This window comes from Salvelinus fontinalis, unplaced genomic scaffold (assembly GCF_029448725.1).
Source record: "Salvelinus fontinalis isolate EN_2023a unplaced genomic scaffold, ASM2944872v1 scaffold_0315, whole genome shotgun sequence".
Taxonomy (NCBI): Eukaryota; Metazoa; Chordata; class Actinopteri; order Salmoniformes; family Salmonidae; genus Salvelinus; species Salvelinus fontinalis.
The window spans coordinates 5,342-149,520 of record NW_026600524.1 but is presented as its reverse complement, the minus strand read 5'-3'; the positions used below and the strand labels follow the sequence as shown (position 1 = coordinate 149,520).

Here is a 144,179-nt window from a genome sequence, read left to right as displayed (position 1 = left end):
TGGTGACAGAGACCTGGGTGGATGTAGTACTAACTACAGGTACAGCTGTAGTGTTGGTGACAGAGACCTGGGTGGATGTAGTACTAACTACAGGTACAGCTGTAGTGTTGGTGACAGAGACCTGGGTGGATGTAGTACTAACTACAGGTACAGCTGTAAGGTTGGTGATAGAGACCTGGGTGGATGTAGTACTAACTACAGGTACAGCTGTAGTGTTGGTGACAGAGACCTGGGTGGATGTAGTACTAACTACAGGTACAGCTGTAGTGTTGGTGACAGAGACCTGGGTGGATGTAGTACTAACTACAGGTACAGCTGTAGTGTTGGTGACAGAGACCTGGGTGGATGTAGTACTAACTACAGGTACAGCTGTAGTGTTGGTGACAGAGACCTGGGTGGATGTAGTACTTACTACAGGTACAGCTGTAAGGTTGGTGATAGAGACCTGGGTGGATGTAGTACTAACTACAGGTACAGCTGTAGTGTTGGTGACAGAGACCTGGGTGGATGTAGTACTAACTACAGGTACAGCTGTAGTGTTGGTGACAGAGACCTGGGTGGGTGTAGTACTAACTACAGGTACAGCTGTAGTGTTGGTGACAGAGACCTGGGTGGATGTAGTACTAACTACAGGTACAGCTGTAGTGTTGGTGACAGAGACCTGGGTGAATGTAGTACTAACTACAGGTACAGCTGTAGTGTTGGTGACAGAGACCTGGGTGGATGTAGTACTAACTACAGGTACAGCTGTAGTGTTGGTGACAGAGACCTGGGTGAATGTAGTACTAACTACAGGTACAGCTGTAGTGTTGGTGACAGAGTCCTGGGTGGATGTAGTACTAACTACAGGTACAGCTGTAGTGTTGGTGACAGAGACCTGGGTGGATGTAGTACTAACTACAAGTACAGCTGTAGTGTTGGTGACAGAGACCTGGGTGGATGTAGTACTAACTACAGGTACAGCTGTAGTGTTGGTGACAGAGACCTGGGTGGATGTAGTACTAACTACAGGTACAGCTGTAGTGTTGGTGACAGAGACCTGGGTGGATGTAGTACTAACTACAGGTACAGCTGTAGTGTTGGTGACAGAGACCTGGGTGGATGTAGTACTAACTACAGGTACAGCTGTAGTGTTGGTGACAGAGACCTGGGTGGATGTAGTACTAACTACAGGTACAGCTGTAGTGGTGGTGACAGAGACCTGGGTGGATGTAGTACTAACTACAGGTACAGCTGTAAGGTTGGTGACAGAGACCTGGGTGGATGTAGTACTAACTACAGGTACAGCTGTAGTGTTGGTGACAGAGACCTGGGTGAATGTAGTACTAACTACAGGTACAGCTGTAGTGTTGGTAACAGAGACCTGGGTGGATGTAGTATTAACTACAGGTACTACAGTTGGTGACAGAGACCAGGACACAGTTTCCCAAAGCATATTAAGGCTAAGTTCATCTTAGATCAATAGGATCCTGTGGTAAAAATGATGGAGCCTTAAGATGCTTTTGGGAAACGGGGCCCTGGGTTGTAGAGCTCACATCTACCCCAACAGAGTCCTTCACTGAGCCCAGACACACACCCATGTTGCCTGCCCTGTCCTCTGCCACCAGTTCCTACTTCTTTGAACAGCAGGTGGCACTGCAGTCCACAGGGTCATTTTTTTGGCTCTGGGGCCCACCGCCATAGAACTGTTGAGCGTCCCTTTGCCCGGGCATAGGGTGATGCAGATGATGCCTGTCTCGTTGACACCGTCGGTGAGGTTGGCAGAGCGCTGCCAGTTTGAGGAGCTGCATGCTGCCGGGCAGTTAGAGGAGACCACTGAGGTATAATAACAGCAGTTTGAGGAGCTGCATGCTAACGGGCAGTCAGAGGAGACCACTGAGGTATAATAACAACAATTTGAGGATCTGCATGCTGCCGGGCAGTCAGAGGAGACCACGGAGGTATAATAACAACAGTTTGAGGAGCTGCATGGTAACGGACAGTCAGAGGAGACCACTGAGGTATAATAACAACAGTTTGAGGAGCTGCATGGTAACGGACAGTCAGAGGAGACCACTGAGGTATAATAACAACAGTTTGAGGAGCTGCTTGCTAACGGGCAGTCAGAGGAGAACACTGAGGTATAATAACAACAGTTTGAGGAGCTGCATGGTAACGGACAGTCAGAGGAGACCACTGAGGTATAATAACAACAGTTTGAGGAGCTGCATGCTAACGGGCAGTCAGAGGAGACCACTGAGGTATAATAACAACAGTTTGAGGAGCTGCATGGTAACGGACAGTCAGAGGAGACCACTGAGGTATAATAACAACAGTTTGAGGAGCTGCATGCTAACGGACAGTCAGAGGAGACCACTAAGGTATAATAAGAACCCGTTGTTATCAAGGTAATCACATGTATATCTGGGTTGCATCCGGTTTACTCAGCCCAACATCACATGCACAGTAGCACTCAGTGCACCCTGGGAGCAGCGCGAGCAGTGATGTCGTCATTACGTCATCAGAAACCTGGCAGACATTAGATGAATATACATATTTTTTAAATATTTTTTATCGGACTCAGTGATAATTATCTGAATAATTCAATGGATATATTGTGCACAAAGGTGATGACTAAAGTTTCTTATTACACATTTTCAAGTCTGACTGCCTAGCGTCTGTTAAACTGCAGTACCGAAACAAAACTGTTGGAGCAATCGAAACAGTGCTTCTAGACCAATAACCCTTTTCCTCTTGGAGGAGATGCCTGGTAGCCCTCACCGGGGAGTGGTAAATATCATATGTAACAGCCCCAAGATAATTCAGGGAGTTTCCAGAACTCCCCCTTCCTTTCACCTTTCTGCTGATCTGGACCCTCTGTTTACTCCCAAATATACATCAACATGTTCAGGAGGTCCAGGACTACAAACATGGGTCATTATTTTACCTTTATTTAACTAGGCAAGTCAGTTAAGAACAACTTCTTATTTTCAATGACAGCCTAGGAACACTGCCTGTTTAGGGGCAGAACAACAGATTTGTACCTTGTCAGCTCAGGGATTTGAACTTGCAACCTTTCCAGTTACTAGCCCAACACTATAACCACTAGGCTACCCTATAATATCCATACAATTGCTTTGACAGTACAAACTGCTCAAGTGGATTTTGAGGGTGAGTAGTCTTAACCAGTGAGGATGAGATGGCGACATAATTGGCCACAGCCCACTTCTCTCCTAATGAACCTGATTGGTTGAGTTTGAGTGACAGCTGGTTGAACCACTGAAAATACCCACTTCACTTCCCTCTTTTGTTACTCATATAAGGGAACAGCAGTTAAATGTGAGCATTTGATATTGTGCCTAAATGTAACTTGACAACAAAGACTGACTGTCAAAAATTATTAAGTAACATCCATTGATACCCTTTGATATCTCTACTACACTACATTGATTAGTGACACAGTCAACTCCTATACAGTGTATGTAATGGTGGTTTGGTACTGTTGAGAATGTTATCACCAGGTCTAAATTGGAGCTTGTAAATATCTGAAGCAAGTAAGAAGATTGCATTTGCAGAGTGTTGACAAAATCAAATGTACTTGATGTTGACTTGTACTCAGGAAGTTATGTCAGGAAATAAGTAAGGCTTTTATTAATATACTAATACAAAGAAATACAACATGTGAGTTGGTTTGAGACACAGAGAGAGAGAACTGTAGGTTGCTGTATGTGTTACAGTATGTTGTCATGGTGATGTTGAAACGCTTTCTCACAAATCCAGTTGAGTTTGCTGTCACATGACAAGTCATTCCATGACTTTAGAGCACTCTGATCTTCGTGTATCTCAACACAGTCCTCGTTCCCAGTAGGACCTGCATTATCAGGCTGTTTGTCATACCAGTACCTACAGGGTTAAAAACAGTCAGATATAATTGTTAATACCAGTACCTACAGGGTTAAAAACAGTCAGATATAATTGTTAATACCAGTACCTACAGGGTTAAAAACAGTCAGATATCATGGTTAATACCAGTACCTACAGGGTTAATAACAGTCAGATATCATGGTTAATAACAGTACCTACAGGGTTAAAACAGTCAGATATCATGGTTAATACCAGTACCTACAGGATTAATAACAGTCAGATGTCATGGTTAATACCAGTACCCACAGGGCTAAAAACAGTCAGATATCATGGTTAATACCAGTACCTACAGGGTTAAAAACAGTCAGATATCATGGTTAATACCAGTACCTACAGGGTTAAAACAGTCAGATATCATGGTTAATACCAGTACCTACAGGGTTAAAAACAGTCAGATATCATGGTTAATACCAGCACCTACAGGGTTAAACACAGTCAGATATCATGGTTAATACCAGTAACTACAGGGTTAAAAACAGTCAGATATCATGGTTAATACCAATACCTACAAGGTTAACAACAGTCAGATATTATGTTTAATACCAGTACCTACAGGGTTAAAAACCAGTAGATATCATGTTTAATACCAGTACCTACAGGGTTAAAAACAGTCAGATATCATGGTTAATATCAGCACTTACAGGGTTAAAAACAGTCAGATATCATAGTTAATACCAGTAATTACAGGGTTAAAAACAGTCAGATATCATGGTTAATACCAATACCTACAAGGTTAACAACAGTCAGATATCATGGTTAATACCACTACCTACAGGGTTAAAAACAGTCAGATATCATGGTTAATACCAGTACCTACAGGGTTAAAAACAGTCAGATATCATGATTAATACCAGTACCTACAAGGTTAAAAACAGTCAGATATCATGGTTAATACCACTACCTACAAGGTTAACAACAGTCAGATATCATGGTTAATACCAGCACTTACAGGGTTAAAAACAGTCAGATATCATGGTTAATACCAGTAACTACAGGGTTAAAAACAGTCAGGTATCATGGTTAATACCAGTACCTACAGGATTAAAAACAGTCAGATATCATTGTTAATACCAGTAATTACAGGGTTAAAAACAGTCAGATATCATGGTTAATACCAGTACCTACAGGGTTAAAAACAGTCATATGTCATGGTTAATACCAGTACCTACAGGGTTAACAACAGTCAGATATAATGATTAATACCAGTACCTACAGGCTTAAAAACAGTCAGATGTCATGGTTAACACCAGTACCTACAGGGTTAACAACAGTCAGATATCATGGTTAATACCAGTACCTACAGGGTTAACAACAGTCAGATATCATGGTTAATACCAGTACCTACAGGGTTAAAAACACTCAGATATCATGGTTAATACCAGTACCTACAGGGTTAACAACAGTCAGATATCATAGTTAATACCAGTACCTACAGGGTTAAAAACAGTCAGACATAATTTAGAACATCACAATCCTAAATAATATGCAGACATGTTTCATAGTTAACTTTGTTGCCTGCCATCAATGACAATTTCCTCTATAGAAAAAGGTTGATTGTTTTATTGACAGATTAGTTATCATATCTCACCTTGTGGTCAGTGTTGTGCCGTCCACCCATTTCCAGGTCCCCTCATTAACAGAGTCAGTCAGACCAATCCAGACTCTCTTCTTGAGGTTGAAGAGAAACTCCTGTTGTTGAGAAAGATAAATATATAATAATGTTTGATCATTTCTACCCATCTCTCTCTCTTTCTCACTCCCACCTGTTCCTTATCACTGTTTATGATCACCAGGTCTGCTCCTCTCTCCAGACAGTCCTGTCTGCTCTTCTCCCAGGTTTTCTCAGTCATCTCAGAGAGGAAGTACCAACTGGATTCAAATTTCTGCCAGCCTTCAGGACAGGTTTGTTCTACAAGAATATAACATGAATTTCCTTCAACTTATCACCCTGGATACTTAATGAAAGAATACAGACACACTATACAGTTTGTTGGATGAATGATAATTTGTTACTGTAGGTTTACTCACTGCAATTGGTAAGCCTCCCGCTAAGACAATCTCTCTCAGTCTGGTCTCTTTCTTTAGTCAGGTTGTTGTAACTGGTCTGTAGCTGGTCTCTCTCTTTAGTCATGGTGATGTAAATTGTCTGTAGCTGGTCTCTCTCTTTAGTCAGGTTGTTGTAACTGTTCTGTAGCTGGTCTCTCTCTGCAGATGAGTTCTTTGAGACGTTGCTGTCTGCAACAACAATAAAGACGAAGTTGCTTACTAAAATAGATCATATCAGAACTATTAAATCTGAATTATAAGAGCTATTTAAAACCTTTTGTCAATATGGGGGCGCTGTTTTCACTTTGTAAAAATTCGTTCCCAAATTAAACTGCCTCGTACTCAATTCTTGCTCGTACAATATGCATATTATTATTACTATTGGATAGAAAACACTCTCTAGTTTCTAAAACCGTTTGAATTATATCTGTGAGTAAAACAGAACTCATTTGGCTGCAAACTTTCTGTCAGGAACTGAAAAATCTGAAATCGGAGACTCTGTTCCAGGATCAGTTTATTAATCTGCATGTATTCTATGGGTTGACATGCACTGCATACGCCTTCCCCTAGATGTCAGTAGGCGTTGAGAATTGGAATGGCGTTTCTAGCTAGATCTGAGGCGGAACAATAGATGTTGGAACGGAAGGACCGGTCTTTTCATGGTTCGACCTGACGCAGCAAGGAGCTCTCCATCGCGCACTGAAAAGCTTTCGTTTTATAAGTTAGATATCTCCGGCTCTGATTTAATTTGATATACGTGTTAAAAACATCATAATGTAGTTATTTTAAACCGAGTTATATCAGTTTATATCAGTTTAATGCGATTTTCGGTATTTTCTTTGTTTGGCGTTATGAAGGGTTGGCCACCTATGTACCTCGTGGCTAACTTCGTTAGCGTTTTGCACAGATGAAGACGGCATTCTACAACCGAACAACGATTATACTGGACAAAGGACAACTTGTACAAGATTCTGATAGAAGCTCATCAAATAGTAGGAACAATTTATGATGTTAATTCGTATATCTGTCGAAAATGTGTGGACTAATATTCCACCATTAATTTCGGCGCGGTGTCGCTATAACGTAAGCTGTATGTCGTAGTAACGTTAATTTTAAAAATCTAACACAGCGGTTGCATTAAGAACTAGTGTATCTTTAATTTGCTGTCCAACCTGTATTTTTTTGTCAAGTTTATGATTAGTTATTGATTAGATTAGGTGCCTCTCTCCAAGATTTCTCCCGACATTTTGTTTGCAGTTTGGCTACTATTCACATTGTATAACCACGATTTGTGCCGCTAAATATGCACATTTTCGAACAAACCGTATATGTATTGTGTAATATGATGTTATAGGACTGTCATGAGATGAAGTTTCTCCAGGTTAGTGAAATTAAATATCTTTTGCTGGTTTATTCGCTATTGCTGACGTGCCCTGTTTCAATGGTGTTGTGTGGTTGGCTATTGTAGTAAGCTAATATAATGCTATATTGTGTTTTCGCTGTAAAACACTTAAAAAATCTGAAATATTGGCTGGATTCACAAGATGTTTGTCTTTCATTTGCTGTACACTGTGTATTTTTCATAAATGTTTTATGATGAGTATTTAGTTAATTCACGTTGGTCTCTGTAGTTATTCTAGCTGCTTTGGTAAGATCTGTGATGGTGGCTGCAATGTAAAACTATGATTTATACCTGAAATATGCACATTTTTCGAACAAAACATATGCTATACAATAACTATGTTATCACACTGTCATCTGATGAAGTTGTTTCTTGGTTAGTGACTAATTATATCTTTATTTGGTCGAATTTGTGATAGCTACCTCTGCAGTAAAAAAATGGTGGAAATATGCGGTTGGGTCTTTTGCTATCGTGGTTAGCTAATATAAATACATATTGTGTTTTCCCTGTAAAACATTTTAAAAATCGGAAATGATGGCTGGATTCACAAGATGTGTATCTTTCATCTGGTGTCTTGGACTTGTGATTTCATGATATTTAGATGCTAGTATTTACTTGTGGCGCTATGCTAGGCTATGCTAGTCAGCTCTTTTACTGATGAGGGTGCTCCCGGATCCGGGATGGTGACTCTTGAGAAGTTTTAAACAGTGAACAAAAATATAAATGCAACATGTGTTGGTCCCATGTTTCATGAGATGAATTAAAAGATCCCAGAAATGTTCCATATGCACAAAAAAGCTTATTTCTCTCAAATGTGTTCCTGTTCGTCAGCATGTATCCTTTGCCAAGATAATCTATCCACCTAACAGGTGTGGCATATCAAGAAGCTGATTAAACAGCATGATCATTACACAGGTGCACCTTGTGCAGCAGAGAATAAAAGGCCTCTTTAAAATGTGTAGTTTTGCCACAGATGTCTCAAGTTTTGAGGGAACGTGCATCTGACATGCTAACTGCAGGACTGTCCACCAGAGCCGTTGTCAGATAAATTAATGTTCATTTCTCTACCATAAGCTGACTCCAATGTTGTTTTAGAGAATTTGGCAGTACGTCCAACTGGCCTCACAGCCGCAGACCACATGTAGCCATGCCACCCCATGACCTCTACATCTGTCTTCTTCACCTGTTGGATCGTCTGAGGGAGGGTGCTGAGGAGTATTTCTGTCTGTTATAAAGCCCTTTGGTGGGGAAAAACTCATTCTGATTGGCTGGGCCTGGTTCCCCAGTAGTTGGAATCTGGCTGCCAAGTGGGTGGACCTATGCCCTCCAAGGCCCACCCATGGCTGAACCTCTGCCAGTCATGTGACATCCATAGATTAGGGCCTAATGAATTTATTTCCATTGACTGATATGAACTGTAACTCAGTGAAATCTTAGAAATGTTTGCATGTTGCATTTATATTGCTGTTTAGTATAGATATACTGTAGACTTACATTGGAAAGACTGGCCTATGATCCCAGCCAGTAGGAGAACACACAGCAGCCCCAGACACGCTGCAGCAATTCCAGAGAGTCTCTTCCACCACTGAAAATGTACTGAATCACAAATGATTAAAGATCTTTGGTAATGTGTTTTACTGTATCATCCAGGATTGGGACAAATAAATCTGTAGTACTACAGGATAATCTCACCTGTTATATGTATTGTGTGTGTAATTTATTTGCGTGAGTGTGTGTGTGTGTGTGTGTGTGTGTGTGTGTGTGTGTGTGTGTTTTACCTGAGTGCTGGTCTCCTGGTCCGTTATTAGGAGCAGTGTCTGCAGTCTCTTCTCTCTTGGTGCTGGTCTCACCGTCTCTCAGGGTGTCTGCACTGACGTAGATATCCACAATCCTCTCCTTCATCTCACCTCTGTTAAACTTGACCTTCTTTTTAATATCTGGCTCAGCATTGATGACCTCAGACATCTCCAATAACTTACTGTGTTTTCTGTCTGTACTCAGGTTCTGGTCCTATCGTTGTCTCTCTATCTGTGTCTGTTTCTGTCTCTGCTCTGAGTCTATAACTAACTGTTTATGATGTCATCCTCAGAATAAAATGGAAATGTAGAAAGAGGAAGATAATAAAAGTGTAACATGGTGGTTGAGGTTGGGACATTTTCTGCTCCAGTACATCTTTATAGCTGATTCCTGAGAACAGAGGACTTTCTTATCAGGAGAAACTGTATAACCTCATGTTGTGTCTAATGTCCTGACCTCATGTTGTGTCTAATGTATTAACCTCATGTTGTGTCTAATGTCCTGACCTCATGTTGTGTCTAATGTACTGACCTCATGTTGTGTCTAATGTACTGACCTCATGTTGCGTCTAATGTACTGACCTCATGTTGTGTCTACTGTACTGTCCTCGTCATGTGTCTAATGTCCTGACCTCATGTTGTGTCTACTGTACTGACCTCATGTTGTGTCTACTGTCCTGACCTCATGTTGTGTCTAATGTACTGAACTCATTTTGTGTCTACTGTACTGACCTCATGTTGTGTCTAATGTCCTGACCTCATGTTGTGTCTAATGTCCTGACCTCATGTTGTGTCTACTGTACTGACCTCGTCTTGTGTCTAATGTACTGACCTCATGTTGTGTCTACTGTACTGACCTCATGTTGTGTCTACTGTCCTGACCTCATGTTGTGTCTAATGTCCTGACCTCATGTTGTGTCTAATGTACTGAACTCATTTTGTGTCTACTGTACTGACCTCATGTTGTGTCTGATGTACTGACTTCATGTTGTGTCTACTGTATTGACCTCATGTTTTGTCTAATGTACTGACCTCATGTTGTGTCTAATGTACTGACCTCATGTTGCGTCTAATGTACTGACCTCATGTTGTGTCTACTGTACTGTCCTCGTCATGTGTCTAATGTCCTGACCTCATGTTGTGTCTACTGTACTGACCTCATGTTGTGTCTACTGTCCTGACCTCATGTTGTGTCTAATGTACTGAACTCATTTTGTGTCTACTGTACTGACCTCATGTTGTGTCTAATGTCCTGACCTCATGTTGTGTCTAATGTCCTGACCTCATGTTGTGTCTACTGTACTGACCTCGTCTTGTGTCTAATGTACTGACCTCATGTTGTGTCTACTGTACTGACCTCATGTTGTGTCTACTGTCCTGACCTCATGTTGTGTCTAATGTCCTGACCTCATGTTGTGTCTAATGTACTGAACTCATTTTGTGTCTACTGTACTGACCTCATGTTGTGTCTGATGTACTGACTTCATGTTGTGTCTACTGTATTGACCTCATGTTTTGTCTAATGTACTGACCTCATGTTGTGTCTAATGTACAGACCTCATGTTGTGTCTAATGACCTGACCTCATGTTGTGTCTACTGTACTGACCTCATGTTGTGTCTAATGTACTGATCTCATGTTGTGTCTAATGTACTGATCTCATGTTGTGTCTAATGTACTGACCTCATGTTGTGTCTAATGTACTGATCTCATGTTGTGTCCAATGTACTGACCTCATGTTGTGTCTAATGTACTGACCTCATGTTGTGTCTACTGTATTGACCTCATGTTGTGTCTAATGTACTGACCTCATGTTGTGTCTAATGTACTGACCTCATGTTGTGTCTACTGTCCTGACCTCATGTTGTGTCTACTGTACTGACCTCATGTTGTGTCTAATGTACTGACCTCATGTTGTGTCTACTGTACTGACCTCATGTTGTGTCTAATGTACTGACCTCACGTTGTGCCTAATGTACTGACCTCATGTTGTGTCTAATGTACTGACCTCATGTTGTGTCTAATGTACTGACCTCATGTTGTGTCTAATGTACTGACCTCATGTTGTGTCTAATGTACTGAGCTCATGTTGTGTCTAATGTACTGACCTCATGTTGTCTAATATTCTGGGGGGGGGGGGGGGGGGGGGGTTTGGGGTCCTACGGCACTGTGTTTTCATTGTTGATTGAAAACACATTTAACAATGAGTCTGTTGTACTGACTCCATGCTGTATCTGATGATGTGTGAAACATACAGTAACTACTGGGACACTAAAGTTACAATCAGGAAATAAGTAGGAAACATTTTCATATGCAAATACAAACCATGTAATGTGTGTGTCCCCATTTCCAGGTCTCCTCTTCATCTATGACAGTCAGGCTCTCTTGTACAGGTTGAAGAGAAATGTCTGTTGTTGAGAAAGATGTAGTTAACTACAAATGGTCTGTATGTATAAAATAAAATACACTACTGGCCAAGGAATGTTAGTCCAGACCCCGATCCAGCTCTGTCTCTGACACCTGTTCCTGTTCTCTGTTAATCATCACCAGAGGCCTCATCAACCGCAGACAAACACAACTCTGTTAGTAAACCATGCGTAGCGTCATTTCCACGCAAAGTCTGAGCTTTATATGAATGTTTGCTTGAATTTATACACAGACATAACCATTTGTAGGAACAGTGAGTGCCAAGTGGTGGAATAAGGGAACTGCTTGTCAAGGATGGGGAAAATATATGTTGAAATTGTGTGAGTAATAATGGAGTTCTACTTCCATTGTGAATTTATGCAACAGATCTTGACAGACTAAATATAATTTTACCACATCAGTGCATTTGTTACGATAATAATCAATATAAAGTAGGGTAATATGTTCAATTAGAGACACATGTTAAAGTGAAACCATTGTAGAAATACTATAAGACTGAGATAATGGAAATGGAATTAGAGAGACCTGATGTTGCTCTGTTAGAAGGTTTGTCACACACTGCATTTAGCAGAGCTCGTTTTTAGAGACTTTTTTACAGAAAGTACAGATTGGCTCATCAGATATAATTTCCCAAAACCAATCGTATTGGATCTTTTCGAGGATTTAAGACCTACCTAAGAAAGGCAAAAAATGTCAGTCCGGTGTGCACATCAAGTGCCATCCAGCCGCAGGTTTTTGGCAACCAGCACTTTTCAGCAGGAGCTTGCCGTTTTGGCATCTGACATCCCTTTATGAGCCAATGTTTTGGATTTAGTCATCAGCAAAATAAACTGTAACATACAATTTCCATAAGTCATCAGGTTGAAATCAATAGTTTTTTTTGCCATCAATGGATTTCCAATTACAAATGGATCAATAGACGGCACCCACATCCCCATCCCCATGCCAAAACCAGTTCAACTATGTGAACAGAAAAGGCTTCCACTCCTAATGTGCAGGTGATAGGTTACATGACAACAAAACAGCGCTGCTGAATGTGCTGGCAGGTGGCCAGTTGGAATGCACACTCGTTCATTCTGTTCATGTTGGCCTATACACCTACAGTAGGGAGCTGTTGAGGATAGATGCCTTATTGGTGAGTGTTGCCTACTCATTTCAAGTAAATGTGCCATTGCTAAAGCAACTTGAATTGTCCTACTGGTCCTCTCTTTGTAGCTATGTTTTTATTTTTACTGGTCAAACCACAACTGAGTGAGACCAATAAAACATATTGGTTGACCTCAATCTCTGACACTAGCAACTGTATTGCAGTATGGATTATTATAATTTAAAGGTTCTTTTGGTTGTGCCTTTGTAGCCTATATCATGTACGGCATTGTATATTCCAGTAGGCTTTAAAGGCTTTATTTTGACCATATATGGTTAATTAGAGGCATTTCAATATCCAACTAGCCAAGGTTGTGCAAGAGCACTGAGGCTGAGAACAATTCGGTATTTATCAAAGGTTATCTCCTATTGGTGTGATGCTGGTAGGATTGTTTTGATAAATCTAACTGTTTCTATTCATACCAACATTCTAAATTCAGTTCTAATGTAGTATTGATAAATGAGGCCACAGGTATTTTACTCTCTTGATACATTCCTGTTTGCTGTCCAGGTTTTGGTCTTGGTGAAGATGTAGTACCATCTCTCTCGCTCTGTAGCTAGTCTCTCTCTAGTCAGATTTTTGTAACTGGTCTGTAGCTGGTCTCTTTCTGTGGTCAGGTTGTTCTAAGTGGTCTGTAGCTGGTCTCTCTCTGTAGTGAGGTTATTATAACTGGTCTGTAACTCGTCTTTCTTTAGTCAGGGTGTTGTAGCTGGTTCTAGCTGGTCTTTCTTTAGTCAGGTTGTTGTATCTGATCTCTAGCTTGTCTCTCTCTGCAGCAGAGTTATTTGAGACGTTGTTATCATCAATAACAATAAAGAAGAAGTTGTTCACTAATACAGATCATAACTGAACTAGCTGGTCTCTCTCTTTAGTAAGGTTGTTGTAGCTGGTCTGTAGGTGGTCTATCATTAGTCAGGTTGTTGTAACTGGTCTCTCTTTAGTCAGGTGGTTGTAGCTGGTCTGTAGGTGGTCTCTCTTTAGTCAGGTTGTTGTAACTGGTCTCTCTCTTTAGTCAGGTTGTTGTAGCTGGTCTGTAGGTGGTCTCTCTCTTCAGTCAGGTTGTTGTAGCTGTTCTGTAGCTGGTCTCTCTCTTTAGTCAGGTTGTTGTAGCTGGTCTGTAGCTGATCTCGCTCTTCAGTCAGGTTGTTGTAGCTGTTCTGTAGCTGGTCTCTCTCTTTAGTCAGGTTGTTGTAACTGGTCTCTCTCTTTAGTCAGATTGTTGTAGCTGGTCTGTAACTGGCCTCTCTCTTTAGTCAGGTTGTTGTAGCTGGTCTGTAGGTGGTCTATCGTTAGTCAGGTTGTTGTAACTGGTCTCTCTTTAGTCAGGTTGTTGTAGCTGGTCTGTAGGTGGTCTCTCTTTAGTCAGGTTGTTGTAACTGGTCTCTCTCTTTAGTCAGGTTGTTGTAGCTGGTAGCTGATCTCGCTCTTCAGTCAAGTTGTGGTAGCTGGTCTGAAGGTGGTCTCTCTTTAGTCAGGTTGTTGTAACTGGTCTCTCTCTTTAGTCAGATTGTTGTAGCTGGTCTGTAACTGGCCTCTCTCTTTAGTCAGGTTGTTGTAGCTGGTCTGTAGGTGGTCTCTCTTTAGTCAGGTTGGTGTAGCTGGTCTGTAGGTGGTCTCTCTTTAGTCAGGTTGTTGTAACTGGCCTCTCTCTTTAACTTCTCTGAGATATGTGGGACGGTAGCGTCCTACCTAACCAACAGCCAGTGAAATTGCAGGGCGCCAAATTCTAAACAACAGAAATCTCATAATTAAAATTCCTCAAACACACAAGTATTATACACCATTTGAAAGATAAACTTCTCGTTAATCCAGCCAAAGTCTCTGATTTCAAAAAGGATTTACGGTGAAAGCACACCTTGTGATTAAGTTAGCTTAATACATAACCACAGGAAAACACAGCCATTTTTCCAGCCACAGAGAGGATTAAGAAAAAGCAGAAATAGAGTTAAAATTAATCACTAACCTTTGCTGATCTTCATCAGATGACACTCATAGGACTTCATGTTACACAGTACATGTATGTTTTGTTCGGTAAAGTTCATATTTATATCCAAAAAAGAGTTTAGGCGAGACGCTACTGTCTCACTTGGCCAAAAGCCAGAGAAAATGCGCAAAAAGCCAGACAAAGTGCGCCAAATTCAAATAAAATACTATAAAAATCAAACTTTCATTAAATCACACATGAAAGATACCAAATGAAAGCTACACTGGATGTGAATCCAGCCAACATCTCAGAATTCAAATAGGCTTTTCGGCGAAAGCAAACAATGCTATTATCTGAGTTAGCACCATTGTAAACAAAGAGAGATAAGCATATTTCAACCCTGCAGGCGCGACACAAAACTCAGAAATAAAAATATAATTCATGCCTTACCTTTGACGAGCTTCTGTTGTTGGCACTCCAATTTGTCCCATAAACATCACAAATGGTCCTTTTGTTTGATTAATAACCTTTTCTCAATATAGGGGGTGCTGTTTCAACATTAGCATTTATCGTCTCCAAATTAAACTGCCTCATACTCAATTCTTGCTCGTACAATATGCATATTATAGTTATTATTGGATAGAAAACACTCTCTAGTTTCTATAGCCGTTTGAATTATGTCTCTGAGTGAAACAGAACTCATGTGAGTGAGATTTCAGACATTTTGGCCTCTGGTCCCAGGTCAGTTTTAAAGTCCCTGTAAATCCTATGAGGATACAAACACTGCCCATGCCTTCCTCTAGATGTCAGTAAGAGGTGACAATTTGAATGGAGTCGATTGCGCAATCAGGGCCAGTATAAAACAGAAAAGACCGGATGTACCGTTCTTTTCCTGCTGCGCCTCACGCAAGATGGACGTCGGACTCTCTCTCTTTCCAAGCGTTGTTTTAGCCACTTATATATCGCCGGTCATGTTTTTACTCGTTGTAGGTGTTAAAAACATCATAAGGTAGATAATTTAAACCGTTTTATAGCAATTTATATCCGTTTAGTGCGATTTTGAGGCATTGCTTTGTGATGCACATTGAAGCACCGGGCACGTTTCGGGGTCCCGGTCGAACGTTAGTGGGCATTTCGACGGACAAGAGGACAGCTTTCGACCAAAAGAAGATTAGACCCAAGAAAGGATACATTGCCCAATATACTGATGGAAGAACAGCTCACAGTAAGAACTATTTATGATGATAAATCGTTGTTCTGTCGAAAAATGTTATACGCATATTCCGCCATTTTTTTTTGGTATAGCTTCGCTTGGCGAACCCTGTATTGCACAGTAAGGATATTTTTAGAAATGTAATTCAGCGATTGCATTAAGAACTAATTTGTCTTTCGATTGCTGTCCACCCTATATTTTTTTGTCAAGTTTACGATTAGTTATTCATTACGCCAGATCACTGTCCAAAATGGAGCCCGACATTTTCAGGCTAGTTTTGCTAGTATTGTCATGTTATAACCACGTTTTTTTGTGGCTAAATATGCACATTTTCGAACAAACTCTATATGTATGTTGTAATATGATGTTACAGGGGTGTCATCGGAAGAATTCTGAGAAGGTTAGTGAAAAAATTAATACATTTTGGCGATGATTACGTTATCTCTCTCTTTGGCTTGTATCAATGCTCGGGTAACGTTTGCACATGTGGTATGCTAATATAACAATTTATTGTGTTTTCGCTGTAAAACACTTAGAACATCTGAAATATTGTCTGAATTCACAAGATCTGTGTCTTTCCAATGCTATGCTTTGTCTATTTTTAAGAAATGTTTTATGATGAGTAAATTGGTAATACACGTTGCTCTCTGTATTTATTCTAGTCGAGTTGTGATGGTGGGTGCAATTGTAAACTATGATTTCTACCTGAAATATGCACATTTTTCTAACAAAAACATATCCTATACAATAAATATGTTATCAGACTGTCATCTGATGAGGTTTTTTCTTGGTTAGTGGCTATCAATATCTTTATTTGGCCGAATTGGTGATAGCTACTGGTGGAGAGAAAAAATGTTGGACAAAGAAAATGGTGTCTTTTGCTAACGTGGTTAGCTAATAGATTTACATATTGTGTCTTCCCTGTAAAACATTTTAAAAATCAGAAATGATTGCTGGATTCACAAGAAGTGGATCTTTCATCTGGTATCTTGGACTTGTGATTGAATGATATTTAGATGCTACTATTTACTTGTGACGCTATGCTAGCTATGCTATTCAGCTTTTTTACTGGTGGGGGGTGGGGGGTGCTCCCGGATCCGGGTTTCTGACTCGGTAGAAGTTAATCTTGTCAATACGGGGGTGCTGTTTTCACTTTGGAAAAAATCGTGCCCAAATTAAACGGCCTCGTACTCTTTTCTACATCATACAATATGCATATTATTATTACTATTGGATAGAAAACACTCAGAAAATTCTAAAACTGTTTGAATTATGTCTGTGAGTAAAACAGAACTCATTTTGCAGCAAACTTCCATGCAGGAAGTGAAAAATCTGAAAACGAGGCTCTGTTTCATGGCCTGCCTATTCAATTGCCTTATATTTATCGATATGCATGCACTTCATACGCCTTCCACTAGATGTCAACAGGCAGTGGAAAGTGGAATGGGGTGTCTAGCTTGATCTGAGGCCGAACAAGAGCTTTTATAGTGGCAGATCAGGAATTTTCTTTGTCTACCAAGGCGCGCGAAGGACCTCGACATTGTCTTCTGATAAGCGTTCGGTATACACGGCGAATATCTCCGGCTCTGATTTTATTTGATACATGTGATAATAACATCATAAAGTAGGTTTTTTCATCCGAGTTTTATCAGTTTATTCAACGTTTATTGGGACTTTTGGATTTTCCGTTCTTTGCGCCAAGAGTTGATGGGCATGTTCGCGCCACATGGCTAGCCAAGGTTGCTAATTCGACAGAAGAAATGGACATTCTAAAACCAAACAACGATTTATTCTGGACCAAGGACTCCTTATACAACATTCTGATGGAAGCTCAACAAAAGTAAGAAAACATTTATGATGTTATTTCGTATTTCTGTGTAAAATGTTGAGTCCTATTCTCCGCCGTTTTGGTGGGCGCTTTCTCGCAATAACGCAAGCTGTATGTTATGGTAAAGTTATTTAAAAAAATCTAAAACAGCGATTGCATTAAGAACCAGTGTATCTTTCATTTGCCATACAACAAGTATTTTTATGTAAAGTTTATGATGAGTTCTTTGGTCAGATTAGGTGAGTGTCCAAAATATCTCCGGAGATTCTGGTGAATCGATGCTACGTATTCACAATGTATATTCAGGATTTGTAGCTCTAAATATGCACATTTTCGAACAAAACATAATTGTATTGTATAACATGATGTTATAAGACTGTCATCTGATGAATTTGTTCAAGGTTAGTGATTCATTTTATATCTTTTGCTGGTTTTTGCGAAAGCTTCCTTTGCGGTGAATCAATGCGTTTGTGTGTTTGGCTATTGTGGTAAGCTAATATAATTCTATATTGTGTTTTCGCTGTACAACACTTAAAAAATCGGAAATATTGGCTGGATTCACAAGATGTTTATCTTTCATTTGCTGTACACCATGTATTTTTCATAAATGTTTTATGATGAGTATTTAGGTATTTCACGTTGCTCTCTGTAATTATTCTGGCTGCTTTGGTGATATGTTTGATGGTAGCTGCAATGTAAAACTATGATTTATACCTCAACTATGCACATTTTCGAAAAAAAAACATAAATGTATTGTATAACATGTAATAAGACTGTCATCTGATGAAGTTGTTTCTTGGTTAGTGACTAATTTTATCTCTATTTTGTCGGTTTTGTGAAAGCTACCTATGCGGTAGAAACATGGTGAAAATATGCGGTTGTGTGTTTGGCTATTGTGGTTAGCTAATAGAAATACATATTGTGTTTTCGCTGTAAAACATTTTAAAAATCGGAAATGAATGCAGGATTCACAAGATGTGTATCTTTCATTTGCTATATTGGACTTGTGATTTCATGAAAATTATATTATATGATATCCCTGTCCCGTTAGGCTAGGCTATGCTAGTCAGCTTTTTTGATGAGGAGGATCCCGGATCCGGGAGGGTGATGAAGTAGAGGTTAATTCCGTCGATATATATCCAAAATGTCCGTTTATTTAGCGCGTTTGATCCAGAAAAACACCGGTTCCAACTTGCTCAAACGTGTCTACAAAATATCTCAAAGGTTACCTGTAAACTTTGCCCAAAAATTTCAAACTACTTTTGTAATATAACTTTAGGTATTTTTTTACGTAAATAATCGATAAAATTGAAGACGGGATGATCTGTGTTCAATAGAGGATTAAAACAAACTGTAGCATGCTTTCTGGTTACGCGCCTCAAACAAAAAGTACACTTTACTCGACTCTCGTTCTGAACAGGGCTACTTCTTCATTACACAAAGGAAAAACCCTCAACCAATTTCTAAAGACTGCTGACATCCAGTGGAAGCGGTAGGAACTGCAAAAAGGTCCCTTAGAATTCTGGATTCCCAATGAAACCTCATTGAAAAGAGAGTGACCTCAAAAAAAAAATCTGAATGGTTTCGCCTGCTAAATAAGTTATGTTGTACTCACAGACATGATTCAAACAGTTTTAGAAACTTCAGAGTGTTTTCTATCCAAATCTACTAATGACATATCCAAATCTATCTATCCAAATCTACTATATGCATATCTTATCTTCTGGGGATGAGTAGCTGGCAGTTGAATTTGCGTATGCTTTTCATCCAAACGTGAAAATGCTGCCCCCTATCCTAGAGAAGTTTTAATCAGGATGTTGTAGCTGGTCTGTAACTGGCCTCTCTCTTCAGTCAGGTTATTGTAACTCATCTCTCTCTTTAGTCAGGTTGTTGTAGCTTGTCTGTAAATGGCCTCTCTCTTTAGCCAGGTTGTTGTATCTGGCCTGTAGCTGATCTCGCTCTTCAGTCAGGTTATTGTAACTCGTCTCTCTCTTTAGTCAGGTTGTTGTAGCTGGTCTGTAACTGGCCTCTCTCTTTAGTCAGGTTGTTGTAACTTGTCTCTCTCTTTAGTCAGGTTGTTGTAGCTGGTCTGTAGCTGGTCTCTCTTTAGTCAGGTTGTTGTAACTGGTCTCTCTCTTTTGTCAGGTTGTTGTAGCTGGTCTGTAACTGGTCTCTCTCTTCAGTCAGGTTGTTGTATCTGGTCTGTAACTGGTCTTTCTCTTCAGTTAGGTTATTGTATCTGGTCTGTAGATGGTCTCTCTCTTCAGTCAGGTTGTTGTATCTGGTCTGTAGCTGGTCTCTCTCTTCAGTCAGGTTGTTGTATCTGGTCTGTAGCTGGTCTCTCTCTTCATTCAGGTTGTTGTATCTGGTCTGTAACTGGTCTCTCTCTTCAGTCAGGTTGTTGTATCTGGTCTGTAGCTGGTCTTTCTCTTCAGTCAGGTTGTTGTATCTGGTCTGTAGCTGGTCTCTCTCTTCATTCAGGTTGTTGTATCGGGTCTGTAGCTGGTCTCTCTCAGCAGTTGCGTTAGTCTTATAAAGGGAACAACTCTGTGACAAGTTGTTCCTTTTATCCTCAGAATCTTTGATGGCTCTATTATCTACAAATATAAACACATAGTTACTAGCTAAACTCCAGGTAAATAGGCTAGTATCCAGCACTTCTTACAACTAGGTGATAAGCAATGAACTTGGACACAAACTCACAGTAGACAGACAGGCCTACGATCCCAGCCAGTAAAACACACAATAGCCCCAGACACACTGCAACAACTAGGAAGGGCCTCTTCTCTGATCAATCAGGCAGTGTGGACACACACAATATAGTGTTATGTTTTGTGTGTGTGTGTGTGTTACCTGTTTGCTGGTCTCCTGGTCCATTATTAGGAGCAGTGTCTGCTGTCTCTTCTCTCTTGGTGCTGGTCTCACCGTCTCTCAGGGTGTCTGCACTGACGTAGATATCCACAATCCTCTCCTCCATCTCACCTGTTGAAGTTGACCTTCTTGTTCATATCTGGCTCAGCATAGATTACCTTTGACATCTTTAACAATGCCTGGGTCTTTATTTCTATGTAGGTCTACTATACATTAAGTCTCTGCTTCTAGAATGAATGTGATGGTCTTCCAACATGGCCGCCAGGAGGCGTCGTACGTCAACTGCAAGCCCTCTATACGTTAAGTCTCTAGAAGTAGTGATATCTCTGTTTTTGAGTCATCTGTGTGTCTCTCTCTGTGTCACTGCTGTAGGTCTTAACTCTATGGAAGTATGAACAAAATTACACGGGAAGTTGTGGCTATGATAATACAAAAATGTTTACAAGTTTGAAAACTTGTGTGCGTATTTGTGTGCGTAGTTGTGTGAGTGTGAGAGATTGTTACAGTGGTTATTGTTAAAATATATTTTGCAGCACAATATAAATCATTCCTTGTCTCTACATGGTCATCTTGTCCAGAGTATATCTCAACACAGTCCTCCTGCTCAGGGAATGGGACTTAATATTTGTGATGATGGACAGGACACTATCATACCAGGAAGATATAGAGCATAGAGGGGAAATGAAGAACAAAGGCTAACTGTTAACATATATTAAATATCATATGTAAAAGTCAAACATGAGCATTTGATGTTGTGCTTATATGTAACTTGCCAACAAAGACTGACTGTCAAAGATTATTAGAACACACAGCAGCCCCAGTCACACTGCAGCAACTCCAGAGGGTCTCTTCCAGCAAGTGCCAGGACTGTCTCCTAAAGTTGATTCAGCTGCGGGATCGGGACACCACCAGTACAGAGCTTGCTCAGGAATGGCAGCAGGCAGGTGTGAGTGCATCTGCATGCACAGTGAGGCGAAGACTTTTGGAGGATGGCCTGGTGTCAAGAAGGGCAACAAAGAAGCCTCTTCTCTCCAGGAAAAACATCAGGGACAGACTGATATTCTGCAGAAGGTACAGGGATTGGACTGCTGAGGACTGGGGTAAAGTCATTTTCTCTGATGAATCTTCTTTCGGATTGTTTGGGGCATCCGGAAAAAAGCTTGTCCGGAGAAGAAAAGGTGAGCGTTACCATCAGTCCTGTGTCATGCCAACAGTAAAGCATCCTGAGACCATTCATGTGTGGGGTTGCTTCTCAGCCAAGGGAGTGGGCTCACTCACAATTTTACCTAAGAAAACAGCCATGAATAAAGAATGGTCCCAACGAGAGCAACTTCTCCCAACCGTCCAAGAACAGTTTGGTGATGAACAATGCCTTGATGATGGAGCACCTTGCCATGAGGCAAAAGTGATAACTAACTGGCTCTGGGAACAAAACATCGATACTTTGTGTCCATGGCCAGGAAACTCCCCAGACCTTAATCCCATTGATAACTTGTGGTCAATCCTCAAGAGGCGGGTGGAATAACAAAAACCCACAACTCCAAGCATTGATTATGCAAGAATGAGCTGCCATCAGTCAGGACGTGGCCCAGAAGTTAATTGACAGCATGCCAGGGCGGATTGCAGAGGTCTTGAAAAAGAAGGGTCAACACTGCAAATATTGTCTCTTTGCATCAACTTCATGTCATTGTCAATAAAGGTCTTTGACACTTATGAAATGCTTGTAATTATACTTCAGTATTCCATAGTAATATCTGACAAAAGAATCTAAAGACACTGAAGCAGCAAACTTCCTGGAAATTAATATTTGTGTCATTCTCAAAACTTTTGGCCAAGACTGTACATTGAGATGCAGAGAAAGAGAGAGAGAAGAGTGTCACCGAGAGAGAGAGAGACAAAATGAGAACGAGAGAGAAAGAACAGAAAGACAGAAAGAAAAACAGTATTGAAAACCCTTGTAACCAAAAACTTGGTGCTCTCTATGATGGTGGTGACAGTCAATAGAGGCTGGTGGGAGGAGCTATAGGAGGATGGGCTCATTGCAGTGGCTGGAATGACATTTTGGTCAAACGTGTGGATTCCATATACTTGATGTGTTCCATGTATTCCAATCCAGCCATTACAATAAGCTTGTCCTCCTATACCTCCTCCCACCAGCCTCCACTGGTTCCTGTGTGTGTGTGTGTGTGTGTGTGTGTGTGTGTGTGTGTGTGTGTGTGTGTGTGTGTGTGTGTGTGTGTGTGTGTGTGTGTGTGTGTGTGTGTGTGTGTGTGTGTGTGTGTGTGTGTGTGTGTGTGTGCTCTACAGTGCAGTGTCTTTAGCAAGAGCATCAGTGAACACAAAGATCTCAGAGGAGGGTGATGTCGCTATGAGGGCCAGCTGGGAATTACAACACATACACACCAGTCAGACCAGACCAGACCAGACCAGTACTGGAACTCTATGGGAAGTAACATTTTCAGTCCACTGTCTAACTAACCAGCTCTGGCAGAGTTACCAAAACAGGCAACCACATTTCAAATGCAGCCATTCAAATACAGCCTTCATATTGGCACTGTAAAGAGAATTGAACAATATTCCTATTTTGGAGAATGTGTAAATGGTCCCAGGGAAACCAGCTACGACCCGGTCCGTTTTGTTTCATATTTGTGACCTCACGAAAGACAATACAGCCACATTACCCTAACTCTGTTTATACAGGTGTCGAAGTTATGAGGTTTGCATCTAATTCCTGTATAAAATGAATGAGTAAAGATGAAACTATTTGCGAAATGATGTAATGTGATGTTAACTTTTAAAATTAGAAAATCATCTTCCCTGTAAAGTTTAACTAAGTCAGTAGCCACGCCCAAGTGAATAGGCATTGGTTGGAAATTATGAACCAACCCCTTTTCTACATTTCTATAAAAGGCCTGTGACCCAAAGCCACGTCAGTTCCGAATATCGTTAGGATTTGTCCTCACGTTTAAAAGGGCTAATTCTAATGTCAACCATACAAGCCAGGAAACGTGGGAGCTTGCTCTATACGTGAAATGGTATGAACTCTGAACTACTGATCACTCAAGAAGAAGTGAGTCCTAGATGACAGCCTAACAGACTGCAGCTGGAAAGGTAGCAAATCTAGTAGGAGAACACTGACCGACGTGAACCAATCTCCAGAGTGAGATGAACCTCTCAGACCAGACCAACTTCTCACATGACGACCCGGAAGTATCCACAAAGGACAGGGTGACATCGACTGGGCAAACCAGAGCCTCACATCACCAACAACACGTAAACAATAAGCATTACTTTTCCGAATGAGCAATAGTTAGTGGCATATGTATTTATGTGACAATAGCTTCCCAGGTCTGATAAAGACCAATGTTCCTTTCTTCCAAAACCCCCTTCTCTTCTCACTGATTGTACTGTGTTATAACCAAACTGTTTTGTCTTGTTTAGTCCACTAGGGATGGTATTTTACTGTATAATGTTATTATGTATTGTATATTATGTAATTGTTTAATTAGTTAGTAAATAAATAATTGAGTCAATTGGTGTATGGATTATTCGAAGTAGAGGCTGGGTTCATGCAGATAACCAACAGTTTACGACGTTCAGATGAGACTGACAAAGGTAATAAGAATAATTCATGACTGATTGACTGCTATTGATATAAAATATCTCAGATCTTTAAGAGTGGATTCGGGAGATATATATATAAACAAATTATTCCATTGTGCCCCGACTTCCTAGTTAATTTAATATACATGATTAGTTTATTCAGGTAATGATAATTACAGATAATTGATTTGATAAAATAGCAGGTCTTCACATTTAATGACAAGCCAGAAACACTGGCTCTTTCCCCGGTGAGTCACCAGCGGACATTTTCTCCACCTTATTTTAATTACGTTGTCGTTTTTAAATTAGCTTTTTTTTTACATTGTTGTTGTTTTTTTTATTACCTTGTCGAGTTTTTTTTTATGCTTTTTTTGTCAGAAAAAGTTAACGTCAATCCATGGAGGATAAAGCGAAGGCAGGGCCAGAAAAGTCATGTTTGGAAAATATTTGGTGAAGTGGTAAAAGAGTATGATAGCAGTGTTATGTTATGCTATGTTATATGTGATGATTGTGAGGTGCTACACAAATTTGACAGTCATAAGATGGGACTTCAAATAGGCGTATGACACATCAAGGGGAACTGTAGCCTACTGTTTAGATGGGTTAAATAGAAACTGAAATCTGGACACTGACTATAGTAAAATGATACACCAAATGTAGGCAAAGCTTGGACAAGGGAATAGGAGTGTAGAAATAGGATTTATTTATTGCGGTAGTGTGCCAGAGTCCAGCAGGGGGAGTTTTTTGGTGCGTCTGAGGGGAGAGAGCAACAGCACCACCACCAAATCATCACCTAGCCTCTTCCAGAGACAGGCCTCCACTCAGATAAAGACTTCCAGCATCTCTGTTACGGTCAGTTGGTTTCCTCTTGTAGAACTCTCTGTCTGAGTCTGAAAGTGCACACTTTTCCTCTGGACCAGGGACCCGAGTGTTCTGGTGAAATGTAGTGGAGGAACCTTTACCGTCCGAGACATCAACGACCTTCACTTCCTCCTTCCCCACCAGCATCTCCGTGGTGACCCTCATAGCGCCTGCCAGCACTCTGTTGGGAACTGACGTCACCCTGAACATCGATTCCGCTGGAGCCACAGACTTGAACTACTCTGTCCTGCGTCTCTCTGTCAGAAAGGTAAGGGTCATGTTCCAAAACTCTAAAATGGGCCTCCTCTCCTCATATCGTCTCTCTGGTCACTGATATGAAAGGACTTGGTTGGTGTAAGATACCAGCTCTACTGGTCAGAGATGGTGCCACCACTACCACCACAATCGACACAACCACCACTACCACCACAACAACCACCACAACCACCACCACAACCACCACTACCACCACTACCACCACAACCACCACTACCACTACTACCACCACAACCACCACTACCACTACCACCACCACAACAACCACCACAACCGCCACCACAACCACCACTACCACCACTACCACCACAACCACCACTACCACTACTACCACCACAACCACCACTACCACTACTACCACCACAACCACCACTACCACCACAAAAACCACCACAACAACCACCACAACAACCGCCACCATAACCGCCACCAAAACCGCCACCACAACCACACAACCATCACTACCACAACAGACACTACCACCACTACCACCACAACCAACACTACAACAACCGATACTATCACCACAACCACCACCACAACCACCACTACCACCACAACAACCACCACAACCACCACCACAACCGCCACCAAAACCGCTACCACAACCACACAACCGTAACTACCACAACAGACACTACCACCACTACCACCACAACCGCCACCACAACCGCCACCAAAACCGCCACCACAACCACACAACAGACACTACCACCACAACCAACACTACAACAACCGATACTATCACCACAACCACTTCCAACACAACAACCAGAACCACAACTACCACCACAACTGCCACAACTGCCACAACCGCCACTACTGTCACTACCACCACAACCACCACAACCACAACCACCACAACCGCCACCACTACCGCCACTACCACCACAACCACCACAACCACAACCGCTACTACCACCACAACCACCACCACCACAACCACCACAACAAAAACTACCACCACAACCACCACCACCACAACCACCACAACAACAACTACCACCACAACCACCACCACCACTACCACCACAACAACAACTACCACCACAACCACCACCACCACAACCACCACAACAAAAACTACCACCACAACCACCACCACCACCACAACCACCACCACCACAACCACCACAACAACAACTACCACCACAACCACCACCATAACCACAATAACCCAGGTCTCTGTCACCAACACTACAGCTGTACCTGTAGTTAGTACTACATCCACCCAGGTCTCTGTCACCAACACTACAGCTGTACCTGTAGTTAGTACTACATCCACCCAGGTCTCTGTCACCAACACTACAGCTGTACCTGTAGTTAGTTCTACATCCACCCAGGTCTATGTCACCAACACTACAGCTGTACCTGTAGTTAGTACTACATCCACCCAGGTCTATGTCACCAACACTACAGCTGTACCTGTAGTTAGTACTACATTCACCCAGGTCTCTGTCACCAACACTACAGCTGTACCTGTAGTTAGTACTACATCCACCCAGGTCTCTGTCACCAACACTACAGCTGTACCTGTAGTTAGTATTACATCCACCCAGGTCTCTGTCACCAACACTACAGCTGTACCTGTAGTTAGTACTACATCCACCCAGGTCTCTGTCACCAACACTACAGCTGTACCTGTAGTTAGTACTACATCCACCCAGGTCTCTGTCACCAACACTACAGCTGTACCTGTAGTTAGTACTACATCCACCCAGGTCTCTGTCACCAACACTACAGCTGTACCTGTAGTTAGTACTACATCCACCCAGGTCTCTGTCACCAACACTACAGCTGTACCTGTAGTTAATACTACATCCACCCAGATCTCTGTCACCAACACTACAGCTGTACCTGTAGTTAGTTATACATCCACCCAGGTCTCTGTCACCAACACTACAGCTGTACCTGTAGTTAGTACTACATCCACCCAGGTCTCTGTCACCAACACTACAGCTGTACCTGTAGTTAGTACTACATCCACCCAGGTCTCTGTCACCAACACCACAGCTGTACCTGTAGTTAGTACTACATCCACCCAGGTCTCTGTCACCAACACTACAGCTGTACCTGTAGTTAGTACTACATCCACCCAGGTCTCTGTCACCAACACTACAGCTGTACCTGTAGTTAGTACTACATCCACCCAGGTCTCTGTCAGCAACACTACAGCTGTACCTGTAGTTAGTACTACATCCACCCAGGTCTCTGTCACCAACACTCCAGCTGTACCTGTAGTTAGTAATACATCCACCCAGGTCTCTGTCACCAACACTACAGCTGTACCTGTAGTTAGTACTACATCCACCCAGGTCTCTGTCACCAACACTACAGCTGTACCTGTAGTTAGTACTACGTCCACCCAGGTCTCTGTCACCAACACTACAGCTGTACCTGTAGTTAGTACTACATCCACCCAGGTCTCTGTCACCAACACTACAGCTGTACCTGTAGTTAGTACTACATCCACCCAGGTCTCTGTCACCAACACTACAGCTGTACCTGTAGTTAGTACTACATCCACCCAGGTCTCTGTCACCAACACTACAGCTGTACCTGTAGTTAGTACTACATTCACCCAGGTCTCTGTCACCAACACTACAGCTGTACCTGTAGTTAGTACTACATCCACCCAGGTCTCTGTCAGCAACACCACAGCTGTACCTGTAGTTAGTACTACATCCACCCAGGTCTATGTCACCAACACTACAGCTGTACCTGTAGTTAGTACTACATCCACCCAGGTCTCTGTCACCAACACTACAGCTGTACCTGTAGTTAGTACTACATCCACCCAGGTCTCTGTCACCAACACTACAGCTGTACCTGTAGTTAGTACTACATCCACCCAGGTCTCTGTCACCAACACTACAGCTGTACCTGTAGTTAGTACTACATCCACCCAGGTCTCTGTCACCAACACTACAGCTGTACCTGTAGTTAGTACTACATCCACCCAGGTCTCTGTCACCAACACTACAGCTGTACCTGTAGTTAGTACTACATCCACCCAGGTCTCTGTCATCAACACTACAGCTGTACCTGTAGTTAGTACTACATCCACCCAGGTCTCTGTCATCAACACTACAGCTGTACCTGTAGTTAGTATTACATCCACCCAGGTCTCTGTCACCAACACTACAGCTGTACCTGTAGTTAGTATTACATCCACCCAGGTCTCTGTCACCAACACTACAGCTGTACCTGTAGTTAGTACTACATCCACCCAGGTCTCTGTCATCAACACTACAGCTGTACCTGTAGTTAGTACTACATCCACCCAGGTCTCTGTCACCAACACTACAGCTGTACCTGTAGTTAGTACTACATCCACCCAGGTCTCTGTCCCCAACACTACAGCTGTACCTGTAGTTAGTACTACATCCACCAGAGGGCCACCTTTGACTCTGTCCCTGTATGTAAGGATCTGTGTGATGCTTTCTCTCCTCCTGTGGAATAGAGTAGAGCTGTAGAGTTGTATAATAGTTCATGTAGGTAGATGTCATGTGGAACAGTGGAATCAGTGCAGAGAGAGTTGTGTCATTAGATGTAACCGGTATGTATGTGTTATGTTGTACTGAAAGACATGGTGGAATTATGAACTTTTTTGTCATAAAACATGTGAAGGGTTTTTATTCTTTTTATTCTCTTAAATCTGTCAAACTGAAACTATGGAGATGTTGTCAGAACTTCTGCTTTTTCATTCTGAGTAACTCTTCACATTCAGCATAGATAGAACAAAGAGCCTATATGGTACAGATCTAGAATCAGGTTTCCCTCCCAAAATCCTAACTTTAACCATTTGTGGTGGAAATTCAAAACGGACATAAGATCAGTGTCTTGTGGCAACTTCCCCCCTGCCCCGCCGGTCACAGAGTGCAAGACATAAGTTTCTCTCCATTTGAAGGCTGGGGGTGCTGTACATTTAGTCAGGATATATGTAGGTTATATGTGAATGTATCCAAAATTGGGACCCTGTGACCCACACATACATCATATAGCATGATATAGAGTCATATCATGTAGTATATTATCACCTCAGTTGAATCACATGTTTAAAACTGATGAACACTGGGAAACAAACATGTTCAGATTAGGAACTAAGGCTGGTTCAAGTCACGTGGTGACCAGTTTCCACTTCACTGTGGTTGAACGTTTAAAAAATAGTGTCACTACAGTATATCACACAGACGCAGGACAGTGCAGGGAGAAGACACAGCTACAGACGTATATTAGAGTTGAGGTTAGAAGTAGAAGTTACTGTATTTGTGTTAAGATGTCAGAGGGAGTTTATGGAAATTCAGATGGATTTGAAGACGATGAGCCTGATGCAATGAAGAACACAGACATTGATGGCCAATTATATGGCAACGTAGGAGCCTTCAATCCCAGTACAAGAGATGGAGTTGTTGCTTCAGGTAAGATTACACACACACACACACACACACACACACACACACACACACACACAACACACACACACACACACACACACACACACACACACACACACACACACACACACACACACACACACACACACACACACACACACACACACACACAAATTACACACATTGAACAGGTGATATTAATATATATTGTATTGTTATAGCTTTATTTGTCCCAATCCTGGATGATACAGTAAAACACATTACCAAAGATTACTTTACTTACTTTAACAATTTGTGATTTAGTGCATTTTCAGTGGTGGAAGAGACCCTTTGGAATTGCTGCAGTGTGTCTGGGGCTGCTGTGTGTTCTCTTATTGGCTGGGATCATAGGCCTGTCTGTCTACTGTAAGTTTAGTATGTTGTCACTGAGACTTAAGTAGCCTACTTAATCAACAATGGTGAGGAAATTACATTTTTAATTAACTCTTCCTTTTTACAGATGGAGTCATTGGTCATCACTACTCAACAGAGAGAGAACAGCTACAGGACAGCAACAGCCTTCTGACTAAAGAGAGAGACCAGCTACAGGACAGCAACAGCCTTCTGACTAAAGAGAGAGAACAGCTACAGGACAGCAACAGCCTTCTGACTGAAGAGAGAGACCAGCTACAGACCAGGGTTAGGTTCTATGGTGAGTGGAGTTGATTCATTTCATTTAGTACATAGAAGAGATGTAGTATATTTGTAGACTTTTGAATGCCTGCTGTTCTGATGTGTTCATCTCAGAGAAACCCTGTCTAGCTGGATGGTGGAAGTTTGGCACCAGCTGTTATTATCTCTCCTCCACAATGAACACATCTGGGGCCGGTCAGAGGGAGTGCAGAACACTGGGAGGAGAGTTGGTTATTATAAACAGCAGAGAAGAACAGGTAATAGATAATACATTAGTAATACTACAATACTACAGTTTCTTTATTATCATCTACTTCTCTGATTAGTATTCAACATGTATAACCAACTGCATTGCAAATGTTCAAATCACTGTCAATTTTTTAAATATATTTCCTCTCAGAAACGAAAGTTTGCATGAAATTATATAAACTCAGCAGAAAAAGAAAAGTCCTCTCACAGTCCTCTCACTGTGTTTATTTTCAGCAAACTTATCATGTGTAAATACATATTTCTATGACCATAACAACATTCAACAACTGAGACATAAACTGAACAAGTTCCACAGACATGTGACTAACAGAAATGGAGTAATGTGTCCCTGAACAAAGGGGGGGTCAAAATCAAAAGTAACAGTCAGTATCTGGTGTGGCCACCAGCTGCATTAACTTCTTATGGCTGCAGGGGCAGTATTGAGTAGCTTGGATGAAAGGTGCCCAGAGGTGCCCATATTAAACGGCCTGCTCCTCAGTCCCAGTTGCTAATATATGCATATTATTATTCATATTGGATAGAAAACACTTTGAAGTTTCTAAAACTGTTTGAATGATGTCTGTGAGTATAAAATAATTAATATGGCAGGCAAAAACCTGAGAAAAAATCCAAACAGGAAGTGGGAATTATGAGGCTGGTTGATTTTCAACCAAGATCCTATTGAAATCACAGCGAGATATGGATGAGTTTGCACTTCCTACGGCTTCCACTACATGTCAACAGTCTGTGGAACTTTGTATGATGCCTCTACTGTGAAGGGGGGCCGAATGAGATGGGAATAAGTCAGGTCTGCCATGACCTGACCATGCTCTAACCATGCGCGTTCACATGAGAGGGAGCTCTGTTCCATCGCTCATCTGAAGTCAATGTAATTCTCCAGTTGGAACGTTATTCAAGATTTATGTTAAAAACCTTCTAAAGATTGATTCAATACATCATTTGACATGTTTCTACTGACTGTTACGGAACTTTTGGACATTTCGTCAGCTTTTAGTGAACGCGCTTAGTGACTTTGGATTTGTTTACCAAACGCGCTAACAAAAGTAGCTATTTGGACATAAATGATGGACATTACCGAACAAAACAAACATTTCTTGTGGAAGTGGGAGTCCTGGGAGTGCATTCCAGCGAATATCAGCAAAGGTAAGTGAAGATTTATAATGCTTTTTATGAGTTTTGTTGACTGCACAATTTGGCGGGTAACTGTATGGCTTGCTTTTGTGGCTGAACGCTGTTTTCAGATTATTGAATATTTTGTTTTGCCGTAAAGCTTTTGGAAATCTTTAATTCTATGTAAAACATGTATCTTTCATCAAAGTTTATGATGAGTATTTATGTTATTTGACGTGGCTCTCTGCAATTTCTCCGGATATTTTGGAGGCATTTCTGAACATGGCGCCAATGTAAACTAAGGTTTTTGTATATAAATATTAACTCTATCGAACAACACATACAGTGGGGAGAACAAGTATTTGATACACTGCCGATTTTGCAGGTTTTCCTACTTACAAAGCATGTAGAGGTCTGTCATTTTTATCATAGGTACACTTCAACTGTGAGAGACGGAATCTAAAACAAAAATCCAGAAAATCACATTGTATGATTTTTAAGTAATTAATTTGCATTTTATTGCATGACATAAGTATTTGATCACCTACCAACCAGTAAGAATTCCGGCTCTCACAGACCTGTTAGTTTTTCTTTAAGAAGCCCTCCTGTTCTCCACTCATTACCTGTATTAACTGCACCTGTTTGAACTCATTACCTGTATAAAAGACACCTGTCCACACACTCAATCAAACAGACTCCAACCTCTCCACAATGGCCAAGACCAGAGAGCTGTGTAAGGACATCAGGGATAAATTGTACACCTGTACAAGGCTGGGATGGGCTACAGGACAATAGCCAAGCAGCTTGGTGAGAAGGCAACAACAGTTGGCACAATTATTAGAAAATGGAAGAAGTTCAAGATGACGGTCAATCACCCTCAGTCTGGGGCTCCATGCAAGATCTCACCTCGTGGGGCATCAATGATCATGAGGAATGTGAGGGATCAGCCCAGAACTACACGGCAGGACCTGGTCAATGACCTGAAGAGAGCTGGGACCACAGTCTCAAAGAAAACCATTAGTAACACACTACGCCGTCATGGATTAAAATCCTGCAGCGCACGCAAGGTCCCCCTGCTCAAGCCAGCGCATGTCCAGGCCCGTCTGAAGTTTGCCAATGACCATCTGGATGATCCAGAGGAGGAATGGGAGAAGGTCATGTGGTCTGATGAGACAAAAATAGAGCTTTTTGCTCTAAACTCCACTCGCCGTGTTTGGAGGAATAGAAGGATGAGTACAACCCCAAGAACACCATCCCAACCGTGAAGCATGGAGGTGGAAACATCATTCTTTGGGGATGCTTTTCTGCAAAGGGGACAGGACAACTGCACCGTATTGAGGGGAGGATGGATGGGGCCATGTATCGCGAGATCTTGACCAACAACCTCCTTCCCTCAGTAAGAGCATTGAAGATGGGTCGTGGCTCGGTCTTCCAGCATGACAACGACCCGAAACACACAGCCAGGGCAACTAAGGAGTGGCTCCGTAAGAAGCATCTCAAGGTCCTGGAGTGGCCTAGCCAGTCTCCAGACCTGAACCCAATAGAAAATCTTTGGAGGGAGCCGAAAGTCCGTATTGCCCAGCGACAGCCCCGAAACCTGAAGGATCTGGAGAAGGTCTGTATGGAGGAGTGGGCCAAAATCCCTGCTGCAGTGTGTGCAAACCTGGTCAAGAACTACAGGAAACGTATGATCTCTGTAATTGCAAACAAAGGTTTCTGTACCAAATATTCAGTTCTGCTTTTCTGATGTATCAAATACTTATGTCATGCAATAAAATGCAAATTAATTACTTAAAAATCATACAATGTGATTTTCTGGATTTTTTTAGATTCCTTCTCTCACAGTTGAAGTGTACCTATGATAAAAATTACAGACCTCTACATGCTTTGTAAGTAGGAAAACCTGCAAAATTGTCAGTGTATCAAATACTTGTTCTCCCCACTGTATATGTATTGTGTAACATGAAGTCCTATGAGTGTCATCTGATGAAGATCATCAAAGGTTAGTGATTCATTTTATCTCTATTTCTGCTTTTTGTGACTCCTATCTTTGGCTGGGAAAATTACTGTGTTTGTCTGTGATTTTGCAGTGACCTAACATAATCGTTTGTGGTGCTGTCGCTGAAAAGCCTATTTGAAATCGGACACTTTCGTGGGATTAACAACAAGATTACCTTTAAAATGGTATGAGATACATGTATGTTTGAGGAATTTTAATTATGAGATTTATGTTGTTTGAATTTGGCGCCCTGCACTTTCACTGGCTGTTGTCATATCGATCCCGTTACCAGGATTTCAGCCATAAGAAGTTAAGTACTGCAGCGCATCTCCTCCTCATGGACTGCACCAGATTTGCCAGTTTTTGCTGTGAAATGTTACCCTACCCTTCCACCAAGGCACCTGCAAGTTCCCTGACATTTTTTGGGGGAATGGCCCTAGCCCTCACCCTCCGATCCAACAGGTCCCAGACGTGCTCAATGGGTTAGAGATCCGGGCTCTTTGGCAGAACACAGACATTCCTGTCTTGAGGGAAATTACGCACAAAACGAGCCGTATATGTCACGTCCTGACCTTAGAGAGCCTTTTTATTTCTCTATTTGGTTAGGTCAGGGTGTGATTTGAGGTTGGCATTCTAGTTTCTATATTTCTTTGTTGGCCGGATATGGTCCCCAATCAGAGGCAGCTGACTATCGTTGTCTCTGATTGGGGATCATACTTAGGCAGCCCTTTTTCCCACCTTCAGTTGTGGGATCTTGTTCTCTGTTTAGGTTCTTAGCCTTACATAACTGTTTTGGTGTCATCAATAAAGAGACGATGTACGCCTACCATGCTGCGCCTTGGTCCACTCCTTCTATAAACGAGAGCCGTAACAGAAGATCCCACCAACAACGGACCAAGCAGCGTGCCCCGGAATGGAGGACATCATGAACATGGGAGGTGGTAATGGCAGGGCATGAGAGCCTGCCGTGGAAACAGGCGGAAGGAGCGAGTGAGGAACGGCGGTGATACCAGGAGTCACGGCAAGGACGGAAGCAAGAGAGGCAGCCTGCCCAAAAAATTGTGGGGAGGGCACACGGGTTGGCGAGCGCAGCGAGCGGAACGAACGGAACTAAGGGGTGAATGAAAACCAACTCCCTGTAAACACAATGAGGAGTTGGTCACGGTTCAAGTGCCACGTTTTCCGGTTCTGTGCACCGTGCCTTCAGTGCGCATCCACAGCCCGGTGCGCTCTGTGCAAGATCCCCGCAGTTGCCGTGCTAGAATGGGCATTCAGCCAGGACGGATTGTGCCGGCTCAGCGCTCCTGGTCTCCGGTGCGTCTCTTCAGCCCAGGATATCCTGCGCAAGCTCTACGCACGGTATCCCCAGTTCACCAGCACAACCCAGTGCGGCCTGTGCCAGCTCGCCGCACTTGCCGTGCTACAGGGGTATTCAGCCAGGACGCGTTGTGCCTGCTCTACGCTCCAGACCTCCAGTGCGCCTCCACGGCCTAGTATATCATACACCGGCTATACGCACTATGCCTCCAGCGCGCCTTCTTAGCCCAGTGCGTCCTGTGCCAGCTCTCCACACTCACCGAGCTAAAGTGGGTATCCAGCCAGGACGCGTTGTGGCAGCTCCACGTACCAGGCTGCCAGTACGTCTCCTCAGTCCGGTGAGACCTGTTCCGGCTCCACGTACGAAGCCTCCAGTGATGATCCATGGCCCGAAGCCTCCATTGATGATCCATGGCACGAAGCCTCCAGTGATGATCCATGGCCCGGAACCTGTAGTAATGATCCACGGAACGAAGCCTCCAGTGATAATCCATGCCCGGAGCCTCCAGCGATGGTCCCCCGCCCGGAGCCTGCAGCGACGGTCCGCAGTCCGGAGTCTCCATCGATGGTCAGCAGTCCGGAGCCTCCAGCAATGATCTGCAGTCCAGTGTTTCCAGCGAGGAGCTGCAGTCCAGAGCCTCCAGCGGGGGTTCCCAGTCCAGAGCCTCCAGCGACGATCTGCAGTCCGGAGCCTCCAGCGACGATCTGCAATCCAGAGTTTCCAGCGACAAGCTGCAGTCCAGAGCCTCCAGCGGGGGTTCCCAGTCCAGAGCCTCCGGCGACGATCTGCAGTCCGGAGCCTCGAGCGGCGTTTCCCAGTCCAGAGCCTCCGGCGACGATCTGCAGTCCGGAGCCTCGAGCGGCGTTTCCCAGTCCAGAGCCTCCGGCAACGATCTGCAGTCCGGAGCCTTGAGCGGTGGTTCCCAGTCCAGAGCCTCCGGCGATGATCCACGGTCCGGTTCCTCTGGCAACGATCCATGGTCCGGAGTCTCCGGTGACGATCCCACGGTCCGGTCCCACAGAAGCGGTGGGATCAGCTTACGGAGCGGGGGCTACATCTCGAACCGAAGCCACCACCGAGGATAGATGCCCACCCAGACCCTCCCCTATTGAGTCAAGTTTTGCGGCCGGAGTCCGCACCTTCTTGGGGAGGGGGGTACTGTCACGCCCTGACCATAGAGAGCCTTTTTATTTCTCTATTTGGTTAGGTTGGGGTGGGCATTCTAGTTTATATATGTCTTTGTTGGCCGGGTATGGTTCCCAATAAGAGGCAGCTGACTATCGTTGTCACTGATTGGGGATCATACTTAGGCAGCCCTTTTTCCCACCTTCAGTTGTGGGATCTTGTTTTCTGTATAGTTTCTTAGCATTACAGAACTGTGCGCTTTCGTTATTTTGTCTTTGTTGTTTTGTTTTGGTGTCATCAATAAAAAGACGATGTACGGCTACCACGCTGCGCCTTGGTCCACTCCTTCTACAAACGAGAGCCGTAACAGTATGGCTGGTGGCATTGTCATGCTGGAGGGTCATGTCAGGATGAGCCTGCAGGAAGGGTACCACATGAGGGAGGAGGATGTCTTCCCTGTAACGCACAGCGTTGAGATTTCCTGCAATGACAACATGCTCAGTCCGATGATGCTGTGACACACCGCCCCAGACCCTCCAACTTCAAATCGATCCCACTCCAGAGTACAGGCCTCAGTGTATGTTCATTCCTTCGACGATAAACGCAAATCCGATCATCAACCCTGGTTAGAAAAAAATGTGACTCGTCAGTGAAGAGCACTTTTTGCCAGTCCTGTCTGGTCCAGCGACGGTGGCGACGTAAATGCCGATGATGTCTGGAGAGGATCTGCCTTACAACAGGCCTACAAGCCCTCAGTCCAGCCTCTCTCAGCCTATTGCGGACAGTGTGAGCACTGATGGAGGGATTGTGCGTTCCTGGTGTAACTCGGGCATTTATTGTTGCCATCCTGTACCTGTCCTGCAGGTGTGATGTTCCGATGTACCGATCCTGTGCAGGTGTTGTTACACGTGGTCTGCCACTGCGAGGACGATCAGCTGCCTGTCCTATGCGTTGAAGAAATATATAAATTATATTTTATACATAATTTAGAAGATTTTTTTTTTAATAAATAATTGTATATGAAAACAAACAATTAAATATTGACCTCCATCCCTATATTGTCATAGAAATCTCAATGAAACCTGCAGTGGAACCAGTGCTGTCAGTCACAGCACACCCATGGCACATCGGACTAACGCTCCTGTGGGGAGCTTGCAAGCAGATAACGCTCTCAGCAGCGAGCACTGCAGGGGGTGTCTTGTTTTCTAAAAAATTATAATTAAATTGATTAACATGGTTTGCAAATGTAGAAGTACTGCAGCAGTACTAGTAATTGACACAACTGAGAGAGAAAAACAACCAGATGATGAAGTACCTGAGGGTAGAGCCATGGGTGGAGTGACAGAGGTGGCTGCTGGAGCTGTTCTCTTCCTTTTCTGTGCTGCAGAGAGAAACAGTCGTGTCAGACAGAGCATGTTTCATGAAAACAATTTTCTACTTTTTACATCAATACCTCTGGAGGAAGCTGCAGAGGTTTCGGAGGAGGTGGACATGCCTTGAGAGCTGGTGCTATGGACTGTAGATTTAAAACATTGCAGTTTAAAAAAAACATTAACAGTCTTTTTTTCATAATTGAGCATGTGTTCATGGAGGTGGCTGTATTCAAATTGCAGGGGGCAGGGACACCAGACAAGGCTGCTGTGGTGGTGTGACTAGAGGAGATGGAAGAAGTAATTGGTCCAGAGGAGGCCGCTTCAGTGGTGACAGACAGGGGGGTGGTGTGCATCGTGGTGGTGGATGAAACCGCTGACAATGGCTTGGAGGAGCTAGTGTTTGTGGTGGTGGGGTTGAAGGACCGACAGTGGTGTGGCTGAGAGAACAGGCACGTGGTCTACTTCGGCAGCAAGAGGCTCCGGCGGCTCCTACAGGTGTTGCACACTGGGAGGCACTGGCGGTGGTGACGCAGCTGTCAGGAGGGATTCCTGTGAGGCGTCCAGCAGAGGCGATGGTATCAATGGTCTCATGCATAGCAGCCCTCTCCTGTGCCCTCTGTGTTCTGAGGGCTGCCTGATGCTCTTTCTCCTCTGCCTCGGCCCTCTCCTTCCCACCCGTCTCCTGCCAATGGCACGTGTGTTCCTCCCCGGTGAGGTATGCGGCAACAACTGGGAGTCTTCTGTATCGGTATAGCCGATACTTCAGGACAGTTAGGATATGCCCCAGGTCCTTCGCTATCAGCCCCTCTATTAGGGGGTGCTCTTCTAGGGCTGGGCCTGGAGCAGGGACTGGGGGTCCTCCTGTGGTCGCTGGGGAGGAGGTGCTGGTGGACGACACAGTGCTGCTATTCAAGGAGAGGCGGTGGTGGGACCAGGTAGGGACCAAGACGGCATTAGACGGGACCTTTCAATGGCTGAAGGATCAAAAAGGAAGAAGCCACATTTCTTAAACCCTTCCACATAGCGCATGTCCTTGCAGCGCTGGGACGGGTAGCGGAAAACTCTGGCAAATTCTGATTTGTTTACCATGTAGGAGTGGTCAACATGGCTGAGGTCTCCAGCTACCTTGGAGAACTCAGCCTTTAAAGAGCCAGACTATGCCACGTCCAGAGGCTACAGGGCATAGGTGCAGTGTGGTGGAAGACAAAGAAGTCTTCCCTTAGTGCTGATGCCATCACCTCCGGGTCCACGTGGATCTTGTGCCCATCGAAGAGAAGAAGGAGAGGGCGCTCTTTCACTGTATGCGTGTTGAAGTACTCAGACCACTTCTTTTAACAGGTCCCCGTCAATGTAGCCACTCTTTTACCGTCCAAAATACTGCCTCTATGTAGTTGTTGTAAGATGAAACACAGCCTACAGTGATAGGTGTCAAAAAGTGCATGGTTCAGAGTAGAAATGACCCCGTCAGACGACAATTTACCGTATCAAAAACAATTTTGATACGGTAAAGCTTGACAATGTTCAGCTGTTTTTGTGAAATGTATTATCTTACACTTAAACTCATTTATTTTTTTGGTTACTAAGCAGTTTTATCAACATTTAGTGACCAATCTAGCAATATTAGCAATGCCGTTAGCTATATTTCAGAGATAAAAAGTTTACAACATACAGTCTCCCTCAAAATGTGTATATATATATATATATACTGTATATAGTTTTTTTTTGAAAACTCTCATAACCTAACTGAACTTGATTAAATTGTAATGAAAATCAGTGGTCAGCTAGCTAGAAGGGTTTATTTAGTCGCAAAACTTACCGTTATCTTCTTCAAGTCCATTTAAGTTTTCAGCTCGAGGTGTCTGATATTGGTGGGAAATTGGGGGGAAATTAGCTACAGTACAGTAGTACTACTACTACTGCTATTATGCCATTACTATTATACTACTACTATCATGATATTTTGGGAATGTGTACTTTTACTTTCTACTTACTTTTCCAGCAGTGGTGGAAGAAGTACCCAATTGTCAAAGTAAAGATACCTTAATAGAAAAGGACTAAAATAAAAGTGAAAGTCACCCAGTAAAATACTACTTGAGTAACAGTCTAAAAGTATTTGATTTTAAATATACTTAAGTATCAAAAGTAAAAGTCTAAATGATTTCAAATTCCTTATAAAGCAAACCGAACTGCATAATTGTCTTGATTTTTAATTTACGGATAACCATGGGCATGCTCCAACACCCAGACATAATTTACAAACAAAGCATGTGTTTAATGAGTCTGCCAAATCACAGGCATTAGGGATGACCAGGGATGCCCCCTTGATAAGTGTGTGAATCAGACCAATTTCTTGTCCTGCTAAGCATTCAAAATGTAACGAGTACTTTTTGGTGTCAGGGAAAATGTATGGAGTAAAAAGTATATAATTATCTTCAGGAATATCGTGAAGTAAAAGTACTATTATACTACTACTGTTATACCACTACTATTATAATAATACTATTATACTACCACTATTATACTACAACTACTACTACCATCATACTACTACTAGTATGTATGTCTTTGCCGTGGAGATCAAATAATGGCCATTGTTTTTCTTCCAAATTTATATTATAGATATTCATTCATGAATTTAAGAAGAATGTCTGGATTGGTGCTTTAAAAGAAGACGGAATCTGGCAGTGGGTTGACAGCACACCATTTAAACCTACGTGAGTGATTGACAGTTCTGAATTTCTTTTACTATCTGTTTCTCTGTTGTTGCAATGATAATTTTTACAGTCTGATAACCTCATCTCCAGCCAGCTCTCTCTCTCTCTCTCTCTATGTCTCTCTGTCTCTCTCTCTCTGTCTCTCTCTCTGTCTCTGTCTCTCTCTCTCTCTCAAATGGTAGCAGTAAAGCCTGGTGACGAGGTTAACGGACTGATTCTCTATGATGTTTTAGACGATTTTCAACTCTGATTCACTGTGTGGTTTACAGGTATTGGATGGAAGGGGAACCTAATAACCTCAATGACAAGGCAGCTTGTGTTGAGATCTCACAGACAGCAACAGACCCATTGAAGAGCTGGAAGGATGGACCATGTGTTGAACAACACTGGGTCTGTGAGAAACCAATCACACCATAATTATTGGTTATCCGTGTGATAGGCTTAAGATGCTTTTGACTCTCTCTCTCTCTCTCTCTCTCTCTCTCTCTCTCTCTCTCTCTCTCTCTCTCTCTCTCTCTCTCTCTCTCTCTCTTGTTGTTAACTGGTAAATGATGATGTCTAGTAGTTATCATGTTGATGATCATGATGAATGGTTAAGTGATGATGGCTAGTAGTTATCATGTTGTCATGACGTTGGGTTGGGGGTAGGTTTACGACAGTCATAAATACCTCTTTCCCCCTTTTTCTCTCTCCCCACTATAACTGATGTGACATAAGGAAACCCATGGGTTAACATAGAGATTCTGGGTAACATCAGAAGTTGGGGGAAATTAACTATATTCTGGTAATCCAACCAACTGTACATATGCGGTGGTACTTAAGGTATATTATGTCAGTTCGGTTGCCCTCTGACACATTCTCATCAATGATAGAATGACATAAACGCTACTGTGAAAAGTCTAAACGTCAGAGGTATCGGATTCACATGGAATTGTTGTTTAATTCAAATGTTTGAATATGACATTGTTTGTGAAGAGGTGAAATGTAATTTTACCTTCCAAATGAGAGATCTGTGTTTTCATAAATTTGGCTTCTGCTCAACCAGGGGCCCGCCCCTGTGAAGAGACCTGGGTAATAGACTTTTCATTCACACCCCTCTACCTCCACTATATAAAGCCAGTGACAAAAATGTAACTTCCTGTTCCGGGTACATTTTGGATGACGATCCGATGTCAAGATGGTTCAGACAATAACTACAGAACTAGGCCAACATCAGCATGGACTTTGATTGTGAATGGTATGAACTTTGAACTCGTGTTCACTACAGAAGTGATATCTCCTAGCCGTTGAGTTGGCAACAGCTGCTACAAACGCAGGTTAGGAAGGACAGTCCGAGTATCCCGTCTACTACCCACAACGTTACTACAACGTCTCCCGTGACCAACAGAGACATTCTCCAAAGGACAGAGGACTCGGGTCGTCGATACGGCCTTCCATCTACCACCAACCTACTGAAGCGCAGCTCAGAGTAAATATGTATTGCATTTTCCTTGTCAAATGGGCGGTATTTAGAATGCATAAGAAACTATATTTACGAGAGCACAGCTTTTGCCCTGTTCCGAATCTCCCGCTCTTTCACTAAAATCCCGCCCCTTCCCTTTGTGTAACAAGCTGTCATATCTATTCCGCCCGCTAGGGATGTTTTCTGTATGACGTAATATGTGATCAAGTTATGATTTAATTGTATATGTGTGATTCTGTGTGATTAGTTAGGTATTTAGTAAATAAATAATTAAACCCAATTTTGTATTGCTGATTCAACTTGTTAGCTAGGATTCTTGCAGACAATCAAGGACTTACAACTTTCAGATGAGACTGAATAAAATGACGATTAATGTGACTGTTATTTAGTAAAATATTACAAATCTTTAAGAGTTTATTCGAAAGATAACAGCTCTATAAATATTCTTTCGTGGTGTCCCTCTCTAGTTAATTAATATTTACATGATTAGTTCAATCAGGTGATAATAATTACGGAGAAATTATTTTATAGAATAGCATGTCATAGCAATCAATCTGGCATAGTCAAAGACACGACAATGTTGATGGTCATACTGAATAGTTAAGTGATGATGACTAGTAGTTATCATGTTGATGGTCATACTGAATGGTTAAGTGATGAGGACTAGTAGTTATAATGTTGATGGTCATGATGAATGGTTAAGTGATGATGTCTAGTAGTTATCATATTGATGGTTATGATGAATGGTTAAGTGATGATGGCTAGTAGTTATCGCGTTGATGGTCATGCTGAATGGTTAAGTGATGATATTTAGTAGCTATCACGTTGATGGCCATGATGAATGGTTATGTGGTGATAATTAGTAGTTATCATGTTGATGGTCATGCTGAATGGTTAAGTGATGATTAGTAGTTATCATTTTGATGGTTATGCTGAAAGGTTGGCTAGTAAATGATGGCTAGTAAACTCAGAAAAAAAGAAACGTCCCCTTTTCCGAACCCTATCTTTCAAAGATACAATCCAAATAACTTCAGATCTTCATTGTAAACGGTTTAAACACTGTTTCCCATGCTTGTTCAATGAACCATTAATAATTAATGAAAATGCATCTGTGGAACGGTCGTTACGACACTAACAGCTTACAGATTGCAGGCAATTAAGGTCACAGTTATGAAAACTTAGGACACTAAAGAGGCCTTTCTACTGACTGAAAAACACCAAAAGAAATATGCCCATGGTCCCTGCTCATCTGTGTGAACGCGCCTTAGGCATGCTGCAAGGAGGCATGAGGACTGCAGATGTGGCCAGGGCAATAAATTGCAATGTCCGTACTGTGAGATGCTTAATAAGATAGCGCTACAGGGAGACAGAACAGACAGCTGATTGTCCTCACCGTGGCAGACCACGTGTAACAACAACTGCACAGGATCGGTACATCGGAACATCACACCTGCAGGACAGGTACAGGATGGCAACAATAACTGCCTGAGTTACACCAGAAACGCACAATCCTTCCATCAGTGCTCAGACTGTAATAGGCTGAGAGAGGCTGGACTGAGGGCTTGTAGGCCTGTTGTAAGGCAGGTCCTCACCAGACATCATCGGCAATAATGTCGCCTATGGGCACAAACCCACCGTCACTGGACCAGACAGGACTGGCAAAAAGTGCTCTTCACTGACGAGTCACTTTTTTTTCTCACCGGGGGTGATGATCGGATTTGCGTTTATCGTCGAAGGAATGAGCGTACACCGAGGCCTGTACTCTGGAGCAGGATCGATTTGGAGGTGGAGGGTCTGGGGTGGTATGTCACATCATCATCGGACTGAGCTTGTTGTCATTGCAGGCAATCTCAGCGCTGTGCGTTACAGGGAAGACATCCTCCTCCCTCATGTTGTACCCTTCCTGCAGGCTCATCCTGACATGACCCTACAGCATGACATAGCCAACAGCCATACTGCTCGTTCTGTGCGTGATTTCCTACAAGACAGGAATGTCAGTGTTCTGCCATGGCCAGCGAAGAGCCCGGATCCCAATCCCATTGAGCATGTCTGGGACCTGTTGGATCGGAGGGTGAGGGCTAGGGCCATTCCCACCAGAAATGTCTGGGAATTTGCAGGTGCCTTAGTGGAAGAGTGGGGTAACATCTCACAGCAAGAACTGGCAAATCTGGTGCAGTCCACGAGGAGGAGATGCACTGCAGTACTTAATGCAGCTGGTGGCCACACCAGATACTGACTGTTACTTTTGATTTTGACTCCCCCTTTGCACAGGGACACATTATTCCATGTCTGTGGAACTTGTTCAGTTTATGTCTCAGTTGTTGAATCTTATGTTCATACAAATATTTACACATTTTAAGTTTGCTGAAAATAATCGCAGTTGATGAGAGGACGTTTTTTTTTGTTGCTGAGTTTAGTTATCATGTGTATAGTCATGCTGAATGTTAAGTGATGATGTTTAGTAGTTATCATGTTGATGGTTGGATACAGTGCTGAATGGTTAAGTGATGATTTCTAGTAGTTATCATGTTGATGTTGGATACAGTGCTGAAATGTAAGTGATAATTCCACCTAGTGGTTAAAGTGAGATATCAACTCACCATAGAGGTAAAATAGTGGTATTACAGACTTGCCAATGACTCTTTCTCAATGAGTCCATTCTCCTCGCATCCTTCCTCCTCTGCTCCTCAAAACACATTGGATAATATGGTTCAAGAGGAGTGACCTTGGACTTTCTCCTCTAATAGTGTTGTGAAGGAGGAGAGGAGATAGGAGGAGAGGAGACAGGAGAGGAATCTAGGAAAGACTAATTGAGATTGAGCCTTAGTGTCAGAGAGAGACATAGAGAAAGAAGAAAATTGAGAGAATAAAAACTAAAAAACTAAAACATTGAATTGTTTTAGATTTAGAGGATATTATGTAGACATGCAATCAGTAAAATGCTTGAATTAATAGTTTTTATTAGTATGTAAATCGCTCTGGATGAGGGCTTCTGTTAAATGACAAAAATTTACATTTAATGTAATTTGCCATAGGCTTATGCTTGTTTTTTTATTTATATCTTGATAAAAAAAATTGAAAAACGTATCATGGTCTGAAAAACACCCCTCTAACTCTGCCACGTTTCACCAGAGATGTGGAAGTGTGATATCGGCGGAAGAGATGGATTGAGACGCAGCCCATGCAAAAAAACACAGATCTTTAGTTAAAACAAACTGATTTTGATGGGGATTTCTTAGTTATGTTAATTAGATTTCGGCGGGGCATGACCATTGTAGTCAAAGGGTTAAGTAATGAAGGAACAATGTCCTAGCAGGTCTAACAGCTTCCTGCTTAAATGTGATTGGATCATTAAAACAGTGTGACCTGCAGTTGGACACACACACACACACACACACACACACACACACACACACACACACACACACACACACACACACACACACACACACACACACACACACACACACACACACACACATACAAAGTCCCCTTTTAAACATATGAGAAAGATGCAAGAATAGATTTCCAACACACACTTCTGAATAACATTATAGATTTAAAAAAGGCCCCTATATGGCATAGGGCCATTGGTGATGTATAAATAAATAGGTTGCAGGCCACAGAGTGCAACCCATAACGTGACCTCAGTTTGAAGGCTGGGGTGTCAAAGCCTCAGTAATGCTATATGATCTATGTGCAAATTCACTGTGTCCAATATTTTATCTGATAAAATATATGATCACTTCAATTCTATCTTGAATCATACTGAATGTTTCAAACAGATGTGCACGGTGGAACACCAAATGTTTCCATTAAAACAGTGTGACTTGGACACACACAGAGGGCAGAACAGTACTGAGAGGGCACACACACATACACACACAAAATGATGCTAATGAATTGTGATAATGACTCACAGCCTTCACTAAACAAGGGACAACATGTAGGTGACCAATGAAAACACAATGCACCAGTGGACCTGTCTACTACATATCCACACACTCATCATGGTGTCTATCTGCTGTTGTGTCTCTTCCTGGAGGTTGCTGTCTGCTACATACCCACACACTCATCATGGTGTCTATCTGCTGTTGTGTCTCTTCCTGGAGGTTGCTGTCTGCTACATATCCACACACTCATCATGGTGTCTATCTGCTGTTGTGTCTCTTCCTGGAGGTTGCTGTCTGCTACATACCCACACACTCATCATGGTGTCTATCTGCTATGTGTCTCTTCCTGGAGGTTGCTGTCTGCTACATATCCACACACTCATCATGGTGTCTATCTGCTGTTGTGTCTCTTCCTGGAGGTTGCTGTCTGCTACATACCCACACACTCATCATGGTGTCTATCTGCTGTTGTGTCTCTTCCTGGAGGTTGATGTCTACTACATATCCACACACTTATCATGGTGTCTATCTGCTATGTGTCTCTTCCTGGAGGTTGCTGTCTGCTACATATCCACACACTCATCATGGTGTCTATCTGCTGTTGTGTCTCTTCCTGGAGGTTGCTGTCTGCTACATATCCACACACTCATCATGGTGTCTATCTGCTGTTGTGTCTCTTCCTGGAGGTTGCTGTCTGCTACATATCCACACACTCATCATGGTGTCTATCTGCTGTTGTGTCTCTTCCTGGAGGTTGCTGTCTACTACATATCCACACACTCATCATGGTGTCTATCTGCTGTTGTGTCTCCTCCTGGAGGTTGCTGTCTGCTACATATCCACACACTCATCATGGTGTCTATCTGCTGTTGTGTCTCTTCCTGGAGGTTGCTGTCTGCTACATACCCACACACTCATCATGGTGTCTATCTGCTGTTGTGTCTCTTCCTGGAGGTTGCTGTCTGCTACATACCCACACACTCATCATGGTGTCTATCTGCTGTTGTGTCTCTTCCTGGAGGTTGCTGTCTGCTACATATCCACACACTCATCATGGTGTATATCTGCTGTTGTGTCTCTTCCTGGAGGTTGCTGTCTGCTCAAACCACTGGTTAAGGTGTGAAGTCCTCCCTACATCTATAACACTGTATGTTCTCAGACACAACAGACTGTTAAACTAAAGCAGCTGTTTAACAGGATATAAAACATAATATACTGTCTGGTGTACTGTGTGTAGATACATAAAGTACCACAGTATATTTTAAGGTAGTAATTAGAATTAGTCTTCATATGTAGCAGTCTGAGGAGATTTATGCTAATTATGACAGTGCCAGAATAACAACCTATCCCTCAACGTAGCCAAGACTAAGGAGATGATTGTGGACTACAGGACAAGGAGGACTGAGCACGCCCCCATTCTCATCGACGGGGCTGTAGTGGAGCAGGTTGAGAGCTTCAAGTTCCTCGGTGTCCACATCAACAACAAACTAGAATGGTCCAAACACACCAAGACAGTCGTGAAGAGGGCACAACAAAACCTATTCCCCCCAAGGAAACTAAAAAGATTTGGCATGGGTCCTGAGGTCCTCAAAAGGTTCTACAGCTGCAACATCGAGAGCATCCTGACTGGTTGCATCACTGCCTGGTACGGCAATTGCTCGGCCTCTGACCGCAAGGCACTACAGAGGGTAGTGCGTATGGCCCAGTACATCACTGGGGTTAATCTGCCTGCCTTCCAGGACCTCTACACCAGGCGCTGTCAGAGGAAGGCCCTAAAAATTGTCAAAGTGCCCAGCCACCCCAGTCATAGACTGTTCTCTCTACTACCGCATGGCAAGCAGTACCGGAGTGTCAAGTCTTGGACAAAAAGGCTTCTCAACAGTTTTTACCCCCAATCCATAAGACTCCTGAACAGGTAACCAAATGGTTACCCGGACTATTTGCATTGTGTCCCCCCCAAACCCCTCTTTTTACGCTGCTGCTACTCTCTGTTTATCACATATGCATAGTCACTTTAACTATACATTCATGTACATACTACCTCAATTGGGCCGACCAATCAATGCCCCCACACATTGGCTAACGGGGCTATCTACATTGTGTCCCGCCATCCACCATCCTGACAACCCCTCTTTTACGCTACTGCTACTCTCTGTTCATCATATAGTCACTTTAACCATATCTACATGTACATACTACCTCAATCAGCCTGATTAACCGGTGTCTGTATGTAGCCTCGCTAGATTTATAGCCTCGCTACTGTATATAGCCTGTCTTTTTACTGTTGTTTTATTTCTTTACTTAGCTATTGTTCACCTAATACCTTTTTTGCACTATTGGTTAGAGCCTGTAAGTAAGCATTTCACTGTAAGGTCTACAACGGTTGTATTCGGCGCAAGTGACAAATAAACTTTGATTTGATTTGAGGAAGAGCTGTGGACAGGATACTGTGGACAGGACCATAGATAAACAACCTGAATCTCAGAACACTGGCAAATACACTGTAGTCATAGAGACACACACATGGAAGTGTAAACCAATAGTTATTATTCTTCCAATGCCACACAAACAATTTACCTCATGTTAATGTCATGAAGTTGGTTGATGCCCCATGCTCCAAGGCTTCAAAAGTAAACTGAGTAAAATAAACTGTAACAAACAGATTATTAACATTCAAAAGCAGAATACAATGTGTCTTCCATATGAAGGTACCTTACTTCACAAGGAATTCTTTTGAAATGACGTACTTATGGAAATGAATACATAAAATGCTAAATACTACAGCTCCTAAATGAAAGGTTGTTCCTTTAAGACTAGAAGTGAAATGTTCTGAAATGATGTCTTCTAACTGCAGAAACATACATTATTATGTTCATAAAGTCCTACGTAACTCGCAACTGTGTATTTCCAACCTGGTCTCAGAGCATTTTGTATTATACTGTACGTAAATCTGAGACACTCCATTTAGTATGACATGTTACCTTTCATATGGTATGTATCAATTTGTGGATAAGCATCATCCATTTTGTATAATATGTTACGAATTACAATGTGTGTGATATGTTACGAATTAGCAAAACGTACAATATGTTATGAATTTGCTAAACATATGATATGTTCTGAATTCTACTAACACTAGCTAGCTGGCTAACGTTAGCAAGGCTAGGGGTTAACTGTAACTGGTCACTATATTTCCTGTTAATGTGTGAAGCTGTATCTTTAACAACCACAAGTCCCCCTCAACAGGAAGAGAGATGGGGTGAGAAAACACCACTTTAAATACAACTATTCTTCCTCCATTTACAGATGATACAACAGAGATGCTTCATACTTTGGGATTATATGAGGCGAATTATATTTTACACTTAAATCAAATTTACACAGTCAATCATTGGTGACAATGGGAGACTAAGTGAAACTTTGAATTAAAGGGTTACTTCAGGATTTTGGCCCTTTATCTACTTCCCCATAGACAGATGAGCTTATGGATAACATTTTTATGACTGTGTCCAATATGAAGGAAGTTAGAGGTAGTTTTGTGAGCCAATGCTAACTACAGGTAGCCTGGTGACTGGAGGTGAATGGCAAGCTAGCAGATACCCAGGAAATCAGCTCCTATTGATTTTCATTTTGGAAATCTGTTCTCAAGTATAATAGAGAGACAACCACCAATGTAAGCAAGAATTGAAAATATGAAGTTATCTGACTGTTTTTAACCCTGTAGGTACTGACATTAACCATGAAATCTGACTGTTTTTAACCTGTAGGCACTGATATTAACCATGATATCTGACTGTTTTTAACCCTGTAGGTACTGGTATTAACCATGATATCTGACTGTTTTAACCCTGTAGGTACTGGTATTAACCATGATATCTGACTGTTATTAACCCTGTAGGTACTGGTATTAACCATGATATCTGACTGTTTTTAACCCTGTAGGTACTGGTATTAAGCATGATATCTGACTGTTTTTAACCCTGTAGGTACTGGTATTAACCATGAAATCTGACTGTTTTTAACCCTGTAGGTACTGGTATTAACCATGATATCTGACTGTTTTAAACCTGTAGGCACTGATATTAACCATGATATCTGACTGTTTTAACCCTGTAGGTGCTGGTATTGACCATGATATCTGACTGTTTTTAACCCAGTAGGTACTGGTATTAACCATGAAATCTGACTGTTGTTAACCCTGTAGGTACTGGTATTAACCATGATATCTGACTGTTTTAAACCTGTAGGCACTGATATTAACCATGATATCTGACTGTTTTAACCCTGTAGGTACTGGTATTAACCATGATATCTGATTGTTGTTAACCCTGTAGGTACTGGTATTAAGCATGATATCTGACTTTTGTTAACCCTGTAGGTACTGGGATTAACCATGATATCTGACTGTTGTTAACCCTGTAGGTACTGGTATTAACCATGATATCTGACTGTTTTTAACCCTGTAGGTACTGGTATTAACCATGCTATCTGACTGTTGTTAACCCTGTAGGTACTGGTATTAACCATGATATCTGACTGTTGTTAACCCTGTAGGTACTGGTATTAACCATGATATCTGACTGTTTTTAACCCTGTAGGTACTGGTATTAACCATGATATCTGACTGTTTTAACCCTGTAGGTACTGGCATTAACCATGATATCTGACTGTTTTTAACCCTGTAGGTACTAGTATTAACCATGATATCTGACTGTTGTTAACCCTGTAGGTACTGGTATTAACCATGATATCTGACTGTTTTAACCCTGTAGGTACTGGTATTAACCATGATATCTGACTGTTTTTAACCCTGTAGGTACTGGTATTAACCATGATATCTGACTGTTTTTAACCCTGTAGGTACTGGTATTAACCATGATATCTGACTGTTGTTAACCCTGTAGGTGCTGGTATTAACCATGATATCTTATTGTTTTTAACCCTGTAGGTACTGGTATTAGCCATGATATCTAACTGTTGTTAACCCTGTAGGTACTGGTATTAACCATGATATCTGACTGATATTAACCCTGTAGGTACTGGTATTAACCATGATATCTGACTGTTATTAACCCTGTAGATACTGGTATTAACCATGATATCTGACTGTTATTAACCCTGTAGATACTGGTATTAACCATGATATCTGACTGTTTTTAACCCTGTAGGTACTGGTATTAACCATGATATCTGACTGTTTTTAACCCTGTAGGTACTGGTATTAACCATGATATCTGACTGTTTTTAACCCTGTAGGTACTGGTATTAACCATGATATCTAACTGTTGTTAACCCTTTAGGTACTGGTATTAACCATGATATCTGACTGTTTTAACCCTGTAGGTACTGGTATTAACCATGATATCTGACTGTTTTTAACCCTGTAGGTACTGGTATTAATCATGATATCTGACTGTTTTAACCCTGTAGGTGCTGGTATTAACCATGATATCTAACTGTTGTTAACCCTTTAGGTACTGGTATTAACCATGATATCTGACTGTTTTTAACCCAAATCCAGATGGTGAGTCACATATATTTAATATAATATCTAACAGCCTCAAGATAATTCTGAAATTTCCGTAACTCCCCCTACCTTTCCCCTTTCTGCTGATTTGGACCCTCTGTTTACTCCCAAATATAAATCAACATGTTCAGTAGGTCCAGGACTACAAACATGGGTCATTATAATGTCCATATAATAGATGTGACACTACAAACTGCTCCAAGTGGATATTGAGGGTGGGTAGTCTTAACCAGTGAGGATAAGATGGCAACAGTAACCACCGTGTCTCTCCTCTACATTTACCTTTTAGTCATTTAGCAGATGCTCTTATCCAGAGAGACTTACACAACCAATTAGGGTGCCTTGCTCAAGAGCACATCAACAGATTTTTTATGTAGTCGGCTTGCGTTTTAAAGAAGCAGCAAACTTTCGGTTACTGGCCCAACGATCTTAACTTCTAGGCTACCTTCCGCCCTCTCTCTTAATGAACCTGATTGTTCAAGGAGGTTTTGAGTGACAGCTGGTTGAATGACTGAAAAGATCAACTTCACTTCCCTCTTTTTGGACCCATATCGGGGAACAACAATTAAATATGAGCATCTGATATTGTGCTTGTATGTAACTTGACAAAAAATATTGACTGTCAAAGATTATTAAGTAACATCCTTTGATACCCTTTGATATCTCTACTACACTCATTGATTGGTGATACAGTCAACTGCTATACAGTGTATGTAATGGTGGTTTGGTACGGTTGATAATGTTTTTACCAGGCCTAAATTGAAGCATGTAAATATCTGTAGGATTTATTTGAATTAGAAATTGTGTACGCACAAAGTCAAATGTACTAACTTCAAGTTGTATCTGATGATGTGTGAAACATAACTACTGGTCCATAGGAAGCAACAAACAGGAAATGAGTAAGACTTTTATTAATATCATACTACAAACAAATACAACAACAGGTTTGTGTCCATGCATGTGTACGTGTACGTGTGTGTGCGTGCTTGTGCGTGCATGTGTGTGTGAGGGTGTGTGTGTGTGGGTTTGAGACAGAGAGACTGTGTGTGTGTGAGACAGAGAGACAGAGACAGAGAGACAGAGAGACACAGAGACAGAGAGACAGAGAGACAGAGAGACAGAGAGAGAGACAGAGAGAGAGACAGAGAGACAGAGAGAGAGAATGAAGGAGGAAGTTGTGTGCACTGTAGGCTACTGTATGTGTTACAGTATGTTGTCATGGTGATGTTACAACGCTTTCTCACAAATCCAGTTGAGTTTCAGGTCACATGACATGTCATTCCATGCCTCTAGAGAACTCTTTTCATTACGTATCTCAACACAGTCCTCCTTACCATATTCTGGTTTGCCAGCACCATTATCAGCCTGATGTAGTGTAGACCGGTACCTACAGGGTTAACAACAGTCAGATATCATGGTTAATACTAGTACCTACAGGGTTAACAACAGTCAGATATCATTGTTAATACCAGTACCTACATGGTTAAAAACAGTCAGATATCATGGTTAATACCAGTACCTACAGGGTTAACAACAGTCAGATATCATGGTTAATACCAGTACCTACAGGGTTAAAAACAGTCAGATATCATGGTTAATACCAGCACCTACAGGGTTAATAACAGTTAGTTAACATTGTTAACATGTTGGTACTTTATAGCCCTATTCTAAAATGTATTAAATACAAAGTAATTACAAAATGTATTAAATAAAAAAACATAATGACGAAGCGAAAACAGGTTTTTAGAAATATATGTAAATGTATTGAAAATAAAAACAGAAATACTTTATTTACAAGTATTCAGACCCTTTGCTATGAGACCCGAATTTGAGCTCAGGTGAGTCCTGTTCACCGGACGTGCTACCAGTCCCAGACCTGCTGTTTTCAACTCTAGAGATACTAGAGATACTCTTAATGATGAAAAGCCAACTGACATTTATTCCTGAGGTGCTGACTTGCTGCACCCTCGACAACTACTGTGATTATTATTATTTGACCATGCTGGTCATTTATGAACATTTGAACATCTTGGCCATGTTCTGTTATAATCTCCACCTGGCACAGACAGAAGAGGACTGGCCAACCCTCATAGCCTGGTCCTCTCTAGGTTTCTTCCTAGGTTTTGGCCTTTCTAGGGAGTTTTTCCTAACCACCGTGCATCTACACCTGCATTGCTTGCTGTTTGGGGTTTTAGGCTGCATTTCTGTACAGCACTTTGAGATATGAGCTGATGTAAGAAGGGCTTTATAAATACATTTTATTTGATTTGATTTCTCTTGATCATCCTTGAGATGTTTTTTTTAAACTTGATTGGAGTCCACCTGTGGTAAACTCAATTGATTGGACATGATTTGGAAAGGCAAACCTCTGTCTATATAAGGTCCCATAGTTGTGCATGTCAGAGCAAAAACTAAGCCATGAGGTCAAAGGAACTGTCCGTAGAGCTCTGAGACAGGGTTGTGTCGAGGCACAGATCTGGGGAAGGGTACCAACAACTTCTGCATTATTGAAGGTCCCCAAGAGCACTGTGGCCTCCATCATTCTTAAAGACACTTCCTAGAGATGGCCACCCGGCCAAACTGAGAAATAGGTGGAGAAGGGCCTTGGTCAGGTAGGTGACCAAGAACCCAATGGTCACTCTGACAGAGCTCCAGAGTTCCTCTGTGTAGATGGGAGAACCTTCCAGAAGGACAACCATCTCTGCAGCACTCTGCAGGCTTTATGGTAGAGTGGCCAGATGGAAGCAACTCCTCAGTAAAAGGCACATGACAGGCTGATTGGAGTTTGCCAAAAGGCACCTACACGACTCTCAGGCAATGAGAAACAAGATTCTCTGGTCTGATGAAAACAAGATTGAACTCTTTGGCCTGATTTCCAAGCGTCATGTCTGGAGGAAACCTGGCACCATCCCTATGATGAAGCATGGTGTTGGCAGCATCATGCTGTGGGGATGTTTTTCAGCGGCAGGGACTGGAAGACTAGTCAGAATCGAGGCAAAGATGAATGGAGCAAAGTACAGAGAGGTCCTTGATGAAAACCTCAGACTGGGGTGAAGATTCAACTTCCAACAGGACAATGACCCTAAGCACACAGCCAAGACAATGCAGGAGTGGCTTCGGGACAAGTCTCTGAATGTTCTTGAGTGGCCAACCAGAGCCCAGACCTGAACCCGATTGAACATCTCCTAACAGAACTGAAAAAAAGCTCTGCAGCGACGTTCCCCATCCAACCTAACGCACACAGTCCACACGCACGCACACACACCCGCACGCACACGCACCCACGCACGGACACACACACATCTTACATCACTAACGATGACAACTGAACCAAGTGCAAATCAAAACTAGACGTTGAACTGATGTCTGTGCCCAGTGGGATGATTTTACCAACTGAGACACAGAAGAAAATCTGTCAAAACTTCACTAGAGTTGTTTTATTATATGGTTTTAGTGTTTGTCTAGTTATGTGTCTGTGTGTGTCACAGGAGGTTGGTGGCACCTTCATTGGGGAGGATGTGCTTGTGTTAATGACTGGAGCAGAATAGGTGGACAACACCAGAATGAAGGGTTGACAGATAACAGAGAGGGTGGACACCCCATTAGACACCATGATGAGTGTGTAGCAGACAGGTCCTCTGGTGCTTGGTGTTGCCATTGGTTACCTACACACTGTCCCTTGTACAGTGAAGGTTGTGAGTCATTCTCACCTTTCATTAGCATTGTTTTTGTTTGTGTGTGTGAGTGTCTATGGCTTCCACTAGATATCAACAGTCTTTGTTCAAGGTTTCAGGCTTGTTTCTTCCAAAACGAGGAAGAATTTAGAGTTTTAGTATTGGAAGCCAGAGTTGGAAATCAGTCAGTAATTTTACTTTTCTACTGAACATACTTCTTTCCGTATGAAATATTATAGTTTAATTACATTTTAGGGTACCTGAGGATTCAATAGAAATGTATTTTGACTTGTTTTAACAAAGTTTAGCGGTAGCTTTTTGGATTCCTTTCTCTGCATGTTGAATGAGTGGATTACTCAAATCGATGGTGCCAACTAAACTGACTTTTTGGGATATAAAGAAGGATTTTATCTCACATAACGACCATACATGTTGTAGTTGGGATCCTTTGGATTGCAAATCAGAGGAAGACTTTCAAAAAGTGAGTTCATATTTAATCACTATTTGTGATTTTACGAAGCCAGTGCTGGTAGAAAAATATTGTGATGTTGGGAAACGTCCTCAAACAATTGCATGGAATGCTTTTCGCTGTAAAGCCTATTGTAAATCAGAAAATGCAGTTAGATTAACAACAATTTATGCTTTTAACCGAAATAAGATACTTGTGTGAGAGAGAGAGAGAGAGAGAGAGAGAGAGAGAGAGAGAGAGAGAGAGACGAGAGAGAGAGAGAGAGAGAGAGAGAGAGAGAGAGAGAGAGAGAGAGAGAGAGAGAGAGAGAGAGAGAGAGAGAGAGAGAGAGAGAGAGAGAGAGAGAGAGAGAGAGAGAGAGAGAGAGAGAGAGAGAGAGAGAGAGAGAGAGAGAGAGAGAGAGAGAGTGAGACCAAAATAATGGTGTTCCAGAAAAGGTCCAGTTGCCAGAAAAACAAATTCCATCTTGACACCGTTGCCCTAGAGCACACAAAAAACTATACATACCTTGGTCTAAACATCAGCGCCATAGTTAACTTCCACAAAGCTGTGAATGTTCTGGGAGACAAGGCAAGAAGGACATTCTATGCCATCAAAATGAACATAAAATTTGACATACCAATTAAGATCTGGCTAAAAAAGACTTGAATCAGTTATATTTATTTTCCCTTTTGTACTTTAACCATTTGCACATTGTTACAACACTGTATATATACATGGAACGTCTGTGAGTGTAATGTTCACTGCTCATTTTTGTTGTTTATTTCACTTCTGTATATTATCTACTTCACTTGCTTGGCAATGTTAACATGTTTCCCATGTCAATAAAGCCCTTGAATTGAATTGAATTCAGAGAGAGAGACACAGAGAGACACAAAGAGACACAGAGAGACACAGAGAGACACAGAGAGACACAGAGAGACACAGAGAGACAGAGACACACAGAGAGAGACAGAGAGAATGTTTGTTACTGTGGGTTATTGTTACACCACTTTCTCACATATCCAGTCATGCTTTTTGTGACAATTGTCATCATTCCATGTCTTTACAGGGTCATCTTGTCCATAGTATATCTCAACACAGTCCTCTTGGCCATTATCATCAGGCTGTCCTCCCGTCCAGTACCTAAACAACACAGAGAACCAGACAGTCAGACACTCTGGTACAAACATCCTCCTCAATTATACAAATAGTCCTACATTTTAAAGACACACTCTGTAATTTATCTTTGTTGTTTTTCATCTCCATATCACAAGGTAAAATGATCAAATCTCTCACCCTGTGGTCAGTGGGGTGCCGTCCACCCACTTCCAGGTCCCCTCAGTTACAGAGTCAGTCAGACCAATCCAGGCTCTCAGGTGGAGGTTGAGACAAATGTCTGTTGTTGAGAAAGATAAAAACTGTAACTTTTAATATATTTATAAAATACTGCACACATATTAGTTTACTGATGAAAAGTATCACTCACTCACTCATTCACTCACTCACCTGTTCCTCTCTGCTGTTTATGATCACCAGGTCTGCTCCTCTCTCCTGACAGTCCTGTCTGCTCTCCTCCCAGGTTTTAGTCTCAGTAGAGAGGAAGTACAAACTGGAGTCAAAGTATCTCCATCCCTCCTGAAAATGCTGCTCTGTTGAAGAGCAAAGTTGAACACATTGAGATACTTACCCTGTATCTTTAAACTCATAAACCCATTGATATATAATTACTGTTGATTTTACTTCTAATTAATCACAGTTATATCTAACCTATCACAAAAAGCTTTGCCTGAATATGGCCTTTCTCTTTAGTCAGGTTGTTGTATCTGGACTGTAGCTGGTCTCTCTCTTCAGTCAGGTTGTTGTATCTGGTCTGTAGTTGGTCTCTCTCTGCTGTTGCGTTAGTCTTATAAAGGGAACAACTATGTGACAAGCTGTTCCTTTTATCCTCAGAATCTTTGATGGCTCTGTTATCTATAAAGTATAAACATATAGTTACCAGCTAAAACACCAGTTAAATAGGCTTAGTAACCTACACTTCTTACAATTAGGTGATAAGCAATGAACTTGGACACAAACTCACAGTAGACAGACAGGCCTATGATCCCAGCGAGTAGAACACACAGCAGCCCCAGACACACTGCAGCAACTAGGAAGGGTCTCTTCACTGAGCTATCAGGCTCTGTGAAGACATACAATATAGTGTTATGTTTTGTGAGTGTGTGTGTGTTACCAGAGTACTGGTCTCCTGGTCCATTATTAGGAGCAGTGTCTGCTGTCTCTTCTCTCTTGGTGCTGGTCTCACCGTCTCTCAGGGTGTCTGCACTGACGTAGATATCCACAATCCTCTCCTCCATCTCACCTTTGTCTAACTTGACCTTCTGTCTCAGCATAGATGACCTCAGACATCTTTAACAATGCCTGGGTCTTTCTTTCTATGTAGGTCTACTATACATTAAGTCTCTGCTTCTAGAATTAATGTGTTGGTCTTCCAACATGGCCACCAGGAGGCGTCGTACATCAACTGCAAGCCCTCTATACGTTAAGTCTCTGCTTCTAGTGATATCTCTGTCTCTGAGTCATCTGTGTGTCTCTGTCTGTTTCACTGCTGTAGGTCTTAACTCAAGGGAAGTATCAACAAAATTACACGGGAAGTTGTGGCTATGATAATACAAAAATGTTTACAAGTTTGAAAACTTGTGTGCATAGTTGTGTGCGTAGTTGTGTGAGTGTGAGAGATTGTTACAGTGGTTATTGTTAAAACATTTTCTGCTGCATAATATAAATCATTCCATGTTTTTACATGGTCATCTTGTCCAGAGTGTATCTCAACACAGTCCTCCTGTCCAGGGAATGGGACTTGCTATTTGTGATGAAGGACAGAACACTATTATACCAGGAAGATATAGATCATAGAGGGGAAATGGACAACAAAGGCTAGTTGTTAACATTTATTCAATATCATATGTAACAGTCAAATATGAGCATTTGATGTTGTGCTTATACGTAACTTGACAACAAAGACTGACTGTCAAAGATTATTAGAACACACAGCAGCCCCAGACACACTGCAGCAACTCCAGAGGGTCTCTTCCACCACTGAACATGTACTGAATCACACATTATTAAAGATCTTTGGTAATGTGTTTTACTGTTTTACTTTTACTGTGTGTGTGTGTGTGTGTGTGTGTGTGTGTGTGTGTGTGTGTGTGTGTGTGTGTGTGTGTGTGTGTGTGTGTGTGTGTGTGTGTGTGTGTGTGTGTGTGTGTGTGTGTGTGTGTGTGTGTTTGTGTGTGTGTGTGTGTGTGTGTGTGTTCGTGCAATCTTACCTGAAGCAACAACTCCATCTCTTGGACTGGGTTTGAAGGCTCCTACGTTGGAATATAATTGGCCATCAATGTCTGTGTTCTTCATTGCATCAGGCTCATCGTCTTCAAATCCATCTGGCATTTCATAGACTCCCTTTGACATCTTAACACACTTGTGCTCAAATAAGGTAACTTCTACTTCTAACCTCAACTCGTCTGTAGCTGTGTCTTCTCCCTGCACTGTCCTGGGTCTGTGTGACTTTAGGTAGTGAAACTCTTTCTCAGTCAACCACAGTGAAAGGGAAATTGTGAAATCAACAAAACACTGGCCACCATGTGACTCCCACCAGCCTTAGTTTGATAATATACTACATGATATGACATTATATCATGCTATATGATGTATGTGTTAATTCACAGGGTCCCAATTTTTCATGTTCTAAAATAAATTGGGATCCTGTTAATTGACATATACACTACATATATATACATATACAACATATATATATATTACAGCACCCCCACCCTTCAAATGGAGAGCACATTATGGATCTCTGTATGTGAACGGTGGTGTCGGGGGAAGTTGTCCCTAGATATTGATCTTAGGTCAATTTTATATTTCTTCCATAAATGGTTAAGGTTAGGATTGGGGGAAAGTTACCTGAAACTAGATCTGTACGTAGGGGAAAACCTCCCCCCGTGTTGTGACCAGCCACCAATGGCCATGTAGGGGTCAATGTTCTATCTATGCTGACTGAAGATTTACTCAGAATGAAAAGCAGAAGTTCTGACAATATCTCCATAGTTCCAGTTTGACAGATGTAACAAAATAGAAAGAACAATAAAAACCCTTCACATGTTTTATGACAAAACATTCATGTTTCCACCCTGTCTTTCAGTACAACATAACATATACATACTGGTTACATCTAATGACACAACTCTCTCTGCACTGATTCCACTGTTCCACATGACATCTACCTACATGAACTATTATACAACTCTACAGCTCTACTCTATTCCACAGGAGGAGAGAAAGCATCACACAGATCCTTAGATACAGGGACAGAGTCAAAGGTGGCCCTCTGGTGGGTGTAGTACTAACTACAGGTACAGATGTAGTGTTGGTGACAGAGACCTGGGTGGATGTAGTACTAACTACAGGTACAGCTGTAGTGTTGGTGACAGAGACCTGGGTGGATGTAATACTAACTACAGGTACAGCTGTAGTGTTGGTGACAGAGACCTGGGTGGATGTATTACTAACTACAGGTACAGCTGTAGTGTTGGGGACAGAGACCTGGGGGGATGTAGTACTAACTACAGGTACAGCTGTAGTGTTGGTGACAGAGACCTGGGTGGACGTAGTACTAACTACAGGTACAGCTGTAGTGTAGGTGACAGAGACCTGGGTGGATGTAGTACTAACTACAGGTACAGCTGTAGTGTTGGTGACAGAGACCTGGGTGGATGTAGTACTAACTACAGGTACAGCTGTAGTGTTGGTGACAGAGACCTGGGTGGATGTAGTACTAACTACAGGTACAGCTGTAGTGTTGGTGACAGAGACCTGGGTGGATGTAGTACTAACTACAGGTACAGCTGTAGTGTTGGTGACAGAGACCTGGGTGGATGTAGTACTAACTACAGGTACAGCTGTAGTGTTGGTGACAGAGACCTGGGTGAATGTAGTACTAACTACAGGTACAGCTGTAGTGTTGGTGACCGAGACCTGGGTGGATGGAGTACTAACTACAGGTACAGTTGTAGTGTTGATGACAGAGACCTGGGTGGATGTAGTACTAACTACAGGTACAGCTGTAGTGTTGATGACAGAGACCTGGGTGGATTTAGTACTAACTACAGGTAAAGTTGTAGTGTTAGTGACAGAGACCTGGGTGGATGTAGTACTAACTACAGGTACAGCTTTGGGCTGTAGAGCTCACAATTACCTCCACAGAGTCTTTCAATGAGACCAGACTTACACCAACTTTACCTGCCATTTCCACTACCATCAGCTCTACCTTCTTTGAACAGCAGGTGGTCTTGCAGGCAACCCAGGTCACATTCTTGGCACTGGGGCCCACCACTGTAGAAGTGTTGAGGGTCCCGTCACCCTGCCATAGGGTGACGATGCCTCTCCAATTGACACCGATGGTGAGGTTAGCGGAGGGCTCCCAGTTTTAGGAGCTGCATGCTAACGGGCAGTCAGAGGAGTCCACTGAGGTGTAATAAGAACTGGAGACTGCGTCCAAGTCACGCCTGCTCTCGTTCTACCCCCTGGCGCTCGAGGGCGCCAAAGCTCCCCAGTATTGTGCACACCTGCCATCATTATGCACACCTGCGTTCTCCCGTCACGTCCATCAGCAATTATTGGACTCACCTGGACTCAATCACCTCTGTCATTACCTTCCCTATATCTGTCTGGTTCCCCGCTCTGTTCCCTGCTTCTGCATTAATTGGTTTTTGTCTTTGTATACCCGTGTGCTGACGCTGTTCCTGTCCTGTTACCTCTCTGTTCTGCATTAAGTGTTCAACTCCCCGTACCTGCTTCTCATCTCCAGCATCGGTCCTTACAGAATGCAGAAGCCATCATATGAAGCATCTGGGAGTGCTGACGTTCTCGGTTGGTGGTGACGTCGGGTCCGGGGCCCGACACAGACGGAATCGGGGGTGCCTAAAGCCAGCTCGTCGAGCTGTCACGCCCTAGCTGGCTTGAGAGGCTTCTTGCTCCGGTTTGCTCAGAAGGCGCCCATCCCACATCAGTCCTAAGCCGGATCGTCAGGTTTTTACGCCCTGCCGGCTCATCAGGCTGTTACGCCTCCGCCGGATCATCCGGATCTCACGCCTCGGCGGGATCGACAGGCCTTCATGCCTCAGCCGGTTCTTCGGGGTTTCACACCCAGCCGGCTTGTTCAGCGCCCGTGCATCGGCCGGCCCGTCAGGCTCGTCCAGGTGGGACGCCGGGTGGCACCCCTAGAGGGGGGGGTACTGTCACGCCAGCTCCCGCGCTCGAGGGCCCCAGCATTGTGCACTTCTGCCATCATTATGCACACTTTCCTTCCCCCCTTCAAGCGCATCAGCGATTATTGGACTCACCTGGACTCAATTATTGGACTCACCTGGACTCAATCATGTCATTACCTTCCCTATATCTGTCTGGTTCCTCACTCTGTTCCGTGATTCCTCATTAATTGTCTTTTGTCTTTGTATACTCGTTTGCTGATGCTGTTCCTGTCCTGTTACCTTTCTGTTCTGCATTAAATGTTCAACTCCCCGTATCTGCTTCTCATCTCCAGCATCGGTCCTTAAAGTTCAAGATTTCCGCCTGTTGTTTTCAAGGTATTCACATTCTCATACGCAGATTCATGGAGATCTATATCCGGTTTACACAGGCCAACATCACATGCGCAGTAGCACTCAGTGTGCTCAAGCAGCGACGACATTATTACATCATCCAAAAATATGGCAGACATTGGATGAATATAAAATGAAAAAAATTATTGGCCTCAAAGACAATTACTGAAATAATTTTATGCATATTTTTTGTACGAATGTGATGACAGAAGTGTCTTACTAAGAATGTTCAAATGTGACAAATTTGTCTCTGTGGCTTTGTATGGAAATTGTGTTCTGGGCTAAGCGACCGTTAAACTGCAGTACTGGAAAAAAAACTGTAGGAGCAATCGAAACCGTGCTTCTAGACAAGAACCCTGGTAGCCCGCACTCGGGAGCGGTAAAATCTATCACCTGGAGGGAGGGAGGAAGGAAGGGGAGAGGGGATAGATAGAGGGAGAGGGTATAGATAGATAGAGAGAGAGAGAGCTTAGTCAGACAACTGATTTAGCTGATAACAACTGGTAGCTTACAGCAACCAATTCATTTCAAATCAGTGGCTGAGAGGGAGAGAGGATATGAGAAAAGGAGGCCATTTTAGAGTTTTGAAAGAAGACCCTTACCTTGCTGACAAGGAAGAGATGCAGGAATGCGTTGTTCAAGTCTGCGGTTCCAGTGGCCTCGGCCTCCATGGTCAAGGTGACGTCCGTTCCTGACAGGGTGCTGGTGGGTGCCATGAGGCTCACCGTACCATTGGCCGAGCTGCCCCCAATCACCATGGAGATGTTTACAGGGAATAAGGAAGTGATGCTGCGGTTGTTGGGGGCTCGGATGGTAAAGGTTCCTCTGGTTCCTTTGGCCATTTCCACAGTAAAGGGGACGGAAATGGTGGAAATCTATGTCTGCATCTAAATGATACAGTCAACTCCTATACAGTGTATGTAATGGTGGTTTGGTACTGTTGAGAATGCTTTCACTAGACCTAAATGCTAAGATCTGTAGCAAGTAAGATGAATTTATTTGAACTGGAAATGATGAAAAGCATGTAGAGTTTGAACAAAGTTAAATGTACTGACTTCATGTTGTTTCTTATGATGTTTGAAACATAACTACTGGTACACAAGAAGTTACACACAGGAAATAAGTAAGACTTTTATTAATATGATACTAGAAACAAATAAAACATGCGTGTAGATGAGTGTGTGTTGGGGGGTTTGGAACAGAAAGAGAGAGAGAGAGAGAATGAAGGAGGAAGTGTTACAGTACGTTGTCATGGTGATGTTAAATCACTATCTCTCAAATCCAGTTGAGTTTGCTGTCACATGACAAGTCATTCCATGCCTTTAGAGGACTCTGATCTATATATATCTCAGCACAGTCTTCCATCCCAGTAGCACCTGCATTATCAGGCTGTGGGTCATGCCAGTACCTACAAGGTTAAAAGCCATCAGATATCATGGTTAATACCGGTACCTACGGGGTTAACAACAGTCAGATATCATGGTTAATACCAGTACCTACAGGGTTAATAACAGTCAGATATCATGGTTAATACCAGTACCTACAGGGTTAACAACAGTCAGATATCATGGTTAATACCAGTACCTACAGGGTTAATAACAGTCAGATATCATGGTTAATACCAGTACCTACAGGGTTAACCTCTACTGCCTCAGAAACCCGGATCCGGGAGCACCCCCCACCCCCCACACACTGTTTAGCATAGCTAGCATAGCTTCACAAGTAGATAGTAGCATCTAAATATCATTAAATCACAAGTCCAAGACACCAGATGAAAGATACAGATCTTGTGAATAAAGCCACCATTTCAGATTTTTAAAATGTTTTACAGGGAAGACACAATATGTAAAGATGTAAATCTATTAGCTAAAAACACATTAGCATAATCCACCATCTTTTATTTGTCCACCAACACCAGTAGCTATCACCAATTCGGCTAAACTAAGATATTTATAGCCCCTAACCAAGAAAAAAACTCATCAGATGACAGTCTGATAACATATTTATGGTATGGGATAGGTTTTGTTAGAAAAATGTGCATATTTCAGGTAGCTGACATAGTTTACAATTGCACCCACCGTCACAAATGGACTAGAATAATTACAATGAGCAACGTGTTTACCTAACTACTAATCATCAAACATTTCGTAAAAATACACAGCATACACTAATCGAAAGACACAGATCCTGTGAATACAGACAATATTTCAGATTTTCTAAGTGTCTTACAGCGAAAACACAATAAATCGTTATATTAGCATAGCACATAGCACATAGCAGCCCAGCATTGATTCTAGCCAAAGTGAGCGATAAAAGTCAACATCGCCAAAATATATTAATTTTTTCACTAACCTTCTCAGAATTCTTCCGATGACACTCCTGTAACATCATTTTACAATATACATATACAGTTTGTTCGAAAAGGTGCATATTTAGCCATACAAAACCGTGGTTACACAATAAAAATACTAGGAAATCAAGCCTCAATATGTCTGACGTCATCTATCAGAGTGATCTAGTTTAATTGATAGCTAATCATATACTTGACTAAAAAATACAGGGTTTACAGGAATCGAAAGACAAATTAGTTCTTAATGCAACCGCTGATTTACATTTTTAAAATTATCCTTACTTTTCAATACAGGGTTCGCCAAGTGAAGCTATACCAAACAAAATGGCGAAATATGCGTTTAAAATATTTCGACAGAAACACGATTTATCATATTAAATATTGCTTACTTTGAGCTGTTCTTCCATCAGATTCTTGGGCAATGTATCCTTTCTATGTTATAAACGTCTTTTGGTCGATAGATGTCCTCTGTCCTTCGAAATGTCCACCACCAACGACCGACACCCCAAAACGTGTCCAAAGTTTCAGAGTGCACAACAAATAAATTCCTCAAAATCGCACTAAACGGATATAAATTGCTATAAAACGGTTCAAATTAACTACATTATGATGTTTTTAACACCTATAACGAGTAAAAACATGACCGGAGAAATATTGCTGGTTAAAAAACGATTTGGAACGAGGCAGGTCCGATGTCCTTCACGCTTCAGGCGCACGACGAGAAAGGGCGGTCTCTATACATTTTGGTCTTTTATAATGGCTGTGAATGTCCCATCGATTCCATTGAAAACGTGATGACGTACAGACACCCAGAGGAAGACGTAGGCAGTGTCGGTTTCTTCATAGCATTCACTGTCGCCTTAAAAACAGACCCCAGATCAGAGGTAAAAATTTCTGAAATCTGAACCCTGTCATGAAAAGTGCTGTAGAAATTGTTCTGTACCACTCAGAGACAAAATTCCAACTTCTATAGAAACTAGAAGGTGTTTTCTATCCAATAATAACAATAATATGCATATTGTACGATCAAGAATTTAGCACGAGGCAGTTTAATTTGGAGACACAAATATGCTAATGCGGAACAGCACCCCCTATAGTTCCAAGAAGTTAAAACAGTCAGATATCATGGTTAAAACCAGTACCTAAAGGGTTAATAACAGTCAGATATCATGGTTAATACCAGTACCTACAGGGTTAATAACAGTCAGATATCATGGTTAATACCAGTACCTACGGGGTTAAAAACAGTCAGATATCATGGTTAATACCAGTACCTACAGGGCAAAAAACAGTCAGATATCATGGTTAATACCAGTACCTACAAGGTTAAAAACCATCAGATATCATGGTTAATACCGGTACCTACGGGGTTAACAACAGTCAGATATCATGGTTAATACCAGCACTTACAGGGTTAACAACAGTCAGATATCATGGTTAATACCAGCACATACAGGGTTAACAACAGTCAGATATCATGGTTAATACCAGTACCTACAGGGTTAACAACAGTCAGATATCATGGTTAATACCAGCACCTACAGGGTTAACAACAGTCAGATATCATGGTTAATACCAGCACATACAGGGTTAAAAACAGTCAGATATCATGGTTAATACCAGTACCTACAGGGTTAACAACAGTCAGATATCATGGTTAATACCAGTACCTACAGGGTTAACAACAGTCAGATATCATGGTTAATACCAGTACCTACAGGGTTAAAAACAGTCAGATATCATGGTTAATACCAGCACCTACAGGGTGAACAACAGTCAGATATCATGGTTAGTACCAGTACCTACAGGGTTAACAACAGTCAGATATCATGATTAATACCAGTACCTACAGGGTTAAAAACAGTCAGATATCATGGTTAATACCAGCACCTACAGGGTGAACAACAGTCAGATATCATGGTTAGTACCAGTACCTACAGGGTTAATATCAGTCAGATATCATGGTTAATGCCAGTACCTACAGGGTTAACAACAGTCAGATATCATGGTTAATGCCAGTACCTACAGGGTTAACAACAGTCAGATATCATGGTTAATACCAGTACCTACAGGGTTAAAGGAAGTCAGTAGTATGGCTAAATATGAGTTGTCACAGCAACACATGCTGAAATCAACTGAAAGTACAATACAATAGATGTTCCAGCAATAACCTCCCTAAACTTTCTATGTCCCAAATGGAACCCTATTTCCTACATAGTGATGGACCCTGGTCAAAAGTAGTGCACTATACAGGGAATATGGTGCCATTTGAGATGTACCCTTCATGTCATTATTCACATTCTATGTAGGTCTTATGTACTGTATCTGTTCTGAAAACACAGGCCACTTCTCATCCATGGATATAAGGTCACCACAAGTACAACATGACATCTAGAAAGAAAAAGGCTTCATTTTAACCTTCAAGAACATCATTTTATTAAATCATAAAACATATATAATCTGTTCAATTTCTGAATTTGTTCAAATTAGGTGAAGGTTGGGGTCAAGGTAAGGGTCAGTTTTAGGTTTTGTCTATAATCTGCTTGTCAATGTGATGCTGGTCAGAAAAGTCCCTCTTGTTGGGTATAATACCTACTTTTATAAGTGTTTGTCTCCCCCTACTGGCTGTTTTCTACAAGATCAGTGTCTTCCTTCTATTACTGTGACCTTGACCCATAGAGATAGATAGAGGACTCATCTGTATATTTGACAATGTGGGTAGCGCCATTGAGGCTACAACTCATAGGAAAACCCACCCAGTTAAAAACTTTGACTACTTTAAAAATGGTGGAAGCACAGGTTTTTTTCTCGGTGGAGAGGAAGTAGGAATTGGAATCAAAGTATTAAGTATCTGCTCTGTTGAAGAACAAAGGTGAACACATTGAGAAACTTTGCAACAAACCTTTGCCTGAAGATGGTCTCTCTCTTCAGTCAGTCAGTTTGTTGTAACTGGTCTGTAACAGAGGAGGAGCTACTGTACACAGATAACATCTGAATTTAGACCTGGTTGTGAAAGTCTAATATAGTGTAATGATTAGACAAGAATACACTCACAGACTAGTCTCAGGGAGATGTTGAGAGTGACTTGTAGAACACACAGCATCCCAAAGCTCACAGCAACCATCCTGTAGAGTGTTCTCTCTGAACCCTCAGGTCCTGAGTAGATACACACTGATGGGAGAACACACATTTACACACACACACACACACACACACACACACACACACACACACACACACACACACACACACACACACACACACACACACACACACACACACACACACACACACACACACACACACACCTACACACACACACACACACACACACACTCATATAAGAGGGTGGGGGTGTGACATAATCAGTCACAATAGGACTGTTTCTCACAGCTGTTTTATGATATAAAGTCTAACAATCCATTCTTAAAGATGATAACTTATAAATGCCTCATGAACTTAGTTAAACAGTTGTAACACATCAGAACCCAAAATATACGTTTTTTTTATTCCATTATTTGTCAGCAATGATATTGTAAACAAACTGTATGTATATCCTTAAAACATGGTTGAAACTATAATGTTGATGTGATGGATGATCAGTCGTGTGTCTGTTTGTCTCTGGAGACGGACTGACTGTTTGTTTTCAAAGGTCAACTGATTCACAAAGAACACCCTGTCTCAGTCTCAGAACCAAAAGCAGAACAGAGTTACACATGCAGGAGACAAACTCGGTTTTATAGAAAGAGAAAATGTACAGTGAAGGGCTGAAAGGGTGCTTTGAGGGGTTGTGGGTTACATGGTCTGTTACACATTACAATATTATGTCCTGTGTGGCTCAGCATCTGCAGGGCTGTGGGTTCGACTCCCGCAGGGATGAAATGCACTTCAAAGTCTATGCATTCACTGTCAGGTAAGACGCTTTGAATAAAAGTCTCATCTGAAAAGGAAATGGTGAAACACTAAACATGAGGGTTGTACACGCCCTCCAAAATGCAGATTCTGGCTTGGGACTGATAGGGTTAAAGGTCTATGCATTCACTGTCCTGGAAGTCACTTTGATAAAAGCTGTCCTGGAAGCACTACTTGGCTTACAGTACTTGTCGGGGCTTTCTGCGGAAGCATCCCATTCAGTACGTTTTGTAGCAGCATGTCACAAGGGATGTCGACGAATCCGTAGAATTCGTAATCATTAGTCCAAAACGTTTTGCAACGGAAATAGTTTACTCCAAACGGAAAAAGATTTTCAAACGAAAACAAGATTTTCTATTGGACAAATTTATCTGGGTCCGTCCCCGTTTGGTTCTGTTTCGTACTGTTTGGCTCTGTTTGGTTCTGTTCCGTACTGTTCGGCTCTGTTTGGTTCCTAGTGAACACGCCTTGTTGTCTCCTCCTGTAGTTTATTGGCTGTAGTGTCTGGGGCCAGAGTCTGGGACTTGGTGATGACGAGAGCTCCCTGATGAAACCACACTGACCCTGGACACCGACTGTGCTGGTATTGGTCGCCTCCAGCAGACGGCCAGGAAGGGACTGTTTTCCTTGGATACGGTTGCCACAGCAGCATCAGCAGGACATACTGGAGACAGAGAGTCAGGGGGAGAGGGGAGGGGCTGCTGGCTGCATGTTGATTGTAACGGAGGCAGCTGGCTGATGGTATAGACGTTGGATGGGACGGTGATGCACTCATCTTTGCTTGTCAGATGTTTTTGAGGGTATTCCACACATACCTCTACAGCAGTAGGATGCATGAAGGGGAGAGTGTATGTGTGTGTGTGTGTTTGTGTGAGTGTCATGTCAAATATTGTGTGTGTGTGCAGCAGTGGAGGCTGGAAGGCTGCTGAGGGGAGGACGGATGATAATAATGGCTGGAATAGAGTCAATGGAATGGTATCAACCACATCAACGACGTGGTTTCTATATGGTTGATATGAATACCATTCCAAACATTATTATGAGCCGCCCTCCCCTCATCAGCCTCCACTGGACCGCAGTCTACATGTGCCCCCACTTCTGTCAATAATAAAACAGGTGCCCCCACTCACCTCACTTTAGACACAGAGCTAGATTGTATAGAATGGTATGAATGGTTCCACTCCTGAATTGTGCCTGTTCAGCTTTCCAACGATAGAACATAAATCTAAATACTTTGGGCTGTGAGACTATGAGAGGAATTCTAGCCCTTCACTGAAGCATGTTCAACAGGTATAAGTGTCTGATTGTTCCCTAGTTCATGGCAAGAGGGGGAAGTGGATAAGATGAACTCAGCTAAATGTTTCTCTAGCCTTGAGGTCTCCTGGTCCTGGTTTGCTTTCATTCCTTCATTCTTTCTTTCTTTCTTTCTCTCTTCTTTCTCAGGAAACGACTCTGCATTCCAACCCACACAGGAAGCAGACAGGTTAGGAAAACTTAGCAAGACACTAGAGAGGGACAGACGGAGTTTCCAATAGCTCAGATGGATAAACCAGGGTCTGTAGTTTTACAACACCAGGGTCTGTAGTGTTACAACACCAGGGTCTGAAATGTTACAACACCAGGGTTTTAGTGTTACAACACCAGGGTCTGTAGTGTTACAACACCAGGGTCTGTAGTGTTACAACACCAGGGTCTGTAGTGTTACAACACCAGGGTCTGTAGTGTTACAACACCAGGGTATGTAGTGTTACAACACCTGAAGTGTTACGACACCAGGGTCAGTAGTGTTACAACACCAGGGTCAGTAGTGTTACAACACCAGGGTCAGAAGTGTTACAACACCAGGGTCTGTAGTGTTACAACACCAGGGTCTTTAGTGTTACACCACCGGGGTTTTAGTGTTACAACACCAGGGTCTGTAGTGTTACAACACCAGGGTCTGTAGTGTTACAACACCAGGGTCTGTAGTGTTACAACACCAGGGTCTGTAGTGTTACAACACCAGGGTCAGTAGTGTTACAACACCAGGGTCTGTAGTGTTACAACACCAGGGTCAGTAGTGTTACAACACCAGGGTCAGTAGTGTTACAACACAACTGGTCAGGATGGATGGAAGGAGAGACAGTAAGAGAGAGAGAGAAAGAGAGAGAAAAGGAATAAAGGACAACCGGTGACAGGGGTTTTGCTGAGTGTAACAGTGATTTTTCCTCTGACAGAAGAGTCACCGTAGTATTACAGGGAGCAGCGTTACCATGACACAGACTGGCTGTAGAGGGCGACAGAGAGAGAAACTGTTCCTTCATAAACTCACCTCTTTGCAGAGAGATTATTACTTTAAATTGTCAGCAGGTGGCGCTAAAACTCTTTCATTCCCTCAAGGCCCATCAAGGAAAATGTATCACTTCCTGCTTCACCTGCAGTGCAGAAGAGAAAGTAGGATATGAGTCAGACCTGGATTGAAATATGTAGGAGTATTAGAATATTAGTATTTGAAAATACATGCCAATACTAGACTACCAATATTAAACTACATGCTAAAGGCATTGCAGAAAAGTTATTGTGCAACAGGGGGATCAAATTAACATCCTACACCTGTATACAGCACTATCCCAACACACCCACCACCCCATCCCTCTACTTGTCCCTATCAGATCCTACACCTGTACACAGCACTTTCACCAACACACCCACCACACCATCCCTCTACTTTGGCCCTATCAGATCCTACACCTGTACACAGCACTATCACCAACACACCCACCACTCCATCCCTCTACTTGGCCCTATTAGATCCTACACCGGTACACAGCACTTTCACCAACACACCCACCACACCATCCCTCTATTTTGGCCCTATCATGTGCTACATCAGGCTGTCGGCCTGGGAGGATGGAACCCCTTCTCTCAAAACCCCCTGTAGATCTTCTGCACTAAAATCTTTCACACTGCTGCCACTACCACACAGTATCTTCTGGGATGTCCGCTCCATTAGTGCAGTACAATTAATGACCATGACAATAAATGCAAGAAATCTTAAACATATCTTCTCTGGATCTCTGTCTTCAGTCTTACTCAGTGGGGGGGGCTCCCAGTCGAATCACTCTCCCTTGGGCTATCATCTACATTCCTCACTGCCTCAGCATAGGAAACCTTCTGCAAACCCCCAAAATAGCTGACATAACCTAAACCTGACAGGTAAGAACTCTCTATTCAAGCTCAACAAGATATTCTGGGTATTCTCAGTCTCAGTCACGGGGTCTACTTCTCACCAACCGAGGACGTAAAAAACACCAGAAATATTGTTTTTCAGATCTACACTCAACACCTCCCGACTGATCACTCCTTTGAGAGGCACCCTGCTCCGCAGAGCAAAGCACACCACAGGTCGAGCCCTGAGATGTGTGATGTGGAGCACCCTCTGCCTCTGGATGCACACAATCTAAACAAATCCACTTCTCGAACATGTGACGTATGTAACAGTTCCCAGTTTGTTCCAAGCCCAGCTTGACACAGCAAATGGGTCGGCCAAAGAGCAGGGATCCACTTTTTCCCCAAATCTCACTCCTACACGTCCAAAATCATCTCTGGTATGATCAGGGCCAAGGCTGGAAGTCTCTACTATAGCTGCCGCTGCAGGCATTTCATCCTGGCTAGGCTTCATTTCAGAGCAAACATTACTGGAGACCGACTCCACCTTGAGTTTCTAAACAGAGCTAGCAGAATGATGGGGTCCAAGATCCTCAAGAGAACAAATAGATTTGTTTTTAAATTGACTTGGCTTGTATGCAGCAGACAAAGGTTTGTACTCAGCGCCATTACCTCGGTTTCGCATCATCGCACTTCCACCATGTTTTGTGGAACATAACTAGCCTATTTGTACACAGGAAGCTAAAATCAGGAAATAAGTAGGAATTGTATTAATATGCTCATACAAACATGTAAACGAGTGTGTGTGGTATTATAACAGCAAAATTATACATTTTAATTGTTAAATGTATTCTTTTGAGTCTACTGTGATAACTTAATGTTGTGTCTGATAATGTGTGAAACATAACTACTGAGACACAAGAAGCAACAATCAGGAAATAAGTTGGACTTTTATTAATATGCTAATACAAACAAATGAAACATGCGTGTGTTTGGGTTTGAGAGAGAGAGAGAGAGAGAGAGAGAGAGAGAGAGAGAGAGAGAGAGAGAGAGGAGAGAGAGAGAGAGAGAGAGAGAGAGGAGAGAGAGAGAGAGAGAGAGAGAGAGAGAGAGAGAGAGAGAGAGAGAGAGAGAGAGAGAGAGAGAGAGGAGAGAGAGAGAGAGAGAGAGCAGAGAGAGACAGAGAGAGAGACAGAGAGACAGAGAGAGAGAGAGAGAGACAGAGAGAGAGAGCAGAGAGACAGAGAGAGAGACAGAGAGACAGAGAGGAGACAGAGAGGCAGAGAGGAGGAGAGAGGCAGAGAGAGACAAAGAGACAAGAGGACAGAGAGATTAATATTGTTGTTGTAGTTGTTGTTAATGGTAATCCCATGTCCACTACTACTGTTATTATTGCTGTTGGTCCCACCATTTATTTATATATAAATATATATATATTTTGTATATATATACATATATGATCCCAGAGCTGACTAAATTGCTATCTGACCCTAAACAGAGAATATGAATTGGCTGATTATCTCTACTCTGTCAGAGATACGAAACAGAGACAGACCCTTACCAAGTACAGGCTGAGTGACCACCAATTGGCAATAGAAACCGGCAGACATAAAAAGACATGGCTACCCAAAGACCCTACTCATGTATGTGGTCAGTGCCTGACAGGGGAGGTAGAAACAGATATGCACTTTCTCCTTTACTGTGATAAATATTCCTCACCAAGAGATTCATTATTCACAGAAATGACTACATTTATTCAAAATTTTAACTTATTAAACCCAGAGGAAAAACTAAAAATACTCATGGGCGAAGGACGAATGGCTCCTCTTGCAGCCAAATATGCATTTGCCTGCCATAGCCTGAGGGAAACTGAATAATAACATCTGCATAGTAAGCAGTAACTTACTTATTATGACTGTTATTCTTATTACTGTTATTGTTATTACTATTATTATTGTTGTTTATCATTCCAAATAGTAGTGGTATGGGTGGTAATGGTAATAATAGCAGTTTAATGATGGTGGTGGTGGTAGTAGTGGTAATGATTATAGTAGTTGTAGTACCGATGTAATGGTGAAGATGACCGTTATTTAGTTATAAGTTAGTTATAGTTTCATTTTCTTAATTTTTTTATTTATTTATTACATTACATTCGACTATTGACTGTTACCATTTTATTGTTACTATTTTCATATTTAATTTTGTATTATTATTTACTGCCATTCTATATTATTATTTGTCATTGTTTATAATTGTATTACAATGTATATTGTATACATTGTTGCTTTGGCAATATTGACACAATGTTTTTCATGCCAATAAAGCAGCTTGAATTTGAGAGAGAGAGAGATGTTGTCAGTATGTTGTCATGGTGATGTTAAACCACTTTCTCACAAATCCAGTTGAGTATGCTGTCACACGACAAGTCATTCCATGCCTCCAGAGGACGCTGATCATTACGTATCTCAACACAGTCCTCCTCACCATTTTCTGGTATGCCACCACCATTATCAGGCTGTGGGTAATACCAGTACCTACAGGGTTAAAAACAGTCAGATATCATGGTTAATACCAGTACCTACAGGGTTAAAAACAGTCAGATATCATGGTTAATACCAGTACCTACAGGGTTAAAAACAGTCAGATATCATGGTTAATACCAGTACCTACAGGGTTAAAAACAGTCAGATATCATGGTTAATACCAGTACCTACAGGGTTAAAACAGTCAGATATCATGGTTAATACCAGTACCTACAGGGTTAACAACAGTCAGATATCATGGTTAATACCAGTACCTACAGGGTTTACAACAGTCAGATATCATGGTTAATACCAGTACCTACAGGGTTTACAACAGTCAGATATCATGGTTAATACCAGTACCTACAGGGTTAAAACAGTCAGATATCATGGTTAATACCAGTACCTACAGGGTTAGAAACAGTCAGATATCATGGTTAATACCAGTACCTACAGGGTTAACAACAGTCAGATATCATGGTTAATACCAGTACCTACAGGGTTAAAACAGTCAGATATCATGGTTAATACCAGTACCTACAGGGTTAAAAACAGTCAGATATCATGGTTAATACCAGTACCTACAGGGTTAAAACAGTCAGATATCATGGTTAATACCAGTACCTACAGGGTTAAAAACAGTCAGATATCATGGTTAATACCAGTACCTACAGGGTTAAAAACAGTCAGATATCATGGTTAATACCAGTACCTACAGGGTTAAAACAGTCAGATATCATGGTTAATACCAGTACCTACAGGGTTAAAAACAGTCAGATATCATGGTTAATACCAGTACCTACAGGGTTAAAACAGTCAGATATCATGGTTAATACCAGTACCTACAGGGTTAAAAACAGTCAGATATCATGGTTAATACCAGTACCTACAGGGTTAATAACAGTCAGATATCATGGTTAATACCAGTACCTACAGGGTTAACAACAATAAGACATCACAGTTACAACATCATAATCCTAAATAATATACAGAAATGTTTCATAGTTAGTTGTCTTGACTGGTATCATCAATATCAGTAACCTGTATAGGAAAAGATTGAAAGGAGCCTTATTGACAGATTAGTTATCATCTCTCACCCTGTGGTCAGTGGAGTGCCGTCCACCCATTTCCAGGTCCTCTCATTAACAGAATCGGTTAGACCAATCCAGAATCTCTTCTTGAGGTTGACGAGAAATGTCTGTTGTTGAGAAAGATAAATAGATATTCATATGTTTCATAATATCTAACCGTGTGTGTGTGTCTCTCTCTCTCTCTCTCTCTCTCTCTCTCTCTCTCACCTGTTCCTTATCACTGTTTATGATCACCAGATCTGCTCCTCTCTCCAGACAGTCCTGTCTGCTCTCCTTCCAGGTTTTAGACTCAGTAGACAGGAAGTACCAACTTGATTCAAACTTCTGCCAGCCTTCAGGACAGGTTTGTTCTACAAGACGATTAACATTAATTTCCTTCAACTTATCACCCTGTACTCTTAATGAAAGAACACAGACTCATGATCACGTCTGTGATGTTAATGATAAGTAGTTTACTCACTGAGATTGGAAAGCTTGCTGCTAAGAACATCTCTCTCAGTCTGTAGCTGGTCTCTTTCTTTAGTCACGTTGTTATAACTGGTCTGTAGCTGGTCTCTTTCTTTAGTCACGTTGTTATAACTGGTCTGTAGCTGGTCTCTCTCTTTGGTCAGGTTGTTGTAACTGGTTTGTAGCCGGTAACTCTCTTTAGTCAGGTTGTTATAACTGGTCTGTAGCTGGTCTCCCTCTTTAGTCAGGTTGTTGTAGCTGGTCTGTAGCTGGTCTCTCTCTTTAGTCAGGGTGTTGTAACTGGTCTGTAGCTGGTCTCTCTCTGCAGATGAGTTCTTTGAGATGTTGCTGTCTGCAACAACAATAAAGAAGAAGTTGCTTACTAAAATTGATCACATCAGAACTACTAAATCTGAATTATAAGAACTATTTAAACAGTGAACAAAAATGTAAATGTAACATGTAAAGTGTTGGTCACATGTTTCATGAGATGAATTAAAAGACCCAGAAATGTTTCATACCCACAAAAAGCTTATTTCTCTCAAATGTGTTTACATCCCTGTTATTCAGCATTTATCCTTTGCCAAGATAACCCATCCACCTGACAGGTGTGGCATATCATGAAGCTGATTAAACAGCATGATCATTACACAGGTGCACCTTCTGCTGGAGACAATAAAAGGCCACACCTGTCAGTTTTGCCACAGATGTCTCAAGTTTTGAGGGAACGTGCATCTGGCATACAAACTGCAGGAATGTCCACCAGAGCCGTTGCCAGATAAATTAATGTTCATTTCTCCAACATAAGCTGACTCCAATGTTGTTTTAGAGAATTTGGCAGTACGTTCAACTGGCCTAACAACCGCAGACCACATGTAACCACGCCAGCCCAGGACCTCCACATCTGGCTTCTTCACCTGTTGGATCGTCTGAGGGAGGGTGCTGAGGAGTATTTCTGTCTGTTATAAAGCCCTTTTGTGGGGAAAAACTCATTCTGATTGGCTGGGCCTGTTTCCCCGGTAGTTGGAATCTGGCTGCCAAGTGGGTGGACCTATGCCCTCCAAGGCCCACCCACGGCTGAACCTCTGCCAGTCATGTGACATCCATAGACTAGGGCCTAATTAATTGAATTCAATTGACTGATATGAACTGTAACTCAGTAAAATCTTAGAAATGTTTGCATGTTCCATTTATATTGTTGTTTAGTATAGATTTAATGTAGACTTACAGTAGACAGCCAGGCCTATGATCCCAGCCAGTAGGAGAACACACAGCAGCCCCAGACACACTGCAGCAACTCCAGAGGGTCTCTTCCACCACTGAACATGTACTGAATCACAAATTATTAAAGATCTTTGGTAATATGTTTTACTGTATCCAGGATTGAGACAAATAAAACTGTAGTATTACAGGGTAATCTCACCTGTTTAATGTTTTGTGTGTGTAACTTAATTGCGTGTGTGTGTGTGTGTGTGTGTGTGTGTGTTACCTGAGTGCTGGTCTCCTGGTCCATTATTAGGAGCAGTGTCTGCTGTCTCTTCTCTCTTGGTGCTGGTCTCACCGTCTCTCAGGGTGTCTGCACTGACATAGATATCCACAATCCTCTCCTTCATTTCATCTCTGTTAAACTTGACCTTCTTGGTCATATCTGGCACAGCATAGATGGCCTCAGACATCTCCAAAAACTTTCTGTGTTTCCTGTCTGTACTCTGAGTCTGTGTCTGTAGCTGCTCCGCGAATGTGTCTGTTTCTGTCTCTGCTCTGAGTCTATAACTCACTGTTTATGATGTCATCCACAGAATAAAAGGGAAATGTAGAAAGAGGAAGATAATAAAAGTGTAACATAGAGGTTGAGTTTGGGACAATTTCTGCTCCAGTACATCTTTATAGCTGATTCCTGAGAACAGAGGACTTTCTTATCAGGAGAAACTGTATAACCTCAATTTCCGTCTACTGCACAGGCCTCATGTTGTGTCTACTGTCCTGACCTCATGTTGTGTCTAATGTCCTGACCTCATGTTGTGCCTAATGTCCTGACCTCATGTTGTGTCTAATGTCCTGACCTCATGTTGTGCCTAATGTCCTGACCTCATGTTGTGTCTAATGTCCTGACCTCATGTTGTGTCTAATGTACTGACCTCATGTTGTGTCTAATGTCCTGACCTCATGTTGTGTCTAATGTCCTGACCTCATGTTGTGTCTAATGTACTGACCTCATGTTGTGTCTACTGTACTGACCTCATGTTGTGTCTAATGTACTGACCTCATGTTGTGTCTAATGTCCTGACCTCATGTTGTGTCTAATGTCCTGACCTCATGTTGTGTCTAATGTACTGACCTCATGTTGTTTCTAATGTCCTGACCTCATGTTGTGTCTAATGTCCTGACCTCATGTTGTGTCTAATGTCCTGACCTCATGTTGTGTCTAATGTACTGACCTCATGTGTCTACTGTACTGACCTCATGTTGTGTCTAATGTACTGACCTCATGTTGTGTCTAATGTACTGACCTCATGTGTTTAATGTCCTGACCTCATGTTGTGTCTAATGTACTGACCTCATATTGTGTCTAATGTACTGACCGCATGTGTCTACTGTACTGACCTCATGTTGTGTCTAATGTACTGACCTCATATTGTGTCTAATGTACTGACCTCATGTGTCTACTGTACTGACCTCATGTTGTGTCTAATGTCCTGACCTCATGTTGTGTCTAATGTACTGACCTCATGTTGTGTCTAATGTCCTGACCTCATGTTGTGTCTAATGTACTGACCTCATGTTGTGTCTACTGTACTGACCTCATGTTGTGTCTAATGTACTGACCTCATCTTGTGTCTAATGTACTGACCTCATGTTGTGTCTAATGTACTGATCTCATGTTGTGTCTACTATACTGACCTCATGTGTCTAATGTACTGATCTCATGTTGTGTCTACTATACTGACCTCATGTGTCTACTGTACTGACCTCATGTTGTGTCTAATGTACTGACCTCATCTTGTGTCTAATGTACTGATCTCATGTTGTGTCTAATGTACTGACCTCTTGTGTCTAATGTACTGACCTCATGTGTCTAATGTACTGACCTCATGTTGTGTCTACTGTACAGACCTCATGTTGTGTCTAATGTACTGACCTCATGTTGTGTCTACTGTACTGACCTCATGTTGTGTCTAATGTACTGACCTCATGTTGTGTCTAATGTCCTGATCTCATGTTGTGTCTACTGTACTGATCTCATGTTGTGTCTAATGTACTGATCTCATGTTGTGTCTAATGTACTGACCTCATGTTGTGTCTAATGTCCTGATCTCATGTTGTGTCTACTGTCCTGACCTCATGTTGTGTCTAATGTACTGACCTCATGTTGTGTCTACTGTACTGACCTCATGTTGTGTCTAATGTACTGACCTCATGTTGTGTCTAATGTCCTGACCTCATGTTGTGTCTAATGTCCTGACCTCATGTTGTGTCTACTGCACTGACCTCATATTGTGTCTAATGTACTGACCTCATGTTGTGTCTAATGTACTGACCTCATGTTGTGTCTAATGTACTGACCTCATATTGTGTCTAATGTACTGACCTCATGTGTCTACTGTACTGACCTCATGTTGTGTCTAATGTACTGACCTCATGTTGTGTCTAATGTACTGACCTCATGTGTCTACTGTACTGACCTCATGTTGTGTCTAATGTACTGACCTCATATTGTGTCTAATGTACTGACCTCATGTGTCTACTGTACTGACCTCATGTTGTGTCTAATGTACTGACCTCATATTGTGTCTAATGTACTGACCTCATGTGTCTACTGTACTGACCTCATGTTGTGTCTAATGTACTGACCTCATCTTGTGTCTAATGTACTGACCTCATGTTGTGTCTAATGTCCTGACCTCATGTTGTGTCTAATGTACTGACCTCATGTGTCTACTGTACTGACCTCATGTTGTGTCTAATGTACTGACCTCATCTTGTGTCTAATGTACTGACCTCATGTTGTGTCTAATGTACTGATCTCATGTTGTGTCTACTATACTGACCTCATGTGTCTAATGTACTGATCTCATGTTGTGTCTACTATACTGACCTCATGTGTCTACTGTACTGACCTCATGTTGTGTCTAATGTACTGATCTCATGTTGTGTCTAATGTACTGACCTCTTGTGTCTAATGTACTGACCTCATGTGTCTAATGTACTGACCTCATGTTGTGTCTAATGTACTGACCTCATGTTGTGTCTAATGTACTGATCTCATGTTGTGTCTAATGTACTGACCTCATGTTGTGTCTAATGTCCTGACCTCATGTTGTGTCTAATGTACTGACCTCATGCTGTGTCTAATGTACTGACCTCTTGTTGTGTCTACTGCACAGGCCTCATGTTGTGTCTACTGCACAGGCCTCATGTTGTGTCTACTGTACTGACCTCATGTTGTGTCTAATGTACTGACCTCATGTTGTGTCTAATGTCCTGACCTCATGTTGTGTCTAATGTCCTGACCTCATGTTGTGTCTAATGTACTGACCTCAAGTTGTGTCTAATGTACTGACCTCATGTTGTGTCTAATGTATTGACCTCATGTTGTGTCTAATGTCCTGACCTCATGTTGTGTCTAATGTACTGACCTCATGTTATGTCTACTGTACTGACCTCATGTTATGTCTAATGTCCTGACCTCATGTTGTGTCTAATGTACTGACCTCATGTTGTGTCTAATGTCCTGACCTCATGTTGTGTCTAATGTCCTGACCTCATGTTGTGTCTAATGTCCTGACCTCATGTTGTGTCTACTGTACTGACCTCATGTTGTGTCTAATGTACTGACCTCATGTTGTGTCTAATGTACTGACCTCATGTTGTGTCTAATGTCCTGACCTCATGTTGTGTCTACTGTACAGACCTCATGTTGTGTCTACTGTACTGACCTCATGTTGTGTCCACTGTACTGACCTCATGTTGTGTCTAATGTCCTGACCTCATGTTGTGTCTAATGTCCTGACCTCATATTGTGTCTACTGTACTGACCTCATGTTGTGTCTACTGTACTGACCTCATGTTGTGTCTACTGTACTGACCTCATGTTGTGTCTACTGTACTGACCTCATGTTGTGTCTAATGTCCTGACCTCATGTTGTGTCTAATGTCCTGACCTCATGTTGTGTCTAATGTCCTGACCTCATGTTGTGTCTAATGTACTGACCTTATATTGTATTTCTAATGTCCTGACCTGATGTTGTGTTTCTAATGTCCTGACCTGGTCCTCTCTTTGTGGCTGTGTTTTTTTTTTATACTGGTCAAACCACAACTGAGTGAGACCAATAAAACCTGTTGGTTGTACTCAATATCTGACACCAGCACCTGTATTACAGTCTGGAGCTTTTTTTGGTTGAGCCTTTGTAGGCTATTTCATGGTATGGCGTTGTATATTCCCGTAAGCTTTAAGGGTTTATTTGACCATATATGGTTAACCTCTCTAGGGAGTGTGGGACGCTACCATCCCACCTGGCCAACATCCAGTGAAATTGCAGAGCGCCAAATTCAAAAACAGAAATACTCATTATAAAAATTCATAAAACATAGAAGTGTTATACATCGGTTTAAAGATACCCTTCTTGTTAATGTCACAACGTCTGGAGTGGCGGGTGCGGAGTCAAACGCAGAGAGCAGAGGATACTGGGGAAACCGTCATTTATTTCGGTTTCCAAAGCTGACGCCAAAGCTAACGCCCAAAAACAACAGGCAAAATTTATCCAAAGTTGTCCAACCCAAACACAGGGCACAAACGGACAGGATCACTACACGCACAACCTGACTAACAGAAAACAAGCCCGCACAAAAACAGGCTTAAATAGACATGAATCAAAAACAAAATAAGAGACAGGTGCAACCAATAAGACAAAACAAACAGAAAAGGAAAAGGGAATGGGTGGCGGCTAGTAGACAGGCGACTACGACCGCCGAGAGCCGCCCGAACAGGCAGGGGAGCCACCTTCGGTGGAAGTCGGGACAGTTAATCCAACCACTGTGTCAGATTTCAGAATGGCTTTACGGTGCTGTAGTTAACTCTAGGGAAGTATTAACAAAATGACACGGGAAGTTGTGGCTACGCTAATATAAAAAATATAACAAGTTTGCATACATCTGTGCGTACTTGTGTGCATGTGTGCGTGTGAGAGATTGTTACAGTGGTTATTGTTAAACCATTTTCTGCAGCACAATATAAATCATTTCATGTCTCTATATGGTCATCTTGTCCAGAGTATATCTCAACACGCTCCTCCTACCCAGGGAATTGGACTTGCTAGTTGTAATGATGGACAGGACAATATCATACAAGGAAGACATAGATCATAGAGGGGAAGTGGAGAACAAAGGCTAGCTGTTAACATATATAACATATCATATGTAACAGCCCCAAGATAATTCAGGGGGTTTCCAGAACTCCCCCTTCCTTTCACCTTTCTGCTGATTTGGACCCGCTGTTTACTCCCAACTATAATTCAACATGTTCAGGAGGTCCAGGACAACAGACATGGGTCATTATAATGTCCAGACAATATATTTGACACGACAAACTGCTCCAAGTGGATATTGAGGGTGGGTAGTCTTAAACAGTGAGGAGGAGATGGCGACAGAAACGGACGCAGCTCTGTTCTCTCTTAATGAACCTGATTGGTCGAGGAGGTTTTGAGTGCAGCTGGTTGAACCACTTAAAATAACAACTTTACTTCCCTCTTTTGAGACCCATATAGCAGAGTCTGATGTACTATCTTCATGTTGCAACTGGTAAACAGGAAGCTACAATGTCAGGAAACAAGTAGAACTTTTATTAATATACTAATACAAACAAATACAACATTTGTGTGCATGAGTTTGAGACAAAGATAGAGAGAGACAGAGGCAGAGGAGGAAGTTGTGTGCACTGTAGGCTACTGTATGTGTTACATCATGTTGTCATGGTGATTTTAAAACACTTTCTCACAAATCCAGTTGAGTTTGCTGCAACATGACAAGTCATTCCATGCCTTTAGAGGACTCTGGTCTTTGTGTATCTCAACACAGTCTTCCCCAGTAATACCTGCATTATCAGGCTGTTTGGCATACCAGTACCTAAAGGGTTAACAACAGTTAGATATCATGGTTAATACCAGTACCTAAAGGGTTAACAACAGTTAGATATCATGGTTAATATCAGTACCTACAGGGTTAACAACAGTCAGATATCATGGTTAATACCAGTACCTACAGGGTTAAAAACAGTCATTATATCATGGTTAATACCAGTACCAACAGGTTTAACCTCTCTAGGGTACGTGGGACGTAGCATCTCACCTGACCAACATCCAGTGAAATTGCAGAGCGCCAAATTAAAAAACAGATATACTCATAATACAAATTGATAAAACATACAAGTATACAAGTGTTATATATCGGCTTAAAGATTAACTTCTTGTTAATCCAGCCGCTTTGTCAGATTTCAAAAAGGCTTTACGGCGAAAGCATACCATGCGATTATCTGAGAACAGCGCCCAGCAGACAAATCATTACAAACAGTTACCAGCCAAGTAGAGGAGTTACACAAGTCAGAAATAGTGATAAAATTAATCACTTACCTTTGATGATCTCATATGGTTGCACTCACAAGACTCCCATTTACTCAATAAATGTTCGTTTTGTTTGATAAAGTCCCTCCTTATATCCAAAAACCTCCGTTTTGTTCAGTAATCCACAGGATCAAAGGCAGTCAGTCACAACAGACAGACGAAAAATCCGAAAAGTATCAGAAACATGTTAAACAATGTTTATAATCAATCCTCAGGTTGTTTTTAGTCATAATAATCAACAATAATAACATTTCAACCGGACAATAGCTTCTTCAATATAAACGGAAAACAAGAAAGGTGTGCTCTCGGTCGCGCGCATGAAAAACCTTTGGGACACTGCAGTGTCCACTCATTCAAAGTGGTCTTACTCCCAAATTTTTCAGAATACAAGCCTGAAACAATTTTTAAAGACTGTTGCCATCTAGTGGAAGCCATAGGAAGTGCAATTTGAGTCCCAAGTCAATGGATACTGTAATGGAATTCAATAGAAAACTACAAACACAAAAAAATCCAACTTCCTGGATGAATTTTTCTCAGGTTTTCGCCTGCCATATCAGTTCTGCTATACCCACAGACTATATTTTAACAGTTTTGGAAACTTTAGAATGTTTTCTATCTACAAATTATATGCATATGCTAGCTTCTGGGCCTGAGTAGCAGGCAGTTTACTTTGGGCACGCTTTTCATCCGGAGGTGAAAATAGTGCCCCCTAACCTAGTGAGGTTAATTAGAGGCATTTCGGACATCCAACTAGCCAGGGTTGTGCAAGAGCGCTGAGGCTGAGAACAATTTGGTATTGATCAAAGGTTATGGCTGCAGTCCCGATATCGGGACCAATATGACAACAGCCAGTCCAAGTGCAGGGCGCCAAATTAAAAAAACAGAAATCTCATAATTAAAATTCCTCAAACATACATGTGTCTTATACCATTTTAAAGGTAATCTTGTTGTTAATCCCACCAAAGTGTCCAATTTCAAATAGGCTTTTCAGCGAAAGCACTACAAACGATTATGTTAGGTCCCACCCAGCTAAATATAGCTTCACAAAAACCAGAATAGAGATAAAATTAATCACTAACCTTCGATTATTTTCATCAGATGACACTCATAGGACTTCATGTTACACAATACATGCATGTTTTGTTTGAATAAATTCATATTTATATCAAAAAATCTGAGTTTACATTGAGGCTTCAAGATTCCCTAAATGCAATAACATCAAGTGACTTTGCATAGCCCATCGTTTCAACATGAATACTCATCATAAATAGAGATGATAATATAAGTTATACACATTGAATTATAGATATACCTCTCCTTAATGCAACCGCTATGTCAGATTTAAAAAAAACTTTAAGGAAAAATAATTGAACGCTATAATCTGAGACGGCGCTCAAAGTAGCATATCACAGCTGCAAAGATAGCGTCACTATAAACAATAAAATACATGATAAATATTTCATTACCTTTGTTGGTCTCGATCAGAAAGCACAGCAGGAATCCCAGGTCCCCAATAAATGTTTGTTAGGTTCGAAAAAATCCATTATTTATGTCCAATTGTTAGCGCGTTTGGTAAACATGTCCAAACGCTAATTCTGGTCAGCTTCATATCGGACAAAAACTTCAAAATGTGATATTACCGGTCGAAGAAACATTTCAAACTAAGTACTGAATCAATCATTAGGATTTTTTTCACATATAGCTTCAATAAAGTTCCAACCGGAGTATTCGCTCTTGTCTGCGTGAGCAATGGAACGTCAGTGGCTTGCATGAGGAAGTGGCATGATAAGCGCATGGCTGCTTGATGGACACCTGAATGATTCTGCTCTCATTCTATCCCACAACATCATAGAAGTCTCATTGGAATTTCTATTGATTGCTGACATCTAGTGGAACCCCTAGGCAGTGCAACCTCAGTCATAACTCAATTGGATTTCTTAAAGGACTCTGGTGAATACAGACAAGCTCAGATTTCTGACTTCCTGTTTTGATTTCAACTCAGGATTTTGCCTGCCAATATGAGTTCTGTTAACCTTTCACGAGTCACAAACCCGGATCCGGGACCCCCCCCATCAGGGATCCCCCCTGTCGCTTTAGCCTAGCCTAAAGCGACAGGGATATCATATAATCAAATGTTCATGAAATCACAAGTCCAAGACACCAAATGAAAGATACAGATCTTGTGAATCCAGCCATCATTTCCGATTTTTTAAATGTTTTACAGGGAAGACAAAATATGTATTTCTATTAGCTAACCACCATAGCAAAAGACACAACTTTTTTTTGTCCACCATTTTTTTACTCCATCAGTAGCTATCACTAATTCGACTAAATAAAGATATATATAGCCACTAACCAAGAAACAACTTCATAAGATGACAGTCTGATAACATATTTATGGTATAGCATATGTTTTTTTAGAAAAATGTGCATATTTCAGGTATAAATCACAGTCCTACATTGCAGCTGCAATCAGAAATAACGTTGGAAGCAGCCGGAATAATTACAGAGACCGTCGTCAATTACCAAAATACTCATCCTAAAACATTTCTGAAAAATACACAGCATACAGCAAATGAAAGCCCAACATCTTGTGAATCCAGCCATCATTTCTGATTTTTAAAATGTTTTACAGGGAAGACACAATATGTAAATCTATTAGCTAACCACGTTAGCAAAAGACACCACTTTTTTTACTCCACCATTTTTTTACTCCATCAGTAGCTCTCACTAATTCGACTAAATAAAGATATATATAGCCACTAACCAAGAAACAACTTCATAAGATGACAGTCTGATAACATATTTATGGTATAGCATATGTTTTTTTAGAAAAATGTGCATTTTTCAGGTATAAATCACAGTTCTACATTGCAGCCACCATCACAACTCTCACCAAAGTGACTAGAATAACTACAGAGAGCAACGTGTATTACCTAATTACTCATCTTAAAACATTTCTGAAAAATACACAGCGTACAGCAATTGAAAAACACAGATCTTGTGAATCCAGAGAATATTTCAGATTTTCTAAGTGTTTTACAGCGAAAACACAATATATCGTTATATTAGCATACCACATGAGCTAACATCTCCCCAGCATTCAATCAATGCAAAAGGGGCGATAACGTTATCGCCACCAAAATATATTAATTTTTTCACTAACCTTCTCAGAATTCTTCAGATGACAGTCCTGTAACATCATATTACACAATGCATATAGAGTTTGTTCGAAAATGTGCATATTTAGCCACAAAAATCGTGGTTATACAATGAGAAAAGTAGCTAAACTGGGCAGAAAATGTCGGGCGCCATCTTGGAGAGTGACTTAGTCTAATCATTAAATAATCATAAACTTGACTAAAAAATACAGTGTGGACAGCATTTGAAAGACAAATTAGTTCTTAATGCAATCGCTGAATTACATTTTTAAAATTAACCTTACTGCGCAATACAAGTTGCGCCAAAGCGAATCTACCCCCCAAAAAATGGCAGCTTATGCGTTTAACATTTTTCAACAGAACAACGATTTATCAGCATAAATAGTTCTTACTATTAGCTGAGCTTCCATCAGAATCTTGGGCAATGTGTCCTTTCTCCGGTCTAATCGTCTTTTGGTCGAAAGATGTCCTCTTGTCCTGTCGAAATGGCCACTAACGTTCGGCATGTACAGGAAAAGTGTCCAACTCTTGAAAGTGCGTCACAAAGAAATGCCAGAAAATCGCAATAAACTGATATAAACTGAAATAATTCGGTTCAAAATAACAAGATTATGATGTCTTTAAAGCTTATATCGAATAAAAACATGACCGGAATTATCTAAGGAGCTAAAACCAGAGCTTCCACAACGATACGCAAAGCTCCTCTTTGCGCCCGAGGGAAGATCCAAAAGAATGGCCATCGTGATTCCAATCAATTTATAACCTTTGGGAACTACGCAGAGAGTCCATTTCAAGTCTCCCTATTCGCTGACACCCAGGGGAAGGCGTATGCAGTGCATCTCAACCAATAGAGGACAGGCAAATTAATACACAGGTCTCAGAACAGCCAGTACAATTCTGAATTCTGACATACACATAGGAAAATTGCTCTAAGTCGAGTTCTGTTTCACCCACAGACATAATTCAAACGGTTTTAGAAACTAGAGAGTGTTTTCTATCCAATAGTAATAATAATATGCATATTGTACGAGCAAGAATTGAGTACGAGGCAGTTTAATTTGGAGACGAATTTGGACTATGTCGAAATGGCACCCCCCTAGTGGCAAGAAGTTAATCTCACAGACATAATTCAAACAGTTTTAGAAACTTTGGAGTGTTTTCTATCCAATACTAATAATAATATGCAAATATTAGGAACTATGACTGAGGAGCAGGCCGTTTGAAATGGGCACCTTTCATCCACACTACTCAATACTGCCCCTGCAGCCATAAAAAGGTATCTCCTATTGATAAATCTAACTTGTTCTATTCAGACTAACATTCTAAATTCAGGTCTAATGTAGTGTTGATAAATGAGGCCCCAGGTCTTTCCCTCTCTTGATACAGTACTGTCTGCTGTCCAGGTTTTGGACTTGGTGAAGTTGTAGTACCATCTCTCTCCCTCTGTTGCTGGTCTCTCTCTAGTCAGATTGTTGTAACTGGTCTGTAGCTGGTCTCTCTCTAGTCAGATTGTTGTAACCGGCCTGTAGCTGGTCTCTCTCTGTAGTCAGGTTGTTGAAACTGGTCTGTAGCTGGTCTCTCTCTAGTCAGGTTGTTATAACTGGTCTGTAACTCGTCTTTCTTTAGTCAGGGTGTTGTAACTGGTCTGTAGCTGGTCTTTCTTTAGTCAGATTGTTGTATCTGATCTCTAGCTGGTCTCTCTCTGCAGTGGAGTTATTTGAGACATTGTTACCATCAATAACAATAAAGAAGAAGTTGTTCACTAATACAGATCATAACTGAACTAGCTGGTCTCTCTCTTTAGTAAAGTTGTTGTAACTGGTCTGTAGCTGGTCTCTCTTTAGTCAGGTTGTTGTAACTGGTCTCTCTCTTTAGTCAGGTTGTTGTAACTGGTCTGTAGCTGGTCTCTCTTTAGTCAGGTTGTTGTAACTGGTCTCTCTCTTTAGTCAGGTTGTTGTAGCTGGTCTGTAGGTGGTCTCTCTTTAGTCAGGTTGCTGTAGCTGGTCTGTAGGTGGTCTCTCTTTAGTCAGGTTGTTGTAACTGGTCTCTCTCTTCAGTCAGGTTGTTGTATCTGGTCTCTGAGTTATTAGAGACGTTATCTTCAACAACAATAAAGAAGAAGTTGCTCACTAAAATGTATCGCATCAGAACTAGCTGGTATCTCTATTCAGTAAGGGTGTTGTAGCTGGCCTTTTTTTATTTTTTATATATACATTTTTACCCCCTTTTCTCCCCAATTTCCTGGTATCAAATTGGTAGTTAGTCATGTCTCATCGCTGCAACTCCCTACGGAGTCGGGAGAGGCAAAGGTTGAGAGACGTGCTTCCTCCAAAATTACAACCCAACCAAGCCGAACTGCTTCTTGACACAATGCCTACTTAACCCGGAAGCCAGACACACCAATGTGTCGGAGGAAACACCGTACACCTGGCGACTGTGTCAGCGTGCACTGCGCCCGGCCCACCACAGGTGTCGCTAGAGCGCAACGGCACAAGGATATCCCTGCCGGCCATACCCTCCCCTCACCCGGATGACTCTGGGCCAATTGTGCGCAGCCCCGTGGGTCTCCCGGTCGCGGCCGGCTGAGACAGAGCCTGGACTCAAACCCAGAATCTCTAGTGTCACAGCTAGCACTGTAGCCGTAGCTGGCCTTTCTGCACATGTGTCATGGTGCTGATCTGATTGTCCCTCAGGGTGTCTGCACTGATGTAGATATCCACAATCCTCTCTTCCATCTCACCTCTGTCACACCTTGTTGGTCATATCTGGCTTGGTATAGATGGACTCAGACATCTACAACAATGTTTTATAACTAAAGCTACGGTGCATTAAAGAAGGGTTTCCCAACCTCGGTCCTGGGGCCCCCCTGGGTGCACGTTTTCACTTTTGCCGTAGCACTACACAGCTGATTCAAGTAACAGGACCGAGTTTGGGAAACCCTGCCTTAGAGTACACAAGACAATTTCAGTGGTTCAGGAGAGTATCTCTGCCCTGTGTCTGATTCCGAAGCTGACTGCTTTTGACCATGTTGTAGGTGTTGGGGGTTATCCACAGAGCACAGGAAGTATCAAATATCAAAAGAGGAAAATAGCAGCAGCAACAACATTTACATGGATTTGTGGAACAGAAACATGTCATGGCTGGTTATACAGTAACAGTCCTGGCTGGTTATACAGTAACATGTCCTGGCTGGTTATAGTTGGGACACTTTCTTCTTCTTCTTTCACCTTGTTATCTGATTCCTGAGTAACTTCCTGGTCTATTGGGGGAAGCTCCACCCACATACTGTGAAGCAACAAAAGAGAAACATACACATGTATACACACACTAGGTAACATAGGCACTATACTCACACGTACACATGGATTTTGTGTTGTAGATATGTTGTCGTAGATTAGGGGCCTGAGGGCACACACTTAATGTGTTGTGAAATCTGTTGTGAATGTATTGTAATGTTGTTAAAATGGTTTGCTTCTTAATTTTGCGGGACCTCAGGAAGAGTAGCCGATGCCTAGGCAGGAACTAATGGGGATCCATAATAAATACAAATAAATCCATGGCCTTTTTATATTTTTTATTTATTTATACATATATTTGTTTGCCTTCACCTCCCTTATCTCACCTCACTTGCTCACATTGTATATAGACTTATTTTTTTCACTGTATTATTGACTATATGTTTGTTTTACTCCATGTGTAACTATGTGTTGTTGTATGTGTCGAACTGCTTTGCTTTATCTTGGCCAGGTCGCAATTGTAAATGAGAACGTGTTCTCAATTTGCCTACCTGGTTAAATAAAGGTTAAATAAAAAAATAAAAAATTAAAAACATACACCAGACACACACACACCATCTTATATGGTCTCTTACTACTCTATAACACTGATTAACATATTGGATGTATACATGTTAATAATGTCTCTGGATGATTTAAAAAATTACGAACAACCAGACCCTGGTTTAAATACTCTTTGAAATCTGTCAAATACTTTGAGCTTTCGGGACAATTCTATTGGTTCCATTAAGCCAGGCAAGTTCAACCAAGAACAGCTAAATTATTTGGGTTTTATTCATTAGGCATCAAACAGAAGAAAACAAACTGAAACAGGGAGTGACTAACTGTGCCTGTCCAATAAGAATAACATGTTTTCATTTGACAAACATTTTACTATGGTGTCTCCTAATGAATACGTGACCCAGGTCTGATAATAACCACCAACCACTGACAGACATACAGACAGACAGACAGACAGACAGACAGACAGGAAGCTGTTATTAAAGGAAGTCAGTGGTATGGCTAAATATGAGTTGGCACAGCAACGCATGCTGAAATCAACTGAAATTACAATACAATAGGTGTTCCAACAATAACTTCCCTAATCTGACTCTGTCCCAAATGGAACCCTATTTCCTACATAGTGATGGACCCTGGTCAAAAGTAGTGCACTATACAGGGAATATGGTGCCATTTGAGATGTACCCTTCATGTCATTATTCACATTCTATGTAGGTCTTATGTACTGTATCTGTCCTGAAAACACAGGCCACTTTTCATCCATGGATATAAGGTCACCACAAGTACAACAGGACTTCTATAAAGAAAAAGGCTTAATTTTAAACATCAATAACATTATTTTATTTAATCATAAAACATATATAATCTGTTCAATTTCTGAATTGGTTAAAATTAGGTGAAGGTTAGGGTTAAGGTAAGGGTCAGTTTAAGGTTTTGTCTATAATCTGTATGTCAATGTGATGCTGGTCAGAAAAGTCCCTCATGTTGGGTATAATAGCCCGTCTGGTGTTCAACCTTCCCAAGTTCTCTCACGTCACCCCGCTCCTCCGCTCTCTCCACTGGCTTCCAGTTGAAGCTCGCATCCGCTACAAGACCATGGTGCTTGCCTACGGAGCTGTGAGGGGAACGGCACCTCCGTACCTTCAGGCTCTGATCAGGCCCTACACCCAAACAAGGGCACTGCGTTCATCCACCTCTGGCCTGCTCGCCTCCCTACCTCTGAGGAAGTACAGCTCCCGCTCAGCCCAGTCAAAACTGTTCGCTGCTCTGGGACCCCAATGGTGGATCAAACTCCCCCACGACGCCAGGTCAGCGGAATCAATCACCACCTTCCGGAGACACCTGAAACCCCACCTCTTTAAGGAATACCTAGGATAGGATAAAGTAATCCTTCTAACCCCCCCCCCCCCCGTAGAGTTAGATGCACTATTGTAAAGTGGTTGTTCCACTGGACATCATAAGGTGAATGCAGCAACTTGTAAGTCGCTCTGGATAAGAGCGTCTGCTAAATGACTTAAATGTAATGTAAATGTAAATAATACCTAATTTTATAAGTGTTTGTCTCCCCCTACTGGCTGTTTTCTACAAGCTCAGTTTCTTCCTTCTATTACTGTACCTTGACCCATAGAGATAGATAGAGGACTCATCTTTATATTTGACAATATGGGTAGCACCATTGAGGCTACAACCCATAGGAAAACCCACCCAGTTAAAAACTTTGACTACTTTAAAAATGGTGGAAGCCCAGGTTTTTTTCTCGGTGGAGAGGAAGTAGGAATTGGAATCAAAGTATTAAGTATCTGCTCTGTTGAAGAGCAAAGGTGAACACATTGAGAAACTTTGCAACAAACCATTGCCTGAAGATGGTCTCTCTCTTCAGTCAGTCAGGTTGTTGTAACTGGTCTGTAACAGAGGAGGAACTTAGCTACTGTACACAGATAACATCTGAATTTAGACCTTGTTGTGAAAGTCTGATATAGTGTAATGATTAGACAAGAATACACTCACAGACTAGTCTCAGGGAGATGTTGAGAGTGACTTGTAGAACACACAGAATCCCAAAGCTCACAGCAACCATCCTGTAGAGTGTTCTCCCTGAACCCTCAGGTCCTGAGGAGATACACACTGATGGGAGAACACACACACACACACACACACACACACACACACACACACACACACACACACACACACACACACACACACACACACACACACACACACACACACACACACACACACACACACACACACGTATAAGAGGGTGGGGGTGTGACATAATCAGCCACAATAGGACTGTTTCTCACAGCTGTTTTATGATATAAAGTCTAACAATTCATTCTTAAAGATGATAACTTATAAATGCCTCATGAACTTAGTTAAACAATTGTAACACATCAGAACCCAAAATATACGTTTTTTATTCCATTATTTGTCAGCAATGATGTTGTAAACAAACTGTATGTATATCCTTAAAACATGGTTGAAACTATAATGTTGATGTGATGGATGATCAGTCGTGTGTCTGTTTGTGTCTCTGGAGACGGACGGACTGTTTGTTTTCAAAGGTCAACTGATTCACAAAGAACACCCTGTCTCAGTCTCAGAACCAAAAGCAGAGCAGAGTTACACATGCAGGAGACAAACTCGGTTTTATAGAGGCCCGTCCGAAAGAGACAATGTACAGTGAAGGGCTGAAAGGGTTGTGGGTTACATGGTCTGTTACACATTACAGTGTAAGGTCCTGTGTGGCTCAGCATCTGCAGGGCTGTGGGTTTGACTCCCGCAGGGATGAAATGCACTTAAAAGTCTATGCATTCACTGTCAGGTAAGATGCTTTGAATAAAAGTGTCTCCTCTGAAAATGAAATGGTGAAACACTAAACATGAGGGTTTTACACAGATTCTGGGACTGACAGGGTTAAAGGTCTATGCATTCACTGTCCTGGAAGTCACTTTGATAAAAGCTGTCCTGGAAGCACTACTTGGCTTACAGTACTTTCAGGGCTTTCTGCGGAAGCATCCCATTCAGTACGGCAAGGGATGTCGACGAATCCGTAGAATCCGTAATCATTAGTCCAAAACGTTTTGCAACGGAAATAGTTTACTCCAAACGGAAAAAGATTTTCAAACGAAAACAAGATTTTCTATTGGACAAATTTATCTGGGTCCGTCCCCGTTTGGTTCTGTTTCGTACTGTTTGGCTCTGTTTGGTTCTGTTCCGTACTGTTCGGCTCTGTTTGGTTCCTAGTGAACACGCCTTGTTGTCTCCTCCTGTAGTTTATTGGCTGTAGTGTCTGGGGCCAGAGTCTGGGACTTGGTGATGACGAGAGCTCCCTGATGAAACCACACTGACCCTGGACACCGACTGTGCTGGTATTGGTCGCCTCCAGCAGACGGCCAGGAAGGGACTGTTTTCCTTGGATACGGTTGCCACAGCAGCATCAGCAGGACATACTGGAGACAGAGAGTCAGAGGGAGAGGGGAGGGGCTGCTGGCTGCATGTTGATTGTAACGGAGGCAGCTGGCTGATGGTATAGACGTTGGATGGGACGGTGATGCACTCATCTTTGCTTGTCAGATGTTTTTGAGGGTATTCCACACATACCTCTACAGCAGTAGGATGCATGAAGGGGAGAGTGTATGTGTGTGTGTGTGTTTGTGTGAGTGTCATGTCAAATATTGTGTGTGTGTGCAGCAGTGGAGGCTGGAAGGCTGCTGAGGGGAGGACGGATGATAATAATGGCTGGAATAGAGTCAATGGAATGGTATCAACCACATCAACGACGTGGTTTCTATATGGTTGATATGAATACCATTCCAAACATTATTATGAGCCGCCCTCCCCTCATCAGCCTCCACTGGACCGCAGTCTACATGTGCCCCCACTTCTGTCAATAATAAAACAGGTGCCCCCACTCACCTCACTTTAGACACAGAGCTAGATTGTATAGAATGGTATGAATGGTTCCACTCCTGAATTGTGCCTGTTCAGCTTTCCAACGATAGAACATAAATCTAAATACTTTGGGCTGTGAGACTATGAGAGGAATTCTAGCCCTTCACTGAAGCATGTTCAACAGGTATAAGTGTCTGATTGTTCCCTAGTTCATGGCAAGAGGGGGAAGTGGATAAGATGAACTCAGCTAAATGTTTCTCTAGCCTTGAGGTCTCCTGGTCCTGGTTTGCTTTCATTCCTTCATTCTTTCTTTCTTTCTTTCTCTCTTCTTTCTCAGGAAACGACTCTGCATTCCAACCCACACAGGAAGCAGACAGGTTAGGAAAACTTAGCAAGACACTAGAGAGGGACAGACGGAGTTTCCAATAGCTCAGATGGATAAACCAGGGTCTGTAGTTTTACAACACCAGGGTCTGTAGTGTTACAACACCAGGGTCTGAAGTGTTACAACACCAGGGTTTTAGTGTTACAACACCAGGGTCTGTAGTGTTACAACACCAGGGTCTGTAGTGTTACAACACCAGGGTCTGTAGTGTTACAACACCAGGGTATGTAGTGTTACAACACCTGAAGTGTTACGACACCAGGGTCAGTAGTGTTACAACACCAGGGTCAGTAGTGTTACAACACCAGGGTCAGTAGTGTTACAACACCAGGGTCTGTAGTGTTACAACACCAGGGTCTGTAGTGTTACACCACCGGGGTTTTAGTGTTACAACACCAGGGTCTGTAGTGTTACAACACCAGGGTCTGTAGTGTTACAACACCAGGGTCTGTAGTGTTACAACACCAGGGTCTGTTAGTGTTACAACACCAGGGTCAGTAGTGTTACAACACCAGGGTCTGTAGTGTTACAACACCAGGGTCAGTAGTGTTACAACACCAGGGTCAGTAGTGTTACAACACAACTGGTCAGGATGGATGGAAGGAGAGACAGTAAGAGAGAGAGAGAAAGAGAGAGAAAAGGAATAAAGGACAACCGGTGACAGGGGTTTTGCTGAGTGTAACAGTGATTTTTCCTCTGACAGAAGAGTCACCGTAGTATTACAGGGAGCAGCGTTACCATGACACAGACTGGCTGTAGAGGGCGACAGAGAGAGAAACTGTTCCTTCATAAACTCACCTCTTTGCAGAGAGATTATTACTTTAAATTGTCAGCAGGTGGCGCTAAAACTCTTTCATTCCCTCAAGGCCCATCAAGGAAAATGTATCACTTCCTGCTTCACCTGCAGTGCAGAAGAGAAAGTAGGATATGAGTCAGACCTGGATTGAAATATGTAGGAGTATTAGAATATTAGTATTTGAAAATACATGCCAATACTAGACTACCAATATTAAACTACATGCTAAAGGCATTGCAGAAAAGTTATTGTGCAACAGGGGGATCAAATTAACATCCTACACCTGTATACAGCACTATCCCAACACACCCACCACCCCATCCCTCTACTTGTCCCTATCAGATCCTACACCTGTACACAGCACTTTCACCAACACACCCACCACACCATCCCTCTACTTTGGCCCTATCAGATCCTACACCTGTACACAGCACTATCACCAACACACCCACCACTCCATCCCTCTACTTGGCCCTATTAGATCCTACACCGGTACACAGCACTTTCACCAACACACCCACCACACCATCCCTCTACTTTGGCCCTATCAGATCCTACACCTGTACACAGCACTATCACCAACACACCCACCACTCCATCCCTCTACTTGGCCCTATTAGATCCTACACCGGTACACAGCACTTTCACCAACACACCCACCACACCATCCCTCTACTTTGGCCCTATCATGTGCTACATCAGGCTGTCGGCCTGGGAGGATGGAACCCCTTCTCTCAAACCCCCTGTAGATCTTCTGCACTAAAATCTCTCACACTGCTGCCGCTACCACACAGTATCTTCTGGGATGTCCGCTCCATTAGTGCAGTACAATTAATGACCATGACAATAAATGCAAGAAATCTTAAACATATCTTCTCTGGATCTCTGTCTTCAGTCTTACTCAGTGGGGGGTGCTCCCAGTCGAATCACTCTCCCTTGGGCTATCATCTACATTCCTCACTGCCTCAGCATAGGAAACCTTCTGCAAACCCCAAAATAGCTGACATAACCTAAACCTGACAGGTAAGAACTCTCTATTCAAGCTCAACAAGATATTCTGGGTATTCTCAGTCTCAGTCACGGGGTCTACTTCTCACCAACCGAGGACGTAAAAAACACCAGAAATATTGTTTTTCAGATCTACACTCAACACCTCCCGACTGATCACTCCTTTGAGAGGCACCCTGCTCCGCAGAGCAAAGCACACCACAGGTCGAGCCCTGAGATGTGTGATGTGGAGCACCCTCTGCCTCTGGATGCACACAATCTAAACAAATCCACTTCTCGAACATGTGACATATGTAACAGTTCCCAGTTTGTTCCAAGCCCAGCTTGACACAGCAAATGGGTCGGCCAAAGAGCAGGGATCCACTTTTTCCCCAAATCTCACTCCTACCCGTCCAAAATCATCTCTGGTATGATCAGGGCCAAGGCTGGAAGTCTCTACTATAGCTGCCGCTGCAGGCATTTCATCCTGGCTAGGCTTCATTTCAGAGCAAACATTACTGGAGACCGACTCCACCTTGAGTTTCTAAACAGAGCTAGCAGAATGATGGGGTCCAAGATCCTCAAGAGAACAAATAGATTTGTTTTTAAATTGACTTGGCTTGTATGCAGCAGACAAAGGTTTGTACTCAGCGCCATTACCTCGGTTTCGCATCATCGCACTTCCACCATGTTTTGTGGAACATAACTAGCCTATTTGTACACAGGAAGCTAAAATCAGGAAATAAGTAGGAATTGTATTAATATGCTCATACAAACATGTAAACGAGTGTGTGTGGTATTATAACAGCAAAATTATACATTTTAATTGTTAAATGTATTCTTTTGAGTCTACTGTGATAACTTAATGTTGTGTCTGATAATGTGTGAAACATAACTACTGAGACACAAGAAGCAACAATCAGGAAATAAGTTGGACTTTTATTAATATGCTAATACAAACAAATGAAACATGCGTGTGTTTGGGTTTGAGAGAGAGAGAGAGAGAGAGAGAGAGAGAGAGAGAGAGAGAGAGAGAGAGAGAGAGAGAGAGAGAGAGAGAGAGAGAGAGAGAGAGAGAGAGAGAGAGAGAGAGAGAGAGAGAGAGAGAGAGAGAGAGAGAGAGAGAGAGAGAGAGGAGAGAGAGAGAGAGAGAGAGAGAGAGAGAGAGAGAGAGAGAGAGACAGAGAGAGAGACAGAGAGACAGAGAGAGAGAGAGAGAGACAGAGAGAGAGACAGAGAGACAGAGAGAGAGACAGAGAGACAGAGAGAGAGAGAGACAGAGAGAGACAGAGAGAGACAGAGAGAGACAGAGAGATTAATATTGTTGTTGTAGTTGTTGTTAATGGTAATCCCATGTCCACTACTACTGTTATTATTGCTGTTGGTCCCACCATTTATTTATATATAAATATATATATATTTTGTATATATATACATATATGATCCCAGAGCTGACTAAATTGCTATCTGACCCTAAACAGAGAATATGAATTGGCTGATTATCTCTACTCTGTCAGAGATACGAAACAGAGACAGACCCTTACCAAGTACAGGCTGAGTGACCACCAATTGGCAATAGAAACCGGCAGACATAAAAAGACATGGCTACCCAAAGACCCTACTCATGTATGTGGTCAGTGCCTGACAGGGGAGGTAGAAACAGATATGCACTTTCTCCTTTACTGTGATAAATATTCCTCACCAAGAGATTCATTATTCACAGAAATGACTACATTTATTCAAAATTTTAACTTATTAAACCCAGAGGAAAAACTAAAAATACTCATGGGCGAAGGACGAATGGCTCCTCTTGCAGCCAAATATGCATTTGCCTGCCATAGCCTGAGGGACACTGAATAATAACATCTGCATAGTAAGCAGTAACTTATTATGACGGTTATTCGTATTACTGTTATTGTTATTACTATTATTATTGTTGTTTATCATTCCAAATAGTAGTGGTATGGGTGGTAATGGTAATGATAGCAGTTTAGTGATGGTGGTGGTGGTAGTAGTGGTAATGATGATAGTAGTTGTAGTACCGATGTAATGGAGAAGATGACCGTTATTTAGTTATAAGTTAGTTATAGTTTCATTTTCTTAATTTTTTTTATATTTATTACATTACATTCGACTATTGACTGTTACCATTTTATTGTTACTATTTTCATATTTCATTTTGTATTATTATTTACTGCCATTCTATATTATTATTTGTCATTGTTTATAATTTTATTACAATGTATATTGTATACATTGTTGCTTTGGCAATATTGACACAATGTTTTTCATGAAAATAAAGCAGCTTGCATTTGAGAGAGAGAGAGATGTTGTCAGTATGTTGTCATGGTGATGTTAAACCACTTTCTCACAAATCCAGTTGAGTTTGCTGTCACACGACAAGTCATTCCATGCCTCCAGAGGACCCTGATCATTACGTATCTCAACACAGTCCTCCTCACCATTTTCTGGTTTGCCACCACCATTATCAGGCTGTGGGTAATACCAGTACCTACAGGGTTAACAACAGTCAGATATCATGGTTAATACCAGTACCTACAGGGTTAAAAACAGTCAGATATCATGGTTAATACCAGTACCTACAGGGTTAGAAACAGTCAGATATCATGGTTAATACCAGTACCTACAGGGTTAAAAACAGTCAGATATCATGGTTAATACCAGTACCTACAGGGTTTACAACAGTCAGATATCATGGTTAATACCAGTACCTACAGGGTTTACAACAGTCAGATATCATGGTTAATACCAGTACCTACAGGGTTAAAAACAGTCAGATATCATGGTTAATACCAGTACCTACAGGGTTAAAACAGTCAGATATCATGGTTAATACCAGTACCTACAGGGTTAATAACAGTCAGATATCATGGTTAATACCAGTACCTACAGGGTTAACAACAGTCAGATATCATGGTTAATACCAGTACCTACAGGGTTTACAACAGTCAGATATCATGGTTAATACCAGTACCTACAGGGTTTACAACAGTCAGATATCATGGTTAATACCAGTACCTACAGGGTTAAAACAGTCAGATATCATGGTTAATACCAGTACCTACAGGGTTAGAAACAGTCAGATATCATGGTTAATACCAGTACCTACAGGGTTAACAACAGTCAGATATCATGGTTAATACCAGTACCTACAGGGTTAAAACAGTCAGATATCATGGTTAATACCAGTACCTACAGGGTTAAAAACAGTCAGATATCATGGTTAATACCAGTACCTACAGGGTTAAAACAGTCAGATATCATGGTTAATACCAGTACCTACAGGGTTAAAAACAGTCAGATATCATGGTTAATACCAGTACCTACAGGGTTAAAAACAGTCAGATATCATGGTTAATACCAGTACCTACAGGGTTAAAACAGTCAGATATCATGGTTAATACCAGTACCTACAGGGTTAAAAACAGTCAGATATCATGGTTAATACCAGTACCTACAGGGTTAAAACAGTCAGATATCATGGTTAATACCAGTACCTACAGGGTTAAAAACAGTCAGATATCATGGTTAATACCAGTACTTACAGGGTTAATAACAGTCAGATATCATGGTTAATACCAGTACCTACAGGGTTAACAACAATAAGACATCACAGTTACAACATCATAATCCTAAATAATATACAGAAATGTTTCATAGTTAGTTGTCTTGACTGGTATCATCAATATCAGTAACCTGTATAGGAAAAGATTGAAAGGAGCCTTATTGACAGATTAGTTATCATCTCTCACCCTGTGGTCAGTGGAGTGCCGTCCACCCATTTCCAGGTCCTCTCATTAACAGAATCGGTTAGACCAATCCAGAATCTCTTCTTGAGGTTGACGAGAAATGTCTGTTGTTGAGAAAGATAAATAGATATTCATATGTTTCATAATATCTAACCGTGTGTGTGTCTCTCTCTCTCTCTCTCTCTCTCTCTCTCTCTCACCTGTTCCTTATCACTGTTTATGATCACCAGATCTGCTCCTCTCTCCAGACAGTCCTGTCTGCTCTCCTTCCAGGTTTTAGACTCAGTAGACAGGAAGTACCAACTTGATTCAAACTTCTGCCAGCCTTCAGGACAGGTTTGTTCTACAAGACGATTAACATTAATTTCCTTCAACTTATCACCCTGTACTCTTAATGAAAGAACACAGACTCATGATCACGTCTGTGATGTTAATGATAAGTAGTTTACTCACTGAGATTGGAAAGCTTGCTGCTAAGAACATCTCTCTCAGTCTGTAGCTGGTCTCTTTCTTTAGTCACGTTGTTATAACTGGTCTGTAGCTGGTCTCTTTCTTTAGTCACGTTGTTATAACTGGTCTGTAGCTGGTCTCTCTCTTTGGTCAGGTTGTTGTAACTGGTTTGTAGCCGGTAACTCTCTTTAGTCAGGTTGTTATAACTGGTCTGTAGCTGGTCTCCCTCTTTAGTCAGGTTGTTGTAGCTGGTCTGTAGCTGGTCTCTCTCTTTAGTCAGGGTGTTGTAACTGGTCTGTAGCTGGTCTCTCTCTGCAGATGAGTTCTTTGAGATGTTGCTGTCTGCAACAACAATAAAGAAGAAGTTGCTTACTAAAATTGATCACATCAGAACTACTAAATCTGAATTATAAGAACTATTTAAACAGTGAACAAAAATGTAAATGTAACATGTAAAGTGTTGGTCACATGTTTCATGAGATGAATTAAAAGACCCAGAAATGTTTCATACCCACAAAAAGCTTATTTCTCTCAAATGTGTTTACATCCCTGTTATTCAGCATTTATCCTTTGCCAAGATAACCCATCCACCTGACAGGTGTGGCATATCATGAAGCTGATTAAACAGCATGATCATTACACAGGTGCACCTTCTGCTGGAGACAATAAAAGGCCACACCTGTCAGTTTTGCCACAGATGTCTCAAGTTTTGAGGGAACGTGCATCTGGCATGCTAACTGCAGGAATGTCCACCAGAGCCGTTGCCAGATAAATTAATGTTCATTTCTCCAACATAAGCTGACTCCAATGTTGTTTTAGAGAATTTGGCAGTACGTTCAACTGGCCTAACAACCGCAGACCACATGTAACCACGCCAGCCCAGGACCTCCACATCTGGCTTCTTCACCTGTTGGATCGTCTGAGGGAGGGTGCTGAGGAGTATTTCTGTCTGTTATAAAGCCCTTTTGTGGGGAAAAACTCATTCTGATTGGCTGGGCCTGTTTCCCCGGTAGTTGGAATCTGGCTGCCAAGTGGGTGGACCTATGCCCTCCAAGGCCCACCCACGGCTGAACCTCTGCCAGTCATGTGACATCCATAGACTAGGGCCTAATTAATTGAATTCAATTGACTGATATGAACTGTAACTCAGTAAAATCTTAGAAATGTTTGCATGTTCCATTTATATTGTTGTTTAGTATAGATTTAATGTAGACTTACAGTAGACAGCCAGGCCTATGATCCCAGCCAGTAGGAGAACACACAGCAGCCCCAGACACACTGCAGCAACTCCAGAGGGTCTCTTCCACCACTGAACATGTACTGAATCACAAATTATTAAAGATCTTTGGTAATATGTTTTACTGTATCCAGGATTGAGACAAATAAAACTGTAGTATTACAGGGTAATCTCACCTGTTTAATGTTTTGTGTGTGTAACTTAATTGCGTGTGTGTGTGTGTGTGTGTGTGTGTTACCTGAGTGCTGGTCTCCTGGTCCATTATTAGGAGCAGTGTCTGCTGTCTCTTCTCTCTTGGTGCTGGTCTCACCGTCTCTCAGGGTGTCTGCACTGACATAGATATCCACAATCCTCTCCTTCATTTCATCTCTGTTAAACTTGACCTTCTTGGTCATATCTGGCACAGCATAGATGGCCTCAGACATCTCCAAAAACTTTCTGTGTTTCCTGTCTGTACTCTGAGTCTGTGTCTGTAGCTGCTCCGCGAATGTGTCTGTTTCTGTCTCTGCTCTGAGTCTATAACTCACTGTTTATGATGTCATCCACAGAATAAAAGGGAAATGTAGAAAGAGGAAGATAATAAAAGTGTAACATAGAGGTTGAGTTTGGGACAATTTCTGCACCAGTTTACCTTTATAGCTGATTCCTGAGAACAGAGGACTTTCTTATCAGGAGAAACTGTATAACCTCAATTTCCGTCTACTGCACAGGCCTCATGTTGTGTCTACTGTCCTGACCTCATGTTGTGTCTAATGTCCTGACCTCATGTTGTGCCTAATGTCCTGACCTCATGTTGTGTCTAATGTCCTGACCTCATGTTGTGCCTAATGTCCTGACCTCATGTTGTGTCTAATGTCCTGACCTCATGTTGTGTCTAATGTACTGACCTCATGTTGTGTCTAATGTCCTGACCTCATGTTGTGTCTAATGTCCTGACCTCATGTTGTGTCTAATGTCCTGACCTCATGTTGTGTCTAATGTCCAGACCTCATGTTGTGTCTAATGTACTGACCTCATGTTGTGTCTAATGTACTGACCTCATGTTGTGTCTAATGTAATGACCTCATGTTGTGTCTAATGTTCTGACCTCATGTTGTGTCTAATGTACTGACCTCATGTTGTGTCTACTATACTGACCTTATGTTGTGTCTAATGTCCTGACCTCATGTTGTGTCTAATGTCCTGACCTCATGTTGTGTCTAATGTCCTGACCTCATGTTGTGTCTAATGTACTGACCTCATGTTGTGTCTAATGTACTGACCTCATGTTGTGTCTAATGTCCTGACCTCATGTTGTTTCTAATGTCCTGACCTCATGTTGTGTCTAATGTACTGACCTCATGTTGTGTCTACTATACTGACCTTATGTTGTGTCTAATGTCCTGACCTCATGTTGTGTCTAATGTACTGACCTCATGTTGTGTCTAATGTACTGATCTCATGTTGTGTCTACTATACTGACCTTATGTTGTGTCTAATGTCCTGACCTCATGTTGTGTCTACTATACTGACCTCATGTTGTGTCTAATGTACTGACCTCATGTTGTGTCTAATGTACTGACCTCATGTTGTGTCTAATGTCCTGACCTCATGTTGTGTCTACTGTCCTGACCTCATGTTGTGTCTAATGTACTGACCTCATGTTGTGTCTAATGTACTGACCTCATGTTGTGTCTACTATACTGACCTCATGTTGTGTCTAATGTACTGACCTCATGTTGTGTCTAATGTCCTGACCTCATGTTGTGTCTAATGTCCTGACCTCATGTTGTTTCTAATGTCCTGACCTCATGTTGTGTCTAATGTACTGACCTCATGTTGTGTCTACTATACTGACCTTATGTTGTGTCTAATGTCCTGACCTCATGTTGTGTCTAATGTACTGACCTCATGTTGTGTCTAATGTACTGACCTCATGTTGTGTCAAATGTCCTGACCTCATGTTGTGTCTACTGTACTGACCTCATGTTGTGTCTAATGTACTGACCTCATGTTGTGTCTAATGTACTGACCTCATGTTGTGGCTACTGTACTGACCTCATGTTGTGTCTAATGTACTGACCTCATGTTGTGTCTAATGTCTTCACCTCATGTTGTGTCTAATGTCCTGACCTCATGTTGTGTCTAATGTACTGACCTCATGTTGTGTCTAATGTACTGACCTCATGTTGTGTCTAATGTACTGACCTCATGTTGTGTCTAATGTACTGACCTCATGTTGTGTCTAATGTCCTGACCTCATGTTGTGTCTAATGTACTGATCTCATGTTGAGTCTAATGTACTGACCTCATGTTGTGTCTAATGTCCTCACCTCATGTTGTGTCTAATGTCCTGACCTCATGTTGTGTCTAATGTACTGATCTCATGTTGAGTCTAATGTACTGACCTCATGTTGTGTCTAATGTCCTCACCTCATGTTGTGTCTAATGTACTGATCTCACGTGTCTAATGTACTGACCTCATGTTGTGTCTAGTGTATTGACCTCATGTTGTGTCTAATGTACTGACCTCATGTTGTGTCTAATGTATTGACCTCATGTTGTGTCTAATGTATTGACCTCATGTTGTGTCTACTGTACTGACCTCATGTTGTGTCTAATGTACTGACCTCATGTTGTGTCTAATGTATTGACCTCATGTTGTGTCTAATGTATTGACCTCATGTTGTGTCTAATGTATGGACCTCATGTTGTGTCTAATGTACTGACCTCATGTTGTGTCTAATGTCCTCACCTCATGTTGTGTCTAATGTCCTGACCTCATGTTGTGTCTAATGTCCTCACCTCATGTTGTGTCTAATGTACTGACCTCATGTTGTGTCTAATGTCCTGACCTCATGTTGTGTCTACTGTACTGACCTCATGTTGTGTCCAATGTCCTGACCTCATGTTGTGTCTACTGTACTGACCTCATGTTGTGTCTAATGTACTGACCTCATGTTGTGTCTAATGTCCTGACCTCATGTTGTGTCTAATGTACTGACCTCATGTTGTGTCTAATGTCCTGACCTCATGTTGTGTCTAATGTCCTGACCTCATGTTGTGTCTAATGTACTGACCTCATGTTGTGTCTAATGTCCTGACCTCATGTTGTGTCTAATGTACTGACCTCATGTTGTGTCTAATGTACTGACCTCATGTTGTGTCTAATGTACTGACCTCATGTTGTGTCTAATGTCCTGACCTCATGTTGTGTCTAATGTCCTAACCTCATGTTGTGTCTAATGTACTGATCTCACGTGTCTAATGTACTGACCTCATGTTGTGTCTAATGTACTGACCTCATGTTGTGTCTAATGTCCTGACCTCATGTTGTGTCTAATGTCCTGACCTCATGTTGTGTCTAATGTACTGACCTCATGTTGTGTCTAATGTACTGACCTCATGTTGTGTCTAATGTCCTGACCTCATGTTGTGTCTAATGTCCTGACCTCATGTTGTGTCTAATGTCCTCACCTCATGTTGTGTCTAATGTACTGACCTCATGTTGTGTCTAATGTACTGATCTCACGTGTCTAATGTACTGACCTCATGTTGTGTCTAGTGTATTGACCTCATGTTGTGTCTAATGTATTGACCTCATGTTGTGTCTAATGTCCTGACCTCATGTTGTGTCTAATGTACTGACCTCATGTTGTGTCTAAAGTCCTGACCTCATGTTGTGTCTAATGTACTGACCTCATGTTGTGTCTAATGTCCTGACCTCATGTTGTGTCTAATGTACTGACCTCACGTTGTGTCTAATGTACTGATCTCATGTTGTGTCTAATGCCCTGACCTCATGTTGTGTCTAATGTACTGACCTCATGTTGTGTCTAATGTCCTGACCTCATGTTGTGTCTAATGTCCTGACCTCATGTTGTGTCTAATGTACTGACCTCATGTTGTGTCTAATGTACTGACCTCATGTTGTGTCTAATGTACTGACCTCATGTTGTGTCTAATGTCCTGACCTCATGTTGTGTCTAATGTACTGACCTCATGTTGTGTCTAATGTCCTGACCTCATGTTGTGTCTAATGTACTGACCTCATGTTGTGTCTAATGTACTGACCTCATGTTGTGTCTAATGTCCTTACCTCATGTTGTGTCTAATGTCCTGACCTCATGTTGTGTCTAATGTCCTCACCTCATGTTGTGTCTACTGTACTGACCTCATGTTGTGTCTAATGTCCTGACCTCATGTTGTGTCTAATGTACTGACCTCATGTTGTGTCTAAAGTCCTGACCTCATGTTGTGTCTAATGTACTGATCTCACGTGTCTAATGTACTGACCTCATGTTGTGTCTACTGTACTGACCTCATGTTGTGTCTAATGTACTGACCTCATGTTGTGTCTAATGTATTGACCTCATGTTGTGTCTAATGTATTGACCTCATGTTGTGTCTACTGTACTGACCTCATGTTGTGTCTAATGTACTGACCTCATGTTGTGTCTAATGTATTGACCTCATGTTGTGTCTAATGTATTGACCTCATGTTGTGTCTAATGTATGGACCTCATGTTGTGTCTAATGTACTGACCTCATGTTGTGTCTAATGTCCTCACCTCATGTTGTGTCTAATGTCCTGACCTCATGTTGTGTCTAATGTCCTCACCTCATGTTGTGTCTAATGTACTGACCTCATGTTGTGTCTAATGTCCTGACCTCATGTTGTGTCTACTGTACTGACCTCATGTTGTGTCCAATGTCCTGACCTCATGTTGTGTCTACTGTACTGACCTCATGTTGTGTCTAATGTACTGACCTCATGTTGTGTCTAATGTCCTGACCTCATGTTGTGTCTAATGTACTGACCTCATGTTGTGTCTAATGTCCTGACCTCATGTTGTGTCTAATGTCCTGACCTCATGTTGTGTCTAATGTACTGACCTCATGTTGTGTCTAATGTCCTGACCTCATGTTGTGTCTAATGTACTGACCTCATGTTGTGTCTAATGTACTGACCTCATGTTGTGTCTAATGTCCTGACCTCATGTTGTGTCTAATGTCCTGACCTCATGTTGTGTCTAAAGTCCTAACCTCATGTTGTGTCTAATGTACTGATCTCACGTGTCTAATGTACTGACCTCATGTTGTGTCTAATGTACTGACCTCATGTTGTGTCTAATGTCCTGACCTCATGTTGTGTCTAATGTCCTGACCTCATGTTGTGTCTAATGTACTGACCTCATGTTGTGTCTAATGTCCTGACCTCATGTTGTGTCTAATGTACTGACCTCATGTTGTGTCTAATGTACTGACCTCATGTTGTGTCTAATGTACTGACCTCATGTTGTGTCTAATGTCCTGACCTCATGTTGTGTCTAATGTCCTAACCTCATGTTGTGTCTAATGTACTGATCTCACGTGTCTAATGTACTGACCTCATGTTGTGTCTAATGTACTGACCTCATGTTGTGTCTAATGTCCTGACCTCATGTTGTGTCTAATGTCCTGACCTCATGTTGTGTCTAATGTACTGACCTCATGTTGTGTCTAATGTACTGACCTCATGTTGTGTCTAATGTCCTGACCTCATGTTGTGTCTAATGTCCTGACCTCATGTTGTGTCTAATGTCCTCACCTCATGTTGTGTCTAATGTACTGACCTCATGTTGTGTCTAATGTACTGATCTCACGTGTCTAATGTACTGACCTCATGTTGTGTCTAGTGTATTGACCTCATGTTGTGTCTAATGTATTGACCTCATGTTGTGTCTAATGTCCTGACCTCATGTTGTGTCTAATGTACTGACCTCATGTTGTGTCTAAAGTCCTGACCTCATGTTGTGTCTAATGTACTGACCTCATGTTGTGTCTAATGTCCTGACCTCATGTTGTGTCTAATGTACTGACCTCACGTTGTGTCTAATGTACTGATCTCATGTTGTGTCTAATGCCCTGACCTCATGTTGTGTCTAATGTACTGACCTCATGTTGTGTCTAATGTCCTGACCTCATGTTGTGTCTAATGTCCTGACCTCATGTTGTGTCTAATGTACTGACCTCATGTTGTGTCTAATGTACTGACCTCATGTTGTGTCTAATGTCCTGACCTCATGTTGTGTCTAATGTACTGACCTCATGTTGTGTCTAATGTACTGACCTCATGTTGTGTCTAATGTCCTGACCTCATGTTGTGTCTAATGTACTGACCTCATGTTGTGTCTAATGTACTGACCTCATGTTGTGTCTAATGTCCTTACCTCATGTTGTGTCTAATGTCCTGACCTCATGTTGTGTCTAATGTCCTCACCTCATGTTGTGTCTACTGTACTGACCTCATGTTGTGTCTAATGTCCTGACCTCATGTTGTGTCTAATGTACTGACCTCATGTTGTGTCTAAAGTCCTGACCTCATGTTGTGTCTAATGTACTGATCTCACGTGTCTAATGTACTGACCTCATGTTGTGTCTACTGTACTGACCTCATGTTGTGTCTAATGTACTGACCTCATGTTGTGTCTAATGTATTGACCTCATGTTGTGTCTAATGTGTTGACCTCATGATGTGTCTTCTGTACTGACCTCATGTTGTGTCTAATGTACTGACCTCATGTTGTGTCTAATGTATTGACCTCATGTTGTGTCTAATGTATTGACCTCATGTTGTGTCTAATGTATGGACCTCATGTTGTGTCTAATGTACTGACCTCATGTTGTGTCTAATGTCCTCACCTCATGTTGTGTCTAATGTCCTGACCTCATGTTGTGTCTAATGTCCTCACCTCATGTTGTGTCTAATGTACTGACCTCATGTTGTGTCTAATGTCCTGACCTCATGTTGTGTCTACTGTACTGACCTCATGTTGTGTCCAATGTCCTGACCTCATGTTGTGTCTACTGTACTGACCTCATGTTGTGTCTAATGTACTGACCTCATGTTGTGTCTAATGTCCTGACCTCATGTTGTGTCTAATGTACTGACCTCATGTTGTGTCTAATGTCCTGACCTCATGTTGTGTCTAATGTCCTGACCTCATGTTGTGTCTAATGTACTGACCTCATGTTGTGTCTAATGTCCTGACCTCATGTTGTGTCTAATGTACTGACCTCATGTTGTGTCTAATGTACTGACCTCATGTTGTGTCTAATGTCCTGACCTCATGTTGTGTCTAATGTCCTGACCTCATGTTGTGTCTAATGTCCTAACCTCATGTTGTGTCTAATGTACTGATCTCACGTGTCTAATGTACTGACCTCATGTTGTGTCTAATGTACTGACCTCATGTTGTGTCTAATGTCCTGACCTCATGTTGTGTCTAATGTCCTGACCTCATGTTGTGTCTAATGTACTGACCTCATGTTGTGTCTAATGTACTGACCTCATGTTGTGTCTAATGTCCTGACCTCATGTTGTGTCTAATGTCCTGACCTCATGTTGTGTCTAATGTCCTCACCTCATGTTGTGTCTAATGTACTGACCTCATGTTGTGTCTAATGTACTGATCTCACGTGTCTAATGTACTGACCTCATGTTGTGTCTAGTGTATTGACCTCATGTTGTGTCTAATGTATTGACCTCATGTTGTGTCTAATGTCCTGACCTCATGTTGTGTCTAATGTACTGATCTCACGTGCCTAATGTACTGACCTCATGTTGTGTCTAATGTACTGACCTCATGTTGTGTCTAATGTCCTGACCTCATGTTGTGTCTAATGTACTGACCTCACGTTGTGTCTAATGTACTGATCTCATGTTGTGTCTAATGCCCTGACCTCATGTTGTGTCTAATGTACTGACCTCATGTTGTGTCTAATGTCCTGACCTCATGTTGTGTCTAATGTCCTGACCTCATGTTGTGTCTAATAAACTGACCTCATGTTGTGTCTAATGTACTGACCTCATGTTGTGTCTAATGTCCTGACCTCATGTTGTGTCTAATGTACTGACCTCATGTTGTGTCTAATGTACTGACCTCATGTTGTGTCTAATGTCCTGACCTCATGTTGTGTCTAATGTACTGACCTCATGTTGTGTCTAATGTCCTGACCTCATGTTGTGTCTAATGTACTGACCTCATGTTGTGTCTAATGTACTGACCTCATGTTGTGTCTAATGTCCTGACCTCATGTTGTGTCTAATGTCCTGACCTCATGTTGTGTCTAATGTCCTCACCTCATGTTGTGTCTACTGTACTGACCTCATGTTGTGTCTAATGTACTGACCTCATGTTGTGTCTAATGTCCTGACCTCATGTTGTGTCTAATGTACTGACTTCATGTTGTGTCTAAAGTCCTGACCTCATGTTGTGTCTAATGTACTGATCTCACGTGTCTAATGTACTGACCTCATGTTGTGTCTAATGTACTGACCTCATGTTGTGTCTAATGTACTGACCTCATGTTGTGTCTACTGTACTGACCTCATGTTGTGTCTAATGTACTGACCTCATGTTGTGTCTAATGTATTGACCTCATGTTGTGTCTAATGTATTGACCTCATGTTGTGTCTAATGTATGGACCTCATGTTGTGTCTAATGTACTGACCTCATGTTGTGTCTAATGTCCTCACCTCATGTTGTGTCTAATGTCCTGACCTCATGTTGTGTCTAATGTCCTCACCTCATGTTGTGTCTAATGTACTGACCTCATGTTGTGTCTAATGTCCTGACCTCATGTTGTGTCTACTGTACTGACCTCATGTTGTGTCCAATGTCCTGACCTCATGTTGTGTCTACTGTACTGACCTCATGTTGTGTCTAATGTACTGACCTCATGTTGTGTCTATTGTCCTGACCTCATGTTGTGTCTAATGTACTGACCTCATGTTGTGTCTAATGTCCTGACCTCATGTTGTGTCTAATGTCCTGACCTCATGTTGTGTCTAATGTACTGACCTCGTGTTGTGTCTAATGTCCTGACCTCATGTTGTGTCTAATGTACTGACCTCATGTTGTGTCTAATGTACTGACCTCATGTTGTGTCTAATGTCCTGACCTCATGTTGTGTCTAATGTCCTGACCTCATGTTGTGTCTAATGTCCTAACCTCATGTTGTGTCTAATGTACTGATCTCACGTGTCTAATGTACTGACCTCATGTTGTGTCTAATGTACTGACCTCATGTTGTGTCTAATGTCCTGACCTCATGTTGTGTCTAATGTCCTGACCTCATGTTGTGTCTAATGTACTGACCTCATGTTGTGTCTAATGTACTGACCTCATGTTGTGTCTAATGTCCTGACCTCATGTTGTGTCTAATGTCCTGACCTCATGTTGTGTCTAATGTCCTCACCTCATGTTGTGTCTAATGTACTGACCTCATGTTGTGTCTAATGTACTGATCTCACGTGTCTAATGTACTGACCTCATGTTGTGTCTAGTGTATTGACCTCATGTTGTGTCTAATGTATTGACCTCATGTTGTGTCTAATGTCCTGACCTCATGTTGTGTCTAATGTACTGATCTCACGTGCCTAATGTACTGACCTCATGTTGTGTCTAATGTCCTGACCTCATGTTGTGTCTAATGTATTGACCTCATGTTGTGTCTAATGTATTGACCTCATGTTGTGTCTAATGTACTGACCTCATGTTGTGTCTAATGTACTGACCTCATGTTGTGTCTAATGTCCTGACCTCATGTTGTGTCTAATGTACTGACCTCACGTTGTGTCTAATGTACTGATCTCATGTTGTGTCTAATGCCCTGACCTCATGTTGTGTCTAATGTACTGACCTCATGTTGTGTCTAATGTCCTGACCTCATGTTGTGTCTAATGTCCTGACCTCATGTTGTGTCTAATGTCCTGACCTCATGTTGTGTCTAATGTACTGACCTCATGTTGTGTCTAATGTCCTGACCTCATGTTGTGTCTAATGTCCTAACCTCATGTTGTGTCTAATGTACTGATCTCACGTGTCTAATGTACTGACCTCATGTTGTGTCTAATGCACTGACCTCATGTTGTGTCTAATGTCCTGACCTCATGTTGTGTCTAATGTCCTGACCTCATGTTGTGTCTAATGTACTGACCTCATGTTGTGTCTAATGTACTGACCTCATGTTGTGTCTAATGTCCTGACCTCATGTTGTGTCTAATGTCCTGACCTCATGTTGTGTCTAATGTCCTCACCTCATGTTGTGTCTAATGTCCTGACCTCATGTTGTGTCTAATGTACTGATCTCACGTGCCTAATGTACTGACCTCATGTTGTGTCTAATGTACTGACCTCATGTTGTGTCTAATGTCCTGACCTCATGTTGTGTCTAATGTACTGACCTCACGTTGTGTCTAATGTACTGATCTCATGTTGTGTCTAATGCCCTGACCTCATGTTGTGTCTAATGTCCTGACCTCATGTTGTGTCTAATGTCCTGACCTCATGTTGTGTCTAATGTCCTGACCTCATGTTGTGTCTAATGTCCTGACCTCATGTTGTGTCTAATGTCCTGACCTCATGTTGTGTCTAATGTACTGACCTCATGTTGTGTCTAATGTACTGACCTCATGTTGTGTCTAATGTCCTGACCTCATGTTGTGTCTAATGTCCTGACCTCATGTTGTGTCTAATGTACTGACCTCATGTTGTGTCTAATGTACTGACCTCATGTTGTGTCTAATGTACTGACCTCATGTTGTGTTAAATGTGGGGTGCTACGGCACTGTGTTTTCATTGTTGATTGAAAACACATTGAACAATGAGTCTGTTGTACTGACTCCATGTTGTATCTGATGATGTGTGAAACATACAGTAACTACTGGGACACTAAAGTTACAATCAGGAAATAAGTAGGAAACATTTTCATATGAAAATACAAATCGTGTGTGTGTGTGTGTGTGTGTGTGTGTGTGTGTGTGTGTGTGTGTGTGTGTGTGTGTGTGTGTGTGTGTGTGTGTGTGTGTGTGTGTGTGTGTGTCTGCCAATGACACCAGACAGGCAATGATGCATGGGAGTCTGTGTCCAGCCATTTCCAGGTCTCCTCTTCATCATGTCAGTCCTGACCAATCCAGGCTCTCTTGTTGAGGTTGAAGAGAAATGTCTGCTGTTGAGAAAGATGTAGGTAACTACAAATGGTCTGTATGTGTAAAATACACTACTGACCAAGGAATGTTAGTCCAGAACCCGATCCAGCTCTCTGTCTCTGACACCTGTTCCTGTTCTCTGTTAATGATCACCAGAGGCCTCTTCAACCGCAGACAAACACACATCTGCTAGTAAACCATGCGTAGCGTCATTTCCACGCAAAGTCTGAGCTTTATATGAATGTTTGCTTGAATTTATACACAGACATAATCATTTGTAGGAACAGTGAGTGACAAGTGGTGGAATAAGGGAACTGCTTGTCAAGGATGTGGAAAATATATGTTGAAATTGTGTGAGTAATAATGGAGTTCTACTTCCATTGTGAATTAATGCAATAGATCTTGACAGACTAAATATAATTTAACCACATCAGTGCATTTGTTACAATAATAATCAATATAAAGTAGGGTTATATGTTCAATTAGAGACACGTGTTAAAGTGAAACCATTGTAGAAATACCAAAAGACTGAGATAATTGAAATGGAATTAGAGATGCCTGATGTTGCTCTGTTAGAAGGTTTGTCACACACTGCATTTAGCAGAGCTCGTTTTTAGAGACTTTTTTTACAGAAAGTACAGATTGGCTCATCAGATATCATTTCCCAAAACCAATCATATTGGATCTTTTCGAGGATTTAAGACCTACCTAAGAAAGGCTAAAACATGCCATTCAGTTGCACATCAAGTGCCATCCAGCCTCAGGTTTTTGGCAAACAGCACTTTTCAGCAGGAGCTTGCCGATTTGGCATCTGACATCCCTTTATGAGCCAATGTTTTGGATTTAGTCATCAGCAAAATAAACAGTAACATACAATTTCCATAAGTCATCGCACAACAGGTTGAAATCTATTTTTTTTTTGTTGCCATCAATGGATTTCCAATTAAAAATGGATCAATAGACGGCACCCACACCCCCAAACCAGTTCAACTATGTGAACAGAAAAGGCTTCCACTCCTAATGTGCAGGTGATAGGTTACATGACAACAAAACAGAGCTGCTGGATGTGCTGGCAGGTGGCCAGTTGGAATGCACACTCATTCATTCTGTTCATGTTGGCCAATACACCTACAGTAGGGAGCTGTTGAGGATGGATGCCTTATTGGTGAGTGTTGACAACTCATTTCAAGTAAATGTGCCATTGCTAAAGCAACTTGAATTGTCCTACTGGTCCTCTCTTTGTGGTTATGTTTTTATTTTTACTGGTCAAACCACAACTGAGTGAGACCAATAAAACCTGTTGGTTGTACTCAATATCTGACACCAGCACCTGTATTACAGTCAGGATTATTATCATTCTATGGTTCTTTTGGTTGTGCCTTTGTAGGCCATTTCATGGTACTGCGTTGCATATTCCCGTAGGCTTTAAAGGGTTTATTTTGACCATATATGGTTAATTAGAGGCATTTCGATATCCAACTAGCCAACGTTGTGCAAGAGCAATGAGGCTGAGAACAATTTGGTATTTATCAAAGGTTATCTCCTATTGGTGTGATGCTGGTAGGATTGTTTTGATAAATCTAACTGTTTCTATTCATACCAACATTCTAAATTCAGTTCTAATGTAGTATTGATAAATGAGGCCCCAGGTCTTTTACTCTCTTGATACAGTCCTGTCTGCTGTCCAGGTTTTGGCCTTGGTGAAGATGTAGTACCATCTCTCTCCCTCTGTAGCTGGTCTCTCTCTACTCAGATAGTTGTAACTGGTCTGTAGCTGGTCTCTCTCTCTACTCAGATAGTTGTAACTGGTCTGTAGCTGGTCTCTCTCTGTAGTCAGGTTGTTGTAACTGGTCTGTAGCTGGTCTCTCTCTGTAGTCAGGTTGTTATAACTGGTCTGTAACTCGTCTTTCTTTAGTCAGGGTGTTGTAACTGGTCTCTAGCTGGTCTTTCTTTAGTCAGGTTGTTGTATCTGATCTCTAGCTTGTCTCTCTCTGCAGCGGAGTCATTTGAGACGTTGTTATCATCAATAACAATAAAGAAGAAGTTGTTCACTAAAACAGATCATAACTGAACCAGCTGGTCTCTCTCTCTAGTCAGGTTGTTGTAGCTGGTCTGTAGCTGGTCTCTATCTTTAGTCAGGTTGTTGTAGCTGGTCTGTAGGTGGTCTCAGGTTGTTGTATCTGGTCTCTGAGTTATTAGAGACGTTATCTTCAACAACAATAAAGAAGAAGTTCCTCACTAAAATATATCAAGTCAGAACTATCTGGTTTCTCTATTCAGTAAGGGTGTTGTAGGTGCCCTTTATTTATTTATTTTTATACATATTTTTCACCCCAATTTGTGGTATCCAATTGGTAGTTACAGTCTTGTCTCATCGCTGCAACTTCGATACGGACTAGGGAGAGGCAAAGGTTGAGAGCCGTGCTTCCTCCGAAAGACAACCCAACCAAGCTGCACTGCTTCTTGACACAATTCCCACTTAACCTGGAGGCCAGCCGCACCAATGTGTCGGAGGAAACACTGTACACCTGGCAACCGTGTCAGCGTGCATTGCGCCCGGCCCGCCACAGGAGTCGCTAGTGCGCGACGGGACAAGGATATCCCTTTCGGCCATACCCTCCCCTAACCCGGATGACGCTGGGCCAATTGTGCGCCGCCCCATGGGTCTCCCGGTCGCGGCCGGTTGAGACAGAGCCTGGACTCAAACAGAGAATCTCTAGTGGCACAGCTAGCACTGTAGCCGTAGCTGGCCTTTCTGCACATGTGTCATGGTGCTGATCTGATTGTCCCTCAGGGTGTCTGCACTGATGTAGATATCCACAAATCTCTCTTCCATCTCACCTCTGTCAAACCTTATTTGTCATATCTGGCTTGGTATAGATGGACTCAGACATCTACAACAACGTTTTATAACTAAAGCTACGGTGCATTAAAGAAGGGTTTCCCAACCTCGGTCCTGGAGCCCCCCTGAGTGCACGTTTTAATTTTTGCCGTAGCACTACACAGCTGATTCAAGTAACAGGACCGAGTTTGGGAAACCCTGCCTTAGAGTACACAAGACAATTTCAGTGGTTCAGGAGAGTATCTCTGCTCAGTGTCTGAGTCCGAAGCTGACTGCTTTTGACCCTGTTGTAGGTGGTGGGGGTTATCCACAGAGCACAGGAAGTGTCAAATATCAAAAGAGGAAAATAGCAGCAGCAACAACATTTACATGGATTTGTGGAAAAGTAACATGTCATGACTGGTTATAGTTGGGACACCTTCTTTTCACCTTGTTTTCTGATTCCTGAGTAACTTCCTGGTCTTCTGGGGGAAGTTCCACCCACATACTGTGAAGCAACACGAACATAGAAACATACACATGCATACACACACTAGATAACATAGGCACTATACACACACGTACACATGGATTTTGTGTTGTAGATTAGGGGCCTGAGGGCACACACTTAATAATGTGTTGTGAAATCTGTTGTGAATGTATTGTTGTTAAAAAAAATTATTTTTTATTTTTGATGGAACCCAGGAAGAGTAGCTGCTGTCTTGGCAGGAAGTAATGGGGATCCATAATAAATACAAATACATACATATATTTCTCTTATATAGTCTCTTACTACTCTATATCACTGATTAACATATTGGATGTATACATGTTAATAATGTCTCTGGATGCTTTAAAAATAATTAATAACCAGACCTGGGTTTAAAAACTAGTTAATATCTGTAAAATACTTTGAGCGTTTGGGACTATTCTATTGGTTCCATTAAGCCAGACAAGCTCAACCAAGCACAGCTAAAGTATTTGGGTTGTATTCTTTTGGCATCAAACAGAAGAAAGGAAATGGAAACAGGGAGGGACTAACTGTACCTGTCCAGTAAGAATAATGTGTTTTCATTTTCCGCTGCAAAACATTTTTGCTATGGTGTGTCCTAACCAATACATTACCCAGGTCTGCACCAACCACTGACAGACATGCAGAAAGGAGGCATTTATTAAAGGAAGTGAGTGGTATGGGCTAATATGTGTTGGCACAGCAACACATGCTGAAAGCAAATGAAATTACAATACAATAGGTGTTCCAACAATAACTTCCCTAAACTCTATGTCCCAAATGGAACCCTATTTCCTACATAGTGATGGACCCTGGTCAAAAGTAGTGCACTATACAGGGAATATGGTGCCATATGAGATGTACCCTTAATGGCATTATTCACAGTGTCTGAATTAGTTCAAATTAGGTGAAGGTTAGGGTCAAGGTAAGGGTCAGTTTTAGGTTTTGTCTATAATCTGTATGTCAATGTGATGCTGGTCAGAAAAGTCCCTCATGTTGGGTATAATACCTACTTTTATAAGTGTTTGTCTCCCCCTACTGGCTGTTTTCTACAAGCTCCGTTTCTTCCTTCTATTACTGTGACCTTGACCCATAGAGATAGATAGAGGACTCATCTTTGTATCAAGCTCCAGCTGAAATGTCATTCTCAGTTGTCTGAAGAGATGTAAATAAGAGTGTGTATAGTGTAATTGTAGGTCAGAGACCATACATCTCAGAGGTGTAAACCTCATAATCGACTGTGAAAGTTAATCATGATTTATGTTTTTGTTAATTTAGAAGTAATTTACAAGTTTATATCATGTTGAACAGGCTGGAATTATTGTTCAAAAGAGGGGACTGATGGGTTCTAAACTTGAAATATGGAATATCCTAGTTCATGGTACTGAGGGAGAGAGGGGAATGCAGGACATTTACATTCAGTCAGAACATGTCATTGTTTGACATCAGGTATCCTATGGAAAGGAGAAGGTCCACAGTCTGGTTTCAGTTACTGGGTTGTAAGTTGAAATACTTGCTACACCAGACGTTAATGGTTATCTGTAGGATGAATGTATATGGTGGGGTCACTGGAGGTTGAATATGAACCAGGGGAATGTCACTGAGTCAGGGAAAGGCAATCACATGGTTGAGGTCACTGATAAGGAGGGAGAGCTGTGGAATAGTGAGGAATGGAGGATGAGGTCAGCTCAGGTCACATTAAGGGAGAAGGAACAGTTTATTAGACAAATCAATTAACTTCCTGCTTTGCAATAAAGATGTAATGTTTAGAGGGAAGGAGGAGACTCCACCTAAACTGGGGTTTATATGCTTGTGCTGTTGGGAACATGTATTGGTTTGTTCAGCTGTCTCACCCATTGGCTGAATAAACTTGGTTTGAGCTTTTCCTAGTTGCCTGTTAGTGTTTAATCTGTTTATTTAGCACCTAACAATTCAATAACCTGGTCATTGACGTGGTCATCCATCTTAACTAACTGTATGATTACCTTTCTAACTGACTCCTAATGGTAATATCTACTGTATATTACCTTTCTAACTGACTATAATGGTAATATCAACTGTATGATTACCTTTCTAACTGACTCCTAATGGTAATATCTACTGTATGATTACCTTTCTAACTGACTCCTAATGATAATATCTACTGTATGATTACCTTTCTAACTGACTCCTAATGGTAATATCTACTGTATGATTACCTTTCTAACTGACTCCTAATGGTAATATCTACTGTATGATTACCTTTCTAACTGACTCCTAATGGTAATATCAACTGTATGATTACCTTTCTAACTGACTCCTAATGATAATATCTACTGTATGATTACCTTTCTAACTGACTCCTAATGGTAATATCTACTGTATGATTACCTTTCTAACTGACTCCTAATGGTAATATCTACTGTATGATTACCTTTCTATCTGACTCCTAATGGTAATATCTACTGTATGATTCTAACTGTACTGACAAGTAGCTATGTAGTTGGTCTAATGTGCTTCTCCATCAGGTACCTCTCTGATATCTGTCTTCGGTCCAAACAGTTGATAGAATGTCTTAAGTGTCCAATCACCTTGAAGCAGGAAGTTATACTTTGCAAGGTTATACTGTTTGTGGCATCGTTCATAAGGAAGTCATGTGATGGCTTGCACTAGATGGCCATAAAGTCATCAGTGTGAAGAGATATTGAGAAGTGTGTGTGGGAAATGTGAGTATTAATAATTTTCATGATTCATAAGCATATAAATCTCTCTCTCTCACTCACACTTGCTCCTTTCTGCTGTTTATGATCACCAGGTCTGCTCCTCTCTCCAGACAGTCCTGTCTGCTGTAAGCCCAGGTTTTCTTCTCAGTAGACAGGAAGTAACATCTGAATCCCAACAGCCTCCATCCTTCAGGACACCTCAACACGGTCCTCATCGTTGGGACTGCAATGTCCCTCTCTTCCACCACTGTTCTAGTACCTACATACAACACACAGTGTCCACCATATTGGTTTTTAAATATTCGGATCTGGATTGCGTTCAAATAATATCTCCTTTCTCTGGAAGTATGCATTCGTCTAGTACTTCCCACAAATCTAAAAGCATTTGGTTGGTGTAGGTATGGAGACTAGAGTGAATTCCCATGTACCAGTCATTTCCATTCAAATCCATGAAGGGAAGTGAACAGGTACGCACACCTGGAGAATTTAGAGATTATTGTGACACGTTTTTTTCAGGACAGGTATTCCTGATTTTCAGACAACTGTTTAGCTCTGTTGGTGTCAAGTTGTCTAGGTGTTATAATTATTTCAGCTCTGCCCAAACTTGAAAACGGCTTACTCAACATGTGAAGGATGCAAAGGGACAACTCAATTCCTTTTTAGTGTTTTATTATGGTTTCGACGCCATATGTTGAATATGTTGAAACAGTTGATTTGTTGAATAGAGTAGTTGAATGACAGAGGAATAGGGATTAGGTGGATAACCTTAAACAGAGCATTAAACATGCATTATTTTACACAATAAACAATGCATGACACAGCAACAAAGCATGGCTTTGAATAAAGTAAATGTTTAAACAATTTAATCTAGCACTTCAAGCAATTACTTATGCAGTCAGAAAATATCCACAAAAAAAGAAGTCACATCTCCTACCAGAGTTAAACATGTAAATTGTGCTAAGCACTGGATGCAACATAATAAATAATTCCAAACATTACATACCAGTTGCGTCTTTAGGGTTGAACAATGAGCTATTTGTATGTTGAGGACCCAAGCAAAGCTAAGCCCAAACATTTTATACCCATGCTTATCTGCCAGGTGCGCATGTAAAAGTAGTCCCTCCAGATATCCTGGCTCAATTTTTTAGTTCCTCCCGTGTTTTTGGGTTATCTGCCCTCTTGAGGCCTGGAGTTCTTTAAAGGAAGAGCTGCCATTGTGCTCATGTTTTGAGTGTTCTGTTTTTTGACGCAACAGTTGGAGAAATCTTCTTTATGTTACACAACAAATTCTAACGCGATATTTAACTGGTACACTACACAACTAGTTTGAGGAATGTGGTGGAAACTCCATCCAGCCATGTTTGCACCAAACCACTGCACACTTCTGGAGAAGGGTAGAGAATCAGAATTCAGCCAGTGTCCACAAGTGCACACATCAGGAGAAAGATGGTTACAGTAGAGGATGCACATTTGTGGCCTGCTGGAGGTCATTTTGCAGGGCTCTGGCAGTGCTCCTCCTTGCACAAAGGCAGAGGTAGCGGTCCTGCTGCTGGGTTGTTGCCCTCCTACGGCCTCCTCCACGTCTCCTGATGTACTGGCCTGTCTCCTGGTAGCGCCTCCATGCTCTGGACACTACGCTGACAGACACAGCAAACCTTCTTGCCACAGCTCGCATTGATGTGCCATCCTGGATGAGCTGCACTACCTGAGCCACTTGTGTGGGTTGTAGACTCCGTCTCATGCTACGACTAGAGTGAAAGCACCGCCAGCATTCAAAAGTGACCAAAACATCAGCCAGGAAGCATAGGAACTGAGAAGTGGTCTGTGGTCACCACCTGCAGAACCACTCCTTTATTGGGGGTGTCTTGCTAATTGCCTATAATTTCCACCTTTTGTCTATTCCATTTGCACAACAGCATGTGAAATTTATTGTCAATCAGTGTTGCTTCCTAAGTGGACAGTTTGATTTCACAGAAGTGTGATTGACTTGGAGTTACATTGTGTTGTTTAATTGTTCCCTTTATTTTTTTTAGCAGCGTATTAGTAATCTGTTTGTTAGTTTATTTTACTCAGTTGGGTTTGGAAGACTTGTGTTTGGGGCATTGAACATCGACCAACCTCACTATCTTAAGGTAAAAAATGTATGTGGCAAGTGGAGGGATAATAACCATTGGTTTAGACTTCCATGTGTGTGTCTCTATGACTACGGTGTATTTACCAGTGTTCTGAGATTCAAGTTGTGTATCTATGCTCCTGTCCACAGTATCCTGTCCACATTAGCATGAATCTCCTCAGACTGCTCCATATAAAGGCTAATTCTAATTGCTCCCTTAAAATATACTTTGGTACCTTATGGATCTGCACACAGTACAACAGACAGGATATTAGGTTGTATATCCTGTTATACAGCTGTTTTAGCTTAACAGTCTGTTGTGTTTAGAACGTACAGTGTTATAGGTGTAGGGAGGACTTCACACCTTAACCAGTGGTTTGAGCAGACAGCAACCTCCAGGAAGAGACACAACAGCAGATATACACCATGATGAGTGTGTGGATATGTAGCAGGCAGGTCCACTGGTGCATGGTGCTTGGTGTTGCTATTGGTAACCTACACATTGTACCTTGTACTGTGAAGGTTGTGAGTCATTTTCACCTTTCCGTAGCATTTGTGTTAGTGTGTGTGTGTTTCCTCTTAGAACTGTCCTGCCCTCTGTGTGTCCATGTAACACTGTTTTAAGTATCCAATCACATTCAATCAGGAAGCTAGTAGTCCTTGTGAAAGAACATTGTTCCTTTATTTATTAATCTGTGACTTTGTTATTCTTAATATTAAAGTGATAAACATAGGTTTAACATAGGTAGCCTAATCAATCACTTTTTATAGCTACTGTTTACAGGCCTCCTGGGCCATATGCAGCGTTCCTCACTGAGTTCCTTGAATTCCTATCCTATTCCTAATTCCACATTTTTGGTGACTTTAATATTCACATGGAAAAGTCCACAGACCCACTCCGGAGCCATCATCGACTCAGTGGGTTTTGTCCAACATGTTTCCGGAGCCACTCACTGCCACAGTCATACATACTCTGGACCTAGTTTTGTCCCGTGGAATACATTTTGTGGATCTTAAAGTTTTTCCTCATAATCCTGGACTATCGGACCACCATTTTATTTTACGTTTGCAATCGCAACAAATAATCTGCTCAGACCCCAACCAAGGATCATCAAAATCCGTGCTATAAATTCTCAGACATCCCAAAGATTCCTAGATGCCCTACCAGACTCCCTCCGCCTACCCAAGGACGTAAGAGTACAAAAATCTGTTAACCACCTAACTGAGGAACTCAATTTAACCTTGCGCAATACCCTAGATGCAGCCGCAACGCTAAAAACGAAAAACATTTGTCATAAGAAACTAGCTCCCTGGTGTACAGAAAATACCCGAGCTCTGAAGCAAGCTTCCAGAAAACTGGAACAGAAATGGCGCTACACCAAACTGGAAGTCTTCCGACTAGCTTGGAAAGACAGTACCATGCAGTATCGACGAGCCCTCACTGCTGCTCGATCATCCTATTTTTCCAACTTAATTGAGGAAAATAAGAACAATCCAACATTTTATTTTGATACTGTCGCAAAACTAACTAAAAAGCAGCATTCCCCAAGAGAGGATGGCTTTCACTTCAGCAGTGATAAATTCATGAACTTCTTTGTGGAAAAGAATCAAATTACGCACTCCTCTTTAAATCTGCGTATTCCTCCAAAGCTCTGTTATTCTGAGTCTGCACAACGCTTCCATGACCTAGGATCAAGGGAGACACTCAAGTGTTTTAGTACTATATCTCTTGACACATTGATGAAAATAATCATGGCCTCCAAACCTTCAAGTTGCATATTGGACCCTATTTGACCAAAACTACTGAAAGAGCTGCTTCCTGTGCTTGGCCCTCCTGTATTGAACATAATAAATGGCTCTCTATCCACCGGATGTGTACTAAACTCACTAAAAGTGGCAGTAATAAAGCCTCTCATGAAAAAGCCAAACCTTGACCCAGAAAATATAATAAAATATCTGCCTATTTCGAATTTCCCATTCCTCTCAATTAAAAAAAAAAAGCTGATGCATTGCAACTAACTGCCTTCTTGAAGACAAACAATGTATACGAAACGCTGCAGCTGAAGAGACTGCACTTGTGAAGGTGGTAAATGACCTTTTAATGGCGTCAGACCGAGGCTCTGCATCTGTCCTCGTGCAACTAGACCTTAGTGCTGCTTTTGATACCATCGATCACCACATTCTTTTGGAGAGATTGGAAACCCAAATTGGTCTACCCGGACAAGTTCTGGCCTGGTTTAGATATTTTTGTCGGAAAGATATCAGTTTGTCTCTGTGGATGGTTTGTCCTCTGACAAATCAACTGTACATTTCGGTGTTCCTCAATGCTCCGTTTTAGGACCACTATTGTTTTCACTATATATTTTAACTCTTGGTGATGTCATTCGGAAACATGATGTTGTAATAATGCCTGTGTGTAGCTGGTGTTGAGGTGTCAGGCGCAGGACAGCAGATATGAGTAATAAACGTAATTTACTCAAGTAAATCCACAAATACAACACAATAATACTAGCCCACAATAACAGACCATATTACAAATAAACAATCACTCACAAACAAACATGGGGGAACAGAGGGTTAAATAATGAACAAGTAATTGGGGGATTGAAAGCAGGTGTGTAAGACAAAGACAAAACAAATGGAAAATGAAAAGTAGATTGGCGATGGCTAGAAGGCCGGTGACGTCGACCGCCGAACGCCGCCCGAACAAGGAGAGGCAGGGTTATATCCTGCCTGTGTGGCCCTGTCCGGGGGTATTGTCGGACGGGGCCACAGTGTCTCCTGACCCCTCATGTCTCAGTCTCCAGTATTTATGCTGCGGTAGTTTATGTGTCGGGGAGCTAGGGTCAGTCTGTTATATCTGGATTTGTTTTTCTTATCCGGTGTCCTGTGTGAAATTAAGTATGCTCTCTCTAATTTTCTCTCTTTTTCTCTCTTTCTTTCTCTCTTGGAGGACCTGAGCCCTAGGACCATGCCTCAGGACTACCTGGCATGATGACTACTTGCTGTCCCCAGTCCACCTGGCCGTGCTGCTGCTCCAGTTTCAACTGTTCCGCCTTCCGCCTATGGAACCCTGACCTGTTCACCGGACGTGCTACCTGTCCCTGACCTGCTGTTTTCAACTCTCTAGAGACAGCAGGAGTGGTAGAGATACTACTCTGAATGATCGGCTATGAAAATCAACTGACATTTACTCCTGAGGTGCTGACCTGTTGCACCCTCTACAACCACTGTGATTATTATTATTTGACCCTGCTGGTCATCTATGAACATTTGAACATCTTGGCCATGTTCTGTTATAATCTCCACCCGGCACAACCAGAAGAGGACTGGTCACCCCTCATAGCCTGGTTCCTCTCTAGGTTTCTTCCTAGGTTTTGGCCTTTCTAGGGAGTTTTTCCTAGCCACCGTGCTTCTACACCTGCATTGCTTGCTGTTTGTGGATTTAGGCTGGGTTTCTGTACAGCACTTTGTGACATCAGCTGATGTAAGAAGGGCTTTATAAATACATTTGATTGATTGAGGGTTAATAATTGGACACACTTTTTTTTACTAAGCATAAGCCTATGGCAAGTCACATGACATGTTTCTAATAAAAATAATGAAGAAACATTTTACAGAGTACAACATGTCTACATATTCTCCTCTAAATCTAAACAATCATATTTTTTTTCTCTTCCTCACTCTCTTTTAATTTATTCTTCCTCCTCTATGTCTCTCTGACACTAAGGCTCGATCTCAAATAGTCTTTCCTAGATTCCTCTCCTATCTCCTCTCCTTCTATCTCAACCCTATTAGAGGAGAAGGTCCAAGGTCCCTCCCCTAGGATTCTATTCTCCAATGTGTTTGGCGAAGGAGTCAAAGAGAGAGAGGATGTGAGGAGGAATCGAGTAAGGTCTCATTGAAAAAGAGCTCATAGGGAACTCTGTAATACAACTTTTTCTCCTCTATGGTGAGTTCATCTCTCACCTTAACCACCAGGGGGAATCACCACTAAACCATTCAGTACTGTATTCAACCATCAACATAATAATAACAATAACAGAGCGAGAGAGACTGTTTGTTACAGTAGGTTATTGTTACACCACTTTCTCACAGATCCAGTTGTGATTTGTGCCACATTTGTCATCATTCCATGTCTTTACAGGGTTATCTTGTTCATAGAATATCTCAACACAGTCCTCTTGCCCTTCATAATCATCAGGCTGTCCTGTCCCCCAGAACCTAAACAACACAGAGAACAGACCACCATTATCAGACTGTCCTGACCCCTAGTACCTAAACAACACAGAGAACAGACCACCATTATCAGACTGTCCTGCCCCCCAGTACCTAAACAACACAGAGAACAGACCACCATTATCAGACTGTCCTGTCCCCCAGTACCTAAACAACACAGAGAACAGACCACCATTATCAGACTGTCCTGTGCCCCAGTACCTAAACAATACAGAGAACAGACCACCATTATCAGGCTGTCCTGTCCCCCAGTACCTAAACAACACAGAGAACAGGCCACCATTATCAGACTGTCCTGTCCCCCAGTACCTAAACAATACAGAGAACAGACCACCATTATCAGGCTGTCCTGTCCCCCAGTACCTAAACAACACAGAGAACAGGCCACCATTATCAGACTGTCCTGCCCCCCAGTACCTAAACAACACAGAGAACAGACCACCATTATCAGACTGTCCTGCCCCCCAGTACCTAAACAACACAGAGAACAGACCACCATTATCAGACTGTCCTGACCCCCAGTACCTAAACAACACAGAGAACAGACCACCATTATCAGACTGTCCTGCCCCCCAGTACCTAAACAACACAGAGAACAGACCACCATTATCAGACTGTCCTGACCCCCAGTACCTAAACAACACAGAGAACAGACCACCATTATCAGACTGTCCTGCCCCCCAGTACCTAAACAACACAGAGAACAGACCACCATTATCAGACTGTCCTGACCCCCAGAACCTAAACAACACAGAGAACAGACCACCATTATCAGACTGTCCTGTCCCCCAGTACCTAAACAACACAGAGAACAGACCACCATTATCAGACTGTCCTGCCCCCCAGTACCTAAACAACACAGAGAACAGACCACCATTATCAGACTGTCCTGACCCCCAGTACCTAAACAACACAGAGAACAGACCACCATTATCAGACTGTCCTGACCCCCAGTACCTAAACAACACAGAGAACAGACCACCATTATCAGACTGTCCTGCCCCCCAGTACCTAAACAACACAGAGAACAGACCACCATTATCAGACTGTCCTGCCCCCCAGTACCTAAACAACACAGAGAACAGACCACCATTATCAGACTGTCCTGCCCCCCAGTACCTAAACAACACAGAGAACCAGACAGTCAGACACTGTGGTACAAACATCCTCCTAATTTATACACATAGTCCTATGTTTTACAATTTTAAAGACAAATTCTGAAAGATGAGCATACCATTATACAGAATGGGCCATTTACAATCATATTGTTTTATTATATGATGACATTTTAAACAAAAAATATGACTGATTATTGTGATACATCTATAGTTCTCATTGAATAACATCCATGAATGGAAACATACATTCTGATGAACATGATTAGATGCAATTTCTCATTGTTGTTTTTTATCTCCATATCACCTGGTAAAATGGTCAAATCTCTCACCCTGTGGTCAGTGGGGTGCCGTCCACCCACTTCCAGGTCCCCTCAGTAACTGAGTCAGTCAGACCAATCCAGGCTCTCAGGTGGAGGTTGAAGAGAAATGTCTGTTGTTGAGAAAGATAAAGATAGCACATTTTAAGATATTTATAAAATACTGCACACATATTAGTGTACTGAGGAAAATTATATTTGCTCCGACTCTCTCTCTCTCACCTGTTCCTCTCTGCTGTTTATGTTCACCAGGTCTGCTCCTCTCTCCAGACAGTCCTGTCTGCTCTCCTTCCAGGTTTTCTTCTCAGTAGAGAGGAAGTACAAACTGGAGTCAAAGTATCTCCATCCTTCCTGACAATGCTGTTCTGTTGAAGAGTAAAGGTGAACATGTTGAGAAACTTAGCCAGTATCTTTATACTCATAAACCCATTGATATATATTACTGTTGATTTTACTTCTAATTTATCACAGTTATAGCTCACCTATCACAAAAAGCTTTGCCTGAATATGGCCTTTCTCTTCAGTCAGGTTATTGTATCTGGTCTGTAGCTGGTCTCTCTCTTCAGTCAGGTTGTTGTATCTGGTCTGTAACTGGTCTCTCTCTGCAGTTGCGTTAGTCTTATAAAGTGATAAACTCTGTGACAAGTTGTTCCTTTTATCCTCAGAATCTTTGATGGCTCTGTTATCTACAAAGTGTAAACACATAGTTACCAACTGAAACACCAGGTAAATAGGCTTAGTAACCTACACTTCTTACAACTAGGTGATAAGCAATGAACTTGGACACAAACTCACAGTAGACAGACAGGCCTATGATCCCAGCCAGTAGAACACACAGTAGCCCCAGACACACTGCAGCAACTAGGAAGGGTCTCTTCACTGAGATATCAGGCTCTGTGGAGACATACAATATAGTGTTATGTTTTGTGAGTGTGTGTGTGTTACCAGAGTACTGGTCTCCTGGTCCATTATTAGGAGCAGTGTCTGCTGTCTCTTCTCTCTTGGTGCTGGTCTCACCGTCTCTCAGGGTGTCTGCACTGACGTAGATATCCACAATCCTCTCCTCCATCTCACCTCTGTTAAACTTGACCTCTTGTTCATATCTGGTTCAGCATAGATGACCTTTGACATCTTCAACAATACCTGGGTCTTTCTTTCCATGTAGGTCTACTATACATTAAGTCTCTGCTTCTAGAATTAATGTGGTGGTCTTCCAACATGGCCGCCAGGAGGCGTCGTACGTCAACTGCAAGTCCTCTATACGTTAAGTCTCTGCTTCTAGTGATTTCTCTGTCTCTGAGTCATCTGTGTGTCTCTGTCTGTGTGACTGATGTAGGTCTTAACTCTATGGAAGTATCAACAAAATTACACGGGAAGTTGTGGCTATAATAATACAAAAATGTTTACAATTTTGAAAACTTGTGTGCGTAGTTGTGTGCGTAGTTGTGTGAGTGTGAGAGATTGTTACAGTGGTTATTGTTAAAATATATTCTGCAGCACAATATAAATCATTCCATGTCTCTACATGGTCATCTTGTCCAGAGTGTATCTCAACACAGTCCTCCTGTCCAGGGAACGGGACTTGCTATTTGTAATGATGGACAGGACACTATCATACCAGGAAGATATAGATCATAGAGGGGAAGTGGACAACAAAGGCTAGTTGTTAACATTTATTCAATATCATATGTAACAGTCATATATGAGCATTTGATGTTGTGCTTATACGTAACTTGACAACAAAGATTGACTGTCAAAGAGTATTAGGACACACAGCAGCCCCAGACACACTGCAGCAACTCCAGAGGGTCTCTTCCACCACTGAACATGTACTAATCACACATTATTAAAGATCTTTAGTAATGTGTTTTACTGTATCATCCAGGATTGGGACAAATAAAGCTAAAGTACTACAGGATAAGCTCACTTGTTTAATATATTGTGTGTAGTTTGTGTGTGTGTGTGTGTGTGTGTGTGTGTGTGTGTGTGTGTGTGTGTGTGTGTGTGTGTGTGTGTGTGTGTTTACGTGTGTGTGTGTGTGTGTGTGTGTGTGTGTGTGTGTGTGTGTGTGTGTGTGTGTGTGTGTGTGTTTGTGTGTGTGTGTGTGTGTGTGTGTGTTCGTGCAATCTTACCTGAAGCAACAACTCCATCTCTTGGACTGGGCTTGAAGGCTCTTACATTGGAATATAATTGGCCATCAATGTCTGTGTTCTTCATTGCATCAGGCTCATCGTCTTCAAATCCATCTGAGGTTTCATAGACTCCCTCTGACATCTTAACACACTTGTGGTCAAATACAGTAACTTCTACTTCTAACCTCAACTCTAATGTACGTTTGTAGCTGTGTCTTCTCCCTGCACTGTCCTGGGTCTGTGTGACTTTAGGTAGTGAAACTCTTTATCAGTCAACTACAGTGAAAGGGAAATTGTGAAATCAACACAACACTGGCCAACATGTGACTTCCACCAGCCTTAGTTTGATAATATACTACATGATATGACCTTATATCATGCTATGTGATGTATGTGTGAATTCACAGTGTCCCAATTCTTCATGTTCTAAAATAATTTGGGATCCTGTTAATTGACATATACACTACATATATCCTGACTGAGTTTACAGCACCCCCAGCCTTCAAATGGAGAACAAATTATGGCTCTCTGTATGTGAACGGTGGTGTAGGGGGAGGTTGTCCCTAGATGTTGATCTTAGGTAAATTTTATATTTATTCCATAAATGGTTAAGGTTAGGATTGGGGGAAAGAAACCTGATCCTAGATCTGTACGTAGGGGAAACCTCCCCCCGTGTTGTGACCAGCCACCAATGGCCATGTAGGGGTCAATGTTCTATCTATGCTGACAGTGAAGAGTTACTCAGAATGAAAAAGCAGAAGTTCTGACAATATCTCCATAGTTTCAATTTTAAGGGAATAGAAAGAATAAAAAACCCTTCACATGTTTTATGCCAAAACATTAATATCTCCACCCTGTCTTTTAGTACAACATAACATATACATACTGGTTACATCTAATGACACAACTCTCTCTGCACTGATTCCACTGTTCCACATTCCACATGACATCTACCTACATGAACTATTATACAACTCTACAGCTCTACTCTATTCTCTATTCTAGAGAAAGCATCACACAGATCATAACATACAGGGACAGAGTCAAAGGTGTCCCTCTGGTGGACATAGTACTAACTACAGGTACAGCTGTAGTGTTGGTGACAGAGACCTGGGTGGATGTAGTACTAACTACAGGTACAGCTGTAGTGTTGGTGACAGAGACCTGGGTGGATGTAGTACTAACTACAGGTACAGCTGTAGTGTTGGTGACAGAGACCTGGGTGGATGTAGTACTAACTACAGGTACAGCTGTAGTGTTGGTGACAGAGACCTGGGTGGATGTAGTACTAACTACAGGTACAGCTGTAATGTTGGTGACAGAGACCTGGGTGGATGTAGTACTAACTACAGGTACAGCTGTAGTGTTGGTGACAGAGACCTGGGTGGATGTAGTACTAACTACAGGTACAGCTGTAGTGTTGGTGACAGAGACCTGGGTGGATGTAGTACTAACTACAGGTACAGCTGTAATGTTGGTGACAGAGACCTGGGTGGATGTAGTACTAACTACAGGTACAGCTGTAGTGTTGGTGACATAGACCTGGGTGGATGTAGTATTAACTACAGGTATAGCTGTAGTGTTGGTGACAGAGACCTGGGTGGATGTAGTACTATCTACAGGTACAGCTGTAGTGTTGGTGACAGAGACCTGGGTGGATGTAGTACTAACTACAGGTACAGCTGTAGTGTTGGTGACAGAGACCTGGGTGGATGTAGTACTAACTACAGGTACAGCTGTAGTGTTGGTGACAGAGACCTGGGTGGATGTAGTACTAACTACAGGTACAGCTGTAGTGTTGGTGACAGAGACCTGGGTGGATGTAGTACTAACTACAGGTACAGCTGTAGTGTTGGTGACAGAGACCTGGGTGGATGTAGTACTAACTACAGGTACAGCTGTAGTGTTGGTGACAGAGACCTGGGTGGATGTAGTACTAACTACAGGTACAGCTGTAGTGTTGGTGACAGAGACCTGGGTGGATGTAGTACTAACTACAGGTACAGCTGTAGTGTTGGTGACAGAGACCTGGGTGGATGTAGTACTAACTACAGGTACAGCTGTAGTGTTGGTGACAGAGACATGGGTGGATGTAGTACTAACTACAGGTACAACTGTAGTGTTGGTGACAGAGACCTGGGTGGACGTAGTACTAACTACAGGTACAGCTGTAGTGTTGGTGACAGAGACCTGGGTGGATGTAGTACTAACTACAGGTACAGCTGTAGTGTTGGTGACAGAGACCTGGGTGGATGTAGTACTAACTACAGGTACAGCTGTAGTGTTGGTGACAGAGACCTGGGTGGATGTAGTACTAACTACAGGTACAGCTGTAGTGTTGGTGACAGAGACCTGGGTGGATGTAGTACTAACTACAGGTACAGCTGTAGTGTTGATGACAGAGACCTGGGTGGATGTAGTACTAACTACAGGTACAGCTGTAGTGTTGGTGACAGAGACCTGGGTGGATATTAGTACTAACTACAGGTACAGCTGTTGTGTTGGTGACAGAGACCTGGGTGGATGTAGTACTAACTACAGGTACAGCTGTAGTGTTGGTGACAGAGACCTGGGTGGATGTAGTACTAACTACAGGTACAGCTGTAGTGTTGATGACAGAGACCTGGGTGGATGTAGTACTAACTACAGGTACAGCTGTAGTGTTGGTGACAGAGACCTGGGTGAATGTAGTACTAACTACAGGTACAGTTGTAGTGTTGGTGACAGAGACCTGGGTGGATATTAGTACTAACTACAGGTACAGCTGTAGTGTTGGTGACAGAGACCTGGGTGGATGTAGTACTAACTACAGGTACAGCTGTAGTGTTGGTGACAGAGACCTGGGTGGATGTAGTACTAACTACAGGTAGAACTGTAGTGTTGGTGACAGAGACCTGGGTGGATGTAGTACTAACTACAGGTACAGTTGTAGTGTTGGTGACAGAGACCTGGGTGGATGTAGTACTAACTACAGGTACAGTTGTAGTGTTGGTGACAGAGACCTGGGTGGATTTAGCACTAACTACAGGTACAGCTTTGGGCTGTAGAGCTCATAACCACCTCCACAGAGTCTTTCAATGAGACCAGACTTACACCAACTTTGCCTGCCATTTCCACTACCATCAGCTCTACATTCTTTGAACAGCAGGTGGTCTTGCAGGCAACCCGGGTCACATTCTTGTCACTGGGGCCCACCACTGTAGAAGTGTTGAGGGTCCCGTTACCATGCCATAGGGTGAAGATGCCTCTCCAATTGACACCGATGGTGAGGTTAGCGGAGGGCTCCCAGTTTTAGGAGCTGCATGCTAACGGGCAGTCAGAGGAGTCCACTGAGGTGTAATAAGAACTGGAGACTGCGTCCAAGTCACGCCTGCTCCCGTTCTACCCCCTGGCGCTCGAGGGCGCCAAAGCTCACAGGCATTGTGCACACCTGCCATCATTATGCACACCTGCGTTCTCCCGTCACGTCCATCAGCAATTATTGGACTCACCTGGTCTCAATCACCTCTGTCATTACCTTCCCTATATCTGTCTGGTTCCCCGCTCTGTTCCCTGCTTCTGCATTAATTGTTTTTTGTCTTTGTATACTCGTGTGCTGACGCTGTTCCTGTCCTGTTACCTCTCTGTTCTGCATTAAGTGTTCAACTCCCCGTACCTGCTTCTCATCTCCAGCATCGGTCCTTACAGAATGCCGAAGCCATCATATGAAGCATCGGGGAGTGCTGACGTTCTCGGTTGGTGGTGACGTCGGGTCCGGGGCCCGACACAGACGGAATCGGGGGTGCCTAAAGCCAGCTCGTCGGGCTGTCACGCCCTAGCTGGCTTGAGAGGCTTCTTGCTCCGGTTTGCTCAGAAGGCGCCCATCCCACATCAGTCCTAAGCCGGATCGTCAGGTTTTTACGCCCTGCCGGCTCGTCAGGCTGTTACGCCGGATCATCCGGATCTCACGCCTCGGCTGGATCGACAGGCCTTCATGCCTCAGCCGGTTCGTCGGGGTTTCACACCCAGCCGGCTCACACCCAGTCCAGCGCCCGTGCATCGGCCGGCCCGTCAGGCTCGTCCAGGTGGGACCCTGGGTGGCACCCCTAGAGGGGGGGTACTGTCCCGCCAGCTCCCGCGCTCGAGAGCCCCAGCATTGCGCACTTCTGCCATCATTATGCACACTTTCCTTCCCCCCTTCAAGCGCATCAGCAATTATTGGACTCACCTGGACTCAATTATTGGACTCAGCTGGACTCAATCATGTCATTACCTTCCCTATATCTGTGTGGTTCCTCACTCTGTTCCGTGCTTCCTCATTAATTGTCTTTTGTCTTTGTATACCCGTTTGCTGACGCTGTTCCTATCCTGTTACCTGTCTGTTCTGCATTGTGTTCAACTCCCCATACCTGCTTCTCATCTCCAGCATCGGTCCTTAAAGTTGTTTTCAAGGTATTCACATTCTCATACGCAGATTCATGGACATCTATATCCGGGTTGCATCCGGTTTACACAGGCCAACATCACATGCGCAGTAGCACTCAGTGTGCACACGGAGCAGCGCAAGCAGCGACGACATTATTACATCATCCAAAAACATGGCAGACATTGAATGAATATGAAATGAAAAAAATTATTGGCCTCAAAGACAATTATTTAAATCATTTTATGCATATTTTTTGCACGAAGGTGATGATAGAAGTGTCTTCCTAAGAATGTTCAAATGTGACAAATTTGTCTCTGTGGCTTTGTATGGAAATTGTGTTCTGGGCTAAGCGACCGTTAAACTGCAGTACTAAAAAAAAAGAACCCTGGTAGACAAGAACCCTGGTAGCCCACACTCGGGAGCGGTAAAATCTATCACCTGGAGGGAGGAAGGAAGGAAGGGGAGAGGGGATAGATAGAGAGAGAGAGAGCTTAGTCAGACAACTGATTTAGCTGATAACAACTGGTAGCTTACAGCAACCAATTCATTTCAAATCAGTGGCTGTGAGGGAGAGAGGATATGAGAAAAGGAGGACATTTTAGAGTTTTGAAAGAAGACCCTTACCTTGCTGACAAGGAAGAGATGCAGGAATGCCTTGTTCAAGTCTGCGGCTCCAGTGGCCTCGGCCTCCATGGTCAAGGTGACGTCCGTTCCTGACAGGGTGCTGGTGGGTGCCATGAGGCTCACCGTACCATTGGCCGAGCTGCCCCCAATCACCATGGAGATGTTTACAGGGATTGGCCATTTCCACAGTAAAGGGGACGGAAATGGTGGAAATCTATGTCTGTATCTTAATCAGAAGTTTTAAAGGGGAAAATGTTTGTGCATGAGTGAAGGCTCCTACTCAGAGGAGGGGGAGGAGATCTCCTCCTCAATGAATTTCATAATAATTTTTGGACCAAACTATACTAAATGTGTTAGTCACAAAATAATTGATTAAAACAGATTATTTTGCAATGAAGGTCAACAGTAGCCTCAGCAACACTATGTAGGGTAGCACCATGGTGTAGCCGGAGGACAGCTGACCTCCTTTTGGAGGCTCCTGGTTCTCACCCCCTTCCATAAACTTACACATAAATTATGACAACTACCGGAGGACGTCCTCCAACCTATCAGAGCTCTTGTAGCATGAACTGACATGTTGTCCACCTTAATAAAGGATCAGAGAATGAATCTAGTACTGAAAGCATAAGCTACAGCAAGCTAGCACTGCGGTGCATAAAAGAGAGAGTCATTTTCTTTTTCAGTTTCACTCACTTAGCTATCAAATTAAGTTAGCTAGTTTAGCCAACTCAAAACACCCTGATCAAACAGAAGGCTGCTATGTTACAGTGTTTATGAGGTCATGTTGCACTTCCTAAGGCTTCCACTAGATGTCAACAGTCTTTAGAACCTTGTTTGATGCTTCTACTATAAAGGAGGGGGGATTGAGAGGGGATTGAGTCAGAGGTCTGTCAGAGTGCCACGAGCTGGTCACAAGCTGGTCACTCGCATTCACATGAGAGGTAGCTTGCTTTCCATCGCATTTCTGAAGACAAAGGAATTCTCCGGTTGGAACATTATTGATGATTTCTGATAAAAACATCCTAAAGATTGATTCTATACTTAGTTTGACATGTTTCTACGGACTGTAATATGACTTTTCGTCTGAACTTTCACCTGGACCTGCCAGCGCGTCATCAGTTTGTATTGTGTACTAAACGCGCAAACAAAAGGAGGTATTTGGACATAAATTATGGACTTTATCGAACAAATCAAACATTTATTGTGGAACTGGGATTCCTGGGAGTGCATTCTGATGAAGATCATCAAAGGTAAGTGAATATTTATAATGCTATTTCTGACATTGTTGACTCCACAATATGGCGGATATCTCTTTGGCTTGCTGGGCTCTGAGTGCTGTACTCAGATTATTGCATGGTGTGCTTTTTCGGTAAAGCTTTTTTCAAATCTGACACAGCGGTTGCATTAAAACCTGTTTGGGCTGCAAGCCCGACGTCGGAACGAAAATGACAACAGCTGCAGGGCGCGAAATTCAAAATCTATTTTTTTTTAAATATTTAACTTTCACACATTAACAAGTCCAATACAGCATTTGAAAGATAAACATCTTGTCAATCCAGCCAACATGTCCGATTTTTTAAATGTTTTACAGAGAAAACACCACATATATTTATGTTAGCTCACCACCAAATACAAAAGTGGACAGACACGTATGATTATGATTATGATGTATGAATTATGATTCAAGTAGCATGCACAAGCCAACCGAAATAACCTAAAACCAACCTTAAGAACCCAGAAAAAACTACCTCAGATGACAGTCATATAACATGTTACACAATAAATCTATGTTTTGTTCATAAAATGTGCATATTTTAGCTATAAATCAGTTTTACATTGATGCTACCATAAATGCTACCACATAGCTACAGTCTGAAATCAGACGGGAGTAGCCAGAGAAAATACAGACACCAACGTCAACTACTAATTGCACCTCATAAAACATTTCAGAAAAACATATGGTGGATAGCTAATGAAAGACAGATATCGTGTGAATAGAGCCAATATTTCCGATTTTTGAAGTGTTTTACAGCGAAAACACAATATATCGTTATATTAGCTAACAACATAAGCTAGCATAAGGCAGCATTGATTCTAGTCAAGCGCTAGCCTAGCACAGTTAGCACAGTTAGCATAGAACAGTTCGACAGATATATGAAAAAGCATCCCAAATTGGGTCCTTATCTTTGTTGATATTCCATCAGAATGTTGTAACGGGGTCCAATGTCCAGTACAGTCTTTAGTTGGGTTCCAGAACGAAATATTTCCCTCTTTGGTTAGCAAGCACCACGGCTGTGCGGCGCTAATCTTTCTGTCTTCAAAAAATTCTTCCAAAACATCACGTCTAAAGTCCAGAATAAATTGCAATAATATAATTAAAGAATATTGAAAAAACATACTTTAGGATGATTTTGTGACATGTATCAAATAATATCGAAGTCAGAGATCATATTCACCTTTATCGACCTTCTTCCAGTAGCCGAGTCCAAATTCTGCCTGTCGCCCGGAATTTTTTTTTAACTGCGCAGGTCTCACAAGAAGGTGTGGTATTCAGGCCATGGACGAGATATTCGACTCCTTTCAATTCTCACTTCCGCATTACACCCTGATGAAGGCGTATGACGTGTTTCTACGGCCCTAAGTGTAATGACCTTTTATAGACAAGGTCTTAAAGAGACACATCGCATTTTGGAAATCTCAATTCGGCTGGGAAAATGGCTGTTTCGAGGCCGTTTGAAAATGTGCACATATTTTCCAGCTTTTTCAATATTCACCCTGCAGCCTGAAGAAGTTTAAGGAGAAGTTTATCTAAAGTTCCATGCATAACACATGTATTTTCATCAACATTTATGATGAGTATTTCTGTAAATTGATGTGGCTCTCTGCAAAATCACCAGATCTTTTGGAAGCAAAACATTACTGAACGTAACGCGCAAAAGTAAACTGAGATTTTTGGATATGAACTTTACCGAACAAAACATACATGTATTGTGTAACATGAAGTCCTATGAGTGTCATCTGATGAAGATCGTCAAAGGTCAAAGGAGGTTGAGGAGACGCAGTACTTTGCTGAGATGACAAACCTGCTGGATGAGGTTAGACACACCTTAGTTGTCCAGTGTGTTGTGTGCCAAGTTCAGAGAGGATGACAGAAGCAGGATTCTCTGAGAGCGCAACTGACAGCTTCTGCACATAGTCAGATTTGAGACCAGCATTCTCCAGAGTGAGCTCTTCCAGACTGGAGGACTTACTAAGTGTGTCCAAAACCTGCTCACTGACCTTATACGTAGGTCCTTACAGTATAGTTTGATGAACCAGGTGTTGTATGCCATTGAGGCCACAATCACTGCTAAGTCCCTGTCACAAACACACAACAGTAACTGTATCGAAACTGGTACATTTTTAATACCTTTGATATCAATTTAGCAACTGGATTTATTTAGGCTGCAGCAGCATTCATTTGACAGCGTCTGCTCAATTCTTTCTCTCCTCCTCCCATTCTCTCACCTGCTCTCCAGCTGGCTGAAGTCCACACGATTAAACTCCCTGATGTCTTGAGAGTGATAGATAGTGTCCACATCCTAGGAGCAAGATTACCCATGAGTCCACTTGCTATAGTATATGACCCCCTTTAAAGTGCAGTTTTGTATATACAGTTCCTTCCAAAAGTATACACACCCCTTGACTTTTCCCACATTTTGTTGTGTTAGAGCCTGAATAAAACATTTCTTAAATTGAGATGTTCTGTCACTGGCCTACACAAAATACCCCATAATGTCAAAGTGGAATGTTTTTAAACATTTATCCAAAATAAAAAGCCGAAATGTCTTGAGTCAATGAGTATTCTACCCCTTTGTTATGGCAAGCCCTCCCTCTCTCTTAATGAACCTGATTGGTTGAGATTTGGAGTGACAGCTGGTTGAACAACTGAAAAGATCCATTTCACTTCCCTCTTTTGGAACCCATGTAGGGGACAACAGTGAAATATGAGCATTTGATATTGTGCTTATATGTAACTTGACAACAAAGACTGACTGTTAAAGATTATTAAGTAACATCCTTTGATATCCTTTAATATCTCTACTACACTCATTGATTGGTGATACAGTCAACTCCTATACAGTGTATGTAATGGTGGTTTGGTACTGTTGAGAATGCTTTCACTAGACCTAAATGCTAAAATCTGTAGCAAGTAACATGAATTTATTTGAACTGGAAATGATGAAAAGCATGTAGAGTTTGAACAAAGTTAAATGTACTGACTTCATGTATCGGCTGTCGCTCTCCTCATCCTCGGATGAGGTGAGGAGAGAAGGATCTTCAGACCAAAACGCAGCATTTGGGAAATAAGCCATCTTTATTATAAATACGATGGCAACACGAAACGAAACAAAACACTTTCAAAACTACAAAACAAGAAAACGACGTTGACGAAACCTGAACATAAACTCACGTACAGGAAACAGACGACATCGAAACGAAACGAAACAGACAAACGCTACAGTCCCGTGTGGCACGAACATACATACTGACACAGGAGACAATCACCCACCAACAAACAGTGAGAATGCCCTACCTAAATATGACTCTTAATTAGAGGCAAACGCAAACCACCTGCCTCTAATCAAGAGCCATACCAGGCAAACCAAAACCAACATAGAAACAGATAACATAGAATGCCCACCCAACCTCACGTCCTGACCAACTAACACACAAAAACTAACATAAATAGGTCAGGAACGTGACAGTACCCCCCCCCACAAGGTGCGAACTCCGGACGCACCAGCACAAAGTCTAGGGGAGGGTCTGGGTGGGCATCTAACCACGGTGGTGGCTCAGGCTCCGGGCGCGGTTCCCACCCCACCATAATCCATCCTAACTTCCTCCCTCCAAGAATGTCCACCCTCTTTTGACCCCCACAAAATTCCCTTAACAACATATCCAATAGGGACAACACCGGGACAGAGAGATAAATCAAGAAAGAGGGATAGATAAGAATATAGAGATAGATGAAGATAGAGAGGGAGATTAGGATAGAGGGGCAACTCCGGACTGAAAGGCAGCTCCGGACAGAGAGACAGCTCTGGACTAATGGGCAGTTCTGGGTATCCAGCCTTTTCAGGCTGAAGGACAGCTCATGGCTGACTGACGAATCTCGATGCTCATGGCTGGCTGACGGCTCTCGACGCTCATGGCAGGCTGACGGCTCTCGACGCTCATGGCAGGCTGACGGCTCTCGACGCTCATGGCAGGCTGACGGCTCTCGACGCTCATGGCAGGCTGACGGCTCTCGACGCTCATGGCAGGCTGACGGCTCTCGACGCTCATGGCAGGCTGACGGCTCTGGCTGCTCATGGCTCGCTGGCGGCTCTGGCTGCTCATGGCTCGCTGGCGGCTCTGGCTGCTCATGGCTCGCTGGCGGCTCTGGCTGCTCATGGCTCGCTGGCGGCTCTGGCAGATCCTGTCTGGTTGGCGGCTCTGGCAGATCCTGTCTGGTTGGCGGCTCTGGCAGATCCTGTCTGGTTGGCGGCTCTGGCAGATCCTGTCTGGTTGGCGGCTCTGGCAGATCCTGTCTGGTTGGCGGCTCTGGCAGATCCTGTCTGGTTGGCGGCTCTGGCAGATCCTGTCTGGCTGACGGCTCTAGCGGCTCCTGTCTGGCTGATTGCTCTAGCGGCTCCTGTCTGGCTGACGGCTCTGTAGGCTCATGGCAGACGGGCGGCTTTGCAGGCTCATGGCAGACGGGCGGCTTTGCAGGCTCCTGGCAGACGGATGGCTCAGACGGCGCTGGGGAGACGGATGGCTCAGATGGCGCTGGGGAGACGGATGGCTCAGATGGCGCTGGGGAGACGGATGGCTCAGATGGCGCTGGGGAGACGGATGGCTCAGATGGCGCTGGGGAGACGGATGGCTCTGGCCGGATATGGCGCACTGTAGACCTGGTGCGTGGTGCCAGAACTGGAGGCACCGTGCTAATGACAAGCACCTTCCTACTAGTGCGGGGAGCAGGGACAGGGCACACTGTATTCTCAAAGCCTACTCTATCCCTGATGCGTGGTACCGGCACTGGTGACACCGGGCTGAGGACAAGCACATCAGGATTAGTAGGGAGAGAAGATACAGTGGGTTCAGGGCTCTGGAGACGCACAGGTAGCTTAGTGCGTGGGGCCGGAACTGGAGGCACCGGGCTAGATACACGCACTACAGGGAGAGTGCGTGGAGGAGGAACAGGGCTCAGGATACGCACTGGTAGCCTAGTGCGTAGTGTATACACTGTAGGTACTAGGCTGGGGCGGGGAGGTGGTGCCGGAAATACCGGACCGTGGAGGCGTACTGGCACTCTTGAGCATTGAGCTTGCCCAACCTTACCTGGTTGAATACCCCCGGTTGCCCGACCAGTGCGGGGAGGTGGAATAACCCGCACCGGGCTATGTAGGCGAACCGGGGAAACCATGCGTAAGGCAGGTGCCATGTATGCCGGCCCGAGGAGACGCACTGGAGACCAGACGCGTTGAGCCGGCCTCATGACACCTGGCTCAATACTCAATCTAGCCCTACCAGTGCGGGGAGGTGGAATAACCCGCACTGGGCTATGCACTCGTACAGGAGACACCGTGCGCTCTACTGCGTAACACGGCGCCTGCCCGTACTCCCGCTCTCCACGGTAAGCCTGGGAAGTGGGCGCAGGTCTCCTACCTGCCCTTGGCCCACCACCTCCTAGCCCCCCACCACCTCCTAGCCCCCCCCCAAGAAATTTTTGGGAATTACTTACGGGCTTTTTCGGCTTCCGTGCCAGACGCGTTCCCTCATAGCTCCGGTTCCTCTCTCCGGTAGCCTCCGCTCTCCTCAGTGCCTCCAGCTGTTCCCATGGGAGGCGATCTCTACCAGCTAGGATCTCCTCCCAAGTGTAGCAACCCTTTCCATCCAAAACCTCGTCCCATGTCCATTGCTCCTTTCTCTCCTGTCCCTTACTCCGTTTCGTTTTCCCTTGCCGCTTGGTCTTAGCGTGTTGGTGGGTGATTCTGTATCGGCTGTCGCTCTCCTCATCCTCGGATGAGGTGAGGAGAGAAGGATCTTCAGACCAAAACGCAGCATTTGGGAAATAAGCCATCTTTTTATAAATACGATGGCAACACGAAACGAAACAAAACACTTTCAAAACTACAAAACAAGAAAACGACGTTGACGAAACCTGAACATAAACTTACATAACTAAACATAAACTCACGTACAGGAAACAGACGACATCGAAACGAAACGAAACAAACAAACGCTACAGTCCCGTGTGGCACGAACATACATACTGACACAGGAGACAATCACCCACCAACAAACAGTGAGAATGCCCTACCTAAATATGACTCTTAATTAGAGGCAAACGCAAACCACCTGCCTCTAATCAAGAGCCATACCAGGCAAACCAAAACCAACATAGAAACAGATAACATAGAATGCCCACCCAACCTCACGTCCTGACCAACTAACACACAAAAACTAACATAAATAGGTCAGGAACGTGACACTTCATGTTGTTTCTAATGATGTATGAAACATAACTACTGGTACACAAGAAGTTACAAACAGGAAATAAGTAAGACTTTTATTAATATGATACTAGAAACAAATAAAACATGCGTGTAGATTAGTGTGTGTCGGGGGGTTTGGAACAGAAAGAGAGATAGAGAGAGAATGAAGGAGGAAGTGTTACAGTACGTTGTCATGGTGATGTTAAATCACTATCTCTAGTTTGCTAGTTTGCTGTCACTAGTTTGCTGTCACATGACAAGTCATTCCATGCCTTTAGAGGACACTGATCTATATATATCTCAGCACAGTCTTCCTTCCCAGTAGCACCTGCATTATCAGGCTGTGGGTCATGCCAGTACCTACACGGTTAAAAACCATCAGATATCATGGTTAATACCAGTACCTACAGGGTTAAAAACAGTCAGATATCATGGTTAATACCAGTACCAACAGGGTTAAAAACAGTCAGATATCATGGTTAATACCAGTACCTACAGGGTTAATAACAGTCAGATATCATGGTTAATACCAGTACCTACAGGGCAAAAAACAGTCAGATATCATGGTTAATACCAGTACCTACAGGGTTAAAAACAGTCAGATATCATGGTTAATACCAGTACCAACAGGGTTAAAAACAGTCAGATATCATGGTTAATACCAGTACCTACAGGGTTAAAAACAGTCAGATATCATGGTTAATACCAGTACCTACAGGGTTAATAACAGTCAGATATCATGGTTAATACCAGTACCTACAGGGTTAATAACAGTCAGATATCATGGTTAACACCAGTACCTACAGGGCAAAAAACAGTCAGATATCATGGTTAATGGTAGTACCTACAGGGCAAAAAACAGTCAGATATCATGGTTAATACCAGTACCTACAGGGTTAATAACAGTCAGATATCATGGTTAATACCAGTACCTACAGGGTTAACAACAGTCAGATATCATGGTTAATACCAGTACCTACAGGGTTAAAAACAGTCAGATATCATGGTTAATACCAGTACCTACAGGGTTAAAAACAGTTTGATATCATGGTTATTACCAGTACCTACAGGGTTAACAACAGTCAGATATCATGATTAATACCAGTATATACAGGGTTAACAACAGTCAGATTTCATGGTTAATACCAGTACCTACAGGGTTAACAACAGTCAGATATCATGATTAATACCAGTACCTACAGGGTTAAAAACAGTCAGATATCATGGTTAATACCAGTACCTACAGGGTTAAAAACAGTCAGATATCATGGTTAATACCAGTACATATAGGGTTAACAACAGTCAGATATCATGATTAATACCAGTATATACAGGGTAAACAACAGTCAGATTTCATGGTTAATACCAGTACCTACAGGGTTAACAACAGTCAGATATCATGATTAATACCGGTACCTACAGGGTTAACAACAGTCAGATATCATGATTAATACCAGTACCTACAGGGTTAAAAACAGTCAGATATCATGGTTAATACCAGTACCTACAGGGTTAAAAACAGTCAGATATCATGGTTAATACGAGTACCTACAGGGTTAACAACAGTCAGATATCATGATTAATACCAATTACCTACAGGGTTAAAAACAGTCAGATATCATGGTTAATACCAGTACCTACAGGGTTAAAAACAGTCAGATATCATGGTTAATACCAGTACATACAGGGTTAAAAACAGTCAGATATCATGGTTAATACCAGTACCTACAGGGTTAAAAACAGTCAGATATCATGGTTAATACCAGTACCTACAGGGTTAACAACAGACAGATATCATGGTTAATACCAGTACCTACAGGGTTAAAAACAGTCAGATATCATGGTTAATACCAGTACCTACAGGTTTAATAACAGTCAGATATCATGGTTAATACCAGTACCTACAGGGTTAAAAACAGTCAGATATCATGGTTAATACCAGTACCTACAGGGTTAACAACAGTCAGATATCATGGTTAATACCAGTACCTACAGGGTTAAAAACAGTCAGATATCATGGTTAATACCAGTACCTACAGGGTTAAAAACAGTCAGATATCATGGTTAATACCAGTACCTACAGGGTTAATAACAGTCAGATAGCATGGTTAATACCAGTACCTACAGGGTTAAAAACAGTCAGATATCATGGTTAATACCAGTACCTACAGGGTTAAAAACAGTCAGATATCATGGTTAATACCAGTACCTACAGGGTTAACAACAGACAGATATCATGGTTAATACCAGTACCTACAGGGTTAAAAACAGTCAGATATCATGGTTAATACCAGTACCTACAGGGTTAATAACAGTCAGATATCATGGTTAATACCAGTACCTACAGGGTTAAAAACAGTCAGATATCATGGTTAATACCAGTACCTACAGGGTTAACAACAGACAGATATCATGGTTAATACCAGTACCTACAGGGTTAAAAACAGTCAGATATCATGGTTAATACCAGTACCTACAGGGTTAACAGCAGACATATATCACAGTTAGAACATCACAATCCTAAATAATATACAGACATGTTTCATCTCATAGGAAGTCAGTGGTATGGCTAAATATGAGTTGTCACAGCAACACATGCTGAAATCAACTGAAATTACAATACAATAGGTGTTCCAGCAATAACCTCCTTAATCTGACTGTCCCAAATGGAATCCTATTTCCTACATAGTGATGGACCCTGGTCAAAAGTAGTGCACTATACAGGGAATATGGTGCCATTTGAGATGTACCCTTCATGTCATTATTCACATTCTATGTAGGTTTTATGTACTGTATCTGTCCTGAAAACACAGGCCACTTTTCATCCATGGATTTAAGGTCACCACAAGTACAACATGACATCTATAAAAAAAAAAGGCTTCATTATAAACTTTAAGAACATAATTTTCTGAGTTAGTTCAAATTAGGTGAAGGTTGGGGTTAAGGTAAGGGTCAGTTTTAGGTTTTGTCTATAATCTGTATGTCAATGTGATGCTGGTCAGAAACATCCCTCATGTTGGGTATAATACCTACTTTTATAAGTGTTTGTCTCCCCCTACTGGCTGTTTTCTACAAGCTCAGTTTCTTCCTTCTATTACCGTGACCTTGACCCATAGAAATAAATAGAGGATTCATCTGTATCTGTTCCATTTTAGCTACAATCCATAGAAAAACCAACCCAGTTGACAACCTTGACTACTTTGACATGGTG

General features: G+C 42.2%; 3 protein-coding genes and 2 pseudogenes across 3 annotated transcripts; 1 reads left to right on the top strand and 4 right to left on the bottom strand.

Annotated features, from left to right (window-relative positions):
* Positions 1-1,555: 1,555 nt before the first annotated feature.
* On the bottom strand, positions 1,556-20,662 carry LOC129845476 (C-type lectin domain family 4 member M-like; annotated as a pseudogene).
* Positions 20,663-29,575: 8,913 nt separating this feature from the next.
* LOC129845480 (CD209 antigen-like protein C) lies at positions 29,576-40,691 on the top strand (annotated as a pseudogene).
* Positions 40,692-56,400: 15,709 nt separating this feature from the next.
* On the bottom strand, positions 56,401-58,825 carry LOC129845475 (C-type lectin domain family 12 member B-like). Its single transcript, XM_055913419.1, has 5 exons — positions 58,608-58,825; positions 57,362-57,460; positions 57,049-57,252; positions 56,794-56,930; positions 56,401-56,424 (listed from the first exon to the last, which is right to left on the bottom strand). Exons 1-5 carry the CDS (start codon positions 58,747-58,749, stop codon positions 56,401-56,403), a joined length of 606 nt encoding a protein of 201 aa, XP_055769394.1. The 5' UTR covers positions 58,750-58,825.
* A 14,904-nt stretch (positions 58,826-73,729) lies between these two features.
* Positions 73,730-77,088, bottom strand: LOC129845474 (C-type lectin domain family 10 member A-like). Its single transcript, XM_055913418.1, has 6 exons — positions 76,910-77,088; positions 76,641-76,765; positions 75,426-75,764; positions 75,173-75,315; positions 74,972-75,072; positions 73,730-73,886 (listed from the first exon to the last, which is right to left on the bottom strand). Exons 1-6 carry the CDS (start codon positions 77,086-77,088, stop codon positions 73,730-73,732), a joined length of 1,044 nt encoding a protein of 347 aa, XP_055769393.1.
* Positions 77,089-98,145: 21,057 nt separating this feature from the next.
* On the bottom strand, positions 98,146-128,674 carry LOC129845479 (C-type lectin domain family 4 member M-like). Its single transcript, XM_055913423.1, has 6 exons — positions 128,417-128,674; positions 101,490-101,591; positions 100,275-100,613; positions 100,022-100,164; positions 99,825-99,925; positions 98,146-98,563 (listed from the first exon to the last, which is right to left on the bottom strand). The coding sequence occupies exons 1-6, from the start codon at positions 128,556-128,558 to the stop codon at positions 98,407-98,409; spliced, it is 984 nt and encodes a 327-aa protein (XP_055769398.1). The 5' UTR covers positions 128,559-128,674; the 3' UTR covers positions 98,146-98,406.
* Between the last annotated feature and the right edge of the window lie 15,505 nt (positions 128,675-144,179).

Excerpts from the sequence above, each read along its gene's own strand:
- LOC129845479 (XM_055913423.1), bottom strand. The coding sequence starts at position 128,558 with ATGTCAGAGGGAGTCTATGAAACCTCAGATGGATTTGAAGACGATGAG. Across the intron at positions 100,165-100,274 it reads CAGCAAGCTTTCCAATCTCA|AACAAACCTGTCCTGAAGGC; the intron begins GTGAGTAAACTA and ends ATCGTCTTGTAG. Across the intron at positions 98,564-99,824 it reads GGCACTCCACTGACCACAGG|GTACTGGTATTACCCACAGC; the intron begins GTGAGAGATGAT and ends TTAACCCTGTAG.
- LOC129845475 (XM_055913419.1), bottom strand. The coding sequence starts at position 58,749 with ATGTCAAAGGGAGTCTATGAAATGCCAGATGGATTTGAAGACGATGAG. Across the intron at positions 56,931-57,048 it reads GGCAAAGCTTTTTGTGATAG|AGCAGCATTTTCAGGAGGGA; the intron begins GTTAGATATAAC and ends GCTCTTCAACAG. Across the intron at positions 56,425-56,793 it reads TGATCATAAACAGCAGAGAG|GTACTGGACGGGAGGACAGC; the intron begins GAACAGGTGAGT and ends TGTGTTGTTTAG.
- LOC129845474 (XM_055913418.1), bottom strand. The coding sequence starts at position 77,088 with ATGTCTGAGGCCATCTATGCTGTGCCAGATATGACCAAGAAGGTCAAG. Across the intron at positions 75,765-76,640 it reads CATAGGCCTGGCTGTCTACT|ACAGCAACATCTCAAAGAAC; the intron begins GTAAGTCTACAT and ends TTGTTGTTGCAG. Across the intron at positions 75,316-75,425 it reads CAGCAAGCTTTCCAATCTCA|AACAAACCTGTCCTGAAGGC; the intron begins GTGAGTAAACTA and ends ATCGTCTTGTAG.